General features: G+C 61.7%; 1 protein-coding gene across 3 annotated transcripts; it reads right to left on the bottom strand.

The window, feature by feature from the left end:
- Positions 1-3,561: 3,561 nt before the first annotated feature.
- On the bottom strand, positions 3,562-106,132 carry ADISSP (adipose secreted signaling protein). Of its 3 annotated transcripts, none has more exons than XM_075931082.2 (6): positions 106,018-106,132; positions 71,365-71,444; positions 51,779-51,921; positions 29,550-29,688; positions 15,231-15,353; positions 3,562-4,215 (listed from the first exon to the last, which is right to left on the bottom strand). In XM_075931082.2, the coding sequence occupies exons 1-6, from the start codon at positions 106,125-106,127 to the stop codon at positions 4,115-4,117; spliced, it is 696 nt and encodes a 231-aa protein (XP_075787197.2). In that variant the 5' UTR covers positions 106,128-106,132; the 3' UTR covers positions 3,562-4,114. The 3 variants fall into 3 exon arrangements, with proteins under 3 accessions (XP_075787197.2, XP_089633843.1, XP_075787205.1); XM_089777717.1 differs by lacking the exon at positions 106,018-106,132 and adding an exon at positions 72,502-72,571 and having other exon boundaries at positions 71,365-71,445; XM_075931090.2 differs by lacking the exon at positions 106,018-106,132 and adding an exon at positions 72,384-72,403.
- Positions 106,133-116,980: the final 10,848 nt, after the last annotated feature.

Genomic DNA, 116,980 nt, shown 5'->3' with positions numbered 1-116,980 from the left:
CGCGCTCTGTCCGCCCCCCGAGAGCCGCGCGCTCTGTCCCCCCCGAGAGCCGCGCGCTCTGTCCCCCCCCGAGAGCCGCGCGCTCTGTCCCCCCCGAGAGCCGCGCGCTCTGTCCCCCCCGAGAGCCGCGCGCTCTGTCCGCCCCCCGAGAGCCGCGCGCTCTGTCCCCCCCGAGAGCCGCGCGCTCTGTCCGCCCCCCGAGAGCCGCGCGCTCTGTCCCCCCCCGAGAGCCGCGCGCTCTGTCCGCCCCCCCGAGAGCCGCGCGCTCTGTCCCCCCCGAGAGCCGCGCGCTCCGTCCCCCCCGAGAGCCGCGCGCTCTGTCCGCCCCCCGAGAGCCGCGCGCTCTGTCCCCCCCCGAGAGCCGCGCGCTCCGTCCCCCCCCGAGAGCCGCGCGCTCTGTCCGCCCCCCGAGAGCCGCGCGCTCTGTCCCCCCCCGAGAGCCGCGCGCTCTGTCCGCCCCCCGAGAGCCGCGCGCTCTGTCCCCCCCGAGAGCCGCGCGCTCTGTCCGCCCCCCCGAGAGCCGCGCGCTCTGTCCGCCCCCCCGAGAGCCGCGCGCTCTGTCCGCCCCCCGAGAGCCGCGCGCTCTGTCCCCCCCGAGAGCCGCGCGCTCCGTCCCCCCCGAGAGCCGCGCGCTCTGTCCGCCCCCCGAGAGCCGCGCGCTCTGTCCGCTCCCGAGAGCCGCGCGCTCTGTCCCCCCCGAGAGCCGCGCGCTCTGTCCGCCCCCCGAGAGCCGCGCGCTCTGTCCCCCCCGAGAGCCGCGCGCTCTGTCCGCCCCCCGAGAGCCGCGCGCTCTGTCCGCCCCCCGAGAGCCGCGCGCTCTGTCCGCCCCCCGAGAGCCGCGCGCTCTGTCCCCCCCGAGAGCCGCGCGCTCTGTCCCCCCCGAGAGCCGCGCGCTCTGTCCGCCCCCCGAGAGCCGCGCGCTCTGTCCCCCCCCGAGAGCCGCGCGCTCCGTCCCCCCCGAGAGCCGCGCGCTCTGTCCCCCCCCCCCGAGAGCCGCGCGCTCTGTCCCCCCCGAGAGCCGCGCGCTCTGTCCCCCCCCGAGAGCCGCGCGCTCTGTCCCCCCCGAGAGCCGCGCGCTCTGTCCCCCCCCGAGAGCCGCGCGCTCCGTCCCCCCCCGAGAGCCGCGCGCTCTGTCCGCCCCCCGAGAGCCGCGCGCTCTGTCCCCCCCCGAGAGCCGCGCGCTCTGTCCGCCCCCCGAGAGCCGCGCGCTCTGTCCGCCCCCCGAGAGCCGCGCGCTCTGTCCCCCCCCGAGAGCCGCGCGCTCCGTCCCCCCCCCAAGAGCCGCGCGCTCTGTCCCCCCCGAGAGCCGCGCGCTCCGTCCCCCCCCCAAGAGCCGCGCGCTCCGTCCGCCCCCCGAGAGCCGCGCGCTCTGTCCATGCCGTGAGGCCGGGAGTGCGGGAGTGCGGGGGCCAGGACTGATGGGGTGGGCGGGGCTTGGCTCCAGGGGCGGGGCCTCAGGCAGAAGGGGCGGGGCTGGGGCGTGCCTTCTCCAGCTGGGCTTTCACCCCCCACCCATGCCCTCTTCCCATCGCAAAAGCGCAGGTGGGGCCCACCTGAAGGAGGGATCCTGGGGGGGCGGGGGAGGAGCGGAGGCCTGTGATTTTCAGCAGGAATAAACGGGACCAAAGCGTCCATGGGGTGAGCGGGCGTTTTCATCGGGGGCTGGGGGGAGACTCCCGCCTGCTTCGCGCCAGGGCAAAGGGGCCCCAGCCAGCGCCTCTGCGCTAAGCCAGGCTGAACGGTTGCCCCCGCCCGTGGGCCCTTCCCCTGCAGCGGGGCAGAGGGCAGAAGGATCGGCCCGGGCGGGGGCCAAAGAGGAGCCACCCCCGTCTGGAGGGGGCGCGACGGGAGGCGGGCTGGAGCGGGCCCCTGCCGGCTGTTGGGAAAGGCCGATCCGGGTTGCTACAGGACAGGCCCGAGGAGAGGAAAGGGCAGCCCCGGGGGGGGGGGGGGGCAGTTCGGGGGCCCACTGGGCTCTTCCCTTGGGCTGAGCCGGGTCCCCTGCTCTCACCGTCTCCTGCCCCGTGTTCCCAGCGGGAAAGGCGGGTCCCATAGGAGTCCTCTCCCAGCCCCCCAAGGGCCATCCCGTGCAGAGCGGTGCCCACGGCAAACCGCCGGGCGGTCCCAGGGCCCGAGGCAGCCACCCAGCTCTGGCTGCGTAGGGCGACAGGGCCCCGGCGTGCGGACTCGGCCCCTAGCCGGGAGCAGGAGCAGGGCAGGAAACCTTCCCTCCCTCTCCTGCCCGGAGCGGAGCCACGTGGAGTAGCCTGCAGGTTTGTGCTGGTAAAGGGCCTCCCGCCAGAGCCTGCCTCTGGCACCCCGGCCCCTCCCTTCCCCAACCCTCTGCCCCCTCCCGCACCCATACCCCTCCCCGATCTGGCACCCCAATCTCCTGCCCCAGATCACAATCCCCTCCTACCTCAGTCCCATCCCAAAACCCCAGTCCCCTGCCCTAGGCCACAACCGCCTCCTTCACCCAAACTCCCTCCCAGACCCCACACTCCCTCCTGCACCCCATCCCAGACCCTGGAGTTCTAAAATCCTGGAGTGGCCCGCCCATCCAAAATGACTGCCCACCCCCGCTCTAGTGAAAGCAGACCCATGAGCAGCAGGACAAACGAACCCTGGAGAAAGTTTTACTCCGAACAGACCAACTATTGTTTTCTTTTTCAAACGTAAGTTTATTATTTTCTTTTATAGTTTTTTTTTTTGTACTTAAAAAACCCACACGAACACTCACATATATAGGCACAGAAATCTTTCTGTTGCTTTCAGAACTGAACCACCGGTCCTGGTCCTGGTACCATGTGTCTGAAAAAACCCAAACCTGCTAGACAACATCTAAGGAGCGAGCACTCCGACTGGGCTTTTCCAAGGGGGCCTCCGACGCTCCTTGGGCCAGCCCAGCGTCAAGGCAAAATTCTGCCTTCGGACACGTGTGCGCAACCCCGCTGCGTTACGCAGGGTGCAGCCGGCGAGGCGGAAGGCAGAATTCGCCCTGACGGGACAGATTCTGCTCTCAGTCGCCAGGGGTGCGAACTTGGAGTTAACTCCACCGAAGCCAACGGAGGCGAGCTGGAGTCTCCCACTGCGGGAAGGTGGAGTTAACTCCGGATTTGCCACTGCGAGCAGGATCAAGCCCCGGCCGTTTGCACGTCCCTCCTAAAAGATGACGGAGAATAAAACTGAATTGCAGCGGCGGCAGCAGAAAGAGAGAAGACACGGTATGGCTTGCGACGAGCGATTGCTCCTGGACCTCAGGAAGGCAACAGCGTCTGGAAACTCTCCTGAGACTCAACACAAACGAAACAGACAAAGCGGGTGGGACGCTCCAGTGTATTTAGCAGCCCTGGCACTGGGGAGCGGGGAAAGCATCAGCTGTTTGGTTTTTAAGTGGCAGCTGCAGAACCTGGGGGCAAGGCCAGAGGTGGCGATGGGATCATTGAAGAGAAGAAAAAATAACCAAGGTCTTAGGCGAAGGAAGAATATTCTGATCTGACAGACGGCCAGTAGGTGCCACTTTGCACAGGAGGCTGGACATGCATCGCTGGCCAGCATGTATGTGTGTACACACACACACACACACACACACACACACACACACACACACACACACACACACACACACACACACACACACACACAGCCAGTAGGTGCCACTTTGCACAGGAGGCTGGACATGCATCGCTGGCCAGCATGTATGTGTGTACACACACACACACACACGCTGGACATGCATCGCTGGCCAGTACACACACACACACACACACACACACACACACACACACACACACGAGTTTTAAGGCTGAAAAGATGACGAGAAACCCCACCCTGATCCATGACAGCCTTGGCTTTGCTCTCAGCTCTTCGCCCGAGCCATGACCCCACCCCACCCGCCTTTCCCACAACCCTTTGCAACGAGTGGCCTATGATTTGGTTGGCTCTTAGGGGAACGGGGGGGGATAAAAGCACAGCGCCCAGACCTCACAAGACAAGCTCCATTGGTAACCACAAAACCAGCGCGCTCAGGACCCTGCAGCCAGCGAACCATTTGCTTTTCGTCAACGTCAAGCTGAAATTTACAAAACGAAAAGGAGGGCGCGGCCTGCGGCAGCTAGTCGAACCCTTGCCACTCGCTCTGCTCCGAGTCGTACTCCAGCTCCGCCCCGATGCAGCGCACTCCTTCCAGCAGCATGGGGGTGCCGTGGTGGCGATCTGCAAGACAGAATGGCCTCCGTTTACACCGCGCACAGGCCGGATGCTCCCTTACAGCCGGACCCACCGGCCTCGGCACAGATCACGGCAATCGGGGGGGGGGGGGTAGGTGTGCAAATCAGCTTCCCGGGGGGGCGGGACAGAGTCTCCCAGGGAGGCTGCTGCCGCGAACGTTCACAAGCATCTTCCTGTCGTTTTAGGGACAAGGGGAAAAGACATCTCCCTTTATTTGTGAATCGACGGGGCCTCCGCGTTGGGCCCCTCGGTGCTGTGCATTTTGCCTAGCAAGAGACAGTCCTGACCCCACGTGCTCACAGTTCCACCCCTGGAGATACCGACGAGCAGGTTAGACATTGGTCAGATGCAGATGGTGCTCGGCCCTGCCTGACCAATAGGGTTTGTTGGCATTAGACTAGCACGGAGGGGGAGGGGGGCAAATACCGGCCCACAGGCTGGAGCTGGTCCGCCAGGGTTAGCCCCTCCGCTAAATTTACCTGCATGGCTGCAGGTACCGGCGATCACAGCTCCCGGCGGCGGCGGATCACCGTTCCCAGCCAATGGGAGCTGTCCTGGTCCGCGACACTTCCCACGGCTCCCATTGGGCGGGAACGGCGATCGCCAGTACCTGGGGCCGTGCCGGTAAATCTAGCAGCCGAAGCCCGCCCGGAGCTAACCTGGGACCCCCCCCCATGTTACTGCCCGCCCCGGACTAGCGCCTGTGGTTCTGGAGGGAGTTTCAAATGGTTTGTGCTACCCCCGTGTAATGAATCCGGCCCCGATTCGGGAAGGCCCACGTGGGCGGGTTATAACCGTACGTAGTTCTGGTCAAGTCCGGGGGCCGACACGCATGCTTAGAGGGAGGCCCCTGCCTGTGTCCCTCCCTGAATCAGGGCCCTACATGGGAGGGAAGTTCTCCAATGAGGACGGGGGAACCTGCTCTTTCCTTCAGCAGCTTCTGCCTCGCAGCTGCACCGTCCTCAAGCTCCTCCCTCCAGGTGAGAAACACCAGGAGCGTCCGAGCTCACGCAGGAAGCGCTGGGAACCCGTCTCCCCAGCCTGCCTGGTGCCGGCCAGCAAGCGGCGCCCGATCATGCCACAGGGTCCGGACACTTTAGGGGCTTCATCTTTTATGCGGGTTCCCCCCATTACCATTTCCAATCAACAAAACCGACCCAAGACCAGGCCCTCTCGTTTCCCTAATTGCCAATTAATATTGAATTGCACACGCTAGGTCAGAACGAAACTACGGTTACGGGGCCTGCCTGGCTTTCTTACAAATGCGCTGCGTGGAATGCAACCTCACCGGAACGAAGGGAGGAGTCGTTTGGACACAGAGGTGAACATAGCGAGCTCTATGGGATACGGGGAGATCTCTGAGCATTGCATCGGATCCGTTCTTCTCAAGTCTGAGACATGCACAGGAATTTAACGGCAGAGAAATTACTGTCGATCCGCAGGCTATTATTTGTTTCGACGACGTGCTGGTCAGGCCTCAGCTGGAGTCTTGTGTCCAGTTCTGGGCGCCGCATTTCAGGAAAGATGTGGAGAAATTGGAAAAAGTCCAGAGAAGAGCAACACAAACAAGGAAAGGTCTAGAGAACATGAGCTACGAGAGAAGGCTGAAAGAACTGGGCTTGTTTAGTTTGGAAAAGAGAAGACTGAGGGGACACGAGAGCAGCTTTCAAGCACTTCAATGGGTGTTACAAGGAAGAGAGAGAAAAATTGTTCTCCTTGGCCTCTGAGGACAGGACAAGAAGCAATGGGCTTAAACTGCAGCAAGGGAGGTTTAAGTTGGACATTAGGAAAATCTTCCTTCCTGTCAAGGTGGTTACACACTGGAATATGTTACCTAGGGAGGAGAAATCTTCATCTCTGGAGAGATTTAAGATCAGGAAGGCAAACACCTGGAAGGAGTGGTCTAACCATTACTTAGCGCTGCCATGAGCCCAGGGGACGGGACTAGATGACTTTCTGATGTTCTATCCAGTCCTATGGGTCTGACTCAAGGAAGCCAATTAAAATGCTAATTACATTTCTAGGAGAGATGTAAAGCGAGGACCAAGGTTCTATTAAAACCCATTCTAACTGACATTTCCAAATTAGTCAACAAAAAAAATCATTGTACAGAATCCCACCGTCCCTCAAACGGCTACGCGCCGGGAGAGAGGCCGGCGTCAAGGTTCACGCGGCTCAGACTTACGTGGGATTTCGTTGAAAGGATCTTATTCACGACCTGGAAAATGGGGCGAGCTGCATGGTGGCAAAACCCAGCCACGAGACGATGTGAGTTAGAGACATAGATTCCAAGGCCAGACGGGCCCGCGGGGCTCCTCCAGGCCGCCCCGTCACACACACCTGCCTCCAAATGAGTCCTAGAGCAGGACTTGTAGAAACACGTCCAGTCTTCACAGGAGAGCTGTAAGTGGGAGAGGACCCAACGCAAGCCCTGGGCCATTACCCCAGGGGTTCGTTACTCTCACCATTAAGCCTTCGTGCCGTTTAGGGTACAGAGCAGAGAAAACGAAGGGTGGAACCTGGCTGGGTGAGGGGGAAACGCAATGGAAGAGCAAATGCAAACTAGGACGTGCCCAGCGCTGGCACTGGAAGGAACAATGTGAACCACTCAGGCACCAAAGCCAGTGCACTCACTCAGCGAAAGGCCCGGGGTGTCCGTGCGGACGGCTGGCTGGCCAGAGCTGTGCAAACAGCGACGACGCAGGGGTTTGGAACGGGTCCCATATGAGGAGAGGTTAAAGCGACTGGGACTTTTCAGTTTAGAAAAGAGGAGACTGAGGGGGGATAGGATAGAGGTCTATAAAATCATGAGTGGTGTGGAGAGGGCTGATAAAGAAAAGTTATTTATTAGTTCCCTAAATAGAAGAACTAGAGGACACCAAATGAAATTAATGGGGAGCGGGTTTAAAACTAATAAAAGAAAGTTCTTCTTCACATAGTGTGTAGTCAACCTGTGGAACTCCTTGCCAGAGGAGGCTGTGAAGGCTAGGACTAGAACAGAGTTTAAAGAGAAGCTAGATAATTTCATGGAGGCTAGGTCCATAAAAGGCTATTAGCCAGGGGATAAAATGGTGTCCCTGGCCTCTGTTTGTCAGAGGCTGGAGAGGGATGGCAGGAGACAAATCGCTTGATCATTGTCTTCGGTCCACCCCCTCCGGGGCACCTGGTGCTGGCCACTGTGGGCAGACAGGACACTGGGCTAGATGGACCTTTGGTCTGACCCAGTACGGCCGTTCTTATGTTAGAACCTCCAAGTGATGGATACCAAGAGCTGGTCAGGCCAAGCAGATGTGCGCACAATCGGACACAACCAGGCAGCAGTAGAGCCAAAATTGCCCTCATGCTGTTCAGTACAGGACGGCGTGAGGGATAAGTTACTGCAGCGCTAAAGGGAAAGGTTCCAGAATGGTTTGCCAAGGTGCGGGAGCTGTCGCCGGTTTCATTTACACGGCGAGGGCCAAAAGCAGCGTTTGCCTTCTGCGCTGCCAAGTTTCAAAGCTGTGTGACGGCAATGTGCGGTGGTCAGCTTTAGGAAGGGCGACCGTACTGTTTGGTTCAGCGTTAGGAACACCCCCCATTCCCGAGGTGTTCGTAACTCTGAGGTTCTACGGCATTGCAATTCACCGGCCGTTTTTAACAGTCCAAACCACGCATTTCGGGCGGAACAAATTATTCCATTGCCATTTCAACCACTGACACGTTTTCAATGTACAGAGACCATGAAAAGTCGTTTCAAACTGAAAACATTGAAGAGACCGGTTGGACCTCCAAAAACTGGGGCTCGCTTGGCCATCAGGACCACAGCTGTTCCTGGACCACGGAGTCCTGGCTGGGGGCACCGGGGGCAAGCGGGCTGGCGCCCCGGTAGTGGCCCCGGGGATGTAGCAGTCCCAGTAGCAGAGGTGGGGCTGGGGACACGACAGCCCCATTAGCAGGGCTGGGGCTGTAGCAGCACAGCAGCCTGGTGGCGGGGGGAGGGGGAGGGGTTAGGGCTGGCAGTGGGGAGGGGAGGTGGGCTGGGGGGGCCGGTAGCGGGGTGGTTGGCTGCGGAAAGGTCTGTGTGGAGTGGAGTGGGCCACGGGCCAGAGAGTTTGAACCAAGAGGGGATGTGACAGAGGGGACAGAATAGAGGCGGGCCCAAGGGGAAGTGACCGTTCAGTGTTACACGAGAGGGGATGTCAATTCTCCTTTGGGGCACAAGCCAAATGCTGTCCGATAGGCCAGGTCTTCTTGGGGGGGAGGGGATCCTTGAGCTCGCTGGGACACCCCTTTTCTGCCACTGGAAACGCAGCCATGGGCCGGAGGAAGAGGGGAAAACTTTCTTCCAGCACTGCCCACCAGGGGGCGCTCCGCACCTCTCTGGGACGCCGGCGGGCGACGAGCCGGCAGAGGAGAGCCGGGCAGTAGCCGCACACGCAGACCAGACACGCGAAGGATGTACGCAGACGTGTGTCTGAACTAACAGGCCCGTATGCCCCCAGCAGCCCGACTGGATCAGCCGGCTAGGCCGTTCACGGAGCACCCGCCCCCAGCCCCCACGGGCTAATTCCGGCCCTGCCCCTCCCGTCACACAGGGCGGATAACACTCAGTCATCTGGGGAGGGGGCAATTCGGGGGCTGGGTTAAATCCGATTTACGTCTTCACATCGTAAGACATTTTTCTTTGAACAGACACAGCTGTTGGAAAGGAAATCTGAACATCTGAGTGTTAAGGGACCCAGCCTATTAGCATCTCTTCCACTATTCAACTCCAAATATCACCGCGTAACCGCGAGCCTCTATCAGAAAGCGAGCGCCGACGGGAGCTTGGCCACATAACGAATCCGGGAACACATCGAACTTCTCAGGCCACACTCTGTGACTATGACACATTCGCTCAGGTACTGCGCTCGGGGCTTGATTTAATAACAATCAGTCTTAGAGGCTGGTCTGTGTTTAATTAAAGTCCAATTACCATCCGAACGCAGCTTGACACAAATCAGAGCCAGTAAGTTAATTCTGGAGTAAGTAAGCATCATGTCATTCGCCGTTTTCCAGCGCCCTCGAAATGGACAAGGAATTCATACCAATCTGAAACTGCTAGGCTGTGTGGTTGCTTCAATAGATGTATACGGGTATAATGCGCCCTTCTAGGTAACAAATATATCTACACACACACGCCAATCTAGCGGAAAGACTCTTCAGCTGTAAATGAAGATGTTTAACGGTTTATCAGCCAATACGGATGTTTCTTTAGGAAATAGCTGACGTACCAACAGAAACGTTGATGAAAATTGATCCTTTAACTCAAGACTTCCATCTGGGTGATTCAAAGCACCTGGATTTAAATCAATTGCCCCTGCATTTAGGATGCACCCAAAAAGTTTGGGGGCCTGGCTTGTCTCCCGGGCCTGAGGGCTGTGGGGCTGCCCCACTTCCCACCCCAACGGGCAGCTCTAGGAGGCAAGGGCCGTTTTTGACTTTCTGGAGGCGAAACGGGTCAGCTGATAGGTGGCCGGGGCTAAGTCAGGCCCATCTCTGTGCTTCTGGGAACGTTCCCTCCTGTCCCGCAATTCTCTGCTCCCCGTGCCAACCTGCTGCCCAACCGTGCCAGGGCTAGCGGGGTGGCTGGTCGTCCCCCCTGCAGCAAGATCTGCCCCGAAGCTGCAGGACTCCGGTTTGCATGTTTTATGCAGATCTTTGCAGTTTTATGGAAACCTGCCTCCCTGTGGATCTGCTCCCATCTGCGGAGCGAGGGCCTGGCTGCTGGGAGATGGCAGCCCCCGGCCCCCTCACCTCGCTGTGGCTCATGAACCCCGGAGCCACTGGCTTGCAGGCGCCTGAGCAAACGAATTTCTGGGGCCCTGCGCGATGTGGCCACAGGCCGGATATGGACTCAGGGGCTGCAAAGGAGGCTCCATATTGGATCCTCTGCAAGGGACCCTCCCCCTGGCTCAGCCCGGATTGCACCGAGCCCCGGCTTCGCGCTACGCTGGCGCTGGACTGGGGCCACGGCCTCCCGCTGCGATGCCACTCGCCCGGCGCCTTGGGCCGGGTCTCAGAGACGCTGCAGCCGATGGGACTCAGAGCAGAGCCTGGCTGGGCTGGTTCGCAGGCTGGGGAAGGACCTTGCAGGGCTCCCTCCACAGCCTTGTCATCTCCTTCAGGAGCCATGCCGAGCAGGCAGCGATTTGCCCCCGGGGTCCCAAACCAGAGCCACCTTGCTGCCACTTCCTGGAGACTCAGGGGGGATAGGACAGAGGTCTATACAATCACGACCGATGTGGAGAAAGTGAATAAGGAAACGTGATTTACTCGTTCTCATAATACAAGAACTAGGGGTCCCCAAATGACATGAATAGGCAGCAGGATTCAAACAAACCAAAGGAAGTTTTTCTTTACTCAGTGCACAGTCAACCTGTGGAACTCCTTGCCACAGGATGTTGTGAAGACCAGCAGTTTAACAGGGTTCCTAAAAGAGCTGGGTAGATTCATGGGGGTTAGGTCCATCAATGGCTATTAGCCAGGATGGGTAGGAATGGGGTCCCTGGCCTCTGTCTGGAAATGGGTGACAGGGGAGGGATCACGTAAAGATTCCCTGTTCTGTTCCCTCCCTCTGGGGCACCCGGCGTTGGCCCCTGTGGACAGACAGGACCCGGGGCTGGATGGACGGTTGGTCTGACCCTGTCTGGCCGCTCTGATGTTCTGATGCTAACGAGCCGCACGTCCCTTTGCCGCAGCATTACAGCCCAGGCAGGCAGCCCTGACGCTCAAGGCGCTGCAAATCCAGGGGAAGAACGCGGCCAAGGGTCCAGACGCCCCCAGCCTTCGCGGGGCTGGAGCCAGACACTCGGCCCCCGGAAAGGCACCGCGGCAGAGAGCAGGTCCGGGCAGAGTGTCCCACCACCAGCAGCCCTGGGGGCCCCTGGACAGGGTCTGCCCCACAGGCTGGGGGGCCGCAGAGGCTCACATGGAGTTTCACAGGAGCAGCAGGCGGGTGGGAGCAGCATGGGGCCGTTAATAGGATGCTTCCAAAGCTGGGTAATGACTCTGAGGGAAAGGAGCGATTGCACTGGATCGGCGCCAACGCCGCCCGGCTGCATGATAACGAGCTTAAGGAGAGAGCAGCGCTAATTACACCAGGGAGACTGAAAGGGGAATCTGGGACAGAGCCAGCAGGTGGCAGCACAGAACCGGGACAGGTAGGAGACCCCATCGGAGGGAGCTGCTAGGGCAGGGAGCCCGCCTCACACTAACTACCCGCCCCCCTCCTCGTGCACGCCCATCCCCCTGGCCTCTGGGCGCCTCACGCAAGCCGGAGAGGAAACGTGTAGCTGTGGTGGGCACGGATGGCTGAACGAGTCCTCGTCTGGCCGCAAAAAGCCAAGCGGGTAAGTACGCGCCCCGCCTTCCAGATGGGGAAACTGAGGCACGGGCTGGTTTCCCACTGCCCAGTGCACCAGCGGCAGAGCCACGGACAAACCCCAAGTCTGACTCCTGGTTCTCTGAAGCCTGGCTCGCGCCATCGCCCCCGCTCACACCAGTCTGGAGTATTTTAGCGCCAGGTTCGGTGCTTGGGATTCCTTGGGCGAGCCCCGGGTGCGGTGCAGGGAGCGACTCCCAGGGCCGACAGGCTGCTGGGATTGTTCCTGAGTTGATGAGGCAACATGGAAGTCACACGTGCACCACGGGGACGGGCCAGAAAAGCAACTGAGAGACAAGGCAGCAGGTCTCCAGGGCCAGACCGCCTGGCCCCGGTTCCCACCCCTTGCCACTCCCTCGGCGCATGACACACACTCCCTGAATGCAGAGTGACCTCCTTTCCCTCTGCTCGAGCCACAGCTGGCTTCCATCACTGCAGTGTCAACACAGCCTGCCACTCCAGAGTCACTCCGGAGTCACACCAGTTCAACCAAGATGCCAACATGCTGGGCGTGATAGCGCCCGGGGGCCTACTTACACCACAGGTACAACCCGCACCTTCACCGAAGTCACTGCTGGCTGACCTCTGTCACTGTGGTGTAAACACAGCCTGCAACTCCGGAGTCACTCCGGATTCACACCAGTTCAACCAAGATGCCACCATGCTGGGCGTGATAGCGCCCGGGGGCCTACTGATACCACAGGTACAACCCGCACCTTCACCGAAGTCACTGCTGGCTGACCTCTGTCACTATGGTGTAAACACAACCTGCAACTCCGGAGTCACTCCGGATTCACACCGGTTCAACCAGATGCCCACAGGCTCGTCGTGATAGTGCCTGGGGGCCTACTTACACCACAGGTACAACCCGCACCTTCACCGAAGTCACTGCTGGCTGACCTCTGTCACTATGGTGTAAACACAACCTGCCACTCCGGAGTCACTCCGGATTCACACCGGTTCAACCAGATGCCCACAGGCTCGTCGTGATAGCGCCCGGGTACCCGCTGACCCCTCAGGGAAATCCTCACCTTCACTGAAGTCACTGCTGGCTGACCTCTGTCACTGTGGTGTAAACCTACCCTGCCACTCCGGAGTCACTCCGGATTCACACCGGTTCAACCAGATGCCCACAGGCTCGTCGTGATAGCGCCCGGGTACCCGCTGACCCCTCAGGGAAATCCTCACCTTCACCGAAGTCACTGCTGGCTGACCTCTGTCACTGTGGTGTAAACCTAGCCTGCCACTCTGGAGTCACTCCGGATTCACACCAGTTCAACCAGATGCCCATGGGCTTGTCGTGATAGCGCCCGGGTGCCTGCTGACCCCTCAGGGAAATCCTCACCTTCCCTGAAGTCGCTGCTGGCTTTGGCCTCACAAGTGCTGCTAGCTCAGCTCTTTGAGAGGCTGGCGGAGGCGATTTGAAGCAGCCCGGTCCATCTCCATCAGTTCCAGCACAACGCGCGGCCAGTCCCACTGCGGCTGCCCCCTCTGCGCCTGTCGGCGAACGGCAGAGACGCGGCCTGTGGAACGCCCCTGCGGGTCTCCTCGCGGCACGGCGCATGGCAGGCCTGCGTCTGCGCTGGAAACCAGCTGTTTCCCCTGAAACCGGCCGCTCAGCTCTCCTCCCTGCAGATCGAAATCGCCCGGGCGCCCCAGCAAGCCTGGCGCTGCCTCCCCGTGTTGCAGATCCAGCCCTTCCAAGCCACGCAGGTCCGCTGTAGGGCTCTGACCCAGAGGCTGCCGCAGTCAACGGACCAGTCCCCAGACGCCCTGGCTCGCCATTCTCGCCCCGTTGGCGGCCGCACCCGGCCGTGATGCCAAGCGTCAGTGGCAGGCCCCAGAGCTGGAGAGCTGCCCTGCCCGCTGCTTCTTCAAGCCTCGTTTTCACAGCGACGGCTTTCAACCGAGTGTTACCGGGGGCGGTGGCGCCGCTGGGGCGGGGGTGAAACCCCATAACCCGCAGTGGGGCTGAAATCTCCCCGGGAATTCAAGAGGCGCTGCCGGGTCAAACACACTCTGGTGCTAACAGCTTGGCCCTGGTAACCTCGGGGAGACGCTTTTAAACGCCAGGCCCCGTGCAGCAAGCCCGTTAGCACGTGCGTCAGCCACATCGGGGCAGTGTGGGGGCGGGGAGCCGTGCCTAAGTCTGGCGCCTTCGTTTATTTCGGCACATGGCTCAGCTTGGGTAGCACAGTCGGGCCGGGCAGTTTCCCCCGCTCCAAGGGCCCATGTGGGGCGGGGGGGGACAGAAAGGCCCCCGTATGACTGGCCAAAAGCATTTCCATCCCGTGCCCGGCTCAGGAGGCCGGTGCGCACAGCAACAGCAACTGCTCGAGAATGCAGGGGAGCCATCAGGAAGGCAAAAACGCAATTGGAATTGCAGCTGGCAAGGGATGTGAAGGGGAACAAGAAAGGTTTCTACAGGCCTGTTAGCAAGAAGGGTGATCTGGGAGGGCGAGGGGCCCTTACTGGACGAGGGAGGTACCCTAGTGACAGATGATGTGGGGTGTGACGCAGTGGGGGTACCTTGCTAGGGCTGTGGGCGACCTCTGCTGTCTGGAGCAAGACCCAGCAGGGAAAGGGGGAGTCATTCTGCAAAGGGGGCTCCAAACTGGTCGGACCAGCCACCCCCCATGGGGAGAAACAAAGGAAGGTGGATGCTGCCCTGGCTGGGGGGCAGGGCTGGAGGAGAGTGAGTTAGTTTCTGTCTGGGAGCATGGAGGAAGCAGCCTCAGCTACAGGCTGGGGGGTTTAGAAGCCGAGACCCCCTTCCCTATATCAAGGGGGGCTGAGGCATCCTAGGCCTGCCCTGTAGCCTGATGACATCTGTGCTGTGCTGTATCCTGGAGAAGCAATAAACCACCTCTATTCTACTGGCTGGGGGAGTCTGTTCGTGCCCTTCCGGGGGTGCAGGAGGCGGGGGACCCCAACGCGCCGTCACATGGGGAAAGCTGAAGTACTCGATGCTTTCTTTGCCTCTGTATTCACGGACAAGGTCGGCTCCCAGACAAACGCACTAAACGCAGTATGGGAAGGAGGGGGGCAGCCCTCGGTGGGGAAAGAACAGGTCAGGAACTATTAAACGTACACAAATCCATGGGCCCGGACTTAATGCACCCGAGGGTGCTGAGGGAGTTGGCAAATGTCATTGAGGAGCCTTTGGCCATTAGCTTTGAAAACTCGTGGAGATCGGGAGAGATCCCAGATGACTGGAAAAAGGCAAATGTAGGGCCCATCTTCAAAAAAGGGAAGAAGGACGAGCCAGGGAACTACGGACCAGTCAGCCTCACCTCAGTCCCTGGAAAAATCATGGAGGGATCCTCGCGGAATCCATATTGAAGCACTTGGACGAGGGGAAAGTGACCAGGAATAGTCACATGGATTCTCCAAGGGCAAGTGGTGCCTGACCAACCTGATTAGCTTCTGTGCTGAGGTGACTGGCTCTGTGGCCGTGGGGAAGTCGGTGGATGTGATAGACCTCGACTTTAGCAAGGCTTTTCATATAGTCTCCTGCACGGGGGCCCCAGCCGATCTCTGGCTCTGCTGAGGACCCCTGGCCAGGCCGCGGTCGCTCGCGGGGCCCCGCGATACCTACCCATGACCCGGGCTTGGACGACCACTTTGACGCAGGCCCCGTCGTGGGTCTCGCTGGACAGCTGCATCTCCTCTCTCAGGACCCCCTCCTTGTGCGCGGTGTACTCGCACTTCACGCTGTAGCCTGCAAGCAGAGGGAACCAAAGCCAAGAGTCAGTAGCCAAGCCCCCGGGAGGCAGCGTCGCGCAGGGGTTAGAGCCGAGACCTGGTTACTCCGGACTTTGCCGTTGGTCCCGGTAGGGCCCCCTCTGGATGTCCCCCTCCATGCGTACCTTGCCCGCCATGCAACAGGGCGTTGTGGCCCTCACGCTATGGTGCCTTTCCTCATGTGGGGGCCGCCGGGCCTGGGGCAGGCAAGCGGGAACTGGGAGGCAGTGCTGCCCAGTGGGTAGAGCATGGCCTGGGAGCTCAGCAGACCTGGGCTCTACCACTGGATCGCTGAAGGGACTTTCCCAAGTCACCCGGTGCCTCAGTTTCCCCAGCTATGAAACGGGGCTGGAGATGCCAGGTCTCTAGTACAGCGCTTGGCGAGCCAGGGGCGCTCTCTAGGCAGCAGCACGGGGAAGGAGCTGGGGGTGCAGAGGCTACAGGTCCCCCTGCCTGCTCTCAGACTGCCCCCAGCCGAGCTCAGCGCCACCCGCCCCAGAGCGCAGGAGCTCTGCAGCGACACCGGGCTGCGGGGAGGGAGAAGCTCTGCAGGGTGCCCTGCAGCCGGGCCCAGGAAGCCTCCCTCTAGTGCCTGGGCAGGCGCAGCCCATCCCCCCCAGCGCCTCCCATGAGCGGGGTGCTACAAACAGACCCACCTCCTTCTGCCTTTCCCAAACCTGCCTGGTCCACCTCCCTGCCCCCAGGAGCCTGGGGTCACCCATGTCCACACCCCGTGGACCCACAGCCCCCCGAATCACCAGACAGTGGCACGGGGCAGCCTCTCTCTGCCTCCCGTCTGCTGCCGCCTCCTGCTGGCCCCGTGGCAAAGCTCTGGGCATAGGGGAGAGGGGCAGGGTGGGGCAGGCCTAGCATGGGGGCTGTACCCAACTACAGAGCCCCCCAACCTCCATCTCCTTGTATTTCCTGATGCCAAGAGCCATTGATGGACCTAACCTCTATGAATATATCTTGGTCTCTTTTTAGCCCTGTTCAAGTCCTGGTCTTCACAGCATCCTGTGGCAAGGAGTTCCACAGGTTGGCTGTGCGCTGAGTGAAGAAAAACTTCCATTGGTTTGTCTGAAACCTGCTGCCTCTTCGCTTCGTGGTGACCCGAGTTCTGAAGTTCTGGGACCAGGCAGTGAGACACACACCGACGTAAGGCAGCTTCCGGACCAGGCCGAAGATATGGAATGTGAGGTGCTGGTTCTGCAAACTTTTCAGCACAGCCCCGCACACGACCGACACGCCGAAAGCCACCATTGCTCAGCGCGGTCCCCAAGCCCGACACCTCCTACCTGGGGAGGCGAGCTACGGCCCCGCTCTATTCACACAGGCAATTGCTACCTTTCAGAGCACTCTGAAAACTGAGCGGGGGCGGAGGAGGGGGGTTGTCAGCCCAGCGGGTGCTCCTTTCTCGTAGTCTGGAGAAAAATACAAGCCAGGAGCAAAACCCACTAACCCTTTTCATCCGAAGAAAGGCATTAGTCAAATCCCCGCTCACGAGAAACAAAGGAAAGCTGGAAGCCGAAAACGTGATCCTCTACAGGCAGTAATCTTTGCGAGGGACTCCGAGAACACTGACATTTCGGGAGGGGAAACCTACAATAAAAGCACATTCCCCGGGACTTTGGAACAGAGCTCCAAAGCTCTGGCACTTCGGCTCATTGTCCTAGTGGGTTCAACTTTTCTATGCAACCATTTCAGCCTCGCGAAGCATCTAAATGGTTGCTGGGGGCAGGGGAAGAGAAGGCGAGGAGATACCCAGCAGGCATGGGAACAGCCGCCATCGCCCCGGTGACGCGTTCGGGCGAGTGATTCGTCGCTCTGCCTGCATCTGGCAGTGCGTCCGAGCCCCCGGCACACCCAGCTTAGGGGAAAACGCGCCTTTGGCTCCAGATGAAGGAGGGTTAGAGCAACAGGCGGCTTTTCGTCAACGCGCTTTGCAAAAGGTTTTCCAGAGGCCCCCTATGTTGTGCGAGGTGTCAGATAAACACAGGGCAAGTCCCTGCCCCAGAGAGCTTGCAGTGACAGGCACAGTGGGGCTGCCCCGAGCCGTGCACCGGGGAGGCCGGGAGTCCCCAGCTTTGGGCAGTGCATCCGGTGGGGCTGCCCCAAGCCGTGGACCTGCCATCCCCCGGTGAGCCAGCAAGAAAGCAGGGAGGTTTCGGTTGGATCCCTGGCCCTACTTGGCCCTCACCAAGCTGGAGAGGTTTCTGAAAAACCCCTCAGACTCCACGGCCACTAATCTCCGTCCGGGGAGATGTTCCAACCAGCCCTCCGGCAGCGCTCCCTGTGCGCCGGGCGCTTGTGCGGCCGCTCAGGAGAGATTCAAATGCCACCCCACTCATTAGCAGAGCACCTCAGACAGGTTTTCCTTTCTATTGGTGGTGCACATACACACTTGTCTTGGTGCACATAGAAAGTTTTATTCCGCACATGGATGAGAAAAGATTAGAGGGAACACGGCTCTCTGGCAACCCAGGCACCCAGCACTTCCAGACCTTCCCGCCCAAGCCCTGCATGAGGTGGGAGACCCCAGCCCACAACAGAGCTCCCCCAGGCCAGAACACAGAGCCCAGCAACAGGCCAGCTGTGGCCCACTCCACCCCAGCTCCCTGGAGGGGCCAGTGCCGGGTTGGAGTTCCCACTGCTCCACGGGACTGGCCCCCCCCCCCCCCGAGAGCGCGACCGCCCACCCCAGCCCCGTCCTACTGGACAAGGGGGCCATTCTCCTCCAAGGGCGGGCATGGGGATGCAGGAAACAGCGCCAGGGGCAGCCAGCCTCCTTCTGAGCTGTGCAAGTCCCACTTTCCTCCCAGCCCACCCACAAGAACCCCACGAGGGAGCAGTGACTCCCCGTCCCCGCAGGCTGGAGACGAGACGGCCTCCCCGGGGACCGCAGACCTGCGGCAGGGATCCTGCGCCGATACGATGGGCACAGCATCGGCAATCCGGGAGCTTCCTTCCCGACATGCCCCGCAAGAGCTACGGCTTGGGAGAACCCGGATCTGCAAGCCAATCGAAGGGGCCCAAAGCAAACCCTCCGGCCATGCTTCCAGGGTGTGACGTAGTGGGGGTACTTGCTGGGCTGTGGTGACCCCTGCTGTCTGGAGCAAGACCCAGCAGGGAAAACCTCACTAGGCCAAGGTAATGCCAAACTTGTTGAACCAGACACCCCCATGGAGAGGAACAAAGGAAGGTGGATGCTGCCCTGGCTGGGGGGCAGGGCTGGAAGAGAGTTTAGTTTCGGTCTGGAGCATGGAGGAGACAGCCTAGGAGAAGGGGCTGGAGTTTAGGGGCCCAGTCTCCCCCATCTCAAGGGGGCCTGAGGCATCCTAGCCCAGCTCTGTGACCAGATTCCATCTGTGCTGTGCTGTATCCTGGAGAGGCAATAAACTTCCTCTATTCCACCGGCTGGTGCAGTCTGTTTGTGCCTTTTCGGGGTGCAGGAGACGGGGGACCCCCAACGCGCCGTCACACAGGGGCCCGAAGGAAGATTCGGGATCCAGCTCGATTAAAATGAAAGCAGCCTCCGCCTCGGGTTTGTGAGGTGCAGAAGGGACTTGACCAGGGTTCCCGCTAAGCTGAGCGCATGGGCAGGAGAGATTCAACTGCTGCCCAGTTGAGTAGCAGAGCACACACAACCAGAAGCAGTCAGCAGCATGTGTTTCTACTGGTGGTGCACATCCCCACATGCCTAGGTGCACAGAACAAAATTTATTCCGCACATGAATGGAAACATTAGCGGGAACATTGGACTTAACTAACCCAACGGAGCTGAAACTCGCCCAGCCCAATGGTGCTGTGGTTTTCTGGTTGTTATTGTAGCTGCAAATGTTTGACCCGTCGCTTTTCAAAAGGCACAACCCTTCCTGGGAGACAAGTGTCAGTGTGCGCACAAGTGTCCTGAGAAGAGCTGTGCGCTGTGCGTGTGCGCTCATCGGTCAGGGAGCACAGCTGGACGCACCACAGCTACAGCCCCCCGGCTCAGGGCTCAGAATCACAGACGGACAGGCCTGGAGGGACCCTGCTGGGTCATCTGATCCGGTCCCCTCCCCGCCCCCGACTGGGGCGTGTCCCACATGCGCTTAAAAATCTCCAGCGATGGAGCTTTCGCAACCCTCTCCCAGCAGCTGGTTTCACGGCTTCACCTCTGGCAGGACACTGTTCAGTGCAAGGCGGGCGACGCCGTCTGGGGGCCAACACACAGAGGTTCTGCATTCGGCAGCTGTCCCCCCGCAACGGCCCTTCTCCCCGGCAGCCCGGCAGCGCACCGGCCAAATCCACCCAGGCGCTGCCAGGAGGGCGGAGGCCAGACCCCGCGGCCGCACCTGCGCTCGGGTTGGCAGCGGCGTGGCCCTGGAGGACTCTTGCTTGGTCGCCCGGCTGCAGCGCAAGGTGCTGAGCTGCAACCCAGGAATTCCACGGCCAGATCCCCACCACCGGCGCCCTAAGAGCTCTGCAAAGGGGAGCGCCCAAGAGACCCCTGTGACGTAGTGGGGGTACTTGCTGGGCTGGGGTGACCCCTGCTGTCTGGAGCAAGACCCAGCAGGGAAAACCTCACTATGCAAAGGTAGTGCCAAACTTGTTGAACCAGTGGCCAGACACCCCCCATGGAGAGGAACAAAGGAAGGTGGATGCTGCCCTGGCTGGGGGGCAGGGCTGGAAGTTAGTGAGTTGGTTGTTGGCTGTCGGAGGGCATGGAGGAGAGCCTAGGGGAAGGGGCTGGAGTTTAGGGGCCCAGTCTCCCCCATCTCAAGGGGGCCTGAGGCATCCTAGCCCAGTCCCTGTAACCAGATTACATCTGTGCTGCGCTGTGCTGGAGGAGCAATAAACCACCCTCAATTCCACTGGCTGGTGCAGTCTGTTTGTGCCATTTCGGGGTGCAGGAGACGGGGAACCCCCAACGCGCCGTCACAACCCCCAAGCCCTGTGCTGCTCAACAGGCCCTGGCCCCCGGGTCACAGGAGGAGGAGGTGTCCCAGGGCTTTGCCCTCTCCACGGGATCTTTTCTCAGGGTGTCCCGAGGCCTGCACGGGAGCCCCGAGACCTTGATCCTAGCTCGGTCGCAGCATTCGTTCTGCTGCTCTTTCCTCCGGCAGCCTGCGCGGACGTCAGGGGCGCGCTCTGGCCGCAATTGATACATTAGGAGCATTAGCAGGGGTGTGGTGAGCAAGACCTGACAAGTCATTCTTCCGCTCTGCTCTGCGCTGGTTAGGACTCAGTTGGAGTCTTGTGTCCAGTTCTGGGCACCGCATTTCGGGCAAGATTTGGAGACGGTCCAGAGAAGAGCAACAAAACCCATTCAAGGTCTAGAAAACACGAGCTAGGAGAGAAGACGGAAAGAACTGGACTTGTTTAGTTTGGAAAAGAGACGACTGAGCAGGGCCTGAGAGCGGTTTTCGGGTGTCACAGGAAGAGGGAGGAAAACTGTTCCCTTTGCCCTCTGGGACAGGACAAGGAGCAATGGGCCTAAACTTCAGCAGGGGAGGTTGAGGTTGGACATTAGGAAAAACTTCCTGCCTGCCTGGTTGGTGAAACGCTGGAATCAATTGCCTAGGGGGGTTGTGGAGTCTCTATCACTAGAGATATGTCAGAGCCGGTTGGACAGACGCCTGCCAGGGATGGGCTAGGAGGCAGGGGACTGGACTGGAGGGTCTCGCGAGGCCCCTTCCAGTCCTGGGGTTCTAGGACACTTCGCTCTCACCCACCTGCTCTGCAAAGGGCAAATCTAATTCCTCCCATTTGCACTGACGCAAAGGCCAGGAAGCAGCAATCTAACCCTCCGGTCTGGCCTGTGCAACGCTGGCCAATTTCCACCAGCAATTCCTGCCTCAGATCCGACAGCTTGTGGCTGCGTGAGCACGTCTCCCCCCAGCCCCCGGCCTGCCCAGCGAGCTGTTCCGCTCCTGAATTCCCTGGCTGCTAAAAGCTGGGACGTAGTCCCAGGGGAATGCTGCTGTCTCCAACGTCCGGCCAACGGCTCGGTCTTGTGCCTTCGCGGGGTGGAGTAAGAGCCCTAGAGGGTGGGCGGGTTCCACAGGGAACCGGAGGAGCAGCAGCGTTTCGGCAGGGTGAGGGGAGCGTGGGCCAACAGGGGCCCAGCCTATCCCTGCCGGTTCACTCACAATGTCGCGTCTCCAAGCCAACAGCACCTTGGGCAGGGCTTATGGGAAAGCAGCGAGGGGCTGCCGCGCTGGGCGGGCCAGGGCCGGGGCGTCTCGGAACGTAGGTTCTCCTCCCGGCTGCGCACGGGGCCCCGCGGGGGATGGGCTGAATGCAGAACCCTTCTGCTAACACAGTTCGCAAACGAGGTTTAGAGAACGACAAACGCAGGCTATGGGGGGAGGGCTAATCCCGCTTACCGGCACTGGCGGCTCACCGCTTTCCTTCCCAAACGGCAGACCTGCAAGCGGCCTCGTCTAAGGAGGCCTGTGACGGTGTCACCTCCCGCCCCGTATGAAATTGACCTATGGACACGAATACGCGTAACCTGAAGATGCTTTGGCCCAAATCCCTCATGCGCCCCGTCCGTGTTAACGCCCAGCCTGCTGGCTCGGGAGGTCTGATCACGGTGCCTGTATCGTTCTTGTGGGCAGCATTAGGGACATGGCGAACGGAAGGGATTATGGTTGAAACGTGCCAACCGAAGCCATCCAGGGGGTTTCCCTCCCCGTCGGGGCATCACCGGCAAACAGCCTCTTTTGTCCTGTGAGTCTCAGCAGCGGCTGGCCTGAGGAAGTCACATGACCACCCCGCCTGGTGAGGTCTGACCAGGTAACTGTCCATAGGACTGTCCAAGGTCCTGCCCAAAGGGGAATCTATTAAAGGACAGGCCGCTGCTGTCCCTGGGTCCGTGGAGGGCGCGTCGGCCCCCAGGGAAGGGACCAGAGCCCCCGGTTTCTGTTCTTTGGAATCTCTAACCTACTTTGCTCCACCTGTTTTCACCGGCAGCCGCTTCAGTCCCATCGCTGGGGCTTAACAGGGTCACTGTGATTTACCACCCAGCCCAGGGTAAAGGACTGTTACCTGGGGGCACGTTCCCCTGTTCTGTGCTACGGGGGCTCGCCTGAATGATTCCTTTGGGGTCTGATCCCAGTGGGGATGCGGTTTCCCCGGCAGTGGGGTGTCACATTACTGAATTGGAGGGAAGCAGCCAGATCGCTGCTGCACCCCTAGGTGGGGGTGTTGGCCCCAGAAACTGGTATGAAAGGGAGCCATGTGGGGTATTGAATGGGAGCTTATTGTTTGTTGATCTTATGTACGCTATTTATGTGAGTATATAATGTCTGTGTGTGTAGGTAGGAATCTGTAATCTGTGTGGAAGCTGAATATTTCTGTGAATGTGGTTAAGCATGGCTATGGACAGGCTGAGTAGCGAAGCCCTGTGGAACAATGGCTCTCAATAGGCTATGGACACACCCAAAGAATGGGATTTGTCACCTGAGGGCAGCCAGCAGGGAACATAGAGATTGGCCTCTGACCAGGTGACTTGCTGCATACAAGAAGAGGCCAGGAAGGAGTATAAAGAGGCCATGTGGTCGATGCCATTTTGTTCTCAGCTCAGCACTTCATCCCAGAGGCAGCATTGCAGGGATCGAAGAGCCCGGAAGACCTGTGAACCCATCCTGATCGTAGGATGTGCAATAAGAACTTTTAAACCAGCAGCTGTAACATCTCTGCTAGAGCCTGCATCGAGGACTGGGAGATTCGGTGCATGTAACGTACTGTACTTTAATAACCTCACTCTCAGGCTTTTCTTTCCTGTAATAATAAACCTTTAGATATAGATTCTAAAGGATTGGCCCAGCGTGATTTGTGGGTAAGGTCCGGAGGGTAAATTGACCAGGGATCTGTGGCTGGTTTCTTGGAACCGGACAGAACTTGTTCGGGGTAGGTGGGATTGGGTGCTAGGACCCCCCACCTGTGTATGAGGCCCGGGGCCATCTGGGGCACGGATATTGCTGGGATGTCGGAGGGGTTTTGCTCGGGAGGCTTCAGGCAGGCAGCTGAAGCGCCCTGTGGGACTGGTGTGTGGCCTGTTCGGAGAGGTCACCAGTCTGGGGCTGTAAGAAGCCCCGGATTTGAGCAATTCGCCCTGAGCGGACGCCCTCAGCTGTGCCCAGACACGGCCCGGTCCATCACACGGGGCCCCCAACTGCACTCTCCTCGGATCTGAACAGGGTCAGCGTCTGTGCTGCTTGTCGGGGTGGCTCCACCCGGCAGGCGGTGCAGGGTGCGGCCCCCCAGCTTACGCCGGCGTCTGCCGAAGAGCGAGCGGGGGCCAGTCGGCGGCAAGGGAAGCACGCGCCTCTGCGCTTTGCTGGAGCGGGGCCGGAGTTCTGAGCCCTGACGTGCAGCACTAACCCCAGTCCCCGGAGCGTGTGCTCGCCGCACGGCGGGGTAATGAACCGTGCGGTGAAGCAAAGGGGAGAAAGGCTCAGATGCTAGCTAAGGCACAACGAGGTTTTTCTTCCCAGGGCAGATGCTGCGGAGGAGAAAGCTCTTGCCCCCCGAGCCCAGACCACGCGGAGGATGGAGAGAAAGCCAGTGCCGGTGAGAGGGGAAGAGGAGAACAAGAATGAATTGGGAGAGAAATGTGGCCAAGGCACGTAGGTGACATACAGGACGTGGAGAGCTCAGAGCCCTGGATGGGTTTCTCTGCACAGCCATACAGGGCAGCGCGACTGTCCCAGGTTACAACTAAAGCACAGGACTAAGGGACTTGACTAAGGTCACCTGGGAAGCCTGTGGCAGAACAGGATTTAAATCCAGATCTCCCGAGCGATAGGGAAATTGTGACAAACGAGGGAGCTGGCTGAGAACAGGGTGTCTGTGCCTGACGCACGCAGACCCCCTCCTCCCAGGCCTGGGACTCACCGTTTTCCATTGCACCTCACTGCTGAGCTCACCAGCGGTTCGCCCTTAACTTCAGGGACGACGCTCACCAGAGACGAGTGGGAGGGGTTCGGACTGGCCCGCACCGGCCCAGCTGCTCTGTTCCGTGCTCGCCAAGCGAGGAGCGCTCCCAAGGGGTCGGAGCAGCTGACCCCCAAGGTGCCTGAATGGCAGCACAGAGACCTACGCGGGCTCCCCGGTGGGGCTGCTGGGAGCCTGCATAGCCCAGTCCCGGCTTGGGGAACCAGCTCCCATGGGGACAAAGGACCATCACAAGCCTCCCGTTCTGCGCCGCAGGCAGGTGGCTTTTCTCCAGCCCCACGGCCAAGTGCACGGCTGGCCGGGAGCAGGGTAAGAATCTCAGCAGAGCCCAGTGACAGAGCATCCAGCTCTCCTAAGCCCCGTCCCACCCCTCTGCCTCGCACTGCTACTGCTGGGGGTGGCTTTCCTGCAAGCGACCCTGCGCGGCCCAAGGCAGCTCGGCTGCACGCCCCAGTGGAGGTGGCCTCGGGCCGGGAGCCAAGAGGCTGGAGTTCTGGGGACGGAAGTGCTGTGTTTCCACCACCGCCCGTGCCTCGGTTTCCCCAGCCGTACGATCGGCTCACAATGACCTGCCTTGATAAGCACTTCCAAGCGATACGGGGGCACGGCCCTGCTAGCAGAGCCGATGAGCTGGCCTGGCAATGGGAAGTCCAGGAGGGCTCCGTGCCACTTGTTCAAAGCAAGAGGCGGGAAATAACCGACGTCCGGTTCTGCGGCTCTCGACGCCCCTTCTCGGCGATCAGCACGGGCCCGGCGGGTTCGCTGGGTGGCCCACGAGACATGTTGGTTACCGTCGCCCACGCCCAGGGATGCCAGATTCGGCTGGTTTCTGACCGTCCTACCGGTACTGCTAACGCGACACAGCCAGGGCCGGGGAGGGAGGCGTGTGTGGATTGCACACAACATCGAGAGAGCCAGGTGCTCCCTCCACAGCCAATCCCAGTGCTACCACGATGCAATCTCCCCCTCCCCCCCGCACATTCGGCAACACCCATCCCGGGAGCCGGCTCGGACACAACAATCTGGCAGCCCCCTGAGGTGAAGGAGGGTCCCTCAGAAGCCTTGGTTGCCCCTCTCTGGTTTTCGTTCTGACCCACGGCCAGGTCATAAGAGCAGAGTAACGGCCAGGCTGGGTCAGACCGTGTCCAGCCGGCCCAGGGTCCTGTCTGCCGACTGTGGCCAACGCCAGGTGCCCAGAGGGAGTGAACCGAACAGGGAACCATCACATGGTCCCTCCCCTGTCCCCCACCTCCAGACAAACCGAGGCCAGGGACACTGTCCCTACCCATCCTGGCTAATAGCCAGGGCTCCACAAACAGTGTAATCTGCCCGTGGCGAGTAGATTACACCCGGAAGAGCTGGTGCGGCGCGATCTGCGCATGCGCAGAGCACAGAACCACGCAGCTGGCAAGCCCTGCTAAGAGCCATAGACAGACCTAACCTCCATTAATCTATCCAGCTTTTTTTTGAGCCCTATTCAAGTCCGGGTCTTCACCACATCCTCTGGCAAGGAGTTCCACAGGTTGACTGTGCGCTGCGTGAAGAAACACTTCCTTTGGTTAGTTTTAAACCTGCTGCCTATTCATTCCATTGGGTGACCCCTAGTTCTTATATTGAGGGAACAAGTAAATAACTTTTCCTTAGTCACTTTTTCCACACGTTTTATAGCCTGCTATCCTAGCCCCACTTAGTTTCCTCTTTCTTAAGATGAAAAAAGTCCCCGTCTTTTTAATCTCTCCTCATATGGGACCCGTTCCAAATTCCTCCTCATTTGTGTTGCCCTTTATCAGTATTCATTGTCAACATCAGCAAAACTTGATGTTCCTCTTTCTGCGCTCACGCCCCGCAGAGTTTGCAGCTGTACAAACTGCCTTTAGATGTAGAAACCCCTCTGCCTGTCAAAACCCAGGCGATTTACCAATTAACTGTGCAGACACTCGGTCCCCCGGCCTGCCTGTGCCAGCTTCAAAACCTCCCCTTCTCCTGCCCCAGCCATCAAAGCCCGGCTGGGGCCAGCCGCTCGCGCTCTGCAGCCCACGCAAGCCCTCGGCTGCTTGTTAACGATCCCCTCTCCCCCCAGCTCATCTCCGATTCCCTCAGACGCCGGCGGCGGCACAGCAGGCGCCCACGCCTGGGCTGCGGGGGTACGACGGAGCGCCCAGCAGCACCACGGTTCAGCGCAGCGGGAGCAGCCGTCCCCCGACGGGCTTTAGGGTTTGCTCCCAGGCGTTTCCTGTGGCCGCGTCCTCTGAGGGGCCGGGACCGAGCTGAGGCTACGCGACAGGGCCCTGCGCGTGAAGGGAGGCGCTCCGCCTTGTCCGCTCCTGGGCGGCGGCCTACGGAGCAGTGCGGAGCCAGGCCGTCGTGCTGCTCCCCCCCCAGCGGGCTCCCACAAGGCCTGAGGGGCGAGAGGGGCCCGGCTGACCCACGGCGAGTCTGCGTCGGCACGGCGATCTGCCAGAAAGGCCCACGCGGCGTCTGGGCCGTCCCCGGGCCAGCGGCTCACGGAGCCAAGGCGGCCAGACATGGGTCTCCCTGCAGTCCTCTCGAGCCCGAACCGCCGGGCAGGTTGGCTTTTGGGGGGGGGAGTCAAGCAGGGCCAGGCCTGCAACCGGGCCTGGCCCCGGCCCGGGCTCCGTGGGAGCATGGGCTGGGTGGCCAAAAGGGGCCTGTGGAGCCTGGAGCGCACAGCCTCCCACAGGGGGACAGGTAAGGGCCCCCCCATGAACAAACAGACCCCCCCAGCCAAGCAGACCGCATGGGCTACTCTCCCCAGCAACCCACGTGGAAGGCCTGGGGCCAAAGAGCTCACCTGGCAGCTGCCCCCAGCACGAGTGGGCAGAGCCGAGCCGGTGAGAGACCAGCCCAGGCCTGGCAGGACGGAGGGACAGGCACGGCCGGGTGGGGATGAGGGTTTCCTTTTGCATGCACCCTCCGGCATCCCTCCATGCCCGTGCAACCGACGCCAGCCACAACTGCTCAGCGGCTTCTCCCACACCGTGCCAGGGCAGCACGCTGACAGCAGGGAAGCCACAAGTCCCTGGGATGCAGGAACAGCTCCCTTTGAAGGGCACAGTCTGAGGATCCTTTCGGGTTAGTCCTAAGCCCGGCCTGACTGAGTGAGACAACGGTCCCTCCAGCCCCGTGTCCTGTCTGCCCACAGAGGCCAACGCCAGGGGCCCCAGCGGGAGTGAACCGAACAGGGCAACCGTCGACTGATCCATCCCCTCTTGTCCTGTCCCAGATTCTAGAAGCTGTAGGTTTAAGGACAGCCAGCACATGAGGTTACATCCCTGACAATCTTAGCGAGTAGCCATCGACGGACCTACCCTCCATAAACTTCTCTAATTCTTTTTTGAACCCTGTTATACTTTTGATCTGCCCAACATCCTCCGGCAAGGAGTTCCACAGGTTGGCTGTGCGTGGTGTGCAGAAATACTTCCTTCTGTTTGTTTGAAACCTGTCGCTTATTAATTTCATTGGGTGACCCTTAGCTCTTGTGTTACGGGAAGGGGTAAATAAGACTTCCTTATTCACTGTCACCACATCAGTCATGATTTTATAGACCTCGATAACCCCCTGAGCCATCTCTTTTCTAAGAGGAACAGCCTTTGTAATATTTTCTCATGTGGAAGCTGTTCCATGCCCCTAGTGACTTTTGTTGCCTTTCTTGGTACATCCTCCAATTCGAATATATCTTCTTGGGGATTGGGAGAACCGGAATTGCAGGCAGTGTTCAAGGCATGGGAGTGCTGTGGACTTGTACAGACACTATATATTTTCTGCCTTATCTACCCCTTTCCTAATGATGTCTAACCTCTGACAGCTGCTGCACACTGAGTGGATGTTTTCAGAGAACTGTCCACAATGACGCCAAGATCTCTTTCCTGCGTGACAACAGCTAATTTAGACCCCATCATTTTGTACGGCTAGTGTGCATTACTTTACATTGATCAGCATCACATTTCTTCTGCTCTTTTGTTTCTCAGTCCGTCGGTTCTGTGAGTTCTCTTGGTAACCCTTGGCAGTCAGCTTTGGATTTAAACGTCTGGAGCAGTTTTGATACGTCTGCAAATTCGGCCACCTGGCTGTTCACCACTTTTTCCAGATCAGTTACGGATATGGGGAATAGGATTGGTCCCCGCATGGCCCTCCTGGGGACGCCACTAGTCACCTCCTTCCAAAAACCGACCATTTATTCCTACCCTTTGTTTCCTGTCTTTTAACCAGTTACTGACCCATGAATGGATCTTCCCTCTTCTCCCCAGCTTCCTTTGCTTAAGAGCTTGTGGTGAGGGACCTAGTCAAAGGCTTCCTGGAAACCCACGTCCTTTGGATCTCCCGTGTCCACATGGACTCACTGACAACTTCCAAGAATTCTACTGCAAGCTCTGGTTTCACAACCGCCGCAATCTACTAGCTGGGCAGATGACACCCTTCCCCGGCTGGCCGAGCAAGCCTATTCCTACCCCAGGCATGTGCAGGCTGATGCCCCCTTACTCGAGGAAGTCATCCTCTTGCCCCAGCCCCTCCTCTCGAGCCTAGGAGACAGCCCCGGCCAGACGTATATGGGTGTGTCTACGCTGCGTTCCTCTTTCGAGAGAGGAATGCAAATGCAGCCGTGTGAAATTGCAAATGAAGCACGGCTTTGAATTTCCCGCCCTTCATTTGCATAACCGCGTCCGGGCACTATTTCGAAATACCCTATTTCGAAAAAAGAAACGCTGTGTAGACGCGGTGATGTGGAAGGAAAACCCTCCTTTCCAAATTACCCTTACTCCTTATAAATTGAGGTTTAAGGGTAATTTCGAAAGAAAGGTTTGCTTTCAAAAGAACCGTGTCTCGACCGTTTCTTTTTTCGAAATAGGGTATTTCGAGATAGTGCCCGGACGCAGTTACGCAAATGAAGCGCGGGAAATTCAAATCTGCACTTCACTTGCAATTTCTCTCGGCTGCATTCGCATTCCTCTCGAAAGGGGAACGCAGCGTAGACACACCCATAGAGTCCACGCCCCAGTGCGGAAGGCAGGCAGGTGCCTTTTCCTCTGCCACCGCTCCCAGACGTGCCTCTGCCGGCCCCCACTTGCCCGGCCCCACCTCCCAATCAGGCACCAGGACAGCAGAGAGGCGTTCAGGGCAGCTGGGAATCACAGGGTCTTGGAGTCGCCAGGCTTGCCCTTGGGGCCCCCAGGGCCGGCCAGGGAGAAGGGGGGCAGTGCGGGGGGGCACTTACCTTCAGACACCGGGGTGACGCTGAGCACTTTAAGGTTCAGGTTGGGAAGCGGGACGGCGCAGACGTCCTTCCCCAGCCTCTGCACGGGGGGCAGAAGAAAGGTGATTTCATATTTGTGCAGGATCTTCAGGAACCCCACCTGGAAGGGGGAGAAAGCAGGAGAGTTGGAGGGACACCCGTGCCATCGCCCAGGGCGCTTCGCAGCACGGCCCACTGCGGGACGGAGGTAACCCGGCACCCGCAAGAGGGGGACTGTAGGCCTATGTATTACAGCAGCCAACTGAGATCAGGGTGTCTAGTGCTGTACAAACACCCAGTGAGCGACAGGGCATTTCATTTGGTGACCCCTAGTTCTTATAGTGTGGAACAATGGGGGAAGCAATGGGATAGCTCAGTGGCTTGAGGATTGCTCTGCTAAACCCAGGGTTGGGAGTTCAATTCCTGAGGGGGCCATTTAGGGATCTGGGGCAAATCTGTCAGGGATGGTACTTGGATGGTATTTGGTCCTGCTGTGAAGGCTGGGGACTGAACTCAATGACCTCTCAAAGTCCCTTCTAGCTCTAGGAGATGGGTGCATATCCCAGCCTTAGAGACTCTGCACCTCTCAACAGGAACATAAGAACAGTCAGTCCAGCTAGCTCAGCGTCCTGTTTACCGACAGTGGCTGATGCCCCAGAGGGAAGAGAACAGGAAACCATCATGTGATCCCTCTCCTGTCACCCATTTCCAGACAAAGAGAGGCTTGGATGCCATTCCCACCCAGCCTGGCAATAGCCACTGATAGACCTAACCTCTAGGAATCTATCTAGCTCCTTTTTTAACCCTGGTCTTCACCACATCCTCTAGCAAGGAGTTCCACAGGTTGTGCGCTGGCTGAAGAAAAACTTCCTTTGGTTTGTTTTAAGCCTGCTGCCTATTCATTTTATTTGGTGAGCCTGCGTTCTTATATTGTGGGACTAAGTAAATAACTTTTCCTTATTCACTTGGAGAAAGGAATACAGTGGAGAAAGGAAGGATTATTACTGCTATCGCACCAAAAGGAAACTGAGGTACAGAGTCCCACAGCAGAAATAGAAGTCAGATCTCCAGCCACCCAGTCCAGTGCCTTAACCATGAGACCACCCAAAACAGACAGAACAGGGGACCAGGAGTTTTCACCCCCTTTCATCCATCAACTCAGCGTGGCCTTTGTTGCCTTAGTTTCCCCCTCTGTGGGCGCAGGGCTCCGAGAGTGTCCAAAGAGTGGGGCCTTTCCAGTTTCTCTACAGTGGTGCCCAGACCTGGGCACGTTGCTCTAGCTGGGCCTAACCGGTGCCGGCCGAACAGAGCGGTGAAAGCGCTGCCAAGACTTGCACGTGGCGTGCGGGGGAACCTGTGTGGCCCTAACGTGACCGAAGTCTGGCTGGCTGGCTGTCTTGCGCAAAGGACGGGTCTCCAAGTCCTGGGGCCAGCTGGCAAGGCTGGGGGCTGAGGCGTGACAGGGTTCGCACACTTGTGCATCTCCAGCATCGCACGCCCCGCCAAGGGCCCAGCAGTCAAGTGGCACAATTGATTGCTGGTATTAGACCGACCGAGTCGAGTATAAACACGGGCGTAGGACGGACAGTCAGTGGGCGGGACCGGACGAGGTGCCCCGCCCACCTTGCTCACAGCAACTAGAAGCTGAACCTGTTCGCTCCAACAGATGCATTGCGGGCACCTCTATGTGGTGGGGAGAACAAGGCCGCGGCCGCCTCCGGCAACTGGAAGGCGGCTTGCGGGTGACAGAAATAAGGACACGCCTGTCTCCATCCCGAACACCTCGTGCTTTGAACGGGGTGTAGGCGTTCCCATAGTGCCTGTGCTCAAACTACCCCGTTAGCGGACTAGCTCCATGGACGTCCATACGGTTTCTTTTGACTATTGTGGGTACAATAAAGGCAGAGTCCTTGGTGTCTTCTGGCTCCTTTTGTATCTGATCTCTCAAAGACACGACAGTGCGTCTCTATTAACGCAACCCAACTCTGCCTTTGTCTTTTGGCAACAGCGTCGCGCTGCTGACTCAGGCGGAGGTTGGGATCCTCCACAGCTCCCCGCTCCCCCATCAGTGTTTGTGTACTTGGCTTTTTCTTGTGACACCCTACATCCACCTTTGCTGACTTTCATTCTGCTGCTGCAGAGGGTAGCCGAGTTAGTCTGTAATAAACTAGCGAGCCACTCACTATGAGCTTAGGGTTAAACAAAGACTTTGAATAGCTAGTCAACCACAAAAGCAGTTTCTCCTCTCTTGGGGTATGTCTGGACTACATGCCTCTGCTGACACAGGCATGTGAAATAGGCTATCCGACATAGTCAATGAAGCGGGGATTTAAACATCCCCGGCTTCATTAAAATAAAAATGGCCGCCACACTGTGCCGGCTCAGCTGATTGTCGGCACAGCGTGGCAGTCAAGACGCGGATTGGTCGACAGGAAACGCCTTTGTCGACCGCTCCTGTAAACCTTGTTTCATGAGGCACAAGGGAGCGGTCAACAAAGGCTTCCCTGTCGACCGATCCGCGTCTTGACTCGTGCGCTGTGCCAACGATCAGCTGAGCCGGCACAGCGCAGCGGCCATTTTTAATTTAATGAAGCTGGGGATATTTAAATCCCCACTTCATTGACTATGTCGGGTAGTCTGATTTACACGCCTCTGTCGGCAGAGGCATGAAGTCTAGACATACCCTTGGTGTTCACACCTCCACATCAGCTGCTAGAAGTGGGCCTCATCCTCCCTGACTGAATTGACCTCGTTATCTCTAGCCATACTCTTGATTAGAACTCTGTTCGTACGCCTGCATATTTATACCTGCCTCTGGAATTCCCACTGCATGCATCTGACGAAGTGGGTCTTTGCCCACGAAAGCTTATGCTCCAATAAATCTGTTAGTCTATAAGGTGCCACCGGACTCCTCCTCATTCTAATTACAACTCAGTTCACCCTGCCAAACCAACCGCACTTTGGAGAGCGGAGGGGTGATGGAAACTTGGAACTCTACAGAAAAGTCTTTGACCACCATGAAGAAAAAAAGGGGCTTTTCTTGGGATTTTTTTCCCTGTCACCAAAAAGTTTCCCAAGCAGCAGCAGGGGAGGAGGGAGAGGGGGTGGAGTCTCCATCCCTAGGGGTGTTTAAGTCCCGGCTGGACCAAGCCCTGGCTGGGCTGATTGAGTTGGGGTTGGCCCTGCTCTGGGCAGGGAGCTGGACTGGATGACTGCTGAGGTCTCTGGGGCTCTAGGATATTTTATAGCCCTCGACCTCGTCCCCCTAGTCCTCTCCTTTACGAGATGAGCAGCCCCAGAGGAGTGATCTCTTCTCACGCGGAAGCGGTTCCCGGCTCTGGCTGATTGAGTTGTCCTTTTCCAGCTCTCATCTCTCTTCCTGGAAAGGGCTGCTCAGACCTGCTCCCAGTTGCCGAGACGGGCGCACCAGGGACTCAGACGAGGCATTCTGATATTTTCTGCCTTGCTCTCTATTCCTTCCTTAGCGGTTCCCAAGCGCCTGGCCTCTCCTCTGGCGGGCGCTGCACACGGAGGGGATGTTTTCAGGGAAGGAGCTGCAGTCGCGCCGGGATCTCTGTGTGGAGTGGGAGCAGCTAACTGAGAGCCCGTTGTCTGCGTGTGCAGCTGGATTCTGTTGCCAATGTGCGTTTCCTTGCACTTACCAACAGTCACTTTCATCTGCCAGCGTGTTGCCCAAGCACCCAGCTGCAAGGTCCTTCTTGTAGCTTTTCCCAGTCTGCTGTGGACTTAACTATCTCCAGTAACTTTGCGTCAGCTGCAGATTTTGCCACCTCGTTCTTTAGCTTCTCTTCCAGATCCTTTACGGCCGTGGTGTCCAACCAGCTCTGAAACAGCAGCCACTGGACCCCCTGTGTCCGCCTGTCGGCTGGCACGCTCAGAGAATTCTCAGACAGGTCAAACCTCTCTGGTCTGGCAGCATTTGTGGTCCAGCAGGACCAGGGATGTCACTGGACCATTGGCACCCCAGACCAGAAAGCCCCAGCAGACTTCAGCTGGGAGTCCGGGGCAGAGGGCGGGTGGCTAGCAGCCCTGGAGACAGGGAGCAGAGTCCAGCTGTCAGAACCTGGCCAGCAGCCACCAGGGCCAGGAGCGGGGCTGGGCCACCAGCCAGGAGGGGAGCTGGCCCGGATACCAGAGCTCTGACCTCCCCTGGTCCAGCAAACTCCCTTGCTCAGGACCGGTCCGGTCCCAAGGGTGCCAGACCACAGAGGTCCAACTTGTGGCCCGGTGAGGCACGATTTGCCTTTGCTAAAGCTGCGTTCACTCTTCTCCCAACGAAGCGCGTTCGTCCAGGTGTACGATAAACCCCCCGGTTCCACCAATCTGCTGGGTGCGGCATTTCAGCTCGAGGGCCTGTCACTAGCAGGGTCAGCTCTGGAGCCTTTTTTAGAAGCAGTCCTTCCCTAGCGACCCTACACTTAAATCCGGGCGGAGGCGGATGTAAGTGGCAGGTTCCACACCCAGGCGGTAGCTCTGCCATTTCACGTCTGCACTGTCAGAACTCCGGGGCGAGTCCCCTCTGGGCCTGGTGCCACATTCCCGTGAAACAGATCGGTCTGGCCCAAAACCTCCTCCGCTGGCACCTCAGCATGAGATGCCCCTCAGACGGCTCGCCTAAGTCAGTGGTCCCCAACGCGGTCCCTGTGGGTGCCATGGCGCCCGCCGGGGCATTTATGTGCGCCCGCCGAATGATTTGGGCTGGCCCTGCCCCTGGCGCATGCACAGTGCAGGGAATTCAACTCGCTTCTCCGAAACAGCCTTCTTCTCCTTCAGGGCCACGTTAGCACCTGGGCTGCCCAGGGAGGCAGGGCCTACCGGGCGGATTTCCGGCTTCTGAAGCACTTCGGAAAACCTTTGCCGTTAATCTGTGTCGTCGGCTTGTCGCCTGCACAGTCTCATTCGGGCGGCCTCCGATTTCTCCGCCCGACATGCCAGCGTTTGCGCTCCTATTTTCCTCACTAGGGACTGACTTCCCGTTCGCCCAGGATGCCCGGCTACCGCTACAGCTAGAGCGGGAAGCTACATGCCCCTGGTGGGACCGTGTCTGGGGACCCAACCGGGGCTGAGGAAAGCACCTCCCTTCCCCCGTGTGCACAAACCACCCAGCATCTCACGCCAGGGACCCTCTAAGCCACGTGGCCACGCAGCTGCCTTGTAAGCCCCACGCCGGGGACCAGGCCCACTGGGCACGGAACTGCCATGGCCTCCTCTCCTCGAGCGTGGCAGCTCCTTCCCACATCATCTCCACACTGGTGCACGTGACAAAATTCATTCCGCACAGGGGCATACAAAATGAAAGGGAACACTGACCCGCTCCAGACTCAGCACCAAAACCCAGGCCTGCCCCAACTCCAAACCGTGCTGCTCAAGGCAGATAAGAGACGGAATCAAACCATCGAGCCCACAGTGCCATTGCCAACAAGGCCTCATGCACACTAAACCCCTCTCCACACTCCCGGGCCAGAAGCCTGCTAGCCAAAGGCTTCTGAAGATGTGCCAAGGGGAAACTGAGTCAGGTTAGGAAGGAGGACAGCCGAGCAACCGGCAGCTGCAGAACAGCCCCGCCAGGGCAAGCTGGAAGAGGAGGCCTGCACATTGCAGAGGGCGCTGACTCCATGCCCCGTACTCAGAGAGCTCCTTCCCCGCTGCTACGCTCCCCGGGCTGAGCCTGTCACTCGGCCGTGGGTTCCTTGCTGCAGAGAGACGGGGAGACCAATCGCTGCGGGTCTCAGCAGGCAGCGGGGAAACAAGTGAGACTTCAGGATGACACAGGCCGGGGAATCTCCCAGGATTTCAGCAGCAAGCCCCAGCTCCGGGCTGGGCTGTCGCAGGGCTTCTAGAAAGTCACTGAAAGATCGGGGCCGCGATCAACTACCCACAGCTCAAAATCCTGTCTCCTCTCCAGCGCAAGCCTGGCTGGCTTCCGCCTCCAGCCGCTCCCCCTTTCCCAGGCGGGTCAGAGCCACTGCCAATCAGAGGCTCTTTAGAGAAGCTGGACACGCACGAGTCCAGGGGGCCGGATCGGGGGCGGAGTTGGCTGATGTCACTGCAGAGCCTTCGGCTATTATCTTTGAAAACTCATGGGCTGTGTCTAGACTGCACCCCTTTTCCGTAAAAGGGATGCAAATTAGACACATCGCAATTGCAAATGAAACGGGGATTTAAATCCCCTCCGCTTCATTTGCATAAAAATGGCTGCCGCTTTTTTCCAGCTTGGAGCTTTGCTGGAAAAAAGTGCCAGTCTAGACATGGATCTTTCAGAAAATAAAGCCTTTTCCGAAAGATCCCTTATTCCTAACGGCGCTTTTTTCCGGCAAAGCTCCGAGCCAGAAAAAAGCGGCAGCCATTTTTATGCAAATGAAGCGGAGGGGATTTAAATCCCCACTTCATTTGCAATTGCGATGTGTCTAATTTGCATCCCTTTTACGGAAAAGGGGTGCAGTCTAGACACAGCCATGGAGCTGGGGAGAGATCCCGGATGACTGGAAAAAGGCAAATGTAGGGCCCATCTTTAAGAAAGGGAAGAAGGACGAGCCAGGGAACTACGGACCAGTCAGCCTCACCTCAGTCCCCAGAAAAATCATGGAGGAATCCATTGTGAAGCACTTGGAAGATGGGAAAGTGACCAGGAATAGTCAACATGGATTCACCAAGGGCAAGTGGTGCCTGACCAACCTGATTAGCTTCTGTGATGAGGTGACTGGCTCTGCGGACATGGGGAAGTCAGTGGATGTGATAGACCTTGACTTTAGCAAGGCTTTTGATACGGTCTCCCACAATATTCTTGCCAGTAAGTTAAGGGAATGTGGATGGGATACATGGACGGTCAGATGGATAGAAAGCTGGCTAGTCTGTCGGGCCCAATGGGTAGTGATCGATGTCTGGTTGGCAGTCGATATCAAGCAGGGTGCCCCAAGGGTCGGTTCTGGGACCGGTTTTGTTCAACATCTTTATGAATGACCTGGAGGAGGGGATGGATTGCACCCTCGGCAAGTTTGCGGATGGCACTAAGCTGGGAGGAGAGGTAGAAATGCTGGAAGGCAGAGATCAGGTCCAGAGTGACCTGGACACATTGGAGGATTGGGCCAAAAGTAATCTGACGAGGTTCAACAAGGAGAAGCGCAGAGTCCTGCACTTGGGATGGAAGAATCCCAAGTATTGGTACAGGCTGGGGACCGACTGGCTAGGAAGTTCTGCAGAAAAGGCCCTGGGGGTTACAGTGGATGAGAAGCTGGAGATGAGTCAACAGGCGCCCTTGTAGCCAAGAAGGCGAATGGCACATTGGGCTGCCTTAGGAGGAGCGTTGCCAGCAGATCCAGAGAAGTGATTATTCCCCTTTATTCAGATGTGGCCTCACCAATGCTGGAGTGTTGTGTCCAGTTCCCCCACTAAAAAAAGGATGTGGACGCATTGGAGAGGGTCCAGCAGAGGGCAACCAAAATGATTCGGGGGCTGGAGCACATGACCGACAAGGAGAGGCTGAGGGATTTGGGTCTATTTAGTCTGCAGAAGAGCAGAGTGAGGGGAGATCTGAGAGCAGCCGGCAGCTGCCTGAAGGGGGGGTCCAAAGAGGCTGGCGAGAGGCTGTTCTCAGTGGGGCGGATGCAGAACAAGGAGCAATGGGCTCAAGTTGCGGGGGGGGGGAGGTCTACACTTTTCCCTAGCATCCAACCATTTCCCTAGGAGGTGGGAAGCCCTGGAAGAGGTTCCCTGGGGTGGGGGGGGGAATCTCCATCCCTAGGGGTGTTTCAGTCCCGGCTGGACCAAGCCCTGGCTGGGCTGATTGAGTTGGGGCTGGCCCTGCTGTGGGCAGGGGGCTGGACTCCGTGACTCTTCCAGCCCTAGGATCATGACTCCTGATGGAGGCACTTGACTGCAATCCAGCCACTTAGAAATCTTCTCTCAGAGCAACTCGAGAAGCTGTTTCAGGAAAGCACAGAAGCCGACCCGCACCCTGTTCCTCGCTTCTCTGCGGGGGGCGCGAGCTCGCAGGCTGCAGGGTGTGAAACGCAGACAATGTAACATCCCCCCCCGGGAACGCCCAGCCAATACCTCTCTGCCGTGCCGAACTAGGGGCCAGATCCACAACGGGCGTTGATCGGTGCCTATGTGCTCAGCCGAGGGCCTGGCCCGAAGGGCACGTGCGTGTCTTTCCAAACACAGGGAGGCTGCTCTGTGGTTCAGTGCCACGTGCACCAGCCGGCACCTGAAACGGCCTCGCCGGACACGCGCATGGCCCAGTTACCCACAGGAAGAGCCAGTCTAGAGGAGATCAAATGCCCTTTGAGGGAACGGAAAAAGCCTTCCGGTCAGCCTTTCGTGCCCGGAGGGGAACAGAGGGGAGTGAAGAGCGTGCGGGAAACACAAAGGCAGCGAGCGCCTTTCCCTTTCCACCCTGCGGAGCTGATGCTTAACGAGAGCGGCATCAATAATACAAGACAGAACAAGAGCAGCAATCAAGCCATTCCCGGCCCCAAACTTGGATAATTGGTTTGCATTTCCCTCATCTGAACGCGCCGCAAGCAGCCGTGCCGTGGGCACCAAGAGATGAATACGCATTCGCCGAGCGCCCCGGCAAAGCCTTCTGCCGCTGGCAAAGGGGGCAGACCCGGTGCGCCCCAAATCTTCCCCGAGAAGTGAACCAGAACACAAAGCTCGTCTCAGAGTTCAGCCGAGGGGGGAGAGGCAGCGGGGCAGAGAACAGGGGGAGGGCACATGCGGCACTTTGGGGAGGAAGTGAGAGGCGGAAACACCACAAACAGAGTTTAAATGTAGGCCAATGACCCCCCCTCCCCCAAACAAACCACCCCAAGCCCTGGACGAATACAAGCAACAGCGGCAGGAGTCCAGCGGCAGAGGGGCTGGCGAGTTCACTGCACCGAATGCAGCACGCACGACCCCGGGCGGCCAGGTGGGAACGCAGCCCACGCGGCTCACGGCTCGGTCACACCTTGTGGTCCCTGGTGGCGCGAAGGGAGGCTGAGGGGGGCGGGGAGGAGACTCTCAGGGACACGGCAGAGAAGCCCCCCCCCCCAGTCTGACAGCGTCTGTGCTGCTGAGCAGGGTGCAAAGCTCGGCAGGCGACCGCCTGGCTGGAACGGAGAAACGCGCAATCGGCAGAGCCCGCAGGCTCCAGGCACACGAGCGCAGGGAGCGAAGCTGCCCAGCCCCGGGAGAGCGTCTCGCTTGGCCGTGGCCCTGCGAGACGGGCGGCCGCTCCCCAGCCGCGGCCCCACCCGGCTCCTTTCACTCACGGTGGGAGACACAAATCGGCACCCGGCTCCGCTCCGCCGTACTTGCCCCGGTGTCCCTCCCCTGCCAGCGCCCTCAGCTTCTCGCACAGCCGCCTCCTTGCCTGCATGATCGCCGTGCGCACAGCCCTGCCCTGCCCGCGCTGCAGCCCCTCCTGCCAACAGAATCCCGGGGACTGGTGAACGCTGAGCATTGCTACCCCTTCTCCGCCTGTCCCCCCGCTGCGAGCATCACTTCCAGGGTCTGGGAGACCCCGAGTACCCGGCAGGCCCGGCCAGCTGTAACTCAACCCATAACTGAGAGAAACACCGGCAACTCCGCCAGGCGGGCGCGCCTTGGAACGCCGGCACAAAGCGGGACATTCCGCACGGCGCTGACGCCGCTCCGCAAAGGCAGGGATTAAGGAGAGCTGGCACAGGCAGCCGCTGGCTCACAGCCCTCACCCCCCGTTACGGCTGGAAAACCGGAAGACCGTCCGTCGTATTTCGAGGAGCGAGTGAATCTTCCCAGTTCTCGTCTCTGCAGACTAGAAAACGGGCTTTGGCCTGCTGTTAGCAAGGGAAATTCCCAGCCCGCTCGCTCGCTAGAGACAGGCCGTGCCCAGTGTGGGGCTGAGCTCACGGCATAGCTTAGATAAACTTCGGGGTGGCCGTGCCTGCTTTTGGCTTGCTTGGCTTTCTTCTTTAGCACAGAGTTCGTTGCTGCTTCTAGGATTTTGTGCACAGGCGAGGTATGGCTTAACATTGCCAGCGCCTTTTGGATTTCCCGAAGGACCGGGAACTGTACAGAGATGCCTCGGACATGGCGGGAGCCCATCCCTTGTGAGCCGGAGTCCCCGCAAGCCAAAGGGATGCTGAAAGCCTTCTCTTGCCTTCTCTTTCTATATCGTCTAATAACCCTTGTATTTATTCGCATTCAGCGACGTGTGTCGTCTTGGTTCCCCTCCGAACCTGAGAGGAGAGTCTGGCTGGCCCAGCCTCTGAAGTAAAACACCCCCAGACCAATCTGGGGGGTGGACCGTGCCAGAGGGAACCCACTGCTCCCCTTCGACTGGCCGGGGGCGCCGAGGGCAGCCTGTGAGCTCGGAGCGCTGTCGGGGCAGCAGGCCTGGCCCGGATAAAGGTCGGTCCGTACCCAGCCGCCCTGAGAGGGAATGCAAGCAAGCCCACGGAAACCTCGTAGCAGGAAGCTGCAGACGCTGGGTCGCAGGCTCAGCCCCGCCACGTAGAACGCCTCATTGCTCAGAGCCGGCCTCTCCGCTCCCCGGCCCCACGCCATGTTGTCAGCTCAGGAAACGCCTGACACCGTCTCCCATGCCAGCGGTCTCTAAAAAGAACCTGAAACCCTTAAACACAGGCAGCCCCGTGGCACCTTGGAGCCGGGCACATCTCTAGAGTCTCACGCGCTTTCGCCAGCGAACCCCACTTCAGAGACGACGATCTGGAGTGGAGAAAAAAAGAGGGGGCTCTCAGAAGCTCCTGGAAGCCATAGGGTGTCCTATGGGCGCCCCAAGTACCTCAGGAGTTGAAGGAGACAGACATTTATCTAGGAGGCCAACACCGACCACACCCAAATGGATCGCGCTTCGCGTCAGTGTGACATTCCCCTTTGGGCAACACACACAGGCCCGTGGGGTGCGTCCACCCACAGGCCTGCTCGCGGCCGGGAGGGGTGACTTTCCCTTCAGTGAGCACATCAGTCACTGGGGACTGGAGCCGCACAGACAGAGCCACAAAACTCAAGCACAGCCAGATCCTTTCATTACCGAGTCCTCATGATTGATGGTGAATTCAGTGAGTCTGGGGGGACCTCCAGCCATCAGACAGGCTGCCCGACGAAGATGGGGAAAATGGCTTTTACATACACACACACACCCTAGTGCTTGCAATCCAAAAAGCCCATGTCCCAGATCCCCAGGCCAGAAGGGACCCTGACCACCAGCCTGGCCTCCTCCCCATCACAGGACAGCACGCGCCCGCTTACCCCGCAGGGAACCCAACAACACGCTGTGGCGGTGCGTCAGGGTCCCCCGCCTCCTGCACCCCCGTAGTGGCACGAACAGACTCCCCCAGCCAGTAGAACAGAGGGAGTTTATTGCTTCTCCAGGATACAACCCAGCACAGATGTTATCCGGTTCCAGGGCAGGCCTAGGATGCCTCAGCCCCCCTTGAGATGAGGGAGACTGGGCCCCTAAATCCCAGCCTGTAGCTTAAGCTGCCTCCTCCATGATCCCAGACAGACACTACCTAACTAACTTCCAGCCCTGCCCCCAGCCAGGGCTCCACTCCCCTTCTTCCCATTGTTCCGCTCCCTGGGAGATAACTGGTCAGACAGGTTCGAAGCCCCCTTGCATAATGACTCATCCCCTGCCCTGCTGGGCCGTGCTGCAGACAGCAGCCAGTGGAGGTCACCCACAACCCACTGCCCAGCATAGCAACCAGCAAAGTACCCCCCACTACGTCACACACACGTTTGGCCAAACAGACTTCCCGAAGGGCTGCCGGTCTGGGTGTGACGACTGGAGAACTGGCGGGTTGCTTGCGTGGTTAATCGCCCTCCCACCCCCGGGACAGACCTCTGCCTTAGTGCAGACCTGAGGCTGTCTGTCCTGGACTTCCAGCCGGCGGTGCGGGCTCCGAGAGCCCTTTGGAGTCTGGGCTTTTCCGCCTGTGACGGCCCACGCGGTGTGAGCAAGACACCGCTCCGGTTTCTTTTCGCATGGCTACACAGGCGGTGCTCCTCCCGCCTCTCGCTAAGGACCCTGCGTCCATTTCTCCTCTTTGCTATTTTGCAGACGGAGGCACAGAAGGGGACGTGACTCCGGGGTGAGCCAAGCCCAGCTCTTCCCTCTCCACCCCTCACCCTACACACCAGCCCCTGCCCTTCTCCCTGCTCTGCACCGCCCCTTGTTCTCCTGCCAGCAGATCCTTGTGAAACCTGCCAGACGAAGGCGGCTGCAGATCCCGTCTGTTCAACCGGGAGGTGAGAAAGAACAATCAGATGTTGGGGTTGCCTCTGCCAGACAGAGACAGACAGACAGACAGACAGCCGCCTGCCTCTGCGTGACCTCAGCCAGAAAACTGCCAGGCTCCAAGTACGTGCCTGCTGATTCCTCCCCAGCCCCAAGACCACTCCATGCCACCTGAACCCTGAGCCTGCCAGCTGAAAGCAGCCCCTGGCGAGGTTCTAGAGAGGCAAGTAACTGAGCCAGCCAGTTTATCACAGATCCCTGAACAGAAATCAAACCCCCGCCAGAGAAAAACCCAGACCACGCAGACCGCTCCGCCCCAGTCTGGCCACCGGAGGATGCTGCGCCAGACGTCTTAACACTGGGCACCAAAAGTGGCCAGGTTTCGCCAGGAGCAAAACAGTTTTCCCCTGCAAAGAACGGCGCTAGCACCAGGGCATTGTCTGCCGGAGCTACAGCACAAAAGCCCTTTTAGAACCAAGGGAACAGAAAGGCGGCGGGGTCAGAGAGAGGAGAGAGACGGCAGAAATAGCACGAGGATAAACCACATCTTGCCGCGCGACTCCGTGGGCCTCAAACGCAGCAGACAGTCTATTTTCACCTACTCGGTCTGCTCACAGCATCTCATTATGGGAGCACTGGCAATATGCGGGGACTTCTCCTGTCAACCCAGCTGTCTGGAGAGAAGAAAAAGGAGGAAGAAAGTTGAGCAAGACACTAGAATTAGCCCCCCTACGCCTTGGAAACGGTTGTGGGGCCAGAAAACCAGCACAGGCCGGAGGTGCAGACTGGGAAGCTCTGGGTTCAAGGTCCCATCTCTGCCCCCGATACCCTGCATGGCCCTGGGCAAGTCACTTCAGCTCTGTGCGGGAGCATCCATTAGACAGCGGGGATAGCGCTGATCTGCCTTATTCTCCAGGCCACCCTGATGCTCGTGAGACCTCGGCGGCTCTGGCAAGGGAGGCCACACCGGGGCAGCCCACACGGCGCACGAAACCCAGGCTCTGCCTCCCAGCCGCACGCGAGCCAGTCTCATTCCGGACCAAGGACAGTGCTAGCGGGCCGGGTCATTGGCAGGGTGGGCACAGCTCAAGCAGCGGCCCCATGTCAGACGCATGGTGCTGTGTGGACACGGCAGGGGTCCCACACCCGCAGTGCAGGAGCGTGATGCAGCGTGGGCGCCCAAGGGCAGGCTGGGAGCCCCGGATCTGCAGGGCAGCGTGGGCGTAGCCAGGGGAACCTGCGTAAACGAGGCAGCTGTCACCGAACAGACCTGGAAACAGCCGGAGACAAGACTGTGACGATGGGGCCTCTCCCCGGTGCTGCCCCCCGCCCCCCCCAGCCCAGCTGGCTCTCCGATTCCGGCTTCTCACACAAGGGGGCAAGAGAGACGGGGCAGCCCCCGAGGGCGTCTATCACACGCACCGAGCTAGTGCCTAAATCCCTTGGACTCCCACCGGGCCTTGGGCTGAAGGCGCTTTTGAGAACGTTACCTATTAGCCGTGCCCTGCCAGTAACCGCAGCAGCGTCGCTAGCAGCCGGCAGTCCTAGCCCCCCGGGGCACTGCGAGCTAGAGCTCCAGTCTGGGGTACCCTGGGGATGAGGAGCCCTGGACGGTGTTTCTAACTTCTCCACATGCTGCTCCCAAAGCAGAGCCAGCTGGCCAGTCTCGTTCCCCAGCCCCCCCCCCCACTTCCGCTCCCAAAATAACCCCGGCGTTTAGTTAGGTCTTGATGACACCGAGCAGCAAGGGAGAGACTCAGGGCCCCTGCGATTGTTTTCCAGCTCTGGCCCTGAAATCACTGTGTGGCCTTGGGAAAGACATTGGTGCCTCAGTTTCCCCTCTCAACCAAGTGCATTAATTTCGATGGAAGAAATGGATCCAGCAAGTGAAACCTTTTACATGTCGACTGCTTTTAACCAAGAACCAGGATTCGGTTTCTAAGGACCTCAGCCCGCTCACTACCACGGTGAACACACCAGTGACGTGTTTAACCCTTCACTAACGCGACAGACAAGGAGGGGAACCAGGCAGAGTGTGTGCAAGGCAAAGTGAGTCAGGCTTTCATTTTCCCGCCGCGCCTTGTCCCCTTTCGCTACCGTGGGTCTTTGGCAGGAAAACGCCCCCCTGCCATACACTCCCCGGCACTGAAAACAGGGACCGGCCTTCCGGGGCCAGGAGACACACGCAGCAGCACCGGGCGGGGCTGTTCAAGTCCAGACTTGCCAAAAAGGCACAAGAGAGGAGGGAAAAGAGCAGCAAAGACAGACGAGGCAGCTGCTTCTGCCTCGGGCCCAGCACAATTTTCGGCCAGTCCCAAACCTGCCAAGCAGCGGGCGGCTGGTACAGGCATTGCTTTCAGCTGCCTCTTCGGTGCACAGCAAGGATGCAAATCACGAAGCCGTGGCCGGCTAAGCCAGGCTCGGACTACCCAGAAGGCAGGAGGAGAGGAGTGTCTCAAGTCTGGTGCCCCAACGCACACAGGCAGGGCCCGAGAGTCAGGAACGGTTTTGCATAACAATGCAGATTACGCCTGGGACGCGAGACCCCATCAAGACACGGACCAAGCGGCCTTGTACTGGGACGTGTTTCTGATCAGCGAAAAGTACAGCTGCAGCCATGGAACCGTCAACCGCACACAGAGCAGCAATCCCTGAGCAGCAGGATAGACCCCAGATAGGACATCGGGCATTTGACGTGTCCTGCCCAATACGGAATCCATTGGTAAATCGTATTAGAACGACCACGTCTCGCTTTGCCATGAATTGGGCTTAGTAAGAACAATCAGTGGGAGGGAACGGGCAGGGTCGACTCGCAGGTCCTGCTCGATGTGACTAGAAGTGATGAGGCCCGTCACACCGGCGGCCCCGTGCGTGGGAAGAAACGGAGCCACGCCCCCCTGCCTGGCACGGTGGGTAGCATATGGGTGAAGTGTAAGTGAATTGGGCTTTATTATTGTACGTAGCAGATCTTTTAGTAAGTGCTTTTGCATGGCTTTGCTGCATTCACTGCTTTCGAGGGGATCGTATGGAAGGTTTCAATTGTGTCGTACTTGTGCTAAAGGCTTGTCAGACTAAGTTAAACAACCGTATGAACGGCTTCCGTCAGAAAGCGGTTCAGTAGCCCTGGCGTGTCCTGGTTTCCCGTGGATCTAAAATCAATCGCCCCCCACCACAACGTCCACACTGCAGAAGGGCGACCCACGGCAGCTGCAGACTCAGGCGTGCACCCCGGGGCTGACGGCAGGCGTGTCGAGCCCTGCACGGATACAAACGTTAGATCCACCCCCAACCCACAAGCACAGGCCATGGAGATGGGTTTGCAACCCCGCCAGCTGGGGCGTTTCCTGCGGCGCCGACGTACCCGTTCGGGGTGGGGAGACACCTCTCGGCCCGGGGATGGCTGGGCTTTCCCCAGAGCCGGCAGATGTGGCAGTGAGCCCTGGTCCCTCACCCTGCCCCGGTCACGGCGTCTCTCAGGACCAGGACAATTCCCACAGGCGGCAGCGGCCGGATGCCGGGGACCAGCACGGGGAGGGGGGGTTGGAGCTCGCTCCTTCCTGCTCTCCTTTCTTTCGGCCAGACTCCTCCGCCACAAATTTGTCTCCTCTCGTTTTTTGTTCAGGCCTGTAATGGAATCGGCAGCCCCACCCTGAGCACCGACACGGGGAGGAAACCGTCTCCCGGCTGCGACCACGCAGCCAGTCCTGGAGGCAGCAGCCAGCTAGCAACATGGCCACAACCCTGCCCCAAGCTGCTTCCAACAAAACCGCCGGGAGACTCAAGGGGCCGGCAAGCCCCAAAGTGAAGGGCTGTCAGGGTTAATGAGAACATCAGAACGGCCAGACGGGGTCAGACCAAAGGCCCCACTAGCCCAGTGTCCTGTCTGCCCACAGGGGCCAATGCCAGGTGCCCCCGAGGGAGGGAACAGCACAGGGAATCATCCAGTGATCCCTCCCCTGTCGCCCGTTCCCAGCCTCTGACAAACAGAGATTAGGGAAACCATCCCTGCCCATCCTGGCTAACAGCCATTGACGGGCCTAGCCTCCATGAATCTATCTAGTTCTTTTTTGAAGCCTGTTAAAGTCCCAGTCTTCACAACATCCTCTGGCGAGGAGTTCCACAGGTTGAAAGTGAACTGCAGGTTGAAAGTGAACACTTACTTCGGTTTGTTCTAAACCAGCTGCCTATTCATTTCATTTGGTGACCCCTAGTTCTGGGGTTAGGGGAACAAGTAAATAACTTTTCCTTATTCACTTTCTCCACAGCGGCCATGATTTTATAGACCTCTAGCATATCCCCTTTAATCGTCTCTTTTCCAAGCTGAAAAGTCCCAGGTTTTATTAATCTGTCTTCACATGGCAGCCCCCTCTCCCCCGCATGTAAATGTGTAACCACTAGAATTTCCAGAGGTTACACATTTACACTGTTACTCCTCCTGCAATGAGGTATAACAGTTAAGGACTTAGTTCGGATTAACTTTAAACTGCCGCGTGTAGCCACGGGCAGTTCGTTCAAACTAAGGAGGATTTAAAAATGGCGGCTGGACGGGAAAATGCAAATAAAGCTCAGGATATTTAAATCCCGGGCTTCATTTGCAACTCCGGTTGCCTGATTTGCCTACCTAGCTCGAATTAACGAGCTAGTGCGGACATGCCCTAAGTGATCCAAGGGGGAAGAGTGAAAAGTTGTGAACTTCCAAGGAGAGGACCAATAGCAAGGGGCTCAAACTGCAGCAAGGGAGGTTGAGGTTGGACAGTAGGAAAAACTCCCTGCCTGTCAGGGTGGTTAAACACTGGAATCAATTGCCTAGGGGGGTTGTAGAATCCCCATCCCTGGAGAAACCCGTCAGGGTGGTCTAGCTCTATTACGTGGCCCTGCCACGAGGGCAGGGGACTCGACCTCTCGAGGTCCCTCTCAGTCCTACAGTTCTATGACGACATGGGCATTCGTTGACCCAGCCCCTAAGCTCTTGGGAGAACCCCCGGGGGTTTTATTACGGGGAGGAAGGGGCTCGTGCTCCCGCCGGCTGGTGACACGCACCGAGCGCCAGACTTGGCCAAGGCGGGGAGAGGACGCGCAGAGAAGCTACAGGTCTCTGCGGCTGCAGCGAAGCGTTGGCGCGGCGGCGGCTGGAAGTCACCATCACGCTGCCACACAACCCCCGAGAGGCTCCTCGTCTGGACGCGCTCCAGGAGTCAAGGGCAGAGGGAGTCAGGCCAGTAGCTCGCCGAGCTAGAAACAGCAGCTGCCTCTTCCCGACTCCCCGGCCGCGCCAACGCTCGTTTCAGAGCGCTCACGCTACGGCCACCTCCGGCGGGGCAGCTGGTTTCTGCCGGCCCCGGGAGGCGCATCGGGCCGGGGGCTCGCTCCCCGGCGACTCAGAAGCAAAGCCCCCAACGGCTGCCAGAGCGAAGGCTTTGGAGGGCACGTGTACAGCAGCGGGCACACGGCACAGCCGGGCACCAGCCCGTTTCCAGAGGAGACAAAATGATTCAGCTGCCCCCACCCCAACAGCAGCCTCTTCCCCTTGGCTCTGCCGGCGTCCGGGGGGCTCTCAGCCCTGACCTCGGGGGGGCAAGAAACCTCTCGCGGGCCGGATCCAGCCCACGGACACCCTGCCGGGACCCTCGGGCAGGCAGCAGCTGCTGGTTTAAGCGCAGGGCTGCTCCGTGCGCCTGAGGCTTCCTGTGATCTGCCTGCTCCCAGCCCAACCCTCAGCCCCTATGGGCTGGAAACAACCAGCCAATCGGAGCGGAGAGATTGGCCTGGGGGCGGGGGCAGCACAAACCCCTGGGGGTGGGGGGGGCGAAGGGGCTGAGAGCCACGTGGAGGGGGCAGCCTGCAGTCTCAAGTGAGCCCGCCTGCCTTGGGGTGCTGCAAGGCTGCTGGCCAGGAGACACTTAGGTATCCCCCTCCCCCCCAGCCAGAGCCTGCCTCTGGCCCCCCGCCCCTCCTGAACCCCAACTCCCTCCCCCAGGTCACCCTCCAAACCCTCTGCACCCCCCGCCCCAGGCCCTGTACCCTCTCCCATGCCCCTCCCCCAGGCCAGGGTCCGCTCCTGCACCCCCACACCCTTCCAGAGCCTGCACCCCAATCCCCTACCCCAGAGCACAGCCCCCCTCACCCAAACCCCCTTCCAGACCCCACACCTTCTCCTGCAGCCCCACACCCTTCCAGAGCCTGCACCCCAATCCCCTACCCCAGAGCACAACCCCCCTCACCCAAACCCCCTTCCAGACCCCACACCTTCTCCTGCACCCCCACACCCTTCCAGAGCCTGCACCCCAATCCCCTACCCCAGAGCACAACCCCCCTCACCCAAACCCCCTTCCAGACCCCACACCTTCTCCTGCACCCCCACACCGTTCCAGAGCCTGCACCCCAATCCCCTACCCCAGAGCACAACCCCCCTCACCCAAACCCCCTTCCAGACCCCACACCTTCTCCTGCACCCCCACACCCGTCCAGAGCCTGCACCCCAATCCCCTACCCCAGAGCACAGCCCCCCTCACCCAAACCCCCTTCCAGACCCCACACCTTCTCCTGCACCCCCACACCCTTCCAGAGCCTGCACCCCCAATCCCCTACCCCAGAGCACAGCCCCCCTCACCCAAACCCCCTTCCAGACCCCACACCTTCTCCTGCACCCCCACACCCTTCCAGAGCCTGCACCCCAATCCCCTACCCCAGAGCACAACCCCCCTCACCCAAACCCCCTTCCAGACCCCACACCTTCTCCTGCACCCCCACACCCTTCCAGAGCCTGCACCCCAATCCCCTACCCCAGAGCACAGCCCCCCCTCACCCAAACCCCCTTCCAGACCCCACACCTTCTCCTGCACCCCCACACCCGTCCAGAGCCTGCACCCCAATCCCCTACCCCAGAGCACAGCCCCCCTCACCCAAACCCCCTTCCAGACCCCACACCTTCTCCTGCACCCCCACACCCTTCCAGAGCCTGCACCCCCAATCCCCTACCCCAGAGCACAGCCCCCCTCACCCAAACCCCCTTCCAGACCCCACACCTTCTCCTGCAGCCCCACACCCTTCCAGAGCCTGCACCCCAATCCCCTACCCCAGAGCACAGCCCCCCTCACCCAAACCCCCTTCCAGACCCCACACCTTCTCCTGCAGCCCCACACCCTTCCAGAGCCTGCACCCCAATCCCCTACCCCAGAGCACAGCCCCCCTCACCCAAACCCCCTTCCAGACCCCACCCCTTCTCCTGCAGCCCCACACCCTTCCAGAGCCTGCACCCCAATCCCCTACCCCAGAGCACAACCCCCCCTCACCCAAACCCCCTTCCAGACCCCACGCCTTCTCCTGCACCCCCACACCCTTCCAGAGCCTGCACCCCAATCCCCTACCCCAGAGCACAACCCCCCTCACCCAAACCCCCTTCCAGACCCCACGCCTTCTCCTGCACCCCCACACCCTTCCAGAGCCTGCACCCCAATCCCCTACCCCAGAGCACAACCCCCCTCACCCAAACCCCCTTCCAGACCCCACGCCTTCTCCTGCACCCCCACACCCTTCCAGAGCCTGCACCCCAATCCCCTACCCCAGAGCACAGCCCCCGTCACCCAAACCCCCTTCCAGACCCCACGCCTTCTCCTGCAGCCCCATACCCTTCCAGAGCCTGCACCCCAATCCCCTACCCCAGAGCACAGCCCCCCTCACCCAAACCCCCTTCCAGACCCCACACCTTCTCCTGCAGCCCCACACCCTTCCAGAGCCTGCACCCCAATCCCCTACCCCAGAGCACAGCCCCCCTCACCCAAACCCCCTTCCAGACCCCACCCCTTCTCCTGCAGCCCCACACCCTTCCAGAGCCTGCACCCCAATCCCCTACCCCAGAGCACAACCCCCCCTCACCCAAACCCCCTTCCAGACCCCACGCCTTCTCCTGCACCCCCACACCCTTCCAGAGCCTGCACCCCAATCCCCTACCCCAGAGCACAACCCCCCTCACCCAAACCCCCTTCCAGACCCCACACCTTCTCCTGCACCCCCACACCCTTCCAGAGCCTGCACCCCAATCCCCTACCCCAGAGCACAGCCCCCCCTCACCCAAACCCCCTTCCAGACCCCACACCTTCTCCTGCACCCCCACACCCGTCCAGAGCCTGCACCCCAATCCCCTACCCCAGAGCACAGCCCCCCTCACCCAAACCCCCTTCCAGACCCCACACCTTCTCCTGCACCCCCACACCCTTCCAGAGCCTGCACCCCCAATCCCCTACCCCAGAGCACAGCCCCCCTCACCCAAACCCCCTTCCAGACCCCACACCTTCTCCTGCAGCCCCACACCCTTCCAGAGCCTGCACCCCAATCCCCTACCCCAGAGCACAGCCCCCTCACCCAAACCCCCTTCCAGACCCCACACCTTCTCCTGCAGCCCCACACCCTTCCAGAGCCTGCACCCCAATCCCCTACCCCAGAGCACAGCCCCCCTCACCCAAACCCCCTTCCAGACCCCACCCCTTCTCCTGCAGCCCCACACCCTTCCAGAGCCTGCACCCCAATCCCCTACCCCAGAGCACAACCCCCCCTCACCCAAACCCCCTTCCAGACCCCACGCCTTCTCCTGCACCCCCACACCCTTCCAGAGCCTGCACCCCAATCCCCTACCCCAGAGCACAACCCCCCTCACCCAAACCCCCTTCCAGACCCCACGCCTTCTCCTGCACCCCCACACCCTTCCAGAGCCTGCACCCCAATCCCCTACCCCAGAGCACAACCCCCCTCACCCAAACCCCCTTCCAGACCCCACGCCTTCTCCTGCACCCCCACACCCTTCCAGAGCCTGCACCCCAATCCCCTACCCCAGAGCACAGCCCCCGTCACCCAAACCCCCTTCCAGACCCCACGCCTTCTCCTGCAGCCCCATACCCTTCCAGAGCCTGCACCCCAATCCCCTACCCCAGAGCACAGCCCCCCTCACCCAAACCCCCTTCCAGACCCCACACCTTCTCCTGCAGCCCCACACCCTTCCAGAGCCTGCACCCCAATCCCCTACCCCAGAGCACAGCCCCCCTCACCCAAACCCCCTTCCAGACCCCACCCCTTCTCCTGCAGCCCCACACCCTTCCAGAGCCTGCACCCCAATCCCCTACCCCAGAGCACAACCCCCCCTCACCCAAACCCCCTTCCAGACCCCACGCCTTCTCCTGCACCCCCACACCCTTCCAGAGCCTGCACCCCAATCCCCTACCCCAGAGCACAACCCCCCTCACCCAAACCCCCTTCCAGACCCCACGCCTTCTCCTGCACCCCCACACCCTTCCAGAGCCTGCACCCCAATCCCCTACCCCAGAGCACAACCCCCCTCACCCAAACCCCCTTCCAGACCCCACGCCTTCTCCTGCACCCCCACACCCTTCCAGAGCCTGCACCCCAATCCCCTACCCCAGAGCACAGCCCCCGTCACCCAAACCCCCTTCCAGACCCCACGCCTTCTCCTGCAGCCCCATACCCTTCCAGAGCCTGCACCCCAATCCCCTACCCCAGAGCACAGCCCCCCTCACCCAAACCCCCTTCCAGACCCCACACCTTCTCCTGCACCCCCACACCCTTCCAGAGCCTGCACCCCAATCCCCTACCCCAGAGCACAACCCCCCTCACCCAAACCCCCTTCCAGACCCCACGCCTTCTCCTGCAGCCCCATACCCTTCCAGAGCCTGCACCCCAATCCCCTACCCCAGAGCACAGCCCCCCTCACCCAAACCCCCTTCCAGACCCCACACCTTCTCCTGCACCCCCACACCCTTCCAGAGCCTGCACCCCAATCCCCTACCCCAGAGCACAGCCCCCCCTCACCCAAACCCCCTTCCAGACCCCACGCCGTCTCCTGCAGCCCTGGCCCTTCCCCCGTGCGCCCTTCTGCACCATCCCAGACCCCGCCCGCCCCCGAAGAGCTGCCCTCGCCCGCTTTCCAAAGCCTCGGCGTGGCCCCCCCCCGCCCTACCTTGACCAAGAAGTCGCCGTCCTTCTCCTGGGTGACCATGACCACGGAGTCGTGGAGCTTCTCGTCGAAGTGCACGTGGGAGTGCGCCCCTTCCACCGTCTGGCTGGCGGCGAAGCGGACCCCGCCCGCTTTCGGCTTCGTGCCTGCCGGGGAGAGGACCGAGCAACGGGTTAGCCCGGGGCGGCCACAGGGCGGCCGCGAGACCGAGGCACCCTCCAGGCGACGACCTGGGCCGGGAGCTCCTCCGGCACCGGGCTCCGAGTCTCGGACGGGGACCGCAGGCTCCGGCTTCCTAGGAGTGACACCGTGGCCCCGCAAGTCCTGCAGGATCGCTGCGGCAGGGCGAGTCTAGCGCCGCGCTAGGGCCAAGTGGGGACCCTGAAAGGGGACGATTTTTCTTGCTGCAACTCCTCTCGGCCTCAGCGGGGGGGGGGGGGGGGGGGGGGGTTCAGCATCTGACTCATCCCAAATTGATGCCATGCACCCCCTTCCTCCAACCACCATGAGAAACAGGCTCTTCATATGCCCCCCAGGTTTTCCTCTGCTCCCACCACCACCATCCCAAGCAACCTCCCACCTTGCTAGGCACAAGGCCACGTCCCCCTCCCTCAGAACCACTGCTTAACCCAGCCGGGCAGACTCCGCGCCGAGTCCTTCCGTGCCAGCTCCGCCCGCATGCCAACGCCAACAGCTTCCTGCAGCTCCCCCGCCCTGGAGGTGCCCACCCCCGGCCTGCAAAAACAGGCAACCTCCATGTCCCCCGCTTCCTCGGCATACCGCCCCTGCAGACGCAGCCCTGACCTGCAGCCATGGGCAGAGACGGTCGCTGGTCAGCCTGCGACCCATCTCAGTTGCACCCAGCTCTGGGGAAGCTGCCCCGTATCAGCGAACAGCCGGCGGCACAGCCGGGCTGCACCCGTAGCCGTGCGAGCAGATCACTAGTGCAATGACCCAGGGCACAGAGCGGGTCACGAGAAGACCGGTCGAAGGGCTGGTGCCGTTTACACCAGCGCGGGGGGAGCGGTGCCGAGCTGCTCACGGCCACATGGGTCGCTGCAGAAATCCGGGGGGTGGGGGGAGGAAGGGCTCCCAGGCCTGTGCCGGGCAGGTCAGAACGGTCCCTTCGTGCCCCCAAATCCCCAGTCTCCGTCGCTCCCGCTGGGAGGCAGAGCGGGCGCGAGTCTGAGCGGCACACGAGAAAACCCACACTTGCCACGAGCCCGTCCAATCGCAGCCCTGCCCCGCGTGCCCCGTGGTGCTCCTGCCACAGAGTCACAAAGGCCCCGCCACGCCGAGCGCCCGCGCAGCAGGCCCAGCGCTATTAGCGGCTAATCCACCAGCGCCTGTGCCAAGCGCAGCAGCCTCCCCCACGCCCAGGCTGGCCAGGAGGCCCCGCGGTGTAATCGCCAGCTGTAAAAATAAGCCTGTTCGGTTAACTACGCATCCCGGCGAGGCCGCGAGCACAAAAGGCCACGGGGGCCCAGGAGCAGAGCCCTGCGCGGCTGGGCACAGAGAGCTGCGTGGATTCCCCCGGTGGGGAGGGGCACAGCAGGAGGGCGCCAACGCGGAATCACGCAACCGAAAAACCAGCCCCGCGCCAGCAGCTGAGAGACGCAGGGGGAGCGCTCGGGCGCTGCATGGAACCTGCCCAGGACCCGGGGCCTCAGAACAGCTCCCCGCCCAGACGGACTTTCCTGCCTAGGGATTGGCACTGTCATGGCTGCACATCCACCCAGCTCCAGCTCCAGCCTCTCCCAGCGCCAACAGGGCTACCAGGCCTGCCGTCCCTGTGCCTCCCGGGGCCCAGCCCACCGCTTCACCCAGCACCGTCCAGATCCGGAGGGAACGGCGATCGGGCATGAGCAGCCTAATACCAGACATTAATGGTCACCACCAACCAGGCAGGGCCTAAAGCAGGGGGCTGGCCAACCCCGAGACACTGCCAACGAATGATCCCAGCCTATCCCGTCCCCCGCTTGGCCCCCTCAGCTCCCCAGCATACTGGGTACGGCTGGTGGGATGTGTACACGTGAATAGGGGTCCGGGATAGTGGTAAGGGGTCTGGTAGAGCAGTAAGGGGTCTGGTGGAGCAGTAAGGGGTCCGGGATCACAGTAAGGGGTCTGGTGGAGCAGTAAGGGGTCCGGGATCACAGTAAGGGGTCTGGTGGAGCAGTAAGGGGTCCGGGATCGCAGTAAGGGGTCTGGTAGAGCAGTAAGGGGTCTGGTGGAGCAGTAAGGGGTCTGGTAGAGCAGTAAGGGGTCCAGGATCGCAGTAAGGGGTCTGGTGGAGCAGTAAGGGGGTTGGAATCGCAGTAAGGGGTCTGGTGGAGCAGTAAGGGGTCCGGGATCGCAGTAAGGGGTCCGGGATCGCAGTAAGGGGTCTGGTAGAGCAGTAAGGGGTCCGGGATCGCAGTAAGGGGTCTGGTAGAGCAGTAAGGGGTCCGGGATCGCAGTAAGGGGTCTGGTGGAGCAGTAAGGGGTCTGGTGGAGCAGTAAGGGGTCTGGTAGAGCAGTAAGGGGTCCGGGATCACGGTAAGGGGTCTGGTAGAGCAGTAAGGGGTCTGGTAGAGCAGTAAGGGGTCTGGTGGAGCAGTAAGGGGTCCGGGATCGCAGTAAGGGGTCCGGGATCGCAGTAAGGGGTCTGGTGGAGCAGTAAGAGGTCCGGGATCGCAGTAAGGAGTCTGGTGGAGCAGTAAGGGGTCCGGGATCGCAGTAAGGGGTCCGGTGGAGCAGTAAGGGGTCCGGGATCGCAGTAAGGGGTCCGGGATCGCAGTAAGGGGTCTGGTGGAGCAGTAAGGGGTTCGGGATCGCAGTAAGGGGTCTGGTGGAGCAGTAAGGAGTCCGGGATTGCAGTAAGGGGTCCGGGATCGCAGTAAGGGGTCTGGTGGAGCAGTAAGGGGTCCGGGATCGCAGTAAGGGGTCTGGTGGAGCAGTAAGGGGTCTGGGATCGCAGTAAGGGGTCTGGTGGAGCAGTAAGGGGTCTGGTGGAGCAGTAAGGGGTCCGGGATCGCAGTAAGGGGTCTGGTGGAGCAGTAAGGGGTCTGGGATCGCAGTAAGGGGTCTGGTGGAGCAGTAAGGGGTCTGGTGGAGCAGTAAGGGGTCTGGGATCGCAGTAAGGGGTCTGATAGAGCAGTAAGGGGTCTGGTGGAGCAGTAAGGGGTCCGGGATCGCAGTACGGGGTCTGGTGGAGCAGTAAGGGGCCGGCCACAGCTGGCGCTGCCCTTGAAGCGTGTTTCCCCCTTTGTCCTCCAGCCTAGAAAGATGGTCGCACTGAGCGGCATTGGAACGTCTCACTTGCTCTGCGGGAATATTTGCAGGGGCCGCGCTCTCCCCCTCCCCGTGCGCTGCTGAGGAAGACAGCGGGTAAAGCTGATTCAGCCAAACCCCAGGAAACACGGGCGGGGATAATTGTGTTCAACACCTGCTCATTCGTATTCACGGCCTGGGAGTTCACTTTGCTACACGAGGGTTTCTGCAGAGCAGCGAGAGACACGTGAATTAACGTTGTCACGGGGGCCAAGCCACGGCCGCTGGGAACGGTGCGTTGGGGTCCGAGGGGAACGTGCGTGGGCGGGATAAGGCAGGGTCGTGCAAACGCCTCCTCCGCCAGCAGAACCCCCAGCCCACGCTAACGGGGGCACGGTCGTGCAAACGCCTCCTCCGCCAGCAGAACCCCCAGCCCACGCTAACGGGGGCACGGTCGTGCAAACGCCTCCTCCGCCAGCAGAACCCCCAGCCCACGCTAACGGGGGCACGGTCGTGCAAACGCCTCCTCCGCCCGCAGAACCCCCAGCCCACGCTAACGGGGGCACGGTCGTGCAAACGCCTCCTCCGCCAGCAGAACCCCCAGCCCACGCTAACGGGGGCCACGCTCGTGCAAACGCCTCCTCCGCCAGCAGAACCCCCAGCCCACGCTAACGGGGGCACGCTCGTGCAAACGCCTCCTCCGCCCGCCAGCAGAACCCCCAGCCCACGCTAACGGGGGGCACGCTCGTGCAAACGCCTCCTCCGCCCGCCAGCAGAACCCCCAGCCCACGCTAACGGGGGCACGCTCGTGCAAACGCCTCCTCCGCCCGCCAGCAGAACCCCCAGCCCACGCTAACGGGGGCCACGCTCGTGCAAACGCCTCCTCCGCCAGCCAGCAGAACCCCCAGCCCACGCTAACGGGGGGCACGGTCGTGCAAACGCCTCCTCCGCCAGCAGAACCCCCAGCCCACGCTAACGGGGGCACGGTCGTGCAAACGCCTCCTCCGCCCGCAGAACCCCCAGCCCACGCTAACGGGGGCACGCTCGTGCAAACGCCTCCTCCGCCCGCCAGCAGAACCCCCAGCCCACGCTAACGGGGGCACGGTCGTGCAAACGCCTCCTCCGCCAGCAGAACCCCCAGCCCACGCTAACGGGGGCACGGTCGTGCAAACGCCTCCTCCGCCAGCAGAACCCCCAGCCCACGCTAACGGGGGGCACGGTCGTGCAAACGCCTCCTCCGCCCGCCAGCAGAACCCCCAGCCCACGCTAACGGGGGGCACGCTCGTGCAAACGCCTCCTCCGCCCGCCAGCAGAACCCCCAGCCCACGCTAATGGGGGGCACGCTCGTGCAAACGCCTCCTCCGCCCGCCAGCAGAACCCCCAGCCCACGCTAACGGGGGCACGGTCGTGCAAACGCCTCCGCCCGCAGAACCCCCAGCCCACGCTAACGGGGGGCACGGTCGTGCAAACGCCTCTTCCGCCAGCAGAACCCCCAGCCCACGCTAACGGGGGGCAGGGTCGTGCAAACGCCTCCTCCGCCCGCAGAACCCCCAGCCCACGCTAACGGGGGGCACGCTCGTGCAAACGCCTCCTCCGCCCGCCAGCAGAACCCCCAGCCCACGCTAACGGGGGGCACAGTCGTGCAAACGCCTCCTCCGCCCGCAGAACCCCCAGCCCACGCTAACGGGGGCACGGTCGTGCAAACGCCTCCGCCCGCAGAACCCCCAGCCCACGCTAACGGGGGGCACGGTCGTGCAAACGCCTCCTCCGCCCGCCAGCAGAACCCCCAGCCCACGCTAACGGGGGGCAGGGTCGTGCAAACGCCTCCTCCGCCCGCAGAACCCCCAGCCCACGCTAACGGGGGGCACGCTCGTGCAAACGCCTCCTCCGCCAGCAGAACCCCCAGCCCACGCTAACGGGGGCACGGTCGTGCAAACGCCTCCTCCGCCAGCAGAACCCCCAGCCCACGCTAACGGGGGGCACCGTCGTGCAAACGCCTCCTCCGCCCGCCAGCAGAACCCCCAGCCCACGCTAACGGGGGCCACGCTCGTGCAAACGCCTCCTCCGCCAGCAGAACCCCCAGCCCACGCTAACGGGGGGCACCGTCGTGCAAACGCCTCCTCCGCCCGCCAGCAGAACCCCCAGCCCACGCTAACGGGGGCCACGCTCGTGCAAACGCCTCCTCCGCCCGCAGAACCCCCAGCCCACGCTAACGGGGGCACGGTCGTGCAAACGCCTCCTCCGCCCGCAGAACCCCCAGCCCACGCTAACGGGGGGCACGCTCGTGCAAACGCCTCCTCCGCCAGCAGAACCCCCAGCCCACGCTAACGGGGGGCACGGTCGTGCAAACGCCTCCGCCCGCAGAACCCCCAGCCCACGCTAACGGGGGGCACGGTCGGGCAAACGCCTCCTACGCCAGCAGAACCCCCAGCCCACGCTAACGGGGGGCACGCTCGTGCAAACGCCTCCTCCGCCAGCAGAACCCCCAGCCCACGCTAACGGGGGGCAGGGTCGTGCAAACGCCTCCTCCGCCCGCAGAACCCCCAGCCCACGCTAACGGGGGCACGGTCGTGCAAACGCCTCCTCCGCCAGCAGAACCCCCAGCCCACGCTAACGGGGGGCACGGTCGTGCAAACGCCTCCTCCGCCCGCCAGCAGAACCCCCAGCCCACGCTAATGGGGGGCACGGTCGTGCAAACGCCTCCTCCGCCCGCCAGCAGAACCCCCAGCCCACGCTAACGGGGGGCACGGTCGTGCAAACGCCTCCTCCGCCCGCCAGCAGAACCCCCAGCCCACGCTAACGGGGGCACGGTCGTGCAAACGCCTCCTCCGCCAGCAGAACCCCCAGCCCACGCTAACGGGGGGCACGGTCGTGCAAACGCCTCCTCCGCCCGCCAGCAGAACCCCCAGCCCACGCTAATGGGGGGCACGGTCGTGCAAACGCCTCCTCTGCCCGCAGAACCCCCAGCCCACGCTAACGGGGGGCAGGGTCGTGCAAACGCCTCCTCCGCCAGCAGAACCCCCAGCCCACGCTAACGGGGGGCAGGGTCGTGCAAACGCCTCCTCCGCCAGCAGAACCCCCAGTCCACGCTAACGGGGGGCACGGTCGTGCAAACGCCTCCTCCGCCAGCAGAACCCCCAGCCCACGCTAACGGGGGGCAGGGTCGTGCAAACGCCTCCTCCGCCAGCAGAACCCCCAGCCCACGCTAACGGGGGGCACGCTCGTGCAAACGCCTCCTCCGCCCGCCAGCAGAACCCCCAGCCCACGCTAACGGGGGGCACGGTCGTGCAAACGCCTCCTCCGCCAGCAGAACCCCCAGCCCACGCTAACGGGGGGCACGGTCGTGCAAACGCCTCCTCCGCCAGCAGAACCCCCAGTCCACGCTAACGGGGGGCACGGTCGTGCAAACGCCTCCTCCGCCCGCAGAACCCCCAGCCCACGCTAACGGGGGGCAGGGTCGTGCAAACGCCTCCTCCGCCTGCCAGCAGAACCCCCAGCCCACGCTAACGGGGGGCAGGGTCGTGCAAACGCCTCCTCCGCCAGCAGAACCCCCAGCCCACGCTAACGGGGGGCAGGGTCGTGCAAACGCCTCCTCCGCCAGCAGAACCCCCAGCCCACGCTAACGGGGGGCACGCTCGTGCAAACGCCTCCTCCGCCCGCCAGCAGAACCCCCAGCCCACGCTAACGGGGGGCACGGTCGTGCAAACGCCTCCTCCGCCAGCAGAACCCCCAGCCCACGCTAACGGGGGCACGCTCGTGCAAACGCCTCCTCCGACCACCAGCAGAACCCCCAGCCCACGCTAACGGGGGCACGCTCGTGCAAACGCCTCCTCCGCCCGCCAGCAGAACCCCCAGCCCACGCTAACGGGGGCACGGTCGTGCAAACGCCTCCTCCCCCCGCCAGCAGAACCCCCAGCCCACGCTAACGGGGGGCAGGGTCGTGCAAACGCCTCCTCCGCCCACCAGCAGAACCCCCAGCCCACGCTAACGGGGGCACGGTCGTGCAAACGCCTCCTCCCCCCGCCAGCAGAACCCCCAGCCCACGCTAACGGGGGGCAGGGTCGTGCAAACGCCTCCTCCGCCCACCAGCAGAACCCCCAGCCCACGCTAACGGGGGGCTGGGTCGTGCAAACGCCTCCTCCGCCCGCCAGCAGAACCCCCAGCCCACGCTAACGGGGGCACGGTCGTGCAAACGCCTCCTCCGCCTGCCAGCAGAACCCCCAGCCCACGCTAACGGGGGGCTGGGTCGTGCAAACGCCTCCTCCCCCCGCCAGCAGAACCCCCAGCCCACGCTAACGGGGGGCAGGGTCGTGCAAACGCCTCCTCCTCCGCCAGCAGAACCCCCAGCCCACGCTAACGGGGGCACGGAGCAGCCGTCTCAGAGGTGCTGGGAGCAGCCCGGACTGGCCATGCAGGAGTCCCACGAGGCTGTAGATGCCCCGCTCCTTGGCCCCCCAAGCTCGGACTCTCTCGTCTCCGGCCTGGGCTCTGCTCCTCAGACCTGCTGTCGGGGAAGGGGCAGCCACTGCCCCACGGAGGCCACTTTCTACCAACAGCAGCTGAGATATTTTGGTGGCGTCAGGAGCAGCCACTGAAGCCTCCTCCCCCCAACACTTTGCCCAGGCCAGAAGCACGTGGAGCAGCCTGGGACTGCAGCCTTCAGGCTCCTGCAGGGCTGCTGGCTGGGAGCTGCCTAGGTAAGCGCCTCCCAGCCAGAGCCTGCCTCTGGCACCCCCCCACTACCTGCCCAGGCCACCACCCAAACCCTCGGCACCCCTTTCCCCCAGGTCACAACCCACCCCCCGACCCTGCCCCCCCTCCTAGAGCCCCTCCCTCAGGCCAGAATCCTCTCCGGCACCCAGACCCCCTCCTGGACTCTGCACCCCAAGCCTCTGCCCCAGATCACACCCCCCCCTTCACCCAAACTCCCTTTCGGACTCCACGCCCCCTTCCGCACCCCAGAATCTTGGAGTGGTCCCCCCATTCAAAATTATTCCCACCCCTGGTCTAGGCCTCCACTTGGATGCCCTGCAGACGTGGCTCTCGTGTACAAAGCCCGGATGCTGCGAACATCTCGGGTGGCCAGGAAACGCCGTCCCCTCCTGGTGGACAAGGACCTGGCCTCAGGCCGGGGTCCCCTCGCAGACGGACTCCCCGGCGATACGGTCACCCCAAGGGCTGCTTGGTGCCCCGCGGCAAAGGGCTCGCTACCCCTCACCCCGACTGCCTCTCCACACAGCTGTCGTGACCCTCCTCTGTCAGTGCCAGGAAGGGCTCCAGGGAGAGCCGGCCATTCACTGCGCGCTGAGCGCTCGGTCTCGCCGCCACCGAAGGAACGAAGGGCACTTGCCGGCACGGTGCTGTACAGTCGGTAACCAGAGGGACGCCCAGATAACACAGAGGTCCACTTGCTCCCGGCGGCTAGCATGACTGGAGCGCGACGACGTCAAACAAGGGACGGTTCAGTGGCATCGGAGCGAAACCCGAGGCGCAAACGGCCACGAGGCCGGGCCGGCCGGGCGGAGGAGCGAACGGACAGTAAGCGCGGTGGGTGTCAGGAGAAGCCAGACGAGCTGGTGGTTTTCCCACCCCGAGGGAGCAAAGGGCAGTGTTCGCCGCGGTCCGTGAAGGCCGGCTCCTCGGAAGTGGCCTTCGACAAAGATTGTAACCGAGGACCCGTCCCTCCCCAGAAAGCTTGTTAAACTGGTTTCGTTTTGACCAGTTTGGGTCTCTCTTCTCTCTGCTTCTCCCGCTCAGCTCTCTGGCCTTTGCCAACAAACTCGTCTCAGTTCTGCCTGCTCATCTAGTCGAGGGATGCGGGCACCGCCAGCTGAGCTGGTGAGGAATCTGCCTCTTTGGAGACAGTGGAGGTGGCATTCCCGTGGGCTGGATGTCGCGCGGGGGGCTTGTCTGGGGAACGCGGGCACCGACATACCCCAGGGGTGGCCCCCCAAGGCCGTGCCTGGACTGGCAGAACCCGAAGGGCTTGCTTGGCTGGTGGCAGACGGGAGTGGCGGGCAGCTGCCGCACGGTTTAGCACCAATGAATTCCAACCGGGCTAAGGCAGAGCGGGAACAGGGACAACCTGCAGAACCAGCTGGGCACAAAGCCTGCAGCGGCTCGGAACGCCGGGTCCCACGGAACAGCCTGTGCGCCTGGGTTCCTACAGAATAGTCACTCGACGCCAAGGTGTGGGGCCTGGGGATCTAACAGAGCCTGCTCTGGGATGATGATCACGGTTGATGCGTTTGCCCCTCTACCCACGTGGCGCTCACCACAGGAAGGGAAAGGCAGGTGTGACGGCGCGTTGGGGGTCCCCCGTCTCCTGCACCCCGAAATGGCACAAACAGACTGCACCAGCCGGTGGAATAGAGGAAGTTTATTGCCTCTCCAGGATACAGCACAGCACAGATGGAATCTGGTCACAGAGCTGGGCTAGGATGCCTCAGGCCCCCTTGAGATGGGGGAGACTGGGCCCCTAAACTCCAGCCCCTTCCCTAGGCTGTCTCCTCCATGCTCCCAGACAGAAACTAACTAACCCTCTTCCAGCCCTGCCCCCCAGCCAGGGCAGCATCCACCTTCCTTTGTTCCTCTCCATGGGGGGTGTCTGGCCACTGGTTTGCATAGTGACTCATCCTGTTTTGCTAGGTCGTGGTACCCACGGCAGCCAGTGGGGGTTACCCCAGAGCCAGCAGCATAGAAACCAGCCAGGTACCCCCACTACGTCACAGCAGGTCAGTGGAGGAGACGGAACTTTCTCGCGGGCTGGCTGGGCCGAGGCAGGGAAACGAACGAAGGGCCCTCGCTACCCTCCACACTTCTCCAGGTCTCTTCCCTCCACACAGAGCAATGCACATATCAAAGGAGACATGCAAAGTGCTCCCCGTAGGCAGGAACAATCCGTGTCACACACGCAGAACGGGAAGCAGCTGTCTAGGAAGGATACGGCAGAAAGGGATCTAGGGCTCCGAGTGGACCACAGGCTAAATATGAGTCAGCAGTGTGATGCTGCTGCAAAGAAAGCCAACATGATTCTGGGAGGCATGAACAGGAGTGTTGTGAGCAAGACACGAGGAGTCGTTCTTCCGCTCTGCTCTGCGCTGATTAGGCCTCAGCTGGAGTCGTGTGTCCAGTCCTGGGCACCACATCTCAAGAAAGATGTGGAGAAACTGGAGAAGGCCCAGCAAAGAGCAACTCAAATGACGAAAGGTCTAGAAAATGCGAGCTAGGAGGGAAGACTGAAAGAATTGGGCTTGTTTAGTTTGGAAGGAGAAGACAGAGGGGGCATGAGAGCAGCTTTCAAGTACCAAAAAGGGTGTCACAAGGAGGAGGAAGAAAATTGTTCCCCTTGGCCTCTGAGGACAGGACAAGAAGCAATGGGCTTAAACTGCAGCAAGGGAGGTTTAGGACAGTTGGAAAAACTTCCTGCCTGTCAGTGATGAAACACTGGAATCAATTGCCCAGGGGGGTTGTGGAATCTCCATCGCTGGGGCTACTGAAGAGCAGGTGGGACAGACACCTGCCAGGGATGGGCTAGCCGGTGCTTGGTCCTGCCGTGAGGGTGGAGACTGGACTCAGTGACTCTCGAGGTCCCTTCCAGTCCTGGGGTTCTATGAAAGCAAGAGCCTAGTGCCACAAAACACGCCGTGACTCACACAGCTCCCCGGGGAGCGAGGAGAGGCGAGCGTGAGCCATGTGTAATTCACGTCAGTCTCTTGCCGTAACGCACGCCGATAGTATGGTGATGAGGCTGGTACGAGAACCTTCCGAGCTCCGCTCCTCTCTCAAGATAGCTCAGTCGTGACTCTAGCCACCAGCTCAGCCGCAGCGAATTACTGCGGAAACAAGAGCCCACAACTTCCTGCCTTCCTCTCCCCCGTCACGAGGGGGGGGCTTCCGTTGCTAGGGCAGACCTCTGCCCGCCACCCCTTTGCTCGTGAGCGCCCCGCTCTCCGGCACCTCTCCTCAGCCACCAGCCCGTCGCAGGCCAGGCAGGGTTTGGAGGAGATGCGGCCACGCCAGCGAGTCCCACGGCGAAGCAGAGCAAACTGTGTACGGCCAGCTGCGCTCCGCGGCCTCCAGGCCTCGTCAGGCCCAGCACTGAAGAGAATCCGGCCGGCCCTTCCCCATTTGCTCGCTTGTGTCCTTCCACACCACAAGGGCACTGCTGCCGTCACCTTCCGCCCAGAGGAGCCCGACTCAGCAGCAGCTCTGACCTGACTGCCGAGCCCCGGATGCCCGCAGCGCAGAGTCCAGATGGGCCCGGCATCTGCGAAGCCTTGGGCCACTGCCAGCTGCCCCCGCGTCAGGCCTGCTCTGCAGGCACAGCACTGGGCAGCGCCTCAGAAACAGCCGGCTGACAGGGTGTGGGGAAGGCTAGCTCAGTGGTTTGAGCATCGGCCTGCTAAACCCAGAGTTAGGAGTTCAATCCTTGAGGAGGCCATTTAGGGATATGGGGCAGAATTGGTCAGGGATGGTCCTGCTGTGAAGGTTGGCGCTGGACTCAATGACCTTTCAAGGTCCCTTCCAGCTCTAGGAGACAGGCAGCTCCAGTCACGTAACCCTGAGCTGCCAGAGGCAGCAATGAAACTATTTGGCCCTCCCGGGGTCTCAAGCACAGCAGCCGCCAGGATACTGTGAAACCGAGGTGCTTTCAGACCCTCTGGGTCATGGCTCCGGCTCTCCAGCTGAGGAGAGGGGTGTCTAAAGAGCTTCCTAGAAACACGCCAGGCTGTTCCTTTCTGTGGCGCACAGCCCCTCTGCCCGAAACAGTCGGCCAGCACCTGTGAGGGGCGGCGGTAGGAGGAACAACACCCCAGGAAGAGGCAACAGGCCAGAGCTCCTCGTCCTCACAGGAGTTCCAATGCCTGACTCCTTTTGGGGTCTAAATGCTTTGGAGGGTTTGGCTCCCAATGTGGAAAAGCATGCCCAGCGGTTCGGCCACCACCCCCTCACATCGTCCAATCAGAGCAGGCAGGACCCTTGATTGACGGCTACGTCCCTTTTCCGTAAAAGGGACGTGACTTAGACGTATCGCGATTGCCAATGAAGCGGGGGGGGGGGGGGGGGGGGATTTAAATCTTCTCCTCTTCGTTAGCAATTGCGATACGTCTAATTCACATCCCTCTCACGGAAAGGGACCCGCACCCCTTTTCAGCAAGCCCCACCGAGGGCTCAGGGCTGCAGCAGTGAGAGCTCTCGCCACGCCCTGAGTCGCCCGGCCAGCGGGGAGGAGACCCCGTCCCAGCACCGACCGAGCTGTCGCAGCCGGGAAACAGGGCCCCCTCCCTGTCCCCAGCAGGGGATCACCTTGCCCCTGCCCCACCTTGAGCCCCCCCGTGCATCCTTCTGAACCCAGTCTGCACCCCCACCAGCCCCCCAACCCTCAGCCCAGAGCCTGCACCCCAACCCCCAGCCCAGAGCTTCTTCCCTTCCCTGCACTGCAGCCCATGGCCTGCACCCCCACCTGCACCCCAGCCCAGAGCCTCTTCCCTTTCCTGCACCCCCACCTGCACCCCAGCCCAGAGCCTCTTCCCTTTCCTGCACCCCCACCTGCACCCCAGCCCAGAGCCTCTTCCCTTTCCTGCACCCCCACCTGCACCCCAACCCCCAGCCCAGAGCCTCTTCCCTTTCCTGCACCCCCACCTGCACCCCAGCCCAGAGCCTCTTCCCTTTCCTGCACCCTCACCTGCACCCCAACCACCAGCCCAGAGCCTCTTCCCTTTCCTGCACCCCCACCTGCACCCCAGCCCAGAGCCTCTTCCCTTTCCTGCACCCCCACCTACACCCCAACCCCCAGCCCAAAGCCTCTTCCTTTTCCTGCACCCCCACCTGCACCCCAGCCCCCAGCCCAGAGCCTCTTCCCTTTCCTGCACCCCCACCTGCACCCCAGTCCCCAGCCCAGAGCCTCTTCCCTTTCCTGCACCCCCACCTGCACCCCAGCCCCCAGCCCAGAGCCTCTTCCCTTTCCTGCACCCCCACCTGCACCCCCACCCCCAGCCCAGAGCCTCTTCCCTTTCCTGCACCCTCACCTGCACCCCAACCCCCAGCCCAGAGCCTCTTCCCTTTCCTGCACCCTCACCTGCACCCCAACCCCCAGCCCAGAGCCTCTTCCCTTTCCTGCACCCCCACCTGCACCCCAGCCCCCAGCCCAGAGCCTCTTCCCTTTCCTGCACCCCCACCTGCACCCCAGCCCCCAGCCCAGAGCCTCTTCCCTTTCCTGCACCCCCACCTGCACCCCAACCCCCAGCCCAGAGCCTCTTCCCTTTCCTGCACCCCCACCTGCACCCCAACCCCCAGCCCAGAGCCTCTTCCCTTTCCTGCACCCTCACCTGCACCCCAGCCCAGAGCCTCTTCCCTTTCCTGCACCCCCACCTGCACCCCAGCCCAGAGCCTCTTCCCTTTCCTGCACCCCCACCTGCACCCCAGCCCCCAGCCCAGAGCCTCTTCCCTTTCCTGCACCCCCACCTGCACCCCAACCCCCAGCCCAGAGCCTCTTCCCTTTCCTGCACCCCCACCTGCACCCCAACCCCCAGCCCAGGGCCTCTTCTCTTTCCTGCACCCCAGCCCATAACCCGCACCCCAACCCCCAGCCCAGAGCCTCTTCCCTTTCCTGCACCCCCACCTGCACCCCAGCCCAGAGCCTCTTCCCTTTCCTGCACCCCCACCTGCACCCCAGCCCCCAGCCCAGAGCCTCTTCCCTTTCCTGCACCCCCACCTGCACCCCAGCCCCCAGCCCAGAGCCTCTTCCCTTTCCTGCACCCCCACCTGCACCCCAACCTCCAGCCCAGGGCCTCTTCTCTTTCCTGCACCCCAGCCCATAGCCTGCACCCCAACCCCCAGCCCAGAGCCTCTTCCCTTTCCTGCCTCCAACCCCCAGGCTAGAGTCCTTCTGAAGCTCCCCACTCCTGCACCCCAAACCTCTCATCCTCAGCCTCACCCCAGACCCCACATCCCCAGCTGGAGCCCACACACGCCTGCACCCCAACCCTCTGCCCCAGCCCTGACCCCCCCTCCCCACACACGCTCAGAACCCTTTGGCCCCACCCCATGACGTCTGTCATGTGCACCAGCGGGAAGGAGATCCATCCCCTCTGCACCGGGGCCCTGCTCAGGGGAGACTCCAGGCCCCTGGCGCAGGACGCGCCGTGCCCGCAGGAGCACGCTGGCGCCGGAGAGGTTCCGTGCGCCCAGAGCGGGCTGGTCCTGGGCCGGCGCTGGGCAGGGGTCGGACGTGACTCCCGAGGTCTCCGCCAGCCCGGGGCTCTGGGGTCCGTGCTGACCGCGCTGGGGCTGACGGCCGGGGGATGGAGAGCCCCGGAGAGCCCGACTCTCCCGCGAGAGGGACAGGCCCAGCGCTGCTCCGGCCGGGAGAGGGGAGCCAGGAAACGATCTTTGCCTCCAGGAATTCAGGGCAGGCGGCGACCCCGCCAGCTGCAGCGGCCCCGCACCCCGGGAGTCCCAGGCCCAGGACTGGCCCCTGAGCCAACACAAGGCCCTTGGCTCAGCTGGCTTGGCAGAGCCGGTCTGCAGACGCTGCCTTCTGGTCTGGGGCCCGGCGGGAAGGGGCCAAGGGCACCAACAGCGCCCGGGCAAAGGCCCCCGCACGCAGCCCGGCTCTGGCAAGGCCGGCGCTCCCCCCCCGCAGCTTGGAAAGACAACTGCCCCCCCCCCCCCCGTCGCGGCTGCCCAAGGGCTCCTACCGCCAGGCCCCACATCCTCCCTGAAAGATGACCCCCGAGATGTGGGGGGTATTCGCAGCCAGCCCACCCCCCGCGCCGGCCGACCCCCGAGATGTGGGGGGGTATTCGCAGCCAGCCCGCCCGCCCCCCACGCCGGCCGACCCCCGAGATGTGGGGGGTATTTGCAGCCAGCCCGCCCGCCCCCCACGCCGGCCGACCCCCGATATGTGGGGGGGCATTCGCAGCCAGCCCGCCCACCCCCCGCGCCGGCCGACCCCCGAGATGTGGGGGGGCATTCGCAGCCAGCCCGCCCACCCCCCGCGCCGGCCGACCCCCGAGATGTGGGGGGTATTCGCAGCCAGCCCACCCCCCGCGCCGGCCGACCCCCGAGATGTGGGGGGGCATTCGCAGCCAGCCCACCCCCCGCGCCGGCCGACCCCCGAGATGTGGGGGGGCATTCGCAGCCAGCCCACCCCCTGCGCCGGCCGACCCCCGAGATGTGGGGGAGCATTCGCAGCCAGCCCGCCCCCCGCGCCGGCCGACCCCCGAGATGTGGGGGAGCATTCGCAGCCAGCCTACCCCCCGCGCCGGCCGACCCCCGAGATGTGGGGGGGTATTCGCAGCCAGCCCACCCCCCGCGCCGGCCGACCCCCGAGATGTGGGGGGGCATTCGCAGCCAGCCCACCCCCCGCGCCGGCCGACCCCCGAGATGTGGGGGGGCATTCGCAGCCAGCCCGCCCCCCGCGCCGGCCGACCCCCGAGATGTGGGGGGGCATTCGCAGCCAGCCCGCCCCCCGCGCCGGCCGACCCCCGAGATGTGGGGGGGCATTCGCAGCCCGGCCGACCCCCGAGATGTGGGGGGGCATTCGCAGCCCGGCCGACCCCCGAGATGTGGGGGGGCATTCGCAGCCAGCCCAGCGTGATGCTGCCTGGCTTTCTGAGCCAGACAGCCACACCCGGAGCGTTCTCCACGTCAGCCCCTCAGCCTCCTGCCTACTAGGCCCTCTAGGGGCCGCGGGCCCCCCATGAACCGCGGGGCGGATGGAGAACATTAGCAGGAGAGGGTCCCGGGGGGCTCGGTTTGCACCTGCAGCCACATGCCCTGGCTTCAGGGGCCCCTCTCGGGCACCCCCAGAGCTTCCGGGCAGGCAGCGCCCAGTTCGGCCACAGCCGGTCCCAGCGGCTCCCAGCATTGGAGCCCGGCTACTTAAACCCACGTCTTTCCCAGGCCAGCGGCCCACACGACTCCCAGCGGCTCAGGCCGGAGCGTCCAGCCAAGCAGCCTCGGCCTGCCTGGGAGCCAGCCACATTGGCGGGAGCCGTGCGGATTCCTAGAGAGCTCTGCTCCCGCGCCCGGTCACGTCCCGGCGCCAAGGGGCCTGGCCCAGGGCGGGAGGCCCCGGGAAAGGGGCTGCCCTCCCCTGGGAGCTGGGGAAGAGAACACGGGGGGGGCCAACCCCTCCACACTGGGCTTGGAGGGGGGGTTCGGGGGGGGGGCGGAGACTGGGCTGAGAGCTTCTCCTCCACCCGCCCCGCTGCCCTTCGCCGCTCCGGTGTCAGGACGGCGAGAAGAGGCGGAAACCACAACCCGGCAGCGTCCCTCCCGGCCCCCTCTCCTCCCCCAGCGCAGAGGGCCAGTGCCCCCAGGCCGGCTCTCCCGCGCACAGACCCCGGTCCCCGGGCGGCAGGTTTGCTCCCCACTCCCAGGCGAGGGCCCAGGCAGCAGCCCTGCCTGAGGCTCCCCAGCAGCCACGTTCTGAGACCCGCCCGGCGCGGTGCATCCAGAGTCGCCCGGCCACACCCGGCTCCCCTCTGCCTGGCACAGAGAGGAACCCGGCCCCACGGGCCTGCGCCCAGCCGCTCCCCAACCGGCTCCCTACCCAGCCCCGAGGGGCCCGGCGCCCCCCTTGCCTCTGCCCCCGGCTGCTTGGCACGGCCCCCGGACAGGCAGAGGGTCCCCCCGACACGCCGCTCAGCGAAAGGGGGAGAGACGGCCGCCTGACTCCCTACTACACTCCCCCTCGGTCCTAATGGATCCATCCTCCCAGCCTCCCTGGCAGGCAGGCCACTCACCCCACTGCACAGATGGGAAACTGAGGCAGGGCGCCTCTCTCTGCCATGCCCAGGTCAGACTGGGAGTGGTGGTGCAGCAAGGACGTGAACCCGGGTCCTAGGTCACGCCTTCTCCACCAGCCGCTCTGCTCCACTTCCTCCCGGGAGCCAGGCGCAGAGGGGCGCAGCGAGGGCCGGCGGCCGGCGACTGCGTGTGCAAGGAGGGCCGCCAACCCGCGAGCGCCGGGCTCCGGACGCTGCTTCCAGCCACTTGGCCGCAGCGGGCGTCCCCAGCCCCAGCCAGGCCCGGGGGGCAGCCAGGCCCGGGGGGCAGCCCCTGGACTGATTCCCACCCCGGCGGGCTGGGAAGACTCAGCTGGGGTCCCACACCCCGGTCCCCTTCCCTTCTGGTGGGTTCGCCCCCGAAGTTACCCGGCGGCCAGCTCTTCACAGCTCCGCAGACAGACCGGGTCAGGGCATGCTGGCTGGAGCAGCGAGCAGGCCTCCGCGGCAGCGTAACCAGCGCCCTACGCAGTGCTAGGGGGCCCGGGGCACGGGTGGGGCAGTCTCCCAGGGGCCCTGGCCACTGGTGGGTCTCAAAAAACCCAACGGGCACTGCACCAAGGCCTCTTTAGTCGGAGTAACCAGCTGCACTGCACACGCGGCCACAGCTCGCCCGCTGCGTGCGGTGAAACGCCAGCCCTGCTCCGCCCCAGAGGCGGCTGCATTTCAGCAGTGGGAAGGGGTCCCCAAAGGTGGAGCGCCTTGGGATCTGGCAGGCAGTGCTACGCTCCCGCAGGCCCAGCCCCCAGCGACAAGGAAAAGGCTCTGGGCTGGGATAAGAGACTTGAGCCAGTTCCTGCCTCTGCCACTGACTCCCTGCATGGCCTTGAGCCGGTCACTTCATCTCCCTGGCGCAGCGCGGCACGCACAAGAGGCAGCGGACACACCCCTTGTCTGCACTGGCAGCCCCTGCCACGGGCGGGCGCGGCAGAGCCCAGCACAGCGGGGCCCCTGGACACGCGGGCAGCACTTCGCTGCCCTTCCCCAGGCGATGGGGCCGCGCTGAGCTCAGGGGAACAGGGCCTAGAATCCGCCCGGCCCAGTGCGAGGGGGAGCCCAGTGTGAGTCAGCAGACCATGGTGGAGAGTATCGCACTGTGCGTCTCTCACGCCTCCGGGGGGGGCGGCCTTGGAAGGGGAGAAGTTGGCCAATGCCATGAGCCAGCGTCCCCTCCCCTGCAGGGTCCTCGTGAGTCATCACCTGCGACCACTGCCCCGCACAGCCCCGCCCTGCCCAGGGCAGCGTCCCACGGCCTGGCCGGGCAGGGCTGAAATGGGGCCCAGCAGGCTCCTCTCCCCTGGAAAGGGGTGGCCAGGACGGAGCTGGGGGGAGGGCAGAACATGTATGCAGCAGAGCACACGGCAAGCTAGTAACTACCAGCCCCATCTCCAGGGGGGCAGGGACCCCCCAGCTCTCTCCCCATCCATAAGCCCCCCCACTACGTGAGGGGATGGAACCCCCCCTTCCGCCCCACACAAATGCGGGCTCAGCACTTCCATGGGAGGCCCCCCGGATTCCACGCGCCCCACGAGGAGACGGGTCCTGGCCGGAGACAGCGGCAGAGCCTCCGTTCCACCCTGCCTACGGCTGCCTCCCCTCCCCGGGTCCCTCCCCGCGGGGGCAGTGCCGGGCCGTGCGAGCAGCCAGCGGCTGGTGAGGGGGGTTTCTCTTTCACCCAGGGAGCCTTGGGGGTCTCAACACCCAGGGGCCACAGCAGCCCGAGGGTCTCCCCAACCCTCCCCCCAAAGCGCCAAGCGGCAGAGGCGCACAAAGGCAGGGGCTCCGGCAGCCCACCGCCGGGAGAGAGCCCACGGCCGGGCCGCCCGCTGGGACAGCGCTCCCGAAAGCGGAGGGGAGCAGCCGTGGGCGGCGCGGAAGGTTCCCGGGCCCCTTGCTCAAAACGGGCCACGTGGGCCCCAGCCCGAGGCCGGGGCAAGGAGTGAAATTCAGGCTGGGCACACAGAGGCCAGATAGCTGCCCCCCCCCCGGCTCTCCAATGCCGGCGTCTCGCCCCCCGGGCGCTGGGGCACAAGCAAAAGGCAAGGGACTGCCAGGCCCCTGGCAGGGCACGGGAAAGCCGTTTGGCAGAGACAGCGGGATCCGGGACCGGGCACACGGCAGCTGGCGGCCCAGCACAAGGGGACTGAGACCAAGCCCCCCTCCCCCCGCACTGCCTGCTGGGGCGAGGTGCTGCCCGCGCCCTCGGTGGATCGCCCCGGCGGAGTGCGGCGCCGCACCACGCGCAGGCAGCCGGGACCCAAAATGCCACCGGGTTCCCCGGCTCCCGTGGAAGCGGCAGCTGCCCTAGGGGGGCGCGGGAAGCCCAGCCCAGAGTCCCGCCCGGTGGCTGGGTCAGTCTCGGCAGCCCCGGCGCCCGGCTCCCCGGCGCAGGGGCTGGCATGTGGCCCGGCACGAACGCAGAAGCCAAGTTCAACTTTCCAAGCCAGGGCCGGCACCGGGCTCGTGGATTCCCGTCTGCGGCCCTGCCCGGAGCCCGCTTTCCCCGAACAGCCCGTCAGCGGGCACGAGCCGCTGGGCACTCACCCTGGTTCGCTGCAGCCATCTGTCCCCCGCGCGGCGACACCTCACAGGAGCGGGCAGGGCGCCATCCTCGGCGGCCGCTTCTGGGGAAGGGAGGGGCAGAGTTAGGGGGCGGCAGGTGAGCAGAGGCAGAGCCAGCGAGCTCCCCACGGATCGGATCGGATCGCTGGCTGCGGGAAGGGCTTGTACTGAAGCACTGCGCCCGATCAGTGCCCGGGAAGGCTTCTCCTGGGTCCTAGAGCCTGACGGGGCAAGGCAGGCAGGAAACCCAGCTCCGGCTGCGGGGACAGGAGCAGAATGTGCCCTGGAAAAGCCAGTCTCCCAGCTGGGCCTTTGTCCCTGGGAGGTCCTGGTCCCGCACCCGTCCCCACAGACCCGTCCCCACCCCAGGGGTTAACGCTTCGCTCGCCCGGAGAGATTCCCTGCAGCGTGGCGGACTTAGAAGCTCCTCCACGTAGCAGTCGGATAAACTGCCGCCTTCGGCGCGGGAGCTGTGATCCTCGGGGCACGCTGGGCTTGCTCGGGCACTCGGCACCTCAGCGCTCAGCCCCGGCTCTGCCACCGACTCCCCCGGTGCCCCCCACGGAGTCACTTAACCTCTGGGTCTCAGATCCCAGGAACACCCTTCCCTTCTCCCACCCTTTGTCTCGTCTGCTTCAAGTTTTGGGGCAGGGGCTGCCTCTTCCTCTGCCTCTCCCTGACGCCCTGCGCCGGGGGGCCCTGATCTTAGCCGAGTCCTGGCGGTGACCGCAGGGCACATTGCAAACCGGCCGTGTGCCATAAAGGCAGAAGCGCCGCCTCGTTTGCTTTGAAAAGAAAGGGCAGCAGGAAGGTCCGGCGCAGCAGGCAGCTGGGAGACAGAAGACTTATTCCCAGCCGCAGGCTTGCCGGGCAACCCTGAGCAAAAAGCTCCGTGCCTCAGTTTCCCCATCCGTGCCTTGGGGACGATGCAGAGAGCCCTGACTCCCAAAACACCAGGCTGTAGGGCTAAGCGCTGCGAAGCAAGCCCCGAGCTACGCTACCGAAGCAGAGGAGAGCGAGACGCCAGAGGCAGCCGGTGAGAGTCCCAAGTGTCCTGGCGCAGATGTACCCCCGGAGATGCTGTCAAACCCCAGCCATGAAACAGCCCGTTTCCCTATCGCTTGTCCCCCCGCAGCCAGCGAGCGGTTCATTAACACTCTGAACGTTACAACGCTTCTCAGAGTCACCGCCCAGCACAGAGCGTCCTCCTCCCAGCACACGCTGCGGCTGGAAGCTGTTTGCAGACACGTCAGAGATAAAAATAGGGCTTTGCCTCCGTGCTCGTCAGATCTCCCGGCTCCCCGCTCTGCCCCGCGGATGCTGCAGCCCGTCTGTGCCCTCGCGCCGGACAAAGCACGAGACCCCGGGCAGAGCCACCACCGGCCTGGCCCTATTCCCACAACACCCGCCCTCGGCCCACCGGCCGCACGAGACCCCGGGCAGAGCCACCGCCGGCCTGGCCCTATTCCCACAACACCTGCCCTCGGGCACAAGCCAAGGCCGAGCCCGGCCTGCCCAGGGCTAAGGAGGGGGGTGGTGCTGTCCTGGTCCCTGCCAGCCCCCAGTGCAGAAGAGGCACCGTCGCAGCCACACGGAGCAGCCTCGTGCTCCGCGAGATGGACAGGAGGGACCTAGGCCTGCTCGGGGCGTCCAGCGCTCCAGCTGGGAGCACAGTACAGCAGCCCCCCGCCCTGAGACAGACCCTCTCCAGGACGCAGCGGTGCCCGGCCATGGGCGACATGGACAGCAAAGGGGATTCTCTGGACACCCCCCAGGCCCCCTTCTGCCCAGTGGAGAGGTCACCAGCACGGCACACTCCTGGCCTGGCCGAGGCAGAGATCAGAGGGGTAACAACGAGCAGCCAGCGACAACCCGCTCCCAAAGCGCGGCGAACTTCCCCAGGGCTCAGCGCGTCCCGAGAACGAGCCGCCCGGACCCCCGGCCACGCGCCCGGGAGTCCAGCCGCCGCTGGGCGTCCACCACCCGCCACACCTCGGCCCCAGGCCACCCACCTCCCGGCCCGCGCTGCCCCAGCTCTGAGCGGACGCGCAGGGAGAAGGGGAGCGCGCCGGCGAGGGTAAAACCAACAGGGACATCACGGCATCTGCGGCAAAGGCAAAACAAACCTCCCGCACTGCCCGCTATTCTGCTCTGCGAGCTGCCTCGGCCGCCCCGCCAGGAGCCCCGTGCCCGCCCCGCCAGCAGCCCCGCGCCCGCCCGCGGGCTGGGAAGCGCTGTTGCGCACCCCCGCCCGGGCCTGGCTCCATCCTTCGTAATGAAGCGGAGGCAAATACACGAGCCCCCCCCAATGTGAACGGATCCGGGCCCCCAGGCGGGGGCAGGCAGCAAAGGACATGATGCCCTGGTCACGGGGACAGACAATACCCCGTCGGCGAAGCCCGCATCCCACGCTCCCTTGGAAAATGCAGCAGGCGGCCCAATCCTCAGGCCCTGCGGGTCCCCCCAGCCAGCTCTCCGCAGCCTGGCCGTGCTGGGAACCTCCCGGAGTCAGCGGTCACCAAGCCCAGCCACACAGGAGGGCAGCCAGCCTCCCGGAGCCCGCCCGGTCCGGGCACAGCACAGACGGCCCGCGGGCATTCGCACGGCCCCCTCCCGGTCAGCGCCCAGGTGCGGCTACTGGCCCGTGCGGCAACCTGTGGCAGGGTGCATCACGACCCCGGCTCGCCCGCCTACGCCTGGCCGGAGCGGCCATCCCGGGGGGCAGGGACTCCGGCCCTCCTCCGCTGCCAGACCCTGCACAGCAAGGGGCACCTGCTCCCCCCCCAGGCCCATCTGGGTCTGCCCTTCAGCAGCAGGGCCGAGGGAGAGGGAGCGAGGCCCCGGGCCCAGCTGATGCTCCCGCGTGGGCACGGCCCCGGCTCCCAGCCGAGGGCTCATGCTGAACCCAGGCAGGACCCATGCGGTGCCGGTCGGAAGTGGGAAATGCTCTGAGGAGCTGGCCAAGGCTCACAGCCCCCCGCCCCCCTCCCCCCCCCGCCCGAGAGCTACGACCCCGCAGGGCCCCAGTACCAGGGAGGCACCATGGCCAACGTCTTGTCACCGCCCGGTCAGAGAGCCCCAGAACAGGAAGGGGCTTCGCGAGGGCCCCAAGGCCAGTCCCTGCCCCCACGGCAGGACCAAGCACCCTCCAGAGCAGCGGTTCCCAGCCGTCGCCAGACGGGGACCCGTTCTGACAATTCAGGAAGACTTGGTGAGCCAGGGCAAGTCAAAAACGGGGAGGGGGGGGGGGCAGAGCCACCTGGGGAGACACCCGGCGACCCTTCTGAAATATAATGGCGACCCAGATTGGGTCCCGACCCGTAGGTTGGGGAACCCTGGTCCAGCCCATCCCTGGCAGGTGTCTGTCCAACCTGCTCTTCAATATCCCCAGGGATGGAGATTCCACAACCCCCCAGGCAACGGATTCCAGTGTTTAACCACCCTGACAGGCAGGAAGTTTTTCCCAATGTCCAACCTAAACCTCCCTTGCTGCAGTTTAAGCCCCTTGCTGCTTGTCCCGTCCTCAGAGGCCAAGGGGAACAATTTTTCTCCCTCCTCTTTGTAATGCCCTTTTGGGGGCTTGCAAGCTGCTCTCATGTCCCCCCTCAGTCTTCTCCCTTCCAAACGAAACAAGCCCAATTCCTTCAGCTTTCCCTCACAGCTCATGTTCTCTAGACCTTGAATCATTCTTATTACTCTTCTCTGGACCCTCTCCCATTTCTCCACCTTTCTTGAAACGTGGGGCCCAGAACTGGACACAAGACTCCAAGTTTATGTCTACACTGGCGGCTTCTTGTGCAAGAACTCTTGTGCAAGAAAACGTCCACACGGCCATGTGCGAGCTGTGCTTTTGCACAAGAGCGCCCATGGCCCTGTGGACGCTCTCTTGCGCACAAAAGCGGTAGTGGCCATTTTAGCCACAGGGCTTTCTTGCACAAGAAATCCCTGCCGAGCACCCACCCTGCCCTCTTGCGCAAGAGGGCTTATACCTGTCTACTGTGTCTACGCCGTACTGGAAATTTCCTTGCACAAGAGCGGGCGGGCAGTGTGGACGCTCCGCAGATTCTCGCGCAAGAAGCCACGAGTGTAGACGTAGCCCAGTTGTGGCCAAATCAGCGCAGAGCAGAGCAGAGCGGAAGGAGGACTTCTCGCCTGGAAACTCCATTCTCCCTCCTGGAAAATGCCGAGCTGCAGCGGCCCCTGCGTCCGTCCCTCCAGGCAGCAGGACTACCTGCCTGTGTTTGAAGCTGCTGGCGCAGAAAGCGCTGCCCGCCTTCTCCAGGGTGAGTTCCACACTGTACCGTGGCGCTCTGTTCTGGCGATTGAACAAGGGGTGCACAGGGGAGCCCCCAAAGCTATTCGAGGGCTGGAGAAAATGCCGCAGCACGAGAGATGGGAGGAGCTGGATCAGTTTCTCGGACAGCTCACGAGGGACGTTTTTTCAAAGGCTCGTGAAAGGAGGGCGCCCCCCCCCCGAGGTTACGGAGGCAGCGGGAGATGCCACGTTCTATGTAATTGGAGAGCCATTATTTCCCACTTCCCAGCATCCTCGCCCGGGCGGCTCCAGGATGCAGGTGCGCTACTCACACGAGAGGGCGGGGAGAGGGGGTGAATTTACAGACCCGCGGGAATTGGCCCAATTTAAAACGCGACCAGCCCCACACAGCTGTAGCTGCACAGCAGGGAGCGACTGGCCTGGGGAGAGGGAGGGCGGGGTACGGGCGCAGCCAGCACAGCGCTGCCTTATGGCTCCGTGGCTTCGCTCTCCCTTCCCGCTCTGCCTCCGTGCCGCATGGCACCCCCCCCCCCCAATAACTCAGACAGCACTTAGCCGTTTCATCTGTTTTCAATCAGCTAAAAGCAATCCAGCTCCAGTCTGGTTAGGCAGGCGGCAATTACCCGGCAGCGGCAGGAGAGAAGTCGGGTTGCAAAGGGAAGAGCCAATTGCCCTGGAGATGGGAAAAGCGCCCCACGTGCTGGCTTGGGGGGGACTTCGGTCGCAGGGGCTGCCCGCCCCAAGGCCCTTGCAGCACGAGGGGAGGCCGGCGAGGCGGTCGGCATAGGGACAGCACAGGGGCCCTGTCCCCGGCTCCCACTACAAGCCAGAGGCGCTCCGAGGGGAGGGACAGGAAGCCTTGCTTGGTGACGGGGGCCCGATCGGCAAGGCATGGAACAGGCACCCACAAAGCCCCAGGGGCCCTGTTCCACATGGAGGCACGGCCACTGCTGCTCCGAGCCCCTGCAAGGAACGGCCAGGCCCTGCAGGACGGCTGCCGGAGCGCGGGGCTCTCTAGCCGGACACAAGGAGGCTTCCTGTGGTCAGACAGGTGGGTCTGCTCTCCCCCGTGCTGCTGGGCGCACCCCAGCCAGGGATGCGAGTCTCAGTGGGGCTGGGGAGAGACCGGGCTTGGTCTAGCTCTGTGCAGTAGCTCAGTTGGGGGGGGGGGGGGGGAGGAGTCAGGCCCACCTCCACCTGCAGGGTGCTCCCAGCTGCACTAGGGAGCTCAAACCCACCTTCACCTGCAGGGTGCCCGGAGGTGGGTCCAATCCCCCCCAAAGCAGCCGTGCAGGGGAAGAGCAAATCCTGGCCCTCCCCAGCCTGGAGGGGACCAGCAGCACGGTGGAGCCCCCCCCCCCCCCCCCGTTTCACAGCGGGGCGGGTCTGGTTTCACCAGCCAGGCCGTTTGAGTTTGGTGGGGCCCTATTCACGGCTCATCCTCACACCCCTCTCGTGGACCCCGGCAAGACCATTGACCCTACCTCGCCGAGGCAGGCCTGGCGCCCCGAGAGAGGAAGGGGCTTGTCTAGCCCAGGGCAGGAATGGGAACCCAGCCTTCCTGAGCACCCTCCGAGGCCTGCCCTTCCTCCTGCCGACTCCCCTAAGGCGCAAGGGCCAGAGGGGGCACCACCCCCAGGCCTACACACCCGCCCGTCATTCGCCTTCGCCACCCCCACCCGGCCTGGCTGAACGCCTGAGCCCGCCCCCAACGCATGCGCCGGTGGGGGGCTACTGCAAGCAGGCGGCGGCTTTGCTCTCTGCCTTGCTCCAATGAAAAGCTCAGCTGGGCAGAGCCGAGCACCTCCGGAGAGCTGGGCACGAGAGGGTTTCAGCCTGTTGTAACCACGCCGGTCCGGGCCTGGCCTATCCCGCCGCCCCACAGCTCACTGCGCTACCACAGCCGGCTCAGTGCTCTCGGCTGCCCCGGGGCCCCGCCCTGCAAGGCTGTGGCACATGCTGCCCCTCGGCACGGGGCAACAGCAGCTTCGTGGTCACCTCAGCAGGCCGTGGGCTCACGCCCGTTGTCGCCTTTCACAAGTGGCCGGCTGTCGCACGACCGTGGGGGGAATGAGAACTAAGGGGCGGCTCTTGGCCGCTGGGTCTAGCTCTGCTCATGCTTTGCGTCCGTACTGCCCGGGGGAGGAGGCCAGCCTCTGTCCCCTCAGGGAAAGCGCATGGCCAGGCTGGGCGGGAGGGCCAGGCAGAGGCACAGACGGCCCCGGGCTGGCGAGGACGGCGCGAGCAGCGGCTGCTCCGTTTGTCTCTCAGGAGGCGGCGGCCTGGCTGGCACGGCTCAGGGGAGAGCGTGAGAGGAGACGGAAGACGGAGGTGGCCTTGTCCTTGTAAACCCTCGCCCCTCATGCTGTGCTCCGGCCGCTGAGCAGAAACGCTGGGGTTTCGGGAGGTCACATGGCAGCGCCCCACAGGGAAGAGGCAGGCGCCTGAACCCGGGCAGAGCTGAGGGAGAGAAGCGATTGGTCGAGACAGGACAGCACATCTGGGGCTGCCAAATTCCACCCCAAGGCGGGCGAAGGCAGGAGGCCGCCCAGCAAAGACACAGAAGGCAACTAGACCCTTAACTGAGACAGCAGAGTAGGGGACATATTTGAATAGTGTCACATTTGCCAACCAGCATCTTTTAGACACACACACACACACACACACACACACGCACATGCACATGCACACACACACGCACACGCACTATAACCTGAAGTATTTTCATTTGTATGCAAAGCAGAAAGGCATTTCCACTCTGAAGAATTAGCTCTTTTACACTCAAACTTCTATGAGCAGGACTGGATCTAGCACACTGCTCCCCGCGTGGCCCGACCCAAAAAAACTTTACAGTCGGGGAGCGGGTGGGAGAAGAGAGGAGAACGTGTGAAGCTACCGACAGACAGGCCGTGCCGATACGGGTGAAACGAAGGATGTCTGCTTACCATGCGTAACCCTGGCGCCTTTCGGAGATGGGACACCAGCTCTGGGATGGATTAAGACGATTCTAAGTTTTCCATTTTAAAATACACTTACAATGAAATCTGAATGTAACACAAAATGTAAGCACATAAGAACGGCCATAGTGGGTCAGACCAAAGGTCCATCTAGCCCAGTATCCTGTCTGCCCACAGTGGCCTATGCCAGGTGCCCAGAGAGGGTGGACCGAAGACAATGATCAAGCGATTTGTTTCCTGCCTATGTCAAGGCCTAAAGTGATTCTGCACTCTGACAATCCGGAGAAACCTCGATCCAAAATCTTTGAGTGGGTGGCTCCTTTTCTCATTCCGGAGAGCCTGGAAAGGGTACAGGGGCAGAAGCGGCTGTCAAAGCTCCTGGAGGATCAGACAGAGATGCTCAGGTCCCACCTTGTCTGGCAGGCTGCACACATCCGCACAGGACTCCCCTTGCAGCCCGTACCAAACCGTGGCTCACGCTTCCCCCAAGCTCCGCCGACACATCCCTCAGGTGTTCTCCGCGCCTAGGGGCTGGTTTCACAATGAAGGCCGGAGCTAGCCCAGCTGTGAGAGCCTCCCAGACTGCTCCTCAGGCATGTGGCCCATCTGAGCCAGAAATTATGTTCGGTCTTATTGTTAAACGTGAGGCTTTGAAATAAAACGAGTCTTTCTGTGTGGTGTTGACATTCACACACAGTGGCTATTGGTAAGACTATTTGCTCAGTACAATTAATGCTCAGGAAGCAAGTACAGAGGTGCCACTCAAGGTGGAAAGTCAATATTGCATGGCCAAATGCATGACCACACGTTACTGGGAATCATTGTAAAATGCTCCTTCAACGGCTCCCTCATTCCCCTAGGCACCTACTGTGCCCCTCTAATTGGCCCGGCTTCTGGCTGCCCAAAAAGCAGCAGCCAAGCGACCAGCCTCAGCACTCCTCCCCAGGGAAACTTTTCCCTTTTCGCTTCACAAACACTACGCAGAGCACAGCAGGCCGCAAAGAAAACCATGGGAGTATTTTCCTCCCGGAGGTCTTCACTGGCCAAACAGGCAGCACCAGCAACATTTTAATCGGCCAAAGACCCATTCAACAGTCGTTCAGCACTTACTGAGCCTGTGCCTGACGCATTCCTTCCTGCTGTCCAGCCTCCCAGCGTAAGGCTTCCGGGAAGAAGAGGTAGGTGGGAATCTCCAAGGATCACGACAGGCATTTCCACGTTCCTCCGTTGGAATCTTCTGGTCTGGAGAGAAAGTCCCTGCTGGCAACTTTCGATATAGTCCAGTGATCCGGGGGATGTGTGCTGATTGGCTCTGGTGGAAGGTCTACACTGCCCCTTGATCTGGGGTAAACGGCTCTGGGGATTCACCAGCATATGCCAACCATGCAGAAGTAGCCCCTTCAGTTGATGTATTCTCTCTCAAGATGGTCTGGACCCCCCACCCCCATGTAGAGAATCCCATTGCATCAGAGCCTCCTATTCCCTGCACTTTACCCAGAGTCACAATCCTTCATCGCAGGAGGCGATACATGGCCTGTGCGCTTACAGCGCCCACCGTGGACTTCCCAACTCCAGACTGATTTGCAGCTGACGAGTAGCAGCCTGGAGCTGCCAGCTTCTCTACAGGGATCGCCGCTCACTTTTCGCATTGTGGTGTCCTCGTGCCGCCGTGAACACCGCGCACGGTTCCGGGAAGGTGGCTTGGCACACCCGGAAGTTCTGCCGCTGTGCAATGTGCTTCAGAGCGTAGCCACCAGCACTGACGTCACCAGCTGGGAAGCGGAGAGGAAAAACCTGCCATGGCTACAGATCATGAAAAGACCCTCGGGGGGGGGGGGGGGGATCTTCCAATAAATCCCTGTGTAACTGCCTCCAGGCGGATTTGAACCTGGGACCCCTGAACTGGAATGTAGGAGCCTCTCTCCTCTGAGCTAAAAGCCAGCTGGCTCCCAGCCCCTGCTGTCGAGGTCTCTTGATCTTAACTGTTGCTGTGGTCTAGGTACCACTTGCAGTGCTCAGTAACCACACTAGGTGTGTGGGTTACACCTGCACCGCTGGGTTTAAAAAAAAAAAAAAAAAGGAGCAGATACCCAATGTAAACAGCACAGCAAATAGATCCAAGGGCTGACTGCCAGAATGAAACGACGTTATAAAAAGAGTCCTTGGGAGTCTGACTTTGAAGATGAATGTGGACGTGTCAGAAGAAGGTGGATCAACTGGTTAGTAAACGACAGTTTTCCCCGGTCTTATGCTGCTAGTAAATGACCTAGATCGGGTGGGCCCGGATGCGGCTCCCCAGGGTTAGCTGTGGCCACGTATTGCCCACCCCGACTCAGACATCCTGTTCTACTGGATGTCTGCAATTATTATTATTATTTAGTGCTCAGTTTAAATCAAGCTTCCTATTTAAAATACAAGTTTTATTGGGTATTTAGGGATTTTTAAAAAAATGTTAAAACTCATAAATTGCTAGATAGATATGTTGCCAGAGACAAGGACTCGGAGATTTAGATAACCCTACAGATCTTCTTATTTTCCCTATAAAAGTGGGTTTTAAATTAATTATATCTAGTCAGCGGTACAGCTAAAGTAGGAAGAGTCATCCATTTAAAAGGCCTTGTTTTATATTATTATAGCAGCACACTGGATAATGAGAGAGAATGACTTTGAAAAAGCAGCATTCTATTTCAGGGTCCAGCAAAGACGTAATGAACATCCACCACACAAAACATCTATAGCTTCAGAGTCATCTGCTGGTACCACCAGCAGCGCTGCAGCTACGCACACTTCACACAGCACAATATTCGTGCGGCCCTAGGCACCTGCTCTGCTGGCTACCCCTAGTGACCGTTCTGGCTTTTAATCTACCCCTAATGACCAAAAACTGGCTCTTGTGGCTCAGGTGGGCTGGGGAATTGATGGCAAGTTGGGGGGAGGCGGCTCAGAAGCAAAAACGTTGAGCGCCTTGATTTATGCCATTGATTCTCCTTCTCGGCTTGTTCAAAACAAACATTTCATCGATATGGTTCAACCATTACGATCATGCTACCTTGCTGGGTGCAGGGCAGGAGATGGAAATTGAACAGCGTGAATAACCATCGACAGCCAATGTGGTAATCTGGGTTTTAGTGGGTGGCCCACTGTCCACAGTAATTCAGTAATTTGTGAGACAGCGGGTTGAGCTCTGTGGAGTAGTTCTCAACTTTCTTTGCATTGGCAGACTCCTAAAGTTTTCATAGGCGGGTGTGGAACCTTTGGAAATCTGTCAGTATATAGAGCTGAATTCCGGTCAGTCCATTTTCAGTCTTTCACAGACTCCTTCGACAGACATATAGAGTCCGCAGACCACAGGCTGAGAACCACTGGTCTACTGTACAGAAAAACTGATCCATCCGGAAATTCCCGTGCAGCAAAATTAAGCAAGAAAAAGGAGAGATTGGGAACAGAAATCCAAGTGTCACATGCATGGCTTTGTCACAGATGCTGCTGCAAACACAGTAAAGAGTAGACAAAACCTAGAAGTGGGGAACCTGAAAGTTATAAGCTAGGGCCCAATGCTCACCTGACACAGCTTTTAGCCCAAGCCTGAATTCCATCTCTAAGAAGGAAGGAAAATGCAGCTGAAATTGAAAAGTATTTCCATGACAACCACTAAGCTTCAGCGTCACTGAAAAGAGCAGGAGGATCTGAACTAATTTACCCCCAAGATACACGATGGGCTTCAGCAGCTGACGGTTGTTGAGCTGTTTACTAAGAACTGGTCCATCCTGATGACACTTTGTGGAGCAACCTTGTGCCAATAGAGGTGGTAGAACGATCACAGCCGAAGTCACCAACAGCGGACTGAAAAGAAAGGTGGAAGATTTGCCAAACATACTGAAACCTGCTTCCACACCATGGCCCAACGGCAGGAAGATTGCGGGTGCACTGGTGATGCTGCTGACATCTGGAAAGAATCCTGGGAAACTGCGAAGAGAGAAACACCCAACACCAGTCGGACCATGGGCAGGAAAGAAGCAGATGGATCAAGCACTTATTCCACCTCATTTTCTCCCCAGTATTTTCCACTCCAAGTAGCAGGGTAACTGTGGAAGCAGCAGCTGCTCAGATATGGGCACCTAATACCCGCAGTCATCCAACTGTAATACATTTCAGGAGTAGAGGTGACCTAGTCACGCGATACAGGTTTGCTGGTGATGTTTCTAAAAAGCCACCGCACTGAACCAGTGGAATCATTAGCTAAGCACCTGGAGCCAGAGTTCGACAAATGCTAAACCAGCTTTTGACAGACAGAGGAAGAGGATCTCCCTCACTTGGACTAGTTTGTTCCAAGTTGAGAACGGATTAGGAATTGAAAAGGCAGACTGTCGTCCAGTCTATTAACACAAACAAGGAGGGAGGGGATGAGATCTACTAGTTTTAAAAGCCTGAAGTAACTTTGGAGACTGTTGTCTTGTTTTCAATAGACTCAGGCAAGTGGGAACTTTTAAGCTCCAGTCACTTTAATTTTGGCGTGTGAATTTTTTCCCTGGATAAGCTGAAATAATCAGTTTAATTCAATGACAAGTTTATTCCTGTTTATATTTCATATTTATAGCTACATGATTTCTTATTTTGATGAGAAATGTACGTATCCAAAACACGCAAGGTTCCTTTCTTTAATAAAAACACGTTATGTGCGGTTTTTAATTACATTCCAGTTTGTATCCTAATGGAGCCTGATACAAATCAAGGGCAAAAGTTAATTATCCAGTAAACAAGCAATACATCATTCAGCCTTTTCTAACAGACTAAACATGTCCAATAATAACCTGAAAAAATAACGCTGTATAAATGCTTAACTAACTGTATAAAAGGTATTCCATTTCCTCCAGAATAGCAAAAAGATGCACCAAATCTAGCAAAGATTTTACTTGGCTCTAAATCAACATGCTTTAGAGCAGGGATACTCAGTTTTGGAAGCCCTGGAGGCCACAACGATATTCACAGCATGTGCCGAGGGTCGTAACTTAAGTGTGGTTGTATAGACATGCAAGTATATATGCAAATAGCTTCTTTCCCACAATGCCCTAGTGCTCCAGGCACCTCCTCTGTGGGGGCTAGAAATGCCGACACCTTGTACCCGACTGTTCCAGGCAGCCCATCCACTTGCATCTTTCAATGCTCACCCCACCTGGGAGACGCCGCGCCGCTGTGGAGCGTGTCCCCCGTGGAGGCCACGTTCAAAGGATCCCACCCATGAGCCATGCGTTGAGCCCCGTGTAAACCAAACTGCGCCGCGGGCCGCATGTTGAGTAGCCCTGCTTTAGAGGTTCCATCGACCGAGAATGCACCTCTTTTTAGGAAGTCACCGACGTACAAATGGAAATGTTGATTTAAATTGAGCCTGGGAGATTCAAAGGGTGATTTTAAAATGGCTGAGTCCCCTGCCTCGTGCGTGGGCACTCCCACTCCGCAGGAATGCTAGACTGACAGCCCTGGAGCCCAACGCTGCTTTGGGTTCATTGACAGAGAGACCCCCAAGCAAAGGCAACAGCTGAGTCTGCTTGCCCCACGCTCCCCTCGCCCTACACGTACTGGCACCCTGCCCTACGGGGAGCATCTGCTCGTGAAGCTGGCTAGAGCCCTGCACGGATAGAACATTTTGCACCCTCATCCTCGTCTCTATCCGTGAACACGAGCCGCGGCTGTGGATACAAGGCGGACGTCTGCGGCTGTGCAGGGTGCTGAAGATGGTGATGCCGAAGCTGGCAGTGCTTCGCGCTGGGGTGGCCCCCGTCACGGCCCAGGGCTTTGTCGCGCGAGGTACCGAACGCACAGAGCACACGCTCCCCGCCCCCAACAAGCTGCCAACGTCGGCAGGGCAGAGAGCACCGTACGCAGCAAGCCAGACGTGTTACACGTCTCCCCCCGAAGCCAATCCACACCGGACACCAGCTCCCTGCAGCCCCAGCCAGGGCCCCCGGTTCCATCCCCGCTGATGGAGGCAGGCGCAGGGGGACACTTTGGGCCAGCGACTTGAACGGACAGGGGCTTCCCTGGAGCCAATAACCCAGACAGTCAGTGCCGCCCCTGGAGGCTGCTGCGCCCAGGCGGAGGCCTGGCACCCGGGCGATTTACACCAGGGCAGCTCCGGCAGCTCTCCGAGGGGGAGGCCCTGTCGCATGCCTCTACGGGCCGGCTTTTAGCCTCCGGATCCTGGGAGCAGCCCTGTTCATACCGACCAACCCCGCAGCCGGGATCATCGCTCCTGCCTCTGGCTGGCCTCTCTCTGCTCCCCAGCAGCCGGCCACTAGCCGAGGCCCGGGAGGGTTATTATAGAAACAGACACTGGGTGAAACCGACAGACAAAGTAACCCCCCTGGCGGGATGCCCGTCTAGCCCGGACGAGGGCTGCTTGTTCATGCCCCGCCATTGCAGCAGGAGAAGGGGGGCGACTCTGAACAGCCAAGCTGGCACAAGGCCTGATCGCAGGAGCCCGGGGGAGGGTCCCTGCCAGCTGCAGGCCAGACACGCCTGGGGAAGTTTACAAAGATTGGCCTTAGAATCAGGGTGGGAGGCACCCAAGGGAGAGGTGGGATTCTCACACGCCCACCAGCCGGCGGGCCAGCGACTGGCTCGCTCCAAGAAGGGGCTGGGCTCTTGCTAGCTGTCCAAGCCCATCACCGCAACGTCTGAGCACTTCTCCTCCAGCACCCGCGGGAGGCAAGGCAGCGGCCCCACCCCAGCGCACAGCTGGGACCTGAGGCACCCAGAGGCTACGCCAGGTCTACGACACAGGTATTCCCAGAGCCCAGAACTGGCCCTGGGTCTCCTAAGCCCTAGGCCTGCCTCCCTGGAGCTTCAGCAAGGCCCCCCTTGGCACCTCACAGCAGACAGCGACAGGCATCACCCCACCCCACGGAGAGACCAGCATGGAAAGCAGTGCAGCGGGGGCACGGCGGGCCGGGGGAGCAGGCGGGGAGGGAAGGAGGCGGGGGCAGGCGGGCCGAGGGAGCAGGCGGGGAGGGAGGGAAGGAGAGGGGGGTGGGCAGGCAGCGGGAGCAGGGAGGGCGGAAAGGAGGCAGGGGCGGGCGGGCTGAGGGAGTAGGCGGGGAGGGAAGGAGGTGGGGGCGGGCGGGCGGGCCGAGGGAGCAGGCAGGGCGGAAAGGAGGCGAGGGTAGGTGGGCGGGCCAAGGGAGCAGGCAGGGAGGGAAGGAGGCGGGGGCGGGGGGGGGGAGCAGGCAGGGCGGAAAGGAGGCGGGGGTAGGTGGGCCGGCCGAGGGAGCAGGCAGGGCGGGAAGGAGGCGGGGGCGGGCGGGCCGAGGGAGTAGGCGGGGAGGGAAGGAGGTGGGGGCAGGCGGGCCGAGGGAGTAGGCGGGGAGGGAAGGAGGTGGGGGCGGGCGGGCCGAGGGAGCAGGCAGGGCGGAAAGGAGGCGGGGGGGGTGGGGCAGGAAGGAGGGGGGGCGGGCGGGCGGGCAGCGGGCCGGGGGAGCAGGCGGGGCGGGAAGGAGGCGGGGGCGGGCGGGCAGCGGGCCGAGGGAGCAAGCGGGGCGGGAAGGAGGCGGGGGCGGGTGGGCAGCGGGCCGGGGGAGCAGGCAGGGCGGGAAGGAGGCGGGGGCGGGCGGGCAGCGGGCCGAGGGAGCAAGCGGGGCGGGAAGGAGGCGGGGGCGGGCGGGCAGCGGGCCAGGGGAGCAGGCAGGGCGGGAAGGAGGCGGGGGCGGGCGGGCAGCGGGCCGGGGGAGCAGGCAGGGCGGGAAGGAGGCGGGGGCGGGCGGGCAGCGGGCCGAGGGAGCAAGCGGGGCGGGAAGGAGGCGGGGGCGGGTGGGCAGCGGGCCGGGGGAGCAGGCAGGGCGGGAAGGAGGCGGGGGCGGGCGGGCAGCGGGCCGAGGGAGCAAGCGGGGCGGGAAGGAGGCGGGGGCGGGCGGGCAGCGGGCCAGGGGAGCAGGCAGGGCGGGAAGGAGGCGGGGCGGGCGGGCAGCGGGCCGGGGGAGCAGGCAGGGCGGGAAGGAGGCGGGGGCGGGCGGGCAGCGGGCCGAGGGAGCAAGCGGGGCGGGAAGGAGGCGGGGGCGGGCGGGCAGCGGGCCGAGGGAGCAGGCAGGGCAGGAAGGAGGCGGGGGCAGGTGGGCAGCAGGCCGGGGGAGCAGGCAGGGCGGGAAGGAGGCGGGGGCGGGCAGCGGGCCGGGGGAGCAGGCGGGGCGGGAAGGAGGCGGGGGCGGGCGGGCAGTGGGCCGAGGGAGCAGGCCGGGGCGGGAAGCAGAGTGTCAGGATCCGAGGAGGCGCTCGGAGGGACAGGAAGGAGCAGAGGGCACAGACTAGGGGCGCTGAGGGGGTGAAGGGCAGGGGAACCGCCCCGGGGGCCATGCCGGGCTCACTCCTGTCAGGCTTCGGGCCCCAGCAGCAGCCTTGCTGGGCAGGGGGCACTGAGCGCAGGGTGCTGCCCAGACCCGCTTTGCACGGCGCTGAACGGGGGACAGGGGCCCGCACACGCCCAGGTCGGCCGACCTGCCGGAGCAGAAGCCAGCAGCGTGGCCACGTCCACAAAGGGGGTCTGCTTCCCCGAGGGCCACGGAGCAGGCCAGCTGGGAGGGTCGGTAACGAGGCAGCAGAACCTTCTGGGACAACAACCCTGAATCTCCAGCCGAAGTCGGGCCCTCCCAGCAACCTGCAATAGCCGCCAACTAAGGCCAGCTGCCGAGCCACCTGCCCTCCTGCTGACCTCCTACTCCAGGCTCGTTCTCCCAGACCCCCACCTCGGTTTGCCCAGCTCATCGGCGCACCACACCTGCGACCTGGCACTCCGGTCGTAGGCTCTCCAGGGCCAGCACGGTCTTCTCCCGCCCCGGGGACGTACCACGCCTGGCACCGGGGCCCTGCTCCGTGGCCTCAGCGGAACCGCCCTAGAAATAACCCTCTCTGGGCAGCTCAGACACGACGCATGCAGGACGCCCCACATCTCCAGCAACCGGGGAGCAAACTGCAGAGCGGTGGGGGAAGGGCCCAGCCAGGTACCCAGAGGGTGAGACCGCCCTGGCTCAGGGCATGGGCGCCAACCCAATGAGTGCCTGAGAACAGACAGTGGCTGGCAGGAGGCACTTGGGGGAGGAGGCAGAGGGGGTGGGAGAAGCAAGGCAGCGAGGGGCAGAAAGAGATGCTGCGGTGGGGGAGGAGGTGCTGACGCGCAGGGAGAAACCTGAGTCAGCACCGGTGGGTCAAAGCACGTGTGTACACCCAGAGACACTCACCCGCCCACTGCCCCTTGGGAGGAAGATGGTCTCCACGCCCAGAAGGGCCAGGGCTGCTCTCCATCCCACCCGGCTCGGTTCTGTTTCCTAGCAAGGGAACCTCTGCCTGGAGGAGAATCCCAACTCACGACAGGGCTGACGGCGCCTGCGTGGCTGAGCCAGCTCACTGGTCCGTGGTCAGCACGTGGGCCCCATGCCTGCAGCGCTGGCCCCACGGGGTGTCCTGACAGAGGCAGATCAGGGCCACAGCTCGGACCCTAAGTCATCCAGGGGAGGAAGAGGCTGGAGGGGAGAAGAGAAGCGGCAGAGAGAGGAGTGGGAAGCAGGGGAGGGAACACCGTGCAGCGAGACGCCTGGCACAGGACACACACGGGCTGAGGAGATAGCGAGGCAGACGGCGACAGACTCAAGACGCGGGGGAGGCGTCTTCTTGCCTAAGAACACGACGTGCAAGGAACATCACAACCGGCCTCTGCAGCAGGCACATGCCGGCCCTGGCGCTCTAGAACGTCTCTCCAAGTCTAGCCGACTTGGGAGGAAGTGGAGCAGGACAGAGGTCTTGTGCCGGGTGGGAAGGGGACACACCACACCACGAGCACGGGGCTCCTCTAACCCGCTCTCGCCCAGTGCACCGGCACAGTTAACGAAGACCTTTCGCAGGCGCTTGTGCGTCATGGCGGGCTCTGCACACACTTCCTCCGAGCACCGCAGCACGCTCAGCAGAGAGGGCCTTCCACCCCGGCCGGACCGACAAAGTGAGGCCGAGGAAGGGGAGGGGCTTGCCAGGAGGCGGTGGCAGAGGTGGGAGCAGAGCCCAGACTTCCTGACCGCACAGCACAACGCCTGGATTTAATCACCTTAAAGCCACCGATAGAGGCGTGGGCCCCAGGACTAGGCATCTGCTCGCCGACCCTCCTAAACAAGCAGGGAGGATGGAGACGGTCCTGTCCCCCTATTTCTGCCTCCTGAGAAGCCAGCCAGCCAGCCTAGCAGCACCCGTCCTGGCCCCTGCTCCCTCACTAGGGAGGCAAGCAAACAGTCGACTAGCCGATAAGCAAAAACTTACTGGATAAGTCGACCAGTCCCTCAACTAGTCCCTCCCCCCCCCCCCCCACTGCAAGGGAGGGAGGCAGGAGTTGGTGCTTGGGGCAGCCGGCTCCCCCCAGCAGCATCTCCACAGGGGGCAGGGGAAGTAGGGGGTGGCAGGGCCCAGGCATGAGCCAGGCCAGCTGATTCCCAGCTCACACCAGCTCCGCCCCACTGCGGCTCCCCTGCTTATCGACTAGTTGATGGAAAATCCATCAACTAGTCGATTAGTTGATTAAACTACATTTAACATCCCTATGTTAAAGGGCAACTAAAATGATCAGGGGTTTGGAACGGGTCCCATATGAGGAGAGGTTAAAGCGACTGGGACTTTTCAGTTTAGAAAAGAGGAGACTGAGGGGGGATATGATAGAGGTCTATAAAATCATGAGTGGTGTGGAGAGGGCCGATAAAGAAAAGTTATTTATTAGTTCCCATAATAGAAGAACTAGAGGACACCAAATGAAATTAATGGGTAGCAGGTTTAAAACTAATAAAAGGAAGTTCTTCTTCACACAGCGTGTAGTCAACCTGTGGAACTCCTTGCCTGAGGAGGCTGTGAAGGCTAGGACTAGAATAGAGTTTAAAGAGAAGCTGGATAAATTCATGGAGGTTAGGTCCATACAAGGCTGTTAGCCAGGGGATAAAATGGTGTCCCTGGCCTCTGTCTGTCAGAGGCTGGAGAGGGATGGCAGGAGACAAATCGCTTGATCATTGTCTTGGGTCCACCCCCTCTGGGGCACCTGGTGCTGGCCACTGTCGGCAGACAGGCTACTGGGCTAGATGGACCTTTGGTCTGACCCAGTACGGCCGTTCTTATGTTCTATCCCTCACATGTCCTTCAGGTGGGAGGGGGGGTCACATTACTAGATTTTGAGGGGAGCAGCCAGATCACTGCTGCACCCATGGGGGGGTTGCCCCAAAAGTGGTACAAAGGGGGCCATGTGAGGTGTCAAACGAAAGCTTCTACCGATTCTGTATCTGCTCTTCACATACCGGTAGAATGGCTGTGTGTGGAGTTAGGGATCTGTAATCTGTGGTAAAACTGGAAGTTTCTCTGTGTGGGACTGAGCAGTAGATGAAGGATGCTCAGCCTATGGACATGCTAATGGGCAAGTCTCCATAGAACAACAGCCCTCCATAGCCCAAGGACACCCCTCAAGAATGGGGACTGATACCTAGGGGCTACCAGCAGGGGACACAGGGACAGGCCACGGGCCAGGTGGCCTGCTGCAGCCAAGAAGAGAGGAGGAAGGAGGGATAAACAGGCCATGTGGCAGCCTCCATTTTGTCTTCAGATCTGCCCCGACCCCAGATGCAGCCTTGCAGGGAATCACGAGCTGGGAAGAACTGCGGACCCATCCTGACGTAGGATATACATCAAGGGCTTTTAAGCCAACAGCTGTAACATCTCTGCTAGAGCCTGCATGGAGAACTGGGAGATTCGATGCATGTAACGTACTATTCTTTAACAACCTCACTCTCAGGCTTTTCTTTCTCTTAGTAATAAACCTGTAGATGGTAGATTCTAAAGGACTGGCTCAGCGTGATTTGTGGGTAAGGTCCGGGGTGTAAATTGACCTGGGATCTGTGGCTGGTTTCTTGGAACTGGACAGAGCTTGTTGGGGGTAGGTGAGATTGGACTCTCAAACCCCCACCGGTGTATGAGGCCCAGGGCCATCTGGGGCAGGGATATTGCTGGGATGCCAGAGGGGTTTTGCTTGTGAGGCTTCTGGCTGGCTAGGCAGGCAACTAAAGCGCTCCGGGGAACTGGTTTGTGGCCTATTTGGGAGGGTCTCCAGTCTGGGGGCTGTAAGGAGCCCCGAATTTAAGCAATTCACTCTCAGCTGTGACCAGACCCGGCCCGGTGCGTCACAGGGGGGCAGCCCGGTACTGGCGGAGTCAGGCCAGCAGAGCAGATAGCCATTGCTTTCACACCACCGTGCAAGCTCTCGGGGAGGGATGTGAAAGTGTAACCGTGTAATCGGTTAACGTTCACAGTTACAGGGAGGCTCCCGCTTTGCACGGGGAGCCGAGAGCCGCTGAAGGTTACTTAATTGCATGCTACAGCGTCCCTAATCTGGGGGATTTGGGGTCAGTTCCCACCTCTGCCCCACACTCCTGGGTTGGGCAAATCACTTCGTCTCTGGGGACTTGGATTCGCTCTGTAAAATGGGACTCCTGAGTCCTGACCCTTTCTCCTCTCTGCAGATACACGGGGCGTGCGCCCAACCCCTGGGGCAATGGGGCCTAGAGCTGAGCTGGGGCGTTGGGGGCCACTTGGGTCTACTAATAAATAACCCCCAAGGGCTGTGTGGGGAAGGCTAGCTCAGTGGTGTGAGCAGTGGCCTGCTGAACCCAGGGTTGAGAGCTCAATCCCTGAGGGGGCCATTTAGGGATGGTGCTTGGTCCTGCTGTGGGGGGCAGGGGACTGAATTCAATGACCTCTAAGGTCCCTTCCAGTTCTATGAAATTGGATCTCTCCATATATTTAAAAGGGACCCTGCCGCCCGCCCCCCCCAGTCACTTACTGCAAACCCAGCCTGGCCAGTTGCTGCAGAGCAACCCCTTTGCCCAAACCTGCCGGCAGATTTTGTTTGAAAGAGGCAGAGCTCCAGCCGCCTCGCGCTGGAAGATGCACCAGGACCCCAACGCAATGCCGGCGACAGTCCAGGCTGGCCAAGCACGCGGGGGAAACGCAGGCTGGGAGGAAGCGATCCGGGGCGAGGACACAGCAGCCAAACTCCTAAGTGCATCTGCTTGCTCTTCAATAGCTTGCTCCCAGTGGGCCAGGTTCAGTCAGTCCGTTGAGGGAGTAATTCTATTAGCCGGTTGTTAATTATGGCCAGGGAGCCTCTCCCTCTGAAGATGGGCAGCTGAGACACTGTATTAACCCATTTTGGGGGTGCGGTAGGAAAGGCGGCCACAGACGGGTGCAGAGGGCCCCAGAGCAGCAGCTGGAATAGTAGCTCAGTCCTCGGGGGTTTATTAGTAGACCCAAGTGGCCCCCAACGCCCCAGCTCAGCTCTGGGCCCCATGGCCCCAGGGGTTGGGCGCACGCCCCGTGTATCTGCAGAGAGGAGAAAGGGTCAGGACTCAGGAGTCCCATTTTACAGAGTGAATCCAACTCCCCAGAGACAAAGTGATTTGCCCAACCCAGGAGTGTGGGGCAGAGGTGGGAACTGACCCCAAATCCCCCAGATTAGGGACGCTGTAGCATGCAATTAAGTAACCTTCAGCGGCTCTCGGCTCCCCGTGCAAAGCGGGAGCCTCCATGTAGCCGTGAACGTTAACCGATTACACGGTTACACTTTCACATCCCTCCCCGAGACCCAGCCCGGTGCCTGACCCGCAAACCCTCCCTCTACAAAGGGACGTGCCAGGAGGCAGCAGCGTAGCGCAGCAGTTCAATAGCCACGAAAGGGTTAATCCAATCCCAGATGTTTCCAAGTCACAACCAGGGTCCCAGTGGTCACTGGCCAGCCGGTAACAACAAGAGCTGACAGCCAGGCTCTGTCTCATCCCCCTGGGGGGCGGGTCCTGCCACTCAGTCCAGCCCGGGTCTCCAGCCGCTCCTCCATACTCACAGCTCCATTACTCTTATAAGGGAGCCTGCAACGGGTCATGGCCCGTTTGCTGGCCCCCGGCATGTAAGTCAGGTTTGTGTTCTTGCTTTTCATGCTCCAGATACAGCAGGAATGTCAAGGCGACACCAGTGGGGGTGTGGGACAAACCGCACGCACCTCCCACTTAGCCTTTCCTTCCAGGTTCTCAATATTTAACAACAAGAGCTTTGCTCCAAACTGCTTATTAGGCACTTGAGTTCGGCAAATGCCAAGAATTTTAAACCATCTGCATTAAAATCACTTTCCCACTTCACCCATCCAGTTGGCTTCCTTTGTGACTTCTACATCTTAAGTCTCCTCAATTCTCCCGAATTCCAGACACTTTGTCGGGAAACCTGAGACCCGAATATCTAACCAACAGGAACTCAAGCAGCCTGAAAAAACTCGTATGGCCCACAATATGCAAAGCACCACAAAGGGAGAGGAAAGGAATTTGTTTGTCTCGCTGCAAAGGTCAAAGCCATTAGCTATCGAATCTGCCTTTTTGCTCTATCCTTATCTCAGGCAAACCCAGCCCTGGGGCAACATTAGCCAACCAGATCCCGTACTGACATGCCTGCCCTGCCTCGGCTCCAGCCTGCTTCACCCAGCGGCAGCCGAACGGTCCCGTCAGAACGTGACAGCAGGAGGGGGCCTGGCCCAGGAGCGCAGCTGCGGGGACATGACTGGCAGGAGCCACCTGTCCGCGATTAGAGGGGTACGTGCTGCTGCGGCGCTGGCCGCCGACCCGACACGGCATTCTCCGAGAGCAGGCAGGCAAGCGGCACGGCTCACAACTTCACAACGCCCTCCGCTAGGGCTGTGGAGGGTACAGCCGGGGCCAGGGAAGGACAAGCGCTCCTTGAAGAACGCATCAGGCGGGTTAAATCTGTGGGTGTAAAATCCCACTGAATGAGTTAGCCGGTTAATCATTACGTTTAACCAGCTGACTGATTAAACCGAGGTAGACAAGGGGAGCGGGGGGTGCCGTGGCCAGGCTGGAGTGGCCCCCATGCCGGGAGCAGGAGGTAGGCTGCCGTTAAGGGTGATGCTCCCGGGGTAACCTGTTACCGTGCACATCCCTAGGTACACGTCTGCCTGCGCGCTCAGCGCTAGCCTGTTCGAGGCTGGCACTGGGGCCGGGCGAGTCAGAAGGAGCAGGGCTCCCTGCCACAAGGAGCTGGAGAGTCCCTGGCGGGACTCCAGCATGTTCTCACCCTCAGACGGCTGAGGAGAGGCTGCCATGGACGGCTACTCAGCCCAGCTCCCAGCACACAAACGGCCTCCCCACCCCGAGACTGGGGGTCGGGCCCTACCAATCCACCGTCCACTCGGGTCAATTTCAGGGTCATGGGATTTTTAACGTCGTAAATATCACGAGTCGTGCTCTTGAAATCTGCCCTTCCCGCTGCTGTCGTTGTGCGGGGGCCTGACTTTAGGGCGTTACAGAGAGTCACGAGGTTATCGTGGGGGCGGCGCGGTGCAGCTGCCCTTCCTCCTGTGCTGCTGCTGGCAGCGGCGCTGCCTTCAGAGCTGGGCCGCTGGAGAGGCGGCTGCTGGCTGGGAGCTGGGGATGGTATTGTCACCCTTCCTTCCGCTCTGCTGCCGTCACCGCTGGGCCCCAGGTCAGCAGCTGCCACTCTCCAGGCACCCGCCTCTTCAGGCAGGGCAGACGTACGGGTGGCCCCATCCGTAGCCTCGCAACACCCCTGCAAGTCCCTTTTGGGGCAGAGTAACCCGGGGCTCCCCCCACGCAGTCTGTGTAGCACAGAGGCCAGCGTGTACAGTCCACAGCACGTTTTCATGGCTGGGAATTGGGTGAGGGCCTAGCTATCGGCACTACCGGCAGAGCACATGGGGCGGGAGCCGGCCATCGAGCCGAGAGCTCTCCAGTCACCGGCTCAGGAGGAGGAATTGTCGCTTTCTCCTCTGCCCTGCTCCTGGGGAGCGGCCCCAGCGCTCAGGTCTCAGTGCGGCTCAGCCAGTGCCAGGCTCCAGCATGGAGGCCGACAGCCAGCGCTACTGAAATGTGTCAGCAGAGGGCAGGGAGCCTAGAACTGACCCGGATTCCTTCCGAGCAGCCTTGGACAAGCCAATTCTCTTCTCCAGGCCTTAGCCTGGCCAGCCCCAGCGCTGCGGGAGCCGCGGGCTGGAGCTCGCTGCAGGAAGCCTGCCCTTGTATCAGACCCCTCCTGGCGAGCTGCAGCAGGCGCCTCATGGCTGTTTCCCGAGCCTGCCTCTCTCGGGGGAAGCACCTCCCGGAGCGCGGTGGCAGGCACCCGTGCACGTGCAGTACCTGGCGGGGCACTTCCCCTCCAGGCTCGCTGCCTCAGACTTACAGCCAGAAGAGTCACTAGAGCAGCAGGCACTGCACTTTGGGTGCCCAAGGTCGCAGGTTCCATCCCTGCTGTGACCCAGGGAACCCTTGGTGCCAACTGGCAGAGGCCCGGGGGGCTCAAGAGGGACTAACGGAGGAACGTGAGAGCCTGCTGGCCGTTTGTCTCAACGAGATGTACGTACAGGGAACAGCCAAAGGTTCTGCGCCTATGCGGGAAAGCCTGCTCTCAGGAGAGACGGAAAATCCTATTTCAGTGGTTACAGTGGGGTGGACGGGGAGCCGCACCAGGAGGACTGGAGCCCGTCCAACTCCTAACAGACACATGCTAAAGAGAAGAAAGTTTGCTTAGGCCAAGGTGCGAGCAACCCTGGGGGGAAAGGAGTCTTGGACCTGCTGGGCACCTGCTTAGGCACAGGAAGCAGCAGAGACATGGACCACCGGGCAGGCTGGGGTGCTGCCGCCCTGTGCCGTACGTGCTGTGTCATCACCCCATCCAAGACACCGAGGGAAAGGATCTTTCCAGCCACTGGCTCATGAAGCTGCGAGGAAGAGGAGGCAGGAAGGCAGCCTGCAGCCAGCTGATGTGAATCCAACGCTGGGGGTTACGATTTGAGAGTCCAGTAGCCAGAAGGGAATGGACCGGCCAGCGTGCATGGCAGATTCCCAAGAGGAATGCTGTAGTAGCCCAGGCGTGTTGTAAGACAGATATTCTGGTAGGACGCTGCTGGCTCCACTCCTAGCCCTGCATTCCCAACCCCGTGCCCATAACAGTGCAGGTGACCTTCATCTGCCGGGGCCTGCAGTTTGGTTTCCCTCAGCTGTCACAGCACAGCTCTCTGAGTGCCTACGTGGCCTGCGCCGCTGCAGCAGTTAAGCCCCAATTTATCCACAACACGAGAGCGCCCATTCGGCACTCACAGGAGATCCGTGACGGTCAACTTCAAAACCAGGCCAGCAGAACCCAGGCCATCCCGCTCCCAGTCCCCTGCGCAAACCACTGGACCAAACAGCCTCTTTCCAATCACAGATTTCCCACACGCACAAGCAAACACCTGGTACCCTAGTCTGCCGTGGAACACGGAGTAATTTCTAAAAAACTGCCTGGGGAAAGAATTCAAGCTGGGAATGTTGAATTAAAAAAAAAAAAAAAAAAAGGATAAAATTTAGCATCAGAACTACCCATAACACACGTTTCTAATTGCAGGGTATTTGGGTCAGTCAAGTTCTGCACAAAGGCTCCATTCTCCCTCTCGGGCAGAAGATAATCCACTTGTAAAGGAGGGAATCTCTTCAAACCCTTTTCGCTTTGCTCAACGACCTTCAGTGCATATTTCCATCAGCTTTCAGCTCCCTCCTCCAGCCTCCGCACTGGCTAGAGCGGCAGGCTTTAGCTCCCCAATAATGCCCCTCGCATGGCTCCCTTCCCCCTGCTGATTTATGTGCCTTAGTCTCCGGGAGACAGAGCGGGTGATTTTAATCATTAGTTTGTAATAGCAAATGTAAACAGCGAGCCGGGGAGTCTGCGCCGCCTCGCGCTTCTGCCGCAGCGGCCAGGACGGCGATCCTGGGAGCAGGGCACAATTGCAGAACATGATCCATTTACAACCACTGCCGTGCCCCGCCACCTGCACCCGCCTTTGCACTGCGTGCGGCGTTAGCCACGCCGGACAAGGAGCCCTGCGGCACCTTGGAGACTGGCAGATTTACTAGGGCATCAGGCTGCGCAGGGAAAGCTGGGGATGACACGGTGTAACCAGCATCCTAACCGGGTGAGGCTTCCCAGTAAAGGTGAGCCGTGGGCAGGGGCTGTTCTGGAGCAGCCTCTGCCTGTGGGGAGGGGAGGGGGCTCTGTCATCCCATCCCCCCAAGAGGTCCCCAGCACCACTCCTGCCCCAGTCATTGGGAGCAGCGTGGAGGGACTCCAGTCCCGGCCCAGCGACTCCGACCGTGCAGGACAGGCAGGTGGCACGGAGACATTGTAAGAAACTAACCAGCGTGCTCAGCGGCAGCACTCACCCTCACCAGTGGGAAGAAAACAGGGGCAGGTCTCCACTGCAGTAAGCGACCCACAAGGGACAGACTCAGGGCCTGGGCCCAGCCGCAGTGACTATCCATCCCCAGGGCTAGATTGATCCCCACGCCCTGAGCCCCGCCAGCCAGGGGTCAGAGACTCAGAACTGCCTGCAGGTGTGTTTTTGTGATGTAGATGTACCCTGGAGTTGAGGGCTCCCTTTCAGCCTCAGAGACCTTAACCTGCTTTGCTTCTCAGACGCTCTCAGACTAGCCCACAGGCCCCTCTGGCCCGCTCGTCCGTGACCCTGCCCGATAAGACCTGCTTGCCCCCAGCTCTAACATTTAAGAACGTGAGACCGGCCACACTGGGTCAGACCAAAGGTCCATCCAGTCCAGTACCCTGCCTGCCAACAGTGGCCAGCACCAGGTGCCCCCGAGGGAGGGAACACAACAGGATCCCGTCACCCACCTTCAGACAAACACAGGCTGTATAGGCTCCCCCTATCCCAAAAGTGTCCCCAGTTCCTTATAAATCTAAATCCCTCCTCCCTACACCATCGTCTCATCCACGCAATGAGACTCTGACGCTCTGCCTGCCTACCTGGCCCTGCGCATGGAACTGGAAGCATTTCTGAGAACGCCACCATAGAGGTCCTGGATTTCAGTCTCTTTCCTAGCAGCCTAAATTTGGCTTCTAGGACATCTCTCCTACCCTTCCTTATGTCACTGGTACCTACATGTACCACGACCACCGGCTCCTCCCCAGCACTACACATAAGTCTGTCTAGATGCCTCGAGAGATCCGCAACCTTCGCACCAGGCAGGCAAGTCTCCATACGGTTCTCCCGGTCATCACAAACCCAGCTATGTTTCTAATGATCGAAACCAACACCTACCTTTTCCTAATGGCTGGAGTTCCCTCCCCCGGAGAGGTATCCTCAGTGCGAGAGGATCCCACATCATCCTCTGGAAGGAGGGTCCTCTGCTCCCGTTGACTGCTCTCCTTCCCTGAGCCTTTCATCCTTAACAGCGCAGGGGCTGTCTGACCGGAGGTGGGACAGTTCTACAGTGTCCCGGAAAAGCCTCATCTACGCACCTCTGCCTCCCTCCGCTCCTCCAGTTCAGCCACCCCGGCCTCCAAAGCCCGTATGTGGTCTCTGAGGGCCAGGCGCTCCTTGCACCGAATGCACACACACGCCACCCGCCCACAGGGCAGGTAATCACACAGGTGCAATGAACAGGATAGCCCCCACTCTGCTGCTGGGCGTCTGCCTGCCTGCTCTCCTACGGCTGCCAAGGTTACAGATAGGGTTTTCATTGAAATCAGGACGTTTTGGTTTTAGCGTAGTGTAAAAGTGTTAAAGAATGGCAAGTGGACCTCAACCCCTTCCAACTTCCCTTCTAAACTCCCTCACAAACTCCCTGTTAGCTGCCCCTGGTCGCTTACTAATGGGCTTTATAAAGCCCTGGCTAAGGCTTGACCAATGAACAGAGGGGTCTAGATTTCAACCTTTGGTAAGAAGCTCGCAGCTCCCGACTGCCGGCCACAGCACACGGTCCTCCACACAAACAGCTCAGCACATGAATCTTCCGGACAAACACACACACACAAGCTCAGCAGTTTCATCAGGCAACCATTTACAGGGGAAGGGGGGGGGGGGCTACTGCATCTTAAATGGGCTTTAGCAGAGCCTGATAATAAGCGAAAACTAAATTATCCCCCTTTCTAGATAATCACCCATTGGATCTGTGCCAGCTTCTCCAGACTGGAGATAAGGGGCCCATTTCAACCAAAGGAGTCGTCATTATTCATAAACATGATCGTTTCGCCTCCAGTGCATCCAAATAGGCTTCGCTTTGTGTGCGTTCCGACCTGCAAGGGCCCAATCCCTGACATTACATCCCTGGACAACTGGGTGTTTAGGGACATGTAAGCCAGAGTAATCATTTGTCTGTCTAGATGCTCCACACACACACACACACACACACACACACACACACACACACACACACACACACACACACACACACACACACACACACACACACACACACACACACACACACCCCTCTCGTGAACAGCTTGTGAGCTCACTGACAGTGCAATCCACGGCTCAGAAAGTGAAAGATACAATCTGCCTGCAAAGCAAAGGCCAGCAGCAGACAGGAGAGAAGGGGCAAAGCCCAGGCCAGAAGCCCAGCGCCCCCTGCTCCTGGGAACGGGAAAGGTGCTGGAATTCCAACCAGGGCATTGACCATGATGGTGAATCATTGACCATGAGGAGCTGCATCTTTCCTACCAGCCTCTGGCAAGTAGCTAGCTCAGCCCTGAGCTCCTGCTTTGTGATGGAAGAGAAAGGCCTCTCCCCATATCGATAGCTTTGGAATGGTCTCAGTGGGGGAGATGCAGAACAAGGAGCAATGGGCTCAAGTTGCAGTGGGGGAGGTCTAGGTTGGATCTTAGGAAAAACTCTTTCTCTAGGCGGGTGGGAAGCGCTGGGATGGGTTCCCGAGGGAGGGGGTGGAATCTCCATCCCTAAAGGTGTGTAAGTCCCAGCTGGACCAAGCCCTGGCTGGGATGATGGAGTTGGGTTGGTCCTGCTTTAGGCAGGAAGCTGGACTCGATGGCTCCTAAGGTCTCAGCCAGCCCTGGGGTTCTATGAATATGGGGCAGGGGCAGAGAAGGGGTAAAAGAAGAGGTCTGATACTCGACCCTGTGTACAGTATCCCCCCTCTGCCTCTGATTTCAGCACCTCCTCCCCCCAGACAGCTGATGTGCTTCTTACAGCTTCTGCAGATCAAGCAGCAGCTCAGCACGTCTGACAGGATTCCTAACTGTTATTTCCCTGGGGCTCACAGCTGCCGTAACTGTCCAGCATCTGGCTTCGCTCACGCTGCCGCACCTTGAGAAAGATCGGCAGCAGCACTAGCCCGTACTCGACGGGTTCTCTCGGTCCTCGCCCTGACAGATCCATGTTCATTCTGTGTCTCTGACATTCCCAGCCCTGTATTTGACACTGGCAAGCAGGAAGTTTTCCCTCGCGAGTAAACCGAGGTTGCAGGAATTAGTCGAGCATGACAGTCTGGCCTTCATGGCAGCCACGCTCAGCCTAGACTGGAGACAATCCGCACAAGCAGGTGTCAGCGCCTACGTTCACACGCAGCGCTGAGCCGAACGCACCCAAAGCAAGGGCCACGGGCAGAGCTCTGAGCAGATACAAGCTCCGTATCCCCCCGATCCACAAGTGTAGCCCACGGATACCTGCAGGGCTCTAGTCATGGGCACAAGACCGACACCGCAGCCTTGTGAGGCAGCATGAGTGCACAACAGGGGCAGGGAGCCGAGATTCTTCGGGGCTAGATACAGCACAGAATCCAGGTGCCAGAACTAGCTGCTTCAGAGGAAGGGCCAAGAAACCCCCCAGCAGGCAGACTACCACGACCTGCCTCCCCATGAAGGTTTCCCTCCCAACTCCTGACAGTGAGAGCAGCAGCTTACAGCCCTGCACAGGAACATGACCTCTGCAGCTCTGCATTGTCTTGTTAGCCATGCAAATGTCCTGGCCCTTTCGGTGGCTAAACTCTTTGCCACCACACCATCCAGTAGCAGTGAGTTCCACAAGGCTTCACTGTGTGAAATTTGTTTTCCTTTTACCAGCAATGCATTTCCAGCCTTTTCAGTTCACCGAACACCCCTTTGCTTGTTTTGTGAGACAGAGAAAAGACACGCTCCTGATCTACCGCCACTAGACATTACAGACTTATCATTCACCCCCTTTCCCAGGTAAACCAAGGCAGGCTCCTCAGTCTTTCCTCACAACGATTTTTTTCCAGGTCTTTGACTCCTATATGATCTCCCTGTCCCACGGATAGCTACCCTTAGATACGGCACATCCCTTTGTGCCTCAGTTTCCCACTCTGTTAAATGGGGATCTCAATCCTGACCAACTCCATGGGGTGAGGTAGGAAGTTTTCCAAACAAATGGTTATTGGTCTGCATGAGATGGGGGCGTTTTACTGCTAATATCAGCCCAGTTTTATTGTTGTATAAAAATTCGGTGAACATGCAGCTAGACTCCTTGATTTTAGGGCCAGAAGGGACGGCTGTGATCTACTCTGGCCCACGTAACAGGCCAGAGAAGCCACCCTGGGGTTTCTGAATCATGCTAGAACTTCATTTTCAGCGAGGGCTCATCTTACAGAAAGGCATCCGAGCCTTCACTCAAAGACTGCAAGTGAGGAGAACCCACCAGTGGGGCACAGTGCAGCCACCCCCGCTACTCCCCCCCAACGCTGCTGCCTCTATAAAGGAAGCAGCATGGGGGGGGGGGTGGCACCACAGAGCCAATGCTGGGGGGGGCCCCCACCAGCTTTTAAGCCAGCTCCCATTCCCTCCCTTGCTGCCTCTGTGGCAGAGGCAGCGGGGGTGGAGGGAGGAAATGCGAGTAGCCTAGACTTATCAGTTAATCGCAGCAGACTACTTGTTTACATCCCTTGCCAGAACCACCCTATCCGGTCTGTCAGCACCTTCAGAGGTCGGCTGTCACATGCACACCCGCCCTAGCAGAAACTGGGTGGTACACACAAGCAGAGGGCACTGAAAGGTCATTAATGGCCATGTAAAGGCAGACCGCACTGTGTGCTCGACTAGACCAGGCATTGCTGAAGAGCTGAAGCATCTCTTCCTAGGGATAGTACGCAGCACTTTCCACCCTCGAATCTCAGTGTGTGAGCGTCAATCCACCCCAGCCAGACTCCACCAGCCCCCTTCCTCAAACTTCCCTCCAGCCTGGGGCCGGAGGCAGCTCTCCCTTGTTCTACGCTCAGCTCCAGCACAGCACAGACACCCTTCTGGGGCCCCGGGGACCTGAGAAGGGGGGCACTGAGATTCAGCCTCTGGGTTGTGTTGTCTTTGGCTAGACAGGTACCAGCCAGAGACAGCACCAAACATGAGTGAGGGCAGGGTCCTGGTGAGACGCCCCCCTTGATCTCCAGCTGTGAGAAGCCAGAGGGGCTGACGCAGGTAGCAGAGTGCAACCCATGAGAACTCGTCAAGCACTGTACTGCATTCCCGCATGGGGCCTGCGGGAAGTATCATTCCTCCCTCACACCCCCCTCTTGGCAGCCAGAAGGGAGAATCGCTCTCACCCTAAAATGCAGCTGCCCTGGGAGAGGTATGTGCTACTCTCGCCTTCTCACAGGCTGCATTGTAGGCTCCTCTTCCCTCCCACATAGCTCCCATACCAGCCTCAGAGATCCCGGTCAGTTTCACAGCCACCCACTCAGTGCCCAAGGGGCCAAGGGCCCAGTGAAAATCACTAGCGACTTCTCCAAGGCCCTTTGGCGGAGCCCAGAGCAGCACCAGGTGCCCTGGAGTTGTCCATCAACAAATGCAAACAGATTGCCCCGCACCAGCCCGCGCTGGGAAGTTTCTCTTCCTGACAAGAAGGGCTAGAAACACATGGCGCCATTGTGAGACACACCGAGCACCCGCCCGCCAGGTCCCCCACAGCTGGGCGCCCGGGAAGCATCAGGCTGTTTAAGCCAAGAGGAGGAGAGCTGAGGGCAGGCAGAAGCCGAGGGCGCTGACACAACTGTCCAACTTGGACCTCGCTCCGCCAGCTACGATTCCCGCAGGCTGGACAGAGCCATGGCCGCACCGCCTCCCACCCTGCAACCAGCCAGGCAGAGCTCCCGCCCTGCTCCATGTCCCCCCCATCACACCCACCCCGCAACCAGCCAGGCAGAGCTCCCGCCCCGCCCCATGTCCCCCCCATCACACCCACCCCACAACCAGCCAGGCAGAGCTCCTGCCCTGCTCCATGCCCCCCATCACACCCGGCCCCCCGCAACCAGCCAGGCAGAGCTCCCGCCCCGCCCCATGTCCCCCCCATCACACCCACCCCACAACCAGCCAGGCAGAGCTCCCGCCCCGCCCCATGTCCCCCCATCACACCCACCCCGCAACCAGCCGAGCAGAGCTCCCGCCCCGCCCCATGTCCCCCCCATCACACCCACCCCGCAACCAGCCAGGCAGAGCTCCCGCCCCGCTCCATGTCCCCCCCATCACACCCACCCCGCAACCAGCCAGGCAGAGCTCCCGCCCTGCTCCATGTCCCCCCCCATCACACCCACCCCGCAACCAGCCAGGCAGAGCTCCCGCCCCGCCCCATGTCCCCCCCATCACACCCACCCCGCAACCAGCCAGGCAGAGCTCCCGCCCTGCTCCATGTCCCCCCCCATCACACCCACCCCGCAACCAGCCAGGCAGAGCTCCCGCCCTGCTCCATGCCCCCCATCACACCCACCCTGCAACCAGCCAGGCAGAGCTCCCGCCCTGCTCCATGTCCCCCCCCATCACACCCACCCTGCAACCAGCCAGGCAGAGCTCCCGCCCTGCTCCATGTCCCCCCATCACACCCACCCCGCAACCAGCCAGGCAGAGCTCCCGCCCTGCTCCATGTCCCCCCCATCACACCCGGCCCCCCGCAACCAGCCAGGCAGAGCTCCCGCCCTGCTCCATGTCCCCCCCCATCACACCCACCCCGCAACCAGCCAGGCAGAGCTCCCGCCCTGCTCCATGTCCCCCCCATCACACCCGGCCCCCCGCAACCATCCAAGCAGAGCTCCCGCCCTGCTCCATGCCCCCCATCACACCCACCCCGCAACCAGCCAGGCAGAGCTCCCACCCTGCTCCATGTCCCCCCCATCACACCCACCCCGCAACCAGCCAGGCAGAGCTCCCGCCCTGCTCCATGTCCCCCCCCATCACACCCACCCCGCAACCAGCCAGGCAGAGCTCCCGCCCTGCTCCATGTCCCCCCCATCACACCCACCCCGCAACCAGCCAGGCAGAGCTCCCGCCCTGCTCCATGTCCCCCCGATCACACCCACCCCGCAACCAGCCAGGCAGAGCTCCCACCCTGCTCCATGTCCCCCCCATCACACCCGGCCCCCCGCAACCATCCAAGCAGAGCTCCCGCCCTGCTCCATGCCCCCCATCACACCCACCCCGCAACCAGCCAGGCAGAGCTCCCGCCCTGCTCCATGTCCCCCCCATCACACCCACCCCGCAACCATCCAAGCAGAGCTCCCGCCCTGCTCCATGTCCCCCCCCATCACACCCACCCCGCAACCAGCCAGGCAGAGCTCCCGCCCTGCTCCATGCCCCCCATCACACCCACCCCGCAACCAGCCAGGCAGAGCTCCCGCCCCGCTCCATGTCCCCCCCATCACACCCACCCCGCAACCAGCCAGGCAGAGCTCCCGCCCTGCTCCATGTCCCCCCCATCACACCCACCCCGCAACCAGCCAGGCAGAGCTCCCGCCCCGCCCCATGTCCCCCCATCACACCCACCCCGCAACCAGCCGAGCAGAGCTCCCGCCCCGCCCCATGTCCCCCCCCATCACACCCACCCTGCAACCAGCCAGGCAGAGCTCCCGCCCTGCTCCATGTCCCCCCCATCACACCCACCCCGCAACCAGCCAGGCAGAGCTCCCGCCCTGCTCCATGCCCCCCATCACACCCACCCTGCAACCAGCCAGGCAGAGCTCCCGCCCTGCTCCATGTCCCCCCCCATCACACCCACCCTGCAACCAGCCAGGCAGAGCTCCCGCCCTGCTCCATGTCCCCCCCCATCACACCCACCCCGCAACCAGCCAGGCAGAGCTCCCGCCCTGCTCCATGTCCCCCCCATCACACCCGGCCCCCCGCAACCAGCCAGGCAGAGCTCCCGCCCTGCTCCATGTCCCCCCCATCACACCCACCCCGCAACCAGCCAGGCAGAGCTCCCGCCCTGCTCCATGTCCCCCCCATCACACCCGGCCCCCCGCAACCATCCAAGCAGAGCTCCCGCCCTGCTCCATGCCCCCCATCACACCCACCCCGCAACCAGCCAGGCAGAGCTCCCACCCTGCTCCATGTCCCCCCCATCACACCCACCCCGCAACCAGCCAGGCAGAGCTCCCGCCCTGCTCCATGTCCCCCCATCACACCCACCCCGCAACCAGCCAGGCAGAGCTCCCGCCCTGCTCCATGTCCCCCCCATCACACCCACCCCGCAACCAGCCAGGCAGAGCTCCCGCCCTGCTCCATGTCCCCCCCATCACACCCACCCCGCAACCAGCCAGGCAGAGCTCCCACCCTGCTCCATGTCCCCCCCATCACACCCGGCCCCCCGCAACCATCCAAGCAGAGCTCCCGCCCTGCTCCATGCCCCCCATCACACCCGGCCCCCCGCAACCAGCCAGGCAGAGCTCCCGCCCTGCTCCATGTCCCCCCCATCACACCCACCCCGCAACCAGCCAGGCAGAGCTCCCGCCCTGCTCCATGTCCCCCCCATCACACCCACCCCGCAACCAGCCAGGCAGAGCTCCCGCCCTGCTCCATGTCCCCCCATCACACCCACCCCGCAACCAGCCAGGCAGAGCTCCCGCCCTGCTCCATGTCCCCCCCATCACACCCACCCCGCAACCAGCCAGGCAGAGCTCCCGCCCTGCTCCATGTCCCCCCCATCACACCCACCCCGCAACCAGCCAGGCAGAGCTCCCACCCTGCTCCATGTCCCCCCCATCACACCCGGCCCCCCGCAACCATCCAAGCAGAGCTCCCGCCCTGCTCCATGCCCCCCATCACACCCGGCCCCCCGCAACCAGCCAGGCAGAGCTCCCGCCCTGCTCCATGTCCCCCCCATCACACCCACCCCGCAACCAGCCAGGCAGAGCTCCCGCCCTGCTCCATGTCCCCCCCATCACACCCACCCCGCAACCAGCCAGGCAGAGCTCCCGCCCTGCTCCATGTCCCCCCCATCACACCCACCCCGCAACCATCCAAGCAGAGCTCCCGCCCTGCTCCATGTCCCCCCCATCACATCCACCCCGCAACCAGCCAGGCAGAGCTCCCGCCCTGCTCCATGTCCCCCCCATCACACCCACCCCGCAACCAGCCAGGCAGAGCTCCCGCCCCGCCCCATGCCCCCCCCGCAACCAGCCGAGCTCCCGCCCCGCCCCATGCCCGGCCACAGGAAGCAGGCGGAGGCTGCACGCCGGGCACGGTGGCAGGCGCTCGCGGAAGGGCGGGCGGAGGGACCCGGCAGAGCCTGCCCGGCCCGGGGGGGGGGGGGGGACCCGCACTCACCGCTTCCCGCGCGCCCGGCCCCGCGCCGCTCTCCGGCTCCCGAGGTGACAGAGACACGCCCCCACCTGCTTCCATTGGCCCGAGATCAGCCCCGCCCCTCGCTCGCTCATTGGCCACCGCTGTTCCGGGGTCCCTCCGCATAGGCGGGCGCCAGGGGAAGGGCCGAAAAGCACAGGGGAGGCGGGGCGAGGGGTTAGGAATGGACCAATGAGGAGGCCGAGGGGTGGGAATGTGTCAGTCCGTGGCTGAGCCCCGAGGGTCCTGCATGTGCTTCCCTGGGACCCGGCTGTGCTGCTGGGGGCTCTCGCCCTGGGGCTGCGGGCTGGGCCCCTTCTGCCCCTCCCCTTTGGCCTAGACCCGTATCCTGGGGCCTCGCTGCCCCCCTTCCACCCATCCTGGGACATGCCTAGTCCCTTCCTTCCCATCCCCCCTTTCTCCCCCTCCGCTGCCCCCCTCCCACCAATCTCATCCCCCACCCCTTCCTCTGCCCGTCCCCCCTTTGCCCAACTGCCCATGCCCCTTCCTCCATCTTCACCCACTTTCTTCTACCTGTCCCTCCTTTGCTCTCCTACCCACCCCCTCCCACTGTTCTAGCCCCACTCCTTTGTCCCCCATTTCTCCCCCTTGGCCTAGGCCCACATCCCTGGGCCCAGCTGCCCCCCACCCCACTAATCTCAGGCCACCCCCACCCTCTTCCTTTCTCTTTACACCTTTTGCCTCACTGCCCATCCCTCTTCCCCATGCTAACCCTCTTCCCCTACCAGTCCCCGCTTTGCCCCATTGCCCCCAGTCCCATTCATGCTCCTTTCTGTCCCCGACTCCTCCCCCGTGGACTAGGCCCACACACTTCGGCCCACTAACCATCTCCCTTATCCCATCCCCACAACTCCCTTGCCCACCTCCACCACCCTCTGCTCTCCTCTCTTCTTGGCCTTGGGTCTATTGCCCAGCTACGCCTACCCTTCTACCCCATCCCATCACCAGCCCCCTTCCTGTCCCCAGTCCCCTCTAGCCACGCCGTTGAATTCAGACTGAGGTCTCCACTGCAGACAAGTGGGCATCTAGCAAAACTGGAAAAGACCAAGCAGTCCCTGCTGAAGTGTATCCTGAGTGGTAGTGCACCCCTGTGTCAGCAAGAGCTTACAGCCATACTGGGCACAACTACACGTTTGCCCCACCCCCATGCGCCCAGCCTCACCTATCCACACATTCACCTAGGCTATGTCTACACTGGCCCCATCTTCGGAAGGGGCATGCTAATTTTGAACTTGGGAATAGGGAAATCCTACTTTGAAGTAGGAATAAGAGATCCTCCGGAAAAGGGCTTTATTCCGGAGGATTGCACCAGTCTAGACGCTTTTTTCCGGCTTTTCCCCAAGACGGAAAAAAAGCAGCGGCCATGTTTATTTAAATCCGCGGGGGATATTTAAATCCCCCGCGGATTTCCCTATTCCCAAGTTAAAAATTAGTATGCCCCTTCTGAAGAAGGGGCCAGTGTAGACGCAGCCCTACTGTGCTGCCACCTCTGCCAATACATTGAGCAAAGGGGATTCAACCTTTCCACCAAACCCCAAAATGCCACCGCAGCGCCCCTTCTCCCATGAGATCAGCCCATCCCTAAACACCCACAACTACCCCCTCAAATGTTCCCCCCGCCCACATCAGCTCAACTTAGATCCAGCAAAGAAAAACAACACAACAGACTATGACTGAAGGCGGAAGGTACAGAACTTCAGAGGGGCAATAGGATGGAATTTGTTAACTGTCTGGCTAATTTAACGGTTGGAACAATTTACCATGGACTGAGAGGGGTTCTCCATTTCTGACCATTTTTAAGTCAAAATTGGATGTGTTTGCCAAGGACACACACTAGCTCAAACAGGAATTAATACAAGGACAGTTGGGAAGGAGCGGGCCGCTGCCTCAGTGAGACACAGGCTGGCAGTGAGGGAGATGGCGAGGGAAAGGTGGGAATGAGCGGGGTGCTGCCTTTGTCGGGCAGAGGCTGGCAGTCAGGGAGATGGCGAGGGAAGGGTGGGTTATGTTAACATGGATTTCCTTGGACAGCCATATGTTAACAGGCATTTCCTGCAACAGTTTCATGTTTGTTGCCGGAAGAGATCTAGGGGTTATAGTGGACCACAAGTTGAATATGAGTCAGCAGTGTGATGCTGTTGCAAAGAAAGCAAACATGATTCTGGGCTGCATTAACAGGTGTGTTGTGAGCAAGACACGAGAAGTCATTCTTCCGCTCTACTCTGCGCTGGTTAGGCCTCAATTGGAGTATTGTGTCCAGTTCTGGGCACCGCATTTCAAGAAAGATGTGGAGAAATTGGAGAGGATCCAGAGAAGAGCAACAAGAATGATGAAAGGTCTAGAGAACATGGCCTATGAGGGAAAGCTGAAGGAATTAGGTTTGTTTAGTTTAGAAAAGAGAAGATTGAGGGGGGACATGAGAGCAGTTTTCAGGTATCTACAAGGGTGTCATAAGGAGGAAGGAGAAAACTTCTTCATCTAGGCCTCTGAGGACAGGACAAGAAGCAATGGGCTTAAACTGCGACAAGGGAGGTTTAGGTTGGACATTAGGGAAAAGTTCCTAAGTGTCAGGGTGGTCAAACACAGGAATAAATTGCCCAGGGTTTGTTCTTCAGTTCCCATGCCTGGAGACCTTTCACTCGAGGAGACAGGAATTTACAAGGGGCACAGAAAGGGGCAGGTTTCAACTTAAAACTGCAGAAGACCCGAGAAACAACCTAAAAAACACTTTAGGGAATATTCCAGAACCTCCCCCTCCCCCCTCTCATTGCCAGCCTGTGCCCCACACAGACAGCGCCCCGTTCCTCCCCCCACTACCCCAACCTCCCTGTCAGCCTGTGCCCCAAAGAGACAACGCCCCACTCCTCCCCACCCCTCCCCCGCCACTTCCCAAACTACCAGTCTGTGCCCCACAGACAGCGCCCGACCCTTCCTCGCCACCTCCCAAACTGCCAGCCTGTTCCACACACAGACAGCACCCCACTCCTCCCCACCCCTCCCCCACCACTTCCCAAACTGCCAGCCTGTGCCCCACACAGACAGCACCCCACTCCTCCCCACCCCTCCCCCGCCACTTCCCAAACTGCCAGCCTGTGCCCCACACAGACAGCACCCCACTCCTCCCCACCCCTCCCCCGCCACTTCCCAAACTGCCAGCCTGTGCCCCACACAGACAGCGCCCGGTTCCTCCCCCCACTTCCCCAACCACCCTGTCAGCCTGTGCCCCAAAGAGACAGCGCCCCACTCCTCCCCATCCTTCCCCCGCCACCTCCCAAACTACCAGTCTGTGCCCCACAGACAGCGCCCCACCCTTCCTCGCCACCTCCCAAACTGCCAGCCTGTTCCCCACACAGACAGCACCCCACTCCTCCCCACCCCTCCCCCGCCACTTCCCAAACTGCCAGCCTGTGCCCCACACAGACAGCGCCCCGTTCCTCCCCCCACTTCCCCAACCACCCTGTCAGCCTGTGCCCTAAAGAGACAGCGCCCCACTCCTCCCCATCCTTCCCCCGCCACCTCCCAAACTGCCAGCCTGTTCCCCACACAGACAGCGTCCCACTCCTCCCCACCCCACCCAGCCACCTCCCAAACTGCCAGCCTGTGCCCCACAAAGACAGCGCCCGGTTCCTCCCCCCACTTCCCCAACCACCCTGTCAGCCTGTGCCCCAAAGAGACAGCGCCCCACTCCTCCCCATCCTTCCCCCGCCACCTCCCAAACTACCAGTCTGTGCCCCACAGACAGCGCCCCACTCCTCCCCACCCTTCCCCCGCCACCTCCCAAACTGCCAGCCTGTTCCCCACACAGAGAGCGCCCCACTCCTCAGCACCCCTCCCCAGCCACCTCCCAAATTGCCAGCCTGTGCCCCACATAGACAGCGCCCCACTCCTCCCCACCTCTCCCCCACTAGCAGCCTGTGCCCCATAGGGACAGCACCCTGCCCCTTCCCCCCTCCCCTGCCACCTCCCAAACTGCCAGCCTCTGCCCCACACAGATAGCGCCCCACTCCTCCCCACCCTTCCCCGCCACTTCCGAAACTACCAGCCTGTGCCCCACACAGACAGCGCCCCACTCCTCCCCACCCCTCCCCCGCCACTTCCCAAACTGCCAGCCTGTTCCCCACACAGACAGCACCCCACTCCTCCACACCCCTCCCCCGCCACTTCCCAAACTGCCAGCCTGTGCCCCACACAGACAGCGCCCCGTTCCTCCCCCCACTTCCCCAACCACCCTGTCAGCCTGTGCCCCAAAGAGACAGCGCCCCACTCCTCCCCATCCTTCCCCCGCCACCTCCCAAAATGCCAGCCTGTTCCCCACACAGACAGCACCCCACTCCTCCCCACCCTTCCACCGCCACCTCCCAAACTGCCAGCCTGTGCCCCACACAGACAGCGCCCCACTTCTCCCCCTCTTCCCCGCCACCTCCCAAACTGCCAGCCTGTGCCCCACACAGACAGCGCCCCACTCCTCCCCACCCTTCCCCCGCCACCCCCCAAACTGCCAGCCTGTTCCCCACACAGACAGCGCCCCACTCCTCCCCACCCTTCCCTGCCACCTCCCAAACTGCCAGCCTGTGCCCCACCCAGAGAGCGCCCCACTCCTCATCACCCCTCCCCAGCCACCTCCCAAACTGCCAGCCTGTGCCCCACAGAGACAGCGCCACACTCCTCCCCACCTCTCCCCCACTGGCAGCCTGTGCCCCATAGGGACAGCACCCTGCCCCTTCCCCCCTCCCCTGCCACCTCCCAAACTGCCAGCCTCTGCCCCACACAGACAGCGCCCCACTCCTCCCCACCCTTCCCCGCCACTTCCGAAACTACCAGCCTGTGCCACACAGAGACAGCGCCCCACTCCTCAGCAACCCTCCCCCGCCACCTCCCAAACTGCCAGCCTGTGCCCCATAGAGACAGCACCCCACTCCTCCCCCTTCTCCTGCCACCCCCTGACAGCCTGTGCCCCACAGAAACAGCGCCCCACTCCTCCGCACCCCTCCCCCGCCACCTCCCAAACTGCCACCCTGTGCCCCACACAGACAGCACCCCACTCCTCCCCCCTTCTCCCGCCACCCCCTAACTGACAGCCTGTGCCCCACAGAGACAGCGCCCCACTCCTCCCCACCCTTCCCTGCCACCTCCCAAACTGCCAGCCTCTGCCCCACACAGACAGCGCCCCACTCCTCCCCACCCCTCCCCCGCCACATCCCAAACTGCCAGCCTGTGCCCCACACGGACAGCGCCCCACTCCTCCCCACCCTTCCACCGCCAGCTCCCTAACTGCCAGTCTGTGCCCCACACAGACAGCGCCCCACTCCTCCCCAACCTTCCCCCGCCACCTCCCAAACTGCCAGCCTGTGCCCCACACAGACAGCGCCCCACTCCTCCCCACCTTTCCCCCGCCACCTCCCAAACTGCCAGCCTGTGCCCCACACAGACAGCGCCCCACTCCTCCCCACCCTTCCCCGCCACCTCCAAACTGCCAGCCTGTGCCCCACACAGACAGCGCCCCACTCCTCCCCACCCTTCCCCGCCACCTCCAAACTGCCAGCCTGTGCCCCACACAGACAGCGCCCCACTCCTCCCCACCCTTCCCCCGCCACCTCCCAAACTGCCAGCCTCTGCCCCACACAGACAGCGCCCCACTCCTCCCCAGCCTTCCCCCGCCTCCCAAACTGCCAGCCTGTGCCCCACACAGACAGCGCCCCACTCCTCCCCACCCCTCCCCCGCCACGTCCCAAACTGCCAGCCTGTGCCCCACAGAGACAGCGCCCCACTCCTCCCCACCCCTCCCCCGCCACGTCCCAAACTGCCAGCCTGTGCCCCACACAGACAGCGCCCCACTCCTCCCCACCGCTCCCCGCCACCTCCCAAACTGCCAGCCTGTGCCCCACACAGACAGTGCCCCACTCCTCCCCTCCCTTCCCCCGCCACCACCCAAACTGCCAGCCTGTGCCCCACAGAGACAGCGCCCCACTCCTCAGCAACCCTCCCCCGCCACCTCCCAAACTGCCAGCCTGTGCCCCACAGAGACAGCGCCCCACTCCTCCCCACCCCTTCCCCGCCACCTCCCAAACTGCCAGCCTGTGCTCCACCGAGACAGCGCCCCACTCCTCCCCACCCTTCCCCCGCCACCTCCCAAACTGCCAGCCTGTGCCCCACGGAGACAGCGACCCACTCCTCCCCACCCTTCTCCCACCTCCCAAACTGCCAGCCTGTGCCCCACACAGACAGCGCCCCACTCCACCCCACCCTTCCCCGCCACATCCCAAACTGCCAGCCTGTGCCCCACCGAGACAGCGCCCCACTCCTCCCCACCCTTCTCCCACCTCCCAAACTGCCAGCCTGTGCCCCACACAGACAGCGCCCCACTCCACCCCACCCTTCCCCGCCACCTCCCAAACTGCCAGCCTCTGCCCCATACAGACAGCGCCCCACTCCTCCCCACCCTTCCCCGCCACCCCCCAAACTGCCAGCCTGTGCCCCACACAGACAGCGCCCCACTCCTCCCCACCCTTCCCCCGCCACCTCCCAAACTGCCATCCTGTGCCCCACAGAGACAGCGCCCCACTCCTCCCCACCCTTCCCCCGCCACCTCCCAAACTGCCAGCCTGTGCCCCACACAGACAGCGCCCCACTCCGTCCCACCCCTCCCCCGCCACCTCCCAAACTGCCAGCCTCTGCCCCACACAGACAGCGCCCCACTCCGCCCCACCCCTCCCCCACCACCTCCCAAACTGCCAGCCTCTGCCCCACACAGAGAGCGCCCCACTCCTCCCCACCCTTCCCCCGCCACCTCCCAAACTGCCAGCCTGTGCCCCACACAGACAACGCCCCAGTCCTCCCCCTCTTCCCCGCCACCCTCCAAACTGCCAGCCTGTGCCCCACACAGACAGCGCCCCACTCCTCCCCACCCTTCCCCTGCCACCTCCCAAACTGCCAGCCTGTGCCCCATACAGACAGGGCCCCACTCCTCCGCACCCCTCCCCCGCCACCTCCCAAACTGCCAGCCTGTGCCCCATACAGACAGCGCCCCACTCCTCCCCACCCCTCCCCCGCCACCTCCCAAACTGCCAGCCTCTGCCCCACACAGACAGCGCCCCACTCCGCCCCACCCCTCCCCCACCACCTCCCAAACTGCCAGCCTCTGCCCCACACAGAGAGCGCCCCACTCCTCCCCACCCCTCCCCCGCCACCTCCCAAACTGCCAGCCTGTGCCCCACACAGACAGCGCCCCACTCCTCCCCACCCCTCCCCCGCCAGCCCTCAAACTGCCAGCCTGTGCCCCACAGACAGCACCCCACTCCTCCCCCCTTCTCCCGCCACCCCCTAACTGACAGCCTGTGCCCCACAGAGACAGCGCCCCACTCCTCCCCACCCTTCCCTGCCACCTCCCAAACTGCCAGTCTCTGCCCCACACAGACAGCGCCCCACTCCTCCCCACCCCTCCCCCGCCACATCCCAAACTGCCAGCCTGTGCCCCACACGGACAGCGCCCCACTCCTCCCCACCCTTCCACCGCCAGCTCCCTAACTGCCAGTCTGTGCCCCACACAGACAGCGCCCCACTCCTCCCCAACCTTCCCCCGCCACCTCCCAAACTGCCAGCCTGTGCCCCACACAGACAGCGCCCCACTCCTCCCCACCCTTCCCCCGCCACCTCCCAAACTGCCAGCCTGTGCCCCACACAGACAGCGCCCCACTCCTCCCCCCTTCTCCCGCCACCCCCTAACTGACAGCCTGTGCCCCACAGAGACAGCGCCCCACTCCTCCCCACCCTTCCCTGCCACCTCCCAAACTGCCAGCCTCTGCCCCACACAGACAGCGCCCCACTCCTCCCCACCCCTCCCCCGCCACATCCCAAACTGCCAGCCTGTGCCCCACACGGACAGCGCCCCACTCCTCCCCACCCTTCCACGGCCAGCTCCCTAACTGCCAGTCTGTGCCCCACACAGACAGCGCCCCACTCCTCCCCAACCTTCCCCCGCCACCTCCCAAACTGCCAGCCTGTGCCCCACACAGACAGCGCCCCACTCCTCCCCACCCTTCCCCCGCCACCTCCCAAACTGCCAGCCTGTGCCCCACAAAGACAGCGCCCCACTCCTCCCCACCCTTCCCCGCCACCTCCAAACTGCCAGCCTGTGCCCCACACAGACAGCGCCCCACTCCTCCCCACCCTTCCCCGCCACCTCCAAACTGCCAGCCTGTGCCCCACACAGACAGCGCCCCACTCCTCCCCACCCTTCCCCCGCCACCTCCCAAACTGCCAGCCTCTGCCCCACACAGACAGCGCCCCACTCCTCCCCAGCCTTCCCCCGCCTCCCAAACTGCCAGCCTGTGCCCCACACAGACAGCGCCCCACTCCTCCCCACCCCTCCCCCGCCACTTCCCAAACTGCCAGCCTGTGCCCCACACAGACAGCGCCCCACTCCTCCACACCCCTCCCCCGCCACTTCCCAAACTGCCAGCCTGTGCCCCACACAGACAGCGCCCCGTTCCTCCCCCCACTTCCCCAACCACCCTGTCAGCCTGTGCCCCAAAGAGACAGCGCCCCACTCCTCCCCATCCTTCCCCCGCCACCTCCCAAAATGCCAGCCTGTGCCCCACACAGACAGCACCCCACTCCTCCCCACCCTTCCACCGCCACCTCCCAAACTGCCAGCCTGTGCCCCACACAGACAGCGCCCCACTCCTCCCCACCCTTCCCCCGCCACCCCCCAAACTGCCAGCCTGTTCCCCACACAGACAGCGCCCCACTCCTCCCCACCCTTCCCCCGCCACCCCCCAAACTGCCAGCCTGTTCCCCACACAGACAGCGCCCCACTCCTCCCCACCCTTCCCTGCCACCTCCCAAACTGCCAGCCTGTGCCCCACCCAGAGAGCGCCCCACTCCTCATCACCCCTCCCCAGCCACCTCCCAAACTGCCAGCCTGTGCCCCACAGAGACAGCGCCACACTCCTCCCCACCTCTCCCCCACTGGCAGCCTGTGCCCCATAGGGACAGCACCCTGCCCCTTGCCCCCTCCCCTGCCACCTCCCAAACTGCCAGCCTCTGCCCCACACAGACAGCGCCCCACTCCTCCCCACCCTTCCCCGCCACTTCCGAAACTACCAGCCTGTGCCCCACAGAGACAGCGCCCCACTCCTCAGCAACCCTCCCCCGCCACCTCCCAAACTGCCAGCCTGTGCCCCATAGAGACAGCACCCCACTCCTCCCCCCTTCTCCTGCCACCCCCTGACAGCCTGTGCCCCACAGAAACAGCGCCCCACTCCTCCGCACCCCTCCCCCGCCACCTCCCAAACTGCCACCCTGTGCCCCACAGAGACAGCGCCCCACTCCTCCCCACCCTTCCCTGCCACCTCCCAAACTGCCAGCCTCTGCCCCACACAGACAGCGCCCCACTCCTCCCCACCCCTCCCCCGCCACATCCCAAACTGCCAGCCTGTGCCCCACACGGACAGCGCCCCACTCCTCCCCACCCTTCCACCGCCAGCTCCCTAACTGCCAGTCTGTGCCCCACACAGACAGCGCCCCACTCCTCCCCAACCTTCCCCCGCCACCTCCCAAACTGCCAGCCTGTGCCCCACACAGACAGCGCCCCACTCCTCCCCACCCTTCCCCTGCCACCTCCCAAACTGCCAGCCTGTGCCCCACACAGACAGCGCCCCACTCCTCCCCACCCTTCCCCGCCACCTCCAAACTGCCAGCCTGTGCCCCACACAGACAGCGCCCCACTCCTCCCCACCCTTCCCCGCCACCTCCAAACTGCCAGCCTGTGCCCCACACAGACAGCGCCCCACTCCTCCCCACCCTTCCCCCGCCACCTCCCAAACTGCCAGCCTCTGCCCCACACAGACAGCGCCCCACTCCTCCCCAGCCTTCCCCCGCCTCCCAAACTGCCAGCCTGTGCCCCACACAGACAGCGCCCCACTCCTCCCCACCCCTCCCCCGCCACGTCCCAAACTGCCAGCCTGTGCCCCACAGAGACAGCGCCCCACTCCTCCCCACCCCTCCCCCGCCACGTCCCAAACTGCCAGCCTGTGCCCCACACAGACAGCGCCCCACTCCTCCCCACCGCTCCCCGCCACCTCCCAAACTGCCAGCCTGTGCCCCACACAGACAGTGCCCCACTCCTCCCCTCCCTTCCCCCGCCACCACCCAAACTGCCAGCCTGTGCCCCACAGAGACAGCGCCCCACTCCTCCCCACCCCTTCCCCGCCACCTCCCAAACTGCCAGCCTGTGCCCCACCGAGACAGCGCCCCACTCCTCCACACCCTTCCACCGCCACCTCCCAAACTGCCAGCCTGTGCCCCACAGAGACAGCGACCCACTCCTCCCCACCCTTCCCCGCCACCTCCCAAACTGCCAGCCTCTGCCCCATACAGACAGCGCCCCACTCCTCCCCACCCTTCCCCGCCACCCCCCAAACTGCCAGCCTGTGCCCCACACAGACAGCGCCCCACTCCTCCCCACCCTTCCCCCGCCACCTCCCAAACTGCCATCCTGTGCCCCACAGAGACAGCGCCCCACTCCTCCCCACCCTTCCCCCGCCACCTCCCAAACTGCCAGCCTGTGCCCCACACAGACAGCGCCCCACTCCGCCCCACCCCTCCCCCGCCACCTCCCAAACTGCCAGCCTCTGCCCCACACAGACAGCGCCCCACTCCGCCCCACCCCTCCCCCACCACCTCCCAAACTGCCAGCCTCTGCCCCACACAGAGAGCGCCCCACTCCTCCCCACCCTTCCCCCGCCACCTCCCAAACTGCCAGCCTGTGCCCCACACAGACAGCGCCCCACTCCTCCCCACCCTTCCCCCGCCAGCCCCCAAAATGCCAGCCTGTGCCCCACAGACAGCGCCCCACTCCTCTCCACCCTTCCCCCACCACTTCCCAAACTGCCAGCCTGTGCCCCACAGAGACAGCGCCCCACTCCTC

This window comes from Pelodiscus sinensis, chromosome 4 (assembly GCF_052426305.1).
Source record: "Pelodiscus sinensis isolate ZL-2025 chromosome 4, ASM5242630v1, whole genome shotgun sequence".
NCBI classification, from domain to species: domain Eukaryota; kingdom Metazoa; phylum Chordata; order Testudines; family Trionychidae; genus Pelodiscus; species Pelodiscus sinensis.
This window is presented reverse-complemented; position numbering and strand designations above follow the sequence as displayed.

Coding starts and splice junctions, on each gene's coding strand:
- ADISSP (XM_075931082.2), bottom strand. CDS start 106,127: ATGAGCGAGCGAGGGGCGGGGCTGATCTCGGGCCAATGGAAGCAGGTG. Junction 51,922..71,364: donor GATGGCTGCAGCGAACCAGG/GTGAGTGCCCAG, acceptor TCTCCCCGGCAG/GCACGAAGCCGAAAGCGGGC. Junction 29,689..51,778: donor ACGGCGACTTCTTGGTCAAG/GTAGGGCGGGGG, acceptor TCCCCCTTCCAG/GTGGGGTTCCTGAAGATCCT.